Source organism: Harpia harpyja, chromosome 10, assembly GCF_026419915.1.
Source record: "Harpia harpyja isolate bHarHar1 chromosome 10, bHarHar1 primary haplotype, whole genome shotgun sequence".
NCBI classification, from domain to species: Eukaryota; Metazoa; Chordata; class Aves; order Accipitriformes; family Accipitridae; genus Harpia; species Harpia harpyja.
The window spans coordinates 38,672,544-38,816,722 of record NC_068949.1 but is presented as its reverse complement, the minus strand read 5'-3'; the positions used below and the strand labels follow the sequence as shown (position 1 = coordinate 38,816,722).

The window sequence follows — 144,179 nt, the reverse complement described above, 5'->3', positions numbered from 1 at the left end:
CAGGCGAGAGGAGCATTCTGAGGTGAGTGTGTGTATGCGTGCTTGTGCGAGTGATTGTGTCTCTCTCTGGTGGGCAAGCCAGGTAAAACTGCTTCTCAGCAAACGTGCAAACACAATGACAGAACCATGTGATTCATTAAACCACTGATCCGATGCCCTTAACAACACAAATTCCTATCAGATGCCAGCTCACAAAGCAATATTGATCATCTTTCTTAAGGGAGGAATCTCCACGATGATATTGTTGAAGAAAGGAGGAACATTTTGTCAAGAAGCTGTATTTCAAGTAAAATAATCCTCCACGGAGCATTCACTTTCAAATCAGTAACGCACAAGTATAGCTAACTCACAAAACAGCAGCCAGTTATATACGCAGATTTCAATGAGGCTTTTAGGAGAAACAATGGGGCTGTTTTTAAGGGTGGTTGCCCTGTTGAAGTGCATTTCTCTGAATAGATACAATGCTGTAGTGCTGAATGGATTCAATGGTGCTGTCTCAAACACGGCCAGGAGTGTCTAGAAGTGGGTGGAGGTAGAAAGAGCTAGTGGGACCCTTCTTATGGTTGACTTAGGCTGCCTCCTCCAATCCTTTCTTTGCTCTGGCAGGGGCAGAGGTTTCCTTCCACTTTCCCTCTGCGGCAAGCTTCCTTCTCTGCATGAATATTCCCTGTCTGGAAATAAAGGAATGAAATTTTTAAAATGTGGGCTTAAAAAAATCAAGCATAACTTTGTCTGAATGAGACGTCTGGGTAACAGAAGACTCACCTAAGGTGAGTGAGTAATATCTTGGCACCTTGGCTATTTGAAACTGTGAAGGAAAAATACATACACAGATAGAATATAATGTAGGAATCAATCCTGCCTTGGCCTCTGTAAGGAAAACAAGTGACCTTAATGATCTATTCTCTCTCTAGAGCACTCACACAGAAAGCCGTGCTCGTTCCAATTCAGCTGTGTGCCCAGCACATAACACAATGGACCTCACTCCTCGGGAAGCTCTAAGTGCCACTGCAATACAAATAAACAAGTTCTGCACAAGATGGTGAGGGCACCAGAAGCCTACAAAAAGCAGCTCTTGGGGCCACACGAAGACTTGGAGGGGGGTGGGTTGCAGCAGGAGCATTTACTTAAGGAAACGCGCTTCCCTTATTGAAGAATACACTTCAATTCAAAATGTATGCCTCCTTTTTGCCTTTATAAATTTCGCATGCACGTCAAAATAGAAACACAATGACTGCAAGCTTATGGGTGACACCACTGAACAGTGCTGTAAAATACAAGACATGAGACAGAAATATATAAATAGCTGCAGGCCATGATCTGCTCTCACTGTTTATGTGCAGCTCTATTAATACTAATAGGAGTTAAGTGTGCAGAATAAAGTGACAGCTATTGCCCCTCAGCTCTGCCAGCAGTTCTTAAGTACTGCTGTGGTCCAACCAGCACTTGATGCTACACAGTGCTGCCTCAATCACAGCAAAAGCTACCGCCGGACCCCAGGAAAGAGCACGCTGCAACTGTTCTGACCTTATGTAGGGTGTTTGTTCAGGTTCCTACCTCCAGTCTCACTATGACCTATTGTAACATGAAAGCAATAATAATAATAACAACAACAACAATAATAAAAACAGCAATAATAATATTAATATTAATAATAATAATACAATCTTGGTGTTCTCATGCCTTTGTCAGGATAGTGATTCTTTGGCATAACTTTGAAATTGAAAATGGTGCTAAAAATTGGATTTGGGTGTCCCAGAAAATGGCCTTGAAATTGTTCAGCTAAGAAAACCACAGACAATATATGGCACAGGACTACCATGGTAGTCCTATGTCCCACCCATCTCATGCTTTTGGGGTTTTTTTGGGCGGGATTGATATTTTTTTTTCTTCTTGGTGACATTGTCCATTACCCCTCTGGGTTCTGAGAAGGGAATGACAAACCCTGCAGGAATTGCCTTGGGATAGTCTGCTCTCTAGACAGTAAAGGAAATTATTAGTGATCCACTGAACATCCTGTGAAGCAAACGGGCACAGACTGTTGGAGGAGTCACCTTCCTTCTCATTGTCCCTTTATCAATGTCTTGTCCCCACTCTTCTATGGATGCAAGGGGAAGGGGTGGCTGGACCTGCCCTGGGCAGCTCTGCAGTGGGTGCCTCTGCGCCAGCTGGGGCCTGAGGTGTACGGCAGAACGTCACTGAGCTGCAGGAGGTGGGTTAGGGTCTGCTGCCTGCAGGTGCTGGACTGTCTCTTCGAGGCTGGGAGGAACCTGCTGGATACTTTCAGTGCTGGCTGGATAGGGCAGACAGTTTCTTCAGCAGTGTTATGTGACCTTCCCAAAGAATTCCCTGGTCTGTGTTTGGAATCACTTTATAGGCGTAGGGGGTGCGAGGGACCCTGAGGACGCCAGAAGTCATTCATTCAGTGTTGGGAAGGAAGGTGAATGAAAACTGTATGAAATAGTTTTGGGTGGGTTTGGGTTTTTTAATAGCAATATATTTAGAAAAAGCTGCTGGATAGTTCTCAGGATGTGTCACTCTCTTCTTAGCTAACTTTTAAAAGCCAGGCAGCTAAATTACTCCCAGTGGCACAGAGATGATGTTCAGCTAACCTCTCCTTCTAGCTACTTCTCTGCTCTTACTCCACATTTTCCAAACAATTTTCCAATGTGTATTGAAATAAATTTTTAAATACAGCTCACCTAAACTCCAATCCAGCCTCCACTGTTGGCAGGAGAAAGTTTCTATGAACTTCAAATGCATTGAATCAGGCCATCAGGAAGAAGTTACCATGTGAACTACTTGAAGCTTTTATTCCTCCTAAGGTGCAAACACATGAATGTGTGTTCACACGTGCATAAAAGTAGTATCCTTTTCTCTGTCTGCTCCACCTTAAAAGAGATCACATTTGGATATTTTGCACACCTGGGTATCCTTGCTCTGCTGCAACTAGCGATGCAAATACACAGCTGATGTGCAGGATGGAGGTTGCCCCGCTGCTCCTTTGCTGGTGGCGTGCTGTACTAGCCCCAGCTCAGCCCCACACCATCACAGTCCTTGCGAGCTTACAGAGCCCAGATTTCCATGCAAAAGCAAACAGGCACTCTTGTGGGCTTGGGACATGATTCAGACACCACCCCCTAAGGGGATTTCAGGGACCTCAAAGGAGGCAGATGTTAAGACAACGCAGTTGCTGCAAAATGAAAACTACAGTCAGACCTGCCAGGTAGCTTTGCTTCTAATCCACAATTTAAAGGGAGTGATTTCTCCCTCTTGCCCCTACTGCAATGCCCACTATGCAGGCTGGGTACTTAGGCTTGGCTCTAGAAGCAGAACTTGAGGCTTACTGTGCCTTTTGAAAGAAAGTATTGGAGGGCCTGTTATATCTCTTTATTAATAGGTTTTGACTAATCCTCTATTCATTGATGTCCATTATGAGATTATACGGCTAAAATTAAGTTAGTACATACAGTATGTCTACAATGAATTCGATAATTGTGTGTTTCTAAAGGAAAAAATGGTTCAATAATTATGGCTGAGATCAGCAACTGGCATCACAGTCTTTGTTGACTGTGGAATATTGCTAAAGTAGGGCAGCTTTTCTTTGCCTGTACAAGTTAAACCCCCAAACTGAGGTGGTTCTGCTTTCTTGGAAGAAACAATAAGAAGTGTTAGTAGCGTGCACAGGGCACAAACATGCATTTTGAGGAGGAATCAAAAGCCCCAAGCTGGCAACAGTGAGAATTCTGGTGGCAGGGGCTATTCTCACAAGAGAAGAGATTTATTAGCAGTTACATTCACAATTTATTTCTATCAATAGGATTTGATAGATGGCGGCGGGTCTGGATGGCCGAGCGGTCTAAGGCACTGCCTTCAGGTTGCAGTCTGCCCTGGAGGTGGGGGTTTGAATCCCACTTCTGACAGCTCCCTTTCTGGACGAGGGGATCGAGTGCACCCTCAATAAGTTTTCAGATGACACCAAGTTGGGCGGGAGTGTTGATCTGCTCGAGGGTAGGAAGGCTTTACAGAGGGATCTGGACAGGCTGGGTTGATGGGCCGAGGCCAGCTGTATGAGGTTCAACAAGACCAAATGCTGGGTCCTGCACCTGGGTCAAAACAACCCCATGCAACCCTACAGGCTTGGGGAAGAGCGGCTGGAAAGCCGCCCGGCAGAAAAGGACCTGGGGGTGTTGGTCGACAGCCGGCTGAATATGAGCCAGCATTGTGCCCAGGTGGCCAAGAATGCCACCAGCATCCTGGCTTGTGTCAGAAATAGTGTGGCCAGCAGGAGCGGGGAGGTGATCGTCCCCCTGTACTGGGCACTGGTGAGGCCGCACCTCGAGTGCTGTGTTCAGTTTTGGGCCCCTCACTGCAGGAAAGACATGGAGGGGCTGGAGCGTGTCCGGAGAAGGGCAACGAAGGTGGTGAAGGGCCTGGAGCACAAGTCCTGTGAGGAGCGGCTGAGGGAACTGGGGTTGTTTAGCCTGGAGGAAAGGAGGCTGAGGGGAGACCTGTCGCTCTCTTATAGCTACCTGAAAGGAGGTTGTGGTGAGGTGGGTGCTGGTCTCTTCTATCAAGTAACAAGTGATAGGACGAGAGGAAATGGCCTCAAGTTGCACCAGGGGAGGTTTAGATTGGATATTAGGAAAAATTTCTTCACTGAAAGGGTTATCAAGCCTTGGAACAGGCTGCCCAGGGAAGTGGTGGAGTCACCATCCCTGGAGGCATGTAAAAGATGTGTAGATGTGGCGCTTAGGGACATGGTTTAGTGGCGGACTTGGCAGTGTTAGGTTTACGGTTGGACTCGATGATCTTAAAGGTCTTTTCCAACCTAAATGATTCTATGATTCTATATATATAACCTCTCAGAGACAAGGATTACTTGTTCAATAAGCATCTATGACAGTTGTGCCCAGATGTTGCATTTATACTCACCAACTCACCAACAAAACCAACTTGAATAACCTGTTCCTGGGAGGTTTCTGAGACCTGACACACTCTGAAAGGATTACATCATTTGTGGACAAAATTGTGAATGCCAAGATTTTTTTTGAGGAGGAGAGGAGGTTGGTTATCTGCTTTTTATGAGGAAATGCATTTATATGATGCTGAACTAGCTAAAGCACTGCTTTCTATTAACCTTAGTTTACTTTGTATCCAGGGCCTATTATCAGGCTTGATTGAGATAGCAGTCTTCTATGCTTAAGACATGAAAAGAAGAAAATAACATACCTAGGGTATTCTTCCTGCCTGATCACTACATACGTAGATAAAATCTGGCTACAAGTGCTCATATGAGGAGCTTCCAGGAGAGGCAGAATTCAGCATAAAAATAGGTGGCTAAGTACAAAAGGGAAGTTAATCTTTCCAAAAAAGTCAATACATTATGCTTCAACTGGCTGCATACTGTGCTGAACAGGTAAATTGTAACAACAGCTTTACAGGACACTTGTTTCTAACTAAATTAGCTTTTTGATTTTAAAATCTCAGCCAGCTGGTCCCGCTCTCCCCATCTTTGCTGCTTACAAAATGAATGACCTCTCTGGAGGCTGGCTTACCAAAATGCAGTGTCACATCTGCAGTCCTTAAGCAAAACTCATATTGACTCAACCACACTTTTATAGAAATAAGGACTGCAGAATCTGGCCTTCTCTCACAGCCAGAGTGACACATCTGATTGAAAGGGGAATCACTGAAGGAGCAGCTCCAAAGAATAAAACAAGCCAGCAGTGAGAACTTCCATCCCTGCACCCTCTGTCTTTATAGTGAGTGAAACCCTGCTCTCATCAAAGTCAGGGACATAATTGACTTTGACTTACAGAACCAGAAATTTCACATTTTAAATAGATTAGATATGATCTCTGCAGATGCCTGGAAGAGCTGCAAGACCATCACAAATGATTTCCCTGTCCAAATATGATGTATTGAGCTGACTCATGCCACTCACATTAGCTGTGTTGCTTTATAAATCCAGCCTTTCCATCTAGTCTAGTCCCTGGCATGTGTATCAGACCTGAATGGGTCTGGATTTTATTTGCTGTTCCTCCTCCTTTTATCCTTCCATTTAGCAACAGAAACTGATAACTCCTAGAGCAAAGGATGACTTTGCTGCAGTGCTTCCAGGCTTAAAATTGATGGCTCTGATGAAGCATCATTGACATTTTTCTCAGCTATGTTCTCCCACATAACATTTTGCATTAATTTTAGGTTTTGTGTTGGCAATGGATGGCATGCATAGCACTACAAGCTGGCTAGAGAGTCCCTTACAGAGAGAAAGTCTCCTTGGAACAGCAGATAAAGACATTCCCTCCCAAACCCATAGAGCCAGCTGAACCACCAGCGAGCCCCCTACAAACTAGGGAAGAGCAATCAAGGAAGGAGAGGTGTGGAGCAGAGGAGGCGGCTTGCTGGTAGGGCATGTCTGGGGTCCTGCTTTACATGCACTGAATGGTATTTCCCCTTCACTGAATTCCTGGGTGAGGGAGATACCTGCCTCCTCCAAAGATAAATGCACTTCTGTGGATGAATTTTACAGTCCCTGGGGAAAAAAAACCCCAAAACATAACGTTATGTGAGATTTAAATAAGGACTAACCACTCGGTACTTTCAGACCTATATTTTAGGAATATAGGAAATGGGACGTTCTGTTTGGTAGCAAGACAGCTGCCTGGGCTCTGCGTTTAACCCCCGTCAGCGTGCTGGTGCTGGCAGTGCATTGAGACAGCCTGCCAAGGTAAGCCTATAAAATTACTGGAGCTTAACTTTTATAGCCATAAAGTTTAAGGCAGTGATTTGTAGTTACAGAACTGCTCTAAATATTCTTTATTCTTGTCCTACCGCTCCAAAATCTGGAGCAATCCAAAGCATTGCAGGTAGCTGGTTCTCCCAGTTTTCTTCCTTACGATTGCACTGACCCAATGAGATGTTGTTGCACTGTGTGTAACAGTAATAGTGAATGCTAAATCCCTTGCTACGTGCAGTCTCTGGAGTGACATTCATGCAAGACATTCACCTAACCATTATGAATAGCAGACCAATTTGGAAAAAAAAAAAAAAAAAAAGCAGCAAATTCTTTCTCTCCTCTATCCATGAAAAGAAAAAGAGAGAAAGTCCTCAAATACATTACTGGCTATGAACCGGCCCAGCCTTCATAATCACGCACAGAGACAGAGCAGAGGGGGATAAACACAAACGATGTATGTCTCTGTTTGCAGAAAAGTAACCTGGGGGAGTACCAGAAAAACAACTAGGAAAAAATCCATTATGAAAATATTTTACATTCTGTCAGTTTTTGCCTTTGTCAGACAAGAAGTAAAAAGGCAGGAGAGCATGATATTAAGATGCCACTACCTAATAATTTCTTGGTAATTGCCCTTCAAGAGCAAATGACAATGAAATGAGTAAGGTAGAGCTTTCACCCACTCTATCCTGATTTAGGCAGTATGCTTTGGTACACACTTCCTTTGAGTAAACAGTACCTATAGTTATACAGGATCTATTCTCCCATTGATGTACCAGGGATTTATGTAGGTGAGTCCCATTAATGTTAATGGAAGTTATGTGTGTAATTCCCCTTTTTCAGCAATGAGAGAATAGACCTTTATGTTGCTAAAGTAATTACAGCCTTAGCTCTGGCTAGGCTGTTCTCCCCACCCTCCCCCCTTTGATAACTTCTTTGCTTCCCTCCCCAGCATTGACTCTGGGAGAAAAAAAAGGGATAAATTCCTCCATTCAGAAAGGAAAATTGGAGAAATAGCTGAAAGGTGAAACAAATGTAACTAGATCCACTCATTGTGTGAAGGAAATGCAAATACAGGAAGCCAATCTACATCCGCTACCTTTGCTGTGCTTTTGGGGACAGATGTAGATTCATTTTCCTTAAATTGTGTATTCACTGGGTATTCACTGTTTTCTGGGCATGTAGGTTACTTAGAGAGAGCAAGGGGATTTTTTGGCACTTCATTCTTAATCCGTTTTAGAAAAACCACACGTTTTGATACTGCCAGACTTTTGCAGAAAAAGGTAAAATGAATGGAGATTTTAGAGAAGGAATTGATTCATGGAAACCATTGTTATTATCTGAGTCTCAGCTGGGAGATAGTGTACCCTATGTGAGAGGTTAAACATGCTGGAGTTTTGTAACAACTCCTTTAACGGGGTTTCTTAGCCCCGGGTTCAATGCCAGCAGGTTTCGGAGGGCATGCTGTACATAGCATCAAGCCCCCAAGTTTTAAACATTACGTTTATATTCTGTTCCTGATTTTGTGACAGATTATCTCTGAAAGTCATGTGCCGGGTGTTTTATTAAACCTGCTCATTTCTAAAACTCGGGTACTAATATTTTCCTTTTAGAGTAGGTTGATGGGAAGTCTATCCCGTTGATGTACATGGCGTGCGCAGAGAACACCTGTATTATTTACCTGTTTGACCATTCTAGGCGTTTCTGTCAATAAAATCATGGGAGTAATATTCTGCATCCTTCTGAAGAGATCGGGTTAGTTTTGCAGTTCTGCCGACTCCATTTCGATCCCTGCCGTTGCTCTCCAGACCTGACCCAAGGCCCCTCACGAGGGATGGAGTGCAGGGGGGGTCCCCACGTACCTCGCTGGGGACGGAGGAGGACCCTCGGAGAGCTGCGCTTGCTGCTTCCATAGCTGCTGGTCGTGGTGCGTCTTTCTTCCCTCCACCACAGCAGCTGGCATTGCGCACACCACGATCCCTCCTTTCCAGTTGCCTGGTTTTGCCGGTTGCTGACGTTCACAAAAACGGGAACGAGGACATTTTTTGCACCCTGGAAATGTGCTGCCCTCTGCAACTCTATTCTGTCCGTGCCTTCAGCCGGCCCCGCTGCCATAGCTACATTTAGAGAGAGTAGCACTCGTCTAGAGCTGATTCAAGCAGGTGTGAGTGTGGTTTTGGTTTTCAGCAATGTCCCTGAAAAGCCACAAATGTAAATTCAAAGGCAAAAAATACAACTTTAGAAATTCCCGGAGGCTATGCAGCACACAGCTCAAAGTTTCGTGGGTGCAACAACAGGGGTGAGGAATCGTGCTGCTCGTTCTGCCTCCTTTTTTTCCTCTTTCATTTAAATTCTTCACTTCATCTTTTTTTTTGCAGTTGCTACAGAAATCCAGGGGGACAGACGGTACCCAGCAGAATCAGGCCTTCATTTAGGAATCCTTCTATTTTACTAATCTCCTGCAAAAAGGAGTTGTATACTCTTGTGGTTCTTTGCCACCTGGCAGGGATAACAGAAAATACCCAACAGTTTCTTATGGGCTCACCCAGAGTTTAATACCCCTCCTGCCACGTCAAGAGAAGAAAGGAAGAGTGGGTGGAAACTTTTTAAAGTATCAAATCAGTCAAAATGCTGATTTATTTTCTTAAAAGCTTGGTAGAGATTAACCCCTGTGACATTTACAACACACATACATTAACTGGATTGAAATACCACTAGAGCTGTAAATGTGAGGGGGAGTGGAGGGAAATGACTGGAATGGGGAGAAAAAAAGTTCGACATATTCACTATACACTCACCTCCCCAGAGAGGCTGGAGTGGTTTTCAGAGGCTACTTCTCTCCCTGGTTTTTTGTTGTTTTTTTTTTTTTTTTAGCTCAGTAATACTGAGTGGAAAGCATAGATTCACACACACCAGCAGCAGTTCATAAGCATGGTTTCATCTGAAAGCTCTTTCTCCGAGCAGTCCAGTGAAAAACAAGAACCATGTGGTGCTCTGGAGCAGTTACTTTTCAATCACCATGAAAATAAATACTGTATTTTCTTTTCTTAATGATCTGCTGTGGTTCTCAGGGAAAGCCCTCGCTTTGAGGTAAATTTTGTCTTCTGCTCTGATCCTGTGCAGCTCCAGAGGAGCTTGCAGAGTTTGGGGGAGATACGGGGGGGTTTGCAGCAGGATTTCTTGGGTTAGTACGTTCAGTCTCTTCTGCTGCCTCACCGTGTGCGACTTCAGGCCTATTTTATAATGAGTAATGTACGTGGATGACCCTGGAACAAGCCCTGCTCACCTTACTTGTGAGTAATCAGTTCAGTTCAGGAGACAGAGCACGATTCACCTGCAGACAACTCAGAGACTGAGATCTAGGTCTGCAGAAATTACTCTGGGTTTTTTTGGTTGAAACTCCTCAAATATGCCACCTTTTCCACCAGCAGATGCTCTGTGCTTACTGAGCAGCTCCTCCAGCACATCACAGGGGGGGCACTTGGAAACACCCTGCCACTTGCCCAAACCCTGGCTCCTTGAGTCACTTTGAATTCTTTCTTCTTGCCTTTGCTTTTATTGCTAAGAATTAAATTGAACCAGAAATAAACCCGCAAAACATCCAAAATCATTAAAATCCATCTGTATGCTTTAAAATGACAAATATATTGTGGGAAAAGTGATGTTATCAGCCTTTTTACCCATGCATTGAAGTTTTGACATTTCCATTCATTTAATTTTTCAGCTTCTGAGGGAATTTTTTTTCCAGCTTGATCCTCTGCTGTTCCATCCATCTCTTAAGGTGCTTTTGTGGTTCTTCCTTGATTCTGAGATATACCTTACTTTAAGATTTTTAAACAGCTGACCCAGAAAGTGCCAAACCAGAGAAAGAGTTATTTTTATCATGATGAGAGCAGTGAATCAGTCAGTCATATCGAACACACACCCTGAGATAACTGAACAAGATTAACTTCTGGTAGCTATCCTTTCTTTATTTGACATTAAAAAAAATACTCATTTTTTTAATATGAGTCTGGAAAATGCTGACAAATCTCATTTGCAACACTTCCATCACCAAAAGTGCTTTAGGAGATCGATAGGAGAATGCAACACTTTTTCCTGTTCTCTCCAAATGGATTCTCCCCATTTCTTCAGCACTTTGTATTCCGAGGGTTCGTTGGTTTGTTTTACGGTAATTGTACAAGCGTTGTATCTTTGTCTTACCTTCCACCTCTAATGATGGGTCCTTGTTCTTTGAGCAGCAAGTCTCTGCTTGTTAAGGAATCTATCATTGTATATGCCTTATTTTTTTTTTTCTTATATTGCAAACATTCATGAAAAAGTACATCTGAGTAGTTATTCTTTGGTGAAAGAATTGCTACTGTAGTTCCCTTTCTGTGTACATTGATGGGCTATGGAAGCTTTTATTACTGGGTTTTTACATTCAACACCTTGAAACACTTCCATGAAAAGAGTCTCCTAAGTGTTTTGCCCTTGCCTAGAGCAGTGTCTAATGAAAAATATTCATCATGAGCAAACGCGGGGATGAAAATATACCAAATGTATTCTATCTAAAAACTTGCATTCAGCAAGATTATAATAATACACACACTTTATATCTTTCTACTTTATCAGGCTGTGGGAGGCAAACTCCTTTGACCTATGAAGTTGATCTGTGAACTGTGTCAAAAAATTCAAAACCTCACGGTTGAGGTTTGTGCATTCTATTAGCATAATTTACCACCCAAGCTGTAAATGTACACTTTGTACAATGGCATGCTGAACAGATAGCATTTTACAACTTCCTGAGGGGGAGTGTTTATATCTAACATTTCTTGTGCACATTTGATTATAAGTTTGCCATAATAGCTGCCTTTTTTCCCTTTTTGCATCTCCCCCCCCTCCCCAGCTGCTCTGGAAGTGCCTAATAAAAATGTCTTCTCTACTTCAGATCCTGCATGTTTATTCGTGCCACATAATGGACCAGCAGAATACGCAGGGAAATGGACTTTGGCCTGGACTTACCCACCTCCTCCCGAGGAGGGCGGGAGAAGGGATGTCGGACCCTTGGGTTGCATTTGGGTTTCTCCAGCCCTCCGAAACACAGTTGGTGTGTTAGAAACAACAAAATGGAAGAAGGATCCAAACCTGAAGCTGAAATATAAGCTGCCCTCGGCTTTAGTTTTTGTGTGTGTGTGTGGAAAGGGTGTTTGTAGAGCTTACTTCGCGGTTACTAAAGCTTTGTACGACCGATTCAGAATCAGCAAGATGATGTGTGCCGTCCCCCCCTCTGCCGTAACCCCTCTGGCTACACCCTCCCTTCTTCTTTTTTTTTTTTTTAATTCCTGAAATTAAAATGTGTTGGAATGCTCAGTGCTGCTTTTCACTCTCTTTTCAATGGGCCCTTTAGTTTTTCACACCAAGGTGTCCTTTGGGGTGCCAGGTCAGGCTACCAAAACAGCTTCTAGGAGGGGATTAGGACCAATTAACATCTTTGTACACAAAAGCCACTGGCAGCTGAACAGGCGGCCTGGTGGCCTGCTCGGGAGCTGCATTTTAAATAGGGGCCTTCTGTACTTGAGCTCAAGTGGGAAGAGGCGGAGAAAGTTTTTATTTATAATTGAAAATGCTGCTCCTGGATAAAGTCTAATGAAAGGCAGAGTGGTGTTCAAAAGTATCTAACAAATACCATTTGAATATTGGCCTTTATTGTATGATTTCCATCAAGGATAGCATAACAATATAGTCATTTCTCCTACATATTGAGATGAAGTGATTTTTCTTGTAGAGGAAAACAGCTTCATCCACACATTGCATTGGCCCTTCTGGTTTTCATTTCTTGTTTTAAATTCAGCTATACATTAAAGACGCCCGGTAGGACAGCTGCTCAGGAGTGATACACGTCCATAAATCTCTTTTTGAAGGGAATTCTACCATTCATCTACCTGATCCACCAAAGCTTACGGGAAAAAAAAAAATCAGAGAGAATTTAAGTATATGCATCAGGCTGGAGGGGGAGGGAGTCCTACAAGGGAATCGCTGTGTTTCATATGAGTAAATTTGCATTTATACCCCTTGGGTTTGTGCAAAGAGGGAAAAAACTAAAGAGCTCCAAGTCCGAAGTGTTGAATTCAGCTGAGCCAGATCCTCAGCAGAGGTAATGGCCTTAGCAGCTTGGCCCCGGGTATTTTGCACCTGACAATATCTTTGCTTCTGCTTTGCTTTGTTTTCAGCGCATATCACTTCTAAATCATCACTCTTGCAATTTGATCAGGCATTAAAGCAAAGGGAAAGGGAAAGAAATATATGGTGTGCGAATTACTATTGTACGAAACCTAGCAATTTACAAAGGCTTGTAAGTGGGAGTTGTATGAATTCGCAGCGATGTTATGTTATAATGATTGTAATGAAACTGATTTCTGTATTTTGAGGATGAGTCGTTTTCAAACACAGTATTTGTAATCACTGCATAAGCATTCCTCCTCCCCCTTTCATAATAGTAATAACAGGGCAGGTTTGTATATTTTTATCACTTGGACTGAAAAGTCATTTCTAGAAGTTTTCTAACCATGTGTTTGATAGGGAAAAGATTCATGATAGGAAATAATAGCACAAATGTAGTAAGTCCACCAGGCAAACTGGTACTGACATCCTGACTGATACGATTTTAAACGAAGGAATTATGAGGTGGAAGGATGGTGCACAAAAGTTTCTGAGAGGCCTGCAACTGACTGGCTGAAAGTAAATAAGAGGGAGATCAGACACTTGCTCAGTCTGCATCAGCTTAGCCGCACCAGTACAAGTGAAGGATGTGGTCTGCTAGAAAAGCACTGGATGTCATTTCCTACCGTGTTTATTCATGTATTTTTGGTAACTAACAAAAATATGGATTTCTTTCCAGGTTGGCGTGAATAGAAAAACCCTAATCATGATCATTTTCAACCTCCTGGTTTATACAAATAAGGGGAGATTCCACTTAGCGCGACGTTCTGCAGCAAACATTAATACACTCGCTATGTGTGGCTTTGCCCCTTCCTACCCCCTCTTTAGTTTCAGATACTGTATTGTATTTCTTCCGACATGTTGATTCTACCTAATGTTAAATGGTAATTGGCAGTAGTATAGGTGGGGAGAGAAACATTGTTATATTTTGTTCATTTTTCACACTTCAGCAGTTATCCCTTTCTCTCCCTGGCTGTACGCTTATTAGTGTATGAAATGCAGGTGTGTGGGAAATGGCAAGCACACATTGACAGGTTATTTTGTTGGCCACTGCCTAATTAGTAGCATAGTGGATGCACCCTGCTAAGCTTTAGTGTGGTGCAGTAGAGCTGGTCTGTTCTAATTTCCTCACAGCTTTGATATTCAGCAAGAGATTGACGGTTCGCACAAAGAGCCAAAGCGCGACGGAGGCCTGCAGAAACAATGGCCCTTCTTGCTTGTAGACACCACAGATGTGAGAGAAAGCTGACTAAAAACAATTGGCCGACACTGTCTAATTGTCTCCAATGTCAGCATCATTAATGTTTTCCCATGTAAAAAGTAAAAGGCCAAGGTTGTATCCTCCCTTTATTTTGAGTCACATGATTATGTAACTTACTGAGATTCAGATTAAGTGTTAATTGTATTTGTGCAATAAAGAAACTGAAGCTACCTTGAATTTAATGAATATGTACTTAATTAATTTTGACAGCCTTTATCTTTATTACCTATTGAATAATCACAATCAGAATTAATAACATTTATAGGCAATTAAAATTACAGCCTATTTAATGATAATATATGTTTACATCTTTTGCTGAGATACAAATTATGAATACTTATTAGCAAAGAAGTTGTTTCCCTGCCAGGAGGGTTTCTTGTCTCTGTTAACAGCAACAAACAACAATAATCAGTTCAATGTGTAATAGTGCCTTTCACATCAGACAATCTCCCAAAGCGCTGCACAAGGGCACATGAGAAAAGGCTTCGCAGAATTTAAAGGTAATCGCTAAATGGCAAAAATTGTAGTGTGCCTGGAACAAATGCTTCAAAATTACACACGATAAGACAAGTCCAACAACATTTGAGCAGTTTCAAAGCTTTATTTTCTCGCAGAAAAAATAATAAGAATAAAAAGCGTCCATTGAGGGTGCAACATCAAACTCCTTGCTGACCCAGTAATACCAGACCAGACCTTCAGTAGCTACAAGCCAGAATATCTCCACTGATACCAGCATGGCTAAAAGTCTTTTGGCACCGACATCTTCTGTAGAAATCCTAATTCCCTGGTACTACGGAGGGAGAACAGACACGGCTCTGATTCTACCAGTGCCCACAGAGTAGGCAGCTTGATGTGAAATACAGTAAATCATACAAATAAAGATGCTTTGGAATGGTGAATCCTCTCTGCCACCATCCAAGAGCAGCAGGTTTGTTGCAAATGAAAAGAAAAAGCACATGGGCTGTTCAAAGAAGGAAGAAGGATCAGGCCCGGGGTTTGGCAGGTATAACTTAAACCATCAAATGCATCAGAGAGAACCAACCGGCGCATATGCCCACAGATGCTGCATACATCTGCACACACACACTCACTGAATTAGTCTGCACAAATCAGTTCACTCTTTGAATGTTCATTTTCTTAATATCTCTCCCATTCAGAGCATGGCAAGTCTTTGTCCCACCACAAGACCAGTGTCCTCAGAGAGATGCACAACTTCCACTAAATAATGGGACTTTGCATAACCCAGTCCAGGAAAGAATTAGGTCTGATATGCCTGTGACCTATGAGAAATAACCAACTATCTCATTAGACCTCAACACATGGCAATTTGGTAAGTCCCCATGACGCCGGGATTCAAAACATGCATGTCCAGACTCGCATGTTCAGCATCAGCTTTGCTTTCCCTTCCCAACCCTTCATCCCCCCAGCGCCCTTCTTGGCTTTGCAGGGCAATGCTTCTTTCTCTCTCACTCCTGGCCCCAAATCATCAGGCACAGCCACCTGGAAAAGCTATGTCAGCAAAGTGACAGCAAGTGCCTAAACTCTCAGTGCAGGAGAGATGCAGAAGGGCTGGGTGATGGTGGACCATCTTTCGTCTCTATATATTCTAAGGTGTCTCACCTACCCCATCGCATGGCTCGTTGTGGGAATTTCCTCAATGGAGAGGTCTCCTAAAACTGATTAAAAAGAAAGAGCAGCAGGGGTGTGCAGCTCCTTCCCTCCTATTTCTAAAAAGGAAGACTTTCTCCGCCCTCCTAATCATATAGCAATATAATTATTAAAAATTATCTGTGATGAAAGCACAATGCCAGATCCCCCATTATGTGCGTGTTTGTCCCAGTCACGGGGAGGTCAAGGTGTCTAACCTGTCTAACTCGGGTATGGAAAAGGAGCTAGTGAGCTTCCAGCTGAATTTGCTGCTGCTGTGTTGACTTGGGCAGCCTCACCAGGTGATCGGCAACAGAAAGCAGGGGAGGTGCTCCTTGTTTGCTGAGGAGAGGGGAACTGGCATTTTTGGGTACATCTACACGGTTAAATAAGAGAAGGGAAGGAGGTGGCTGGACACCTGGGCCTTTCATTGACTGTATTGCTTAGATCTCTTCACATCTCTCAAGGCTTTAGCTAAGTCTCCAATGTAAGATTAAGGACAGGTCGTTGCAGGGATCGCTCCCAGATACCATGCAGTTTGGGTCCTCTGGCATTATCCCAACAGGCTCTACGGTCCCAAACATTCTCACAGACCCCCATGTCTCAACCCCCCTGCACAACACATAGTCTTGGTTTATGCTAATTAAAAAAAATAATCTAGTGAGCTGCAACACAGCCCTTGTGTTATCTCAGATACTTTGAAAGTTAAAAACAAACCCTAAAAATACAATTATTTCTGTCTAAGGCTACAGTGCACCTAGGAATTACAGAGAGCCACCTCCAGTGTAGTGTGAACATGGCCCATCAAGAGCAACTAGGCCTGAGCAGCAAGGATACAAGCCAGGCTGAGCCTGTTGACCTTGGGGACAGTGATTTCTCTCTGGACTTCCTTTGTTTATCAACATAGATATAGCCTTTGTAACACCTTCTGAATGGGCAACCATTAGAAACCATCAACAAGTGACTAACCTGGCTTAGAAAAGCAGGTCACTGTATCCCAAATAATCTCATCCCTGTCCACTTTGTGAAAAGAATGGAAAAATTCTGAAAAAAGGGAGAAAAGAAAAGGAATGAGTAGTGCGAGACAGAGAAGCTGAGGGAAAAGGCAAAGAGGGAGATCTGGAAGCGGGGCAGAGCCACACTGTTCTCTTATGGTTGTGTTCCTCAACTGATGAGCATCAGGCTCCTGGGCTGGGACCTGAGCTGTCCCAGCTGAGGCCACTGAGCAATGACAGGCTCCTAACTACACCTGCGGTAACCCTGCTGAGAGCCGTAACTCTATTTAAAGAAGCTCCACAAAGGGGGGGTGCTTTTGTGCAGTTCATCTCAGTTTGGATTGAACATATCTCTGGTTTGTATCCTGCATGCTTGGCTGATATGCTGCTTTCTGCCTAACCTTGCATTGCTGGCATGTGTGCCTTGATCTAAGTTTTGATATTAACTATTGGGCTGGCTTGTTGCACCTTAGTCTTTTATACTCTAAGTTATTTCAAATAAGCAGGTTTTGTCTAAAAAACCTTTAGGACTTTTTTGCTATTGATTTCTGTGAATCTTTATAGAAGTAAACTGTAGGGTACCTGGAAAGTGAGCGCTGGAAAGGATTTCTTAAATTGAGGTTCCCCGTGGTCCTGAGTTTGGAGAATTGGATGGACTCTCATCTGAGCAGAGGTCCTAAGCAGGCAGTGCCTTTCTGGAAACCAAGCGTAAAGACAAAAGGTGGAGACTGTACTTCATGCCACAGTGATCCTAATAAAACACAGGCATTTAAGCTGAAGCATTTAAGTCAAGCTTTGAGCACCTTCTGCTCAAAGCTTACTAGCCATGGCAGTCACCATGCCTGTGTAAAGTTAATGGAACAAGTTGCACTTGAGTTATGTTTGGCTGCTAAGAAAGCAACTAATTGTGTAGTGTGAAGGAGGAGGGGAGCGGGGCAAGTGAGCGAAGGGCTAGAAGTTTGGGAAATGGAGAGCCTTTGATTCAGAGAGACTAGCAGAGCTTTGCTTGCTCATCCTATCAAAATGAGCATGAAAAAGGGGAAATTCTTACTCTTTACAAGTGTGTAGGGAAAAGAGTCCTGAGGGAGAAAAGCTATAAGGTAAGGTTGATGTTATGAATAGGTAGGTAGATATTGTCTAACCTCTAGTTTAGAGACTGAGTAGCCTTGCAATCAGAATAAGTGTGAGTACTGTCTACCTGGTCCTAAAAGGGAGCTTGGTAAGTGTATGAGAGGTATTGTGTGAGATGATGCATGGGGCTGAACAACAGCATGTCCTGGATGTTCTCTGTTGGCTCAAGTTCCCTGAGCAGCAAAAGATCATGCCAGAGGTGGCTGTGTACAAAAAGCTTTGGGGCATGAGAAAAAGGAGTTGTCCTCCCATCCTGCCTTCAGAATCTGGATTGTAAAGGTAAACTGAGGCTTGGAGAGATAAAAACTAACTGCACTAATTCAGATCTCTGAAGAAATGTGTACTGACATTCACAAGGCTGAAGTAAAGTAGCACATTTGAGGGCCTCTTACCAACCATTTAAAAATGAGTCTTATGACTGACTTCAAGGTAAGACTCCTGTCAACTCCCCTCTTGTGCAGGGAGACAGCAAATAACCTGTTACTGCTGGGCATTGACAGAAAAAAACAATACATTGCTTTATAACAGCTACCCTGTATGAAATCATTGTTAACTTATAAAATCAATGTCTATATATTGTTATGCTATTCATTAAGCTGTGGTGTGCGTAAACAGTAGTTTCACAACCCTGAATGCCTGCTGCATTCTTTTATTCAAATGCAAGATCCATCTCTTTAATCCCATAATTCATCAACTTTGTTACACTTAAGACATTGACTTTTCCATCAGGCATAAGGAAGGGAATCACTCATCCCTTACGCAGCTGTGTGCTTTTACATCACCTTCTCTCACCTTAGAAAAGTGTACTTCATTGTATCTAAGACAATTGAGAGCTCAAAGCTAGGTTGCTTCAATCTGGGGTTGAACATTAACCTTTTCTGCACTGCAAAGCAGATGCAAGGAGGCTGTGCTGCTCGCATACCTACCCAGAAAGTGCAAAACAGGAGCAGATGCTGCCTGTAGCACAAAGTGATCCAGGAGTCTAGGTGTATGTTGGATTTCTGATGGAATGATGGCCAAAGGTGAGACCTTGGGGACTGTTTTACAGTTGATTATTTTCAGGGATTTTATTTCCCATTATAAGGTGCTGGAGTTCAGTCCTAGTCAAGCAGTTAATTTTTGGTTATTGGTTGTATGACTGCTTTTTTCTACATGTCCAACAGTGTAATGTATTGCAGGCTGAGCATGCCAGCAAACAGAAATGCAATATCCAGAGGAGCTGAGGCACTGCCCTTGCATTAGTAAGTAAACGATGATACAAGACTCCCACCAAATAGATATGTTTCTTGTACAGGCCAGTGATGAGAGATGGAACTTGCCATATGCCAGAAATACTTGCCCATGTGGAGGGATGCGCCTTGCTGAACAGCCATGGGACATCCCCAGCCTCCCTGGTGCTTGTCAGCACACCTCCCTGCGTATGGAATGTGGATTAAGCAGGACCTGCAGCATAAATGCACTGGTTCAAGCACACCAGTGGGAGATGGCTTATTGAGGAGAGCTGTGCAGCATTACTAGCCCAGGCATGATATTTTTTCTTGCTGCAGAAGACACTCCAAATATGAAAGCAAAGGATTTAGACTTAAAAATATACTTTTCTCAGATACCACCTATCTCAGAAGCCATTCTTCCTTTAATTGTGGTTTGCATTAACAAATATGAGGTATCAGCTTGATTTTCCACACTTTATTTCTTGGCAAAGGGTAAACCAGACAGCTTTGCAATTTCTGGGGCATTTTCTCTTCCTTGATGTGGCAGAGTAAGCAATGTGCTACTGAATGAATTATTTGAGGTGAAGTTCTGCCCTCATAAACTGCCCTTGCATTCCTCAAAGACATTCAGTGGCTGCACAACACACCCTGTTATAGCCATACCTGACAACAAAATGACAGAAGGTGAGCACTTGTAAAAAAAAAAAAAAAAAAAAGTGGTCATATAAAAAAAATCACAGGTTTTGTCTGAAGTATACATCTCGGGGACAAAGCTTCCTTTTGGTGCAAGACATTTTGAAGAAGTCTTTAAGTAGCAGTGTCTTTGCTATCTGCATTGGGAGGCTCTGAACTCCAGATGTTGCTACAGGATACAGGACCCCTTTGCTCAACTAGGAGCTTCTGCACCCAGTAAATCCTAAATTTCTCCTTAAAAACAGTTGGGAGTTTTGCAACGTACAGATTGCATTACATTTCCTGCCATAAGTACAGACTTCAAGCTAGCTTTCAAAAGCCAGTCCTCTGCAAGTACTCTCCTTACCTTTTTTCAGTGCCGATTTTATCTTTTCTTAGTGTTCTGAGTTTTCACCTGGGTGCATTTTGTTTATCTTAATAAAAGAAAGTTTAAATAAATGGTCCTGTTTCATCCATTGCTATGGTACCCATCAGGGAAATCAATAAATGAAGAAAATCTTACCAGAAATAAGAAGGCCAAGGAAAAAAATGTAGGTGAGTGTTGTAGTATCATTCACTCATATAATGGTAGTCTGCAGTAATGTAGGCAAGAACAACAGTATCAACCTGTAATCCATTATGAACCAAGGTGTTAGCTTTGTTGCATGGTCTTGTTTTCATTTTTTAAGACTTCCCAGTGGCTTTTAGTACTTTACATCTTCATTAAGGATTTTAAAAGCAAAGATCTTTGCTTACATTTAAAATACTTTCCCAGTGCTGTGATGAAGCACAGTCACTTGCTAATGGATTTCTGAATGCCATTTTCATTATAATATTTTTATAAGACCCCTCTCTTCCTCTATTATTACATTTGCTTTTGTAAAATGGTTGAGACTGCTCATCATGTACTTTAGGTCCTTTAAATATTGTTCCTGTTTACCATTATGGGAGAGAATCGGTGCTTTATTTATATAAGAATAAAGCCATAATCCAGTTTGTATTTGGCAGCTAAGTGCATTTATGCAGCACCTACATTTCCTCCCAGGATGGATAATAGGCCATCCTCCTTCAGTATGAATCAGTCACGCAGTTAACTTTGAACTATATACACGTAATATTGGCTGAAGCATTAGTCAATGCAGTCTTTATATTTGTAAGTGTCCAGGGATTCCGTAATGCCATAAAAGTAAACTTGGCTGCATAGAATAAGTGGTGTTATTTAGGGGAGATGAAGTATTGACAGCTTGACCATCTGAAGCATGACTGAGTAGTCTGTCTATGAGGAAAGGGAGGATGAAGTGCTGCAGTGTCCCTGCCCACGGAGAGACACATGCTAAGAGGTGGCTCCTGTTGGGAGCAGCTGCTGATGGTTAAGCAGTGGCTAAGATGCAGTTGTCTTAGTTAAGGCAGATTGGGGTCACCCCCTGTCCCCAGGTGGGAAGGTCTCACATTCAGACCTCCCTGCCAGTCTGGAGGCCTTGGTACAGAAACTGCCCTTTATTTAATGAATCAGACCATAGACTAACCATAGCAAGACTCCACCAGCCCAAAAGCTCTTCCTGGGGCTGCTTTGCTCCAGGCTTTTTAGGCAGCCCTGCAGCTCATGGGATGGGGGCTGAGAGCCCAAACCTCCCTGATCCACACAAAGGCCAGGAGATGGGAACAACTCCTCCACCACTGTTGTTGACTTGGCAAGGAGATGTTTGACGACTTCTTGGTGGCTTCTCCAATGTGTCCGCTACCCCTCTCCTCACTTGAAAATACAGCATTAGAGTCTCTCCTGATCTATACCAAAACAAAGTGGGAAGGCAGTCATCCTGGTTATAAGACTAATATTTCAACAGCAGGCTCTCTGTCACAGTCTCCTATTGCAGTCATCTTTCTTGATTTAAACTCATGGAAGGTAGAGCTGACTTTTGTTCCCTGGCTATAGTTCTCCGAGTTTATGTCAATAGAGATGCATTTGTACCTTAAGTAAAACTAATCTAAAATGAATATGGTTTCTGGCTGCCCAGAATACCGAGCAACCCCATAAAGAATGACTGTTGTAAATATCAGTAATGTTGAGTTAAGATACAGTGCTATTACAGAGCTTTTGCAATGTATTTTTACTAGTGTTTTTCAATTATTCCTACCCTAGTATGTCAACAAGCTGACTTAGTGGCTCAGGATTTGCTCCAATGGGTAGAAGTCAAGGAAAGAAAAGCAATTCTTGAGCTTGATGGGCGTTACTTTCTGCCTTAATGCATCTTTTAACTGATCTGTCAGAAATATTTCAGACCTATTAATCCTGAAAATCTTCTTTCAGTTCATCTGGATGATTTGTGCTGATAGCTCTCCTCTCTTGGAGCAATGATAACAATGCTTTATAGAATTCCTGCATAGTTAAAAGCAGATGCTACCCTTATGAGGGTGATGAAGCCCACATGTTGGATGTGCTAAAGCAAGGACGAAAGGCCCGGAGCCTTGAGCCCGAGGGCTGCCAGTAGGCAAAAGGAGACGGAAAAACAGCAAGAGAGGCTGTCTAACAACAGCACTGGTAGTGCTTCCTTTCTACCAGTTTCTGTTTGCATTATGTATTGAAGCTGATTCTTTTTTTGGGGGGGGATGTGGGTGGAGAGGTTTAACTGGTATACTATCGTCTCCAGGAGTTTTTATGGCAGCTAGGATGATGAGCATAGGGTTCAGCTGGAGCTGGTTAGGTGCCACTGCAATGCAAACAAACTGACTACAACTCCGAGCAGTTCCAGGGTGAGGGGACCCCTGTCCCAGCTCCAAAGAGTGGGTGGTGGGCATCATGAGCAGAGGGAGCCTGGAACCTGAAGGGACTTGGAAAATACCTGATCAGTGCAATGTTTTCAATCTGCTGAGCAGGTGAAAGAAATGAAGAGGGCAGAAAGGCAGGGGGAGACAAAGTACACACTAGAAGGCTGATTCTTCCTATGCTAAATATTGCCCACCTAGTTGTACTCTTAATTCTTACTGTGATCTGATCTGGTCTTTTGTTTGTTTGATATTCCACCCCCACCCCTTCCCTTCTTCATACACTTCTGTCGAACCTGTACTACTTGACCATTTGTAGACACCTTGAACTTGAGCTAGTCCCACTGAGGCAGTCAGCTTCATCCTAGATATTGGAAAACTGGAAAGCGCTGGGTGTTTTGAAGACATTTTCCTCCTATGTTCTTGATGGGAGGATGATTTTCTGATGTTTGACAAAAGCTAGTTGGTTCTTAACCTGGAACTCAAGGTTAAGACATGTTTCAAAAGCATTACTGACATACTAACTGTCCGGACCAGAGACAAAGACAGTAGAGCATTAGAAGAAGCAGAGCTAGAAAATTGATATTTATTGGAAGTGTGGCTGGCTTTTAGTAGCTCTGAATGCGCAGGAATGTGTTCTAGTGAGATGGCATAAGAGAGGAGATTGAAATTCAAACTGTTCATCTTCAGGTTGCCAGCTCAGACTGGGTGAAGATTTATTTGCTGATGTAAACAGCTTCTAGAAAGAGACACAAAGGTATTAGCATCTGTCAGCACAGGTAAATTGTATAAATGAGTCGTGGGTGGAACAATTTATAGTGGGTTTTGACTGCAGTCTGTTGTTCTTCAGCAGAAAGAGTAAGAATAGAGACTAAATCACCATCGGTGCATGCCAAGGACTTTATCAGACCTGGATGGGCTTGAGACTCATTACTAACTCTGATGCTTATGCCAGAGCCAGAACTGGAGGAGATCTCATAGACCTGTGGTGCCAGCTGCCCCCAGACGGGCAGCGATTCTCACCTCCGCAAGCCGCCTTCGTTCCCAGACTCTTCCTGCCAATGGATTTGGTCAAAGGATCTGCCCTTACTTCCATAAAATATAGCTGGTTCCGTTATAGAAGTCAAATGTCATTTATAACAGGGCAGAACAGGCTGTTCAGATGAGCTAGGCAAGCTGGACCATGTCCCACGCAATACACAATTGCCTGTGTTTTTTACTAACTGCACCGGAATGCCTTCTTTACCAGTTTAATAAGCACATGCTTGTTAAACAGACATAATTCTTGAGGCACTGTAGGAAGTAAAAATGTAAAAGTATTTTTTTGCCAAGCATTTGTTCCAAAGAAATCTGCTGTTCAATAAAGACTGCCTGTTCTTGGCTCTTCTGCTGCCTCCGGCGCGGCTCAGAGGCGTCTGTATGTGTTTGGCAGAGGGGAGAGCGGTTTCTTCAAAAGCCGGTGTGGCCGTGGGTCAGTTCATTCGGTGTGGGGACCCAGAGCCGGGATGGAAGTGTTGGTGTGACATTTTTGCTACAAAGCCATGCTATACTTATTTCAACAGCTAGTCTGTAAACATCTTGGAGGTGGTAGTATTGCACAAACTGTAGGGTGACTCTCCTGCCTCAGTAGTCTCACAGGAGCAGTGCCATAGGCATGGGCATGATTTCAGTGACAGCAGAGAATGAAGCAGTTCTGTATCTTCCCCTCTCTGGAGGGGCTGGAGCTGCTCAGACTTGTAGCTGTAATCCTGTCGTGAGGCAGGAATGCGTGTTATAGCAGTCTGGGCTAATAGCGGGGTTAATGCCCCCTTCGCCACGTTCCCTCTTCCCTTCCTTCTCACCTGCCGCTGTAAATTCCTGCTCCAGCAAAGAATTGTCAAGATTAGAGCCTTTGTTTAGAGCACTCGGACCCAAATCTTTTCTTTGCAAAGTTGAGCGCCTTACTTACCATCCTCAAAAGGGCAGTTATTTTGTGTATGTCTTACAATACCACCTAGAGGCCTTAGCTGACTTTGGGTTGATAAATGCTCAGCTTTTTCTGAAAATAGCAGTTTTTAAGGCTTTTCTTTAAATGGATGCTCCAGAAATGAAAGCCCCAGGAAGACCAGTCACACAGAGGAGTCGTGGTGTTTTCTTCCCAGCAGACATCAGAGCAGTTTCACCAGTATTACTGAGCTGTGCAAACTTCTCAGAACAGGGAGTGCTTTTTCTGCAGGGATTGCTTTTCCTGCAGCGGCAACTTTGCAAATATTGGGGTCCAGATCCGAGTCACTTAAAAAATAAGAGGAACATGGCCATTGCACTGCTCTGGCTACCCTTCCTGTATGGTTCAGTCAAAGACTTTGGGAAGGCAATCTACCCAAGGTTTAAGTTTGACGGTATCTCATGTAAGTATCAGGAAACCTAAATGGAGAATGAAAATGTGCTGAAGCGGTGGATCAAGATGTACAGAAGAGTATGGAGCACTCTTCTAGAGAGTAGTCTTGCAGGGTAGCCAGCAGCAGAAAGTGGGACCGTTCCTACCGTACCCCGGGGCAGTCGCTTAGCTGATGCTGTGGTTTCAGCACTCAAATGTAGCTGTTTCACATCAGGGCATGGTGGTGCCTGCTCAGGCTCAAGAGGCTCTTGTAGAAATGAGCTCCCTTCTGGTATTTCTTCTTAATGTGTTAGGAAGCAGGACAGGTTTTCTGTAAGCAGTGAGGAATGGTGCTCTCTTATTCTACCTGTGATTTCTTGAGCTGGCATGCTTTGTTTTGAAAAGTGTGAGAATAACTGTAACACCTAATTTACTCAAAGGCCTTGTTTTTAATCCACACACACAACTGCTTACCACCAAGAGGAAAAAAGTTTTTTACCTTGTGCCACAGCCCCCAGAAAAAAAAAATACATTCAGTGTAGAAAATGGAATTAAATTGTTAACAAACAATATAAAGGGTCTTAGATAATACAAATGGTAATCCTAACTTTAAAAAAAAATACTGTCTTTAACAGAATGTTGCCTTAACTGCCTCTAACAGGCTCTGGTGTTCAGTTGTACATCTTCCAGCTCTTGCAACAAGGTGGGCAGGGTTACTATTAATAATGGCAGTGGAAGGAATAAGATGGGTCCCACGGGGAAAACAATTATGTGATCACATACCAAAGACTGCATCCTCAAACATACAGATAAGGTAAGACAAGCCAGGCTTGCTGCAGGAACAAACCTGCAAGTGCTTCACAGTTGGGTAATGCTTCATGTTATATTTCTGGATGTTATCTCCGAAGTTTTAGCATATTAAAACCTAGGGGGAGGAGGGACAGGAGGCAGGTAGGAATAGTCTTGGTAGCTTCCCCCCAACATGAGTGATCACTGAGGATGAATTTTTCAGAGCTGCTGTCTGGAGGGGTTGGTAGCCAGAGGAAGAGGCTCACTGCAGTGTGGACACCCCACCAGAGGTGATGGAGATGCTTGCCAGTGGGGTCCATCATCAGCTGTGGGGCCAGGGAGGAATCTGATGCTCGGAATTAATGGGATCCACTCCAGCTGGGCAATGGGTCCGAGAGTTAGGGACCCCACTGACCCTCTTTGACCCCCAGGTTACCTGTTTTCCCAGCCGCTCTCCCCTCCTCTTTCCATACTCCTCTGTACGTGACTCTCACTCCCACTCACTCCATCTCCTCCTCCTTACCACAGCCTCAGTGTACGCCATCTCCTCCTGCCATGTCCCCCCTCATCCTCCTGAGGCAAAAAGGCTGTCGCTGCCCATCTCCAGGTTGCTCCAGCTCAGGCGGCGCAGAGTTCACCCTCTCCAGGATGCCCCTGCCCCATCTCTTCCAGCTTTCTGCTTTGGCAAAACCAAACTGTGTGGCCAAGAGGTCTCCTGGCCACCACAGGGATCTCTGGCTGGGTTTTTGGAGCTGCCACAAGGTGGTGAAGTGCTACAGCTTCCCAACCAAGTGGCAACCAGTTCTTTTGGTTTTGTTTGTTTGTTTCTTTGTTTTCCTTAAGGTACCCAAAATCAGTGGCAGTGTAACTGCTGAAACAATCCCCAAATCTGGCTTTAGCCAGAAACTTGCCACTGAATTCTGTAGTCCATATCATTGTATCTTTGGCAATGCTATAAACAAAAGCAAACCAGTCCTTATAATGACATGTATGTGACAGTAAACCTGCTTTACAGTTAGTCTGAAAGCTTTTACATTAGGTACAGAAGTGTGTTGATTCCCATGCATTTGTATATAAAATACATAGTGCTGTATCTTTGTAGGGAATATCCCAAAATTAGTCAATTACAGCATTTTTTTTTTTAATCATTCTATGGCCCTCTAATAGAGGACAGCCTTCTTTAAAGACATGTTCACATTCACCACCCACCAGCCAAACCTTTTTCAGTGCTTGTAGCCTTTGGCATTACGTATGAGATTATTCACAGAATGGTTTAAAGACTGGTTTTTGTCTATTTTCAGCAGTGCTTAGCATCAGCACAGCACAGTTTCTTTATTTGAAGTGTAACATTTTTAAGATCAAAGCTAACTTATTCTCTGTGAACTCCTCTACAGAATTTCAGCTCAGGAATGCAAAAACAGGATTATTATTTTATTTTTTTTAAGTATCTCCGCTGGGTTTCTGTGCATCTTCTTTAAGTGGCTTATACTGCAGAACAGTCTGATCTCCTGCTCCGGCGCCTTTTCTCTAATGTTTTGTCAAGTGCTGCCGTACGCAGCCTGGCATGATTCAGAGTTGAATAGTCGGCGCGGTGCCTACGGAGGTGCAGAAGTGATGGAAAAGGCAGCGTCAGGGAGCCCCGGTGTGACCGGTGCAGCGGGCAGCGCAGGCAGCATCGCGGCGTGCTGCCCGCAGCCGCCAGCCGTTCCGGTGGGCTGTGTGACGCACAAGGGGCGTTGGTCGAACGTCTGGTCCCCAGAGCGTGCTCACTCGCTCTTCCCAAAGCTGAAATACGGCCTCAGAAATACTGCTTGGGTCACGCTTTGCATATGCGTTTTCTCTACGCGTTTTCACCTTATCATGAGATGCTTTGTATAGCCGATGCAAATTACATATCCATTTTCCTCCAGGAACAGAAGGAGAAAATAATAGAATAAGGGACTGGGTATTTGCTTTGGCTTCTAGCGCAAAGTGTAAGTGGCTACCATAGCAATGTGAAGCAGAATTTAGTATTTTCTGTTGTTTAGCAGATAATCAACACTGGCAAATGCTGTTTCCCATACAAGGCAGTGTGGGGATCTGATGAAAGTAGGAGATGGAGACATCTTGGACAACAGCAGTGGAAAGCTCTGCCGTAAACATTGTGCTAGAAGCTCAAAGTCGCTTGAGCCTTACTTAGGTAACAGCTTTTCAGTCCCTGCAGAGCAGGGATGCGGCTCAGAGGCCAGAGCTGCAAGTCTGAATGAGAGTGAAGTCAAAAGTATCCGGCACAAATCCGATCACAAGCATCTCGTTCGGAGCTTCTCAGCTGAATGCATTTGGTGAGGAATAATACAAGATGGCTATGCTGAAGGCTGCAGTGGCACTGCTACGTTATTCAGATGAGCGGCTTGCAGAATTTCTCATCTCCTTTCTACCTTTTATCCTTTGGAATAGTGTTCTTGATGAACCTTTTGGTTTATTAATGCTTATCATTATCTAAATTGCTTTTTGTCTTTCAGTTATCACTGCCTCTCCTTGTAGGCGGTGTTCAAAGGAACTTCTTCCAGGGAGAGAAAAATTATGAGTAACCCTTTGTTTGCTTTTCCATCTTCTCTTGATTTTAATAAGACATGAAAGGCAAAAATCTGAGACATCTGTTGTTTCTTTCAGCCTTTTCCACAGAGACATTAGATAGTATTTCAAGCACTCAACTGACAAAACAACTCACCTTGTGAGAACACCCTGATTTATTAGATTGTTGCATTGCACTGGTTTTGTACAATGTAGGGAATAAATTTTTTCTCTGAGACTTTCTCCATTTTTTGCATTAAAGCAGTATTCTCACACAGTTTTATGGTATTTTATTATATATGAGTAACGATATGCTTGATATTTGGAATGTGAAGGAAGTTAGTTAAAAAGAATGCAATTAAGCCCCAAAATAATCTTCTGATCAGATCCAGAGATGTGGTTAATGCATGATTTGTCATCTACTTTAACTAACAAGCCTTAGTGTAGAATCAGTATACAAATAAAAAGCACTGGCAGAGTGAGACTATGATACATACTACTTCTGGTGATAGAAATAGTATATATTCTCATCCAAGGAATAGAGCAAACTTCATTTTGTTAAAATGGGGTGAACCAAGAATAATTTTAAAGTCAAGATGGTTACTGAAAACTAATTTTAGTGTGGCAAGCAGGACTTTTACCCCAAATGTTCACTCTAAGGCGTTCTTGTATGACCTGTTTCGACACAGAAGACACAGTGGAGTGTCCCTTTGGCCAAAACGCTCTGTGGGGGCAATCACTGGTGGGTGCGCTGCCCCGCGAGGTCCTTCTCCGTTTTCACTTTCTGTGATTCTCGGTTTCAGACTCTAGTGAGAACCTGCAACATTTTAAAAGGCCACGTAACGCTGAGAAGCTACAGGCCAAACCCCATCTCCAGCCGACCCATGCAGCGAGCTCATTCGGGTGGCCGAGGGCTCACAGAAATGAGTTGCTCTGCGTAGGATCCAAGAGCAGGGAGTCCTCTTAAACGTTAACAAACACTTTGGGCCAAGTTTAGTCCCAGTAAAACTCCACTGTGAACAGTTTTTTTCTCTCTCCTGAACGGCCCTTTATGAACTTTTTGGAATTTCTAACGCAAGACTCATTACACAATTTCTTTATCTCTGTTTATAGTATGGCCAGTAACAGCACTTGAGTGAGCTGTAGGAGCTGCCCTGTGGTATGGAAGATCAGCAAAATGAAGAGCGTTGCAAAGGATATATTTTTTGGTACCTGATGATGAACAGTTGGGCAAGTGGGAGAAAGTTTATCTGATATTTTTATGCAAGTAAATTTGCTTACTCCTTGGTCCCTTTACTTCTGCCTTGTTGAAGGACTTCCAGAAATGCTGGTTAACCTGGTGAGAATCCTTACGGCAACTTTGAGCTTTGTCTCTGTCCCTAAATTCTTACAAAGAGCCCAATTTTCTGCTGGCATGAATTGATAGAGCTCCACAGCATACAATAATGCTATGGTGATTTTTATCAGCAAAATACCTGGCATAATTCTCTTAGTGTAGCAAGTGTGGTCGAGTGGTGTAATGTAATCCAACACCATCTAAAGAATGCATGTGACAGCTTTGTTTTGCAAGAAGGGAGTAGGAGGCCTTGCTGGAAGGAGAGCCCAAATGCCCTTTAATACAAGGAACTAGCATCTGACCCTAATTACGTAGTGAAAATGGAGGTAGTGCAAGCACCAGAAAATGGACAAGTCTGCAAAAGGAACAAAAGCATCAACTGCTGTTGAGCTGTATGCAAAGTTCAGCTGAGAGAGAGAGAAACAAAGTGGCTCTAGTTGCACATAAATACTTGATGGAAAGTGTGTTGACGAAGCAGGGCAATCGGTTATTTCTCATAAGCTGCAAAATTGTTTAATATAAGTGAAATGAATTGCCCTTCCTTTAGAAATTAATTATGAAGGCAACTTTACAGAGCAGTGTAATAAAGATGTAAGCAAAATAACAGTGGCATTGAATTAAAAAGTTATGCATAATGAATGGTCTGCTAACATGCCTATGATCAGTACCAAGAGACCTTGACTGTTGTATAGTAACATACTTAAGTTTCTAACTAACTGATTTTATTATTTAGTTTGACATGATGTTCGTTGTTTATCAAAGAACAAGGTCTAAAATAGCACTGTGAGGTCCAGGAATAACTTACCAAGGATTAACTTTTTATATCTGGGGACACTTCATTAGATTTCAGTGTGCTCTTTCCCTAAGACTTCTCCCACGATAAACATCTGTCCACACCAAAATCTGATTATGTCCATGTTTCATAATGAAATTATGACCACAAAGATATGTGATCCTACATGGCTAAGAATTATTTTTTTCACCCAATCTGATAGATCATCCCTTCTTCCTAGCAAAAAAAAAAGGCGGCTTTGTTATTGTCATTTATCATCAGGTAACACATTGTAACTATTTGAAGATATCAGAATAGGGACTATTAGGACTAAATGCTGTTAAAGTATTTGCAGATGAGCAATACACAGCCCAGATACCTGTTAATAGGCAATTTATGAAATTTCCAGAGTGCTGGTAAGTCTGTGTGGAGTAACTTCTTTTGTAGTGGGGAACCTCAGATTCTCTTTCAAGCAGATACGTTCACATGCAGTCTTACCACATCATCTCTCCTCTTTGCAGAATACTACAGAAGAGAGAGCATCCGACCAGAGGTATCAGTGGAGGAAGAGTTTCTTTCACAGAATGACTGAGGTTGGAAGGAACATCTGGGGGTCATCTTGTCCAACCTCCCTGCTCAAGCAGGGCCACCTAGAGCCAGTTGCCCATGACCATGGCTTTTCAGTACCTCCAAGGACGGAGACTCCACAACCTCTCTGGGCAACCTGTGCCAGTGCTTGGTCACTCTCACAGTGAAAAAGTGTTTCCTGGTGTTCAGAGGAAATCTCTTGTGTTCCAGTTTGTGCCTGGTCCTGTCACTGGGCGCCACTGGAAAGTCCCTGGCTCTATCCTCTTTGCACCCTCCCATCAGGTATTTATATACACTAAGATGTCCCTGAACTGATTCTTCTCCAGGCTGAACAGTCCCAGCTCTCTCAGCATTCCCTCATGTGTGAGGTGCTCCAGTCCCTTAACCATCTTAGAGGCCCTTTGGTGAACTCTCTCTTTTATATATAAGAAAACCTTTTAACATTTAACAATCAATATTTGGTGCAAAATTTTCTATCTGAAACCAAGGGAATTAATCTGGGAACTGTAAGAGGGACTACCAGCTCTTGGGCTGCAGAGCTGTTACCGGCAGAGCTACTGGTGAGTTTGTGTTTTTAATGACTCGGGTCACTGGTGTAGCATCCGTAGCAAAAAAACATGTTGCAACTGCTTTAAAGAAGTGATGTGGTGCCTCAGCCAGTGGCCTGTTCCCTCCTTCCTTCCCTCATACTGGACAAAACAAGTCTCAGATGTTCTGAGTGAACAGAGTAATGTACTTTCTAAGGAGAAACAGGATGCTTGAAAATGTTTCTTGCAAGGACATTCCGGTACAAACCGTCTGCTCTGCTCTGGCAGCTCATTTTATTCAAAGAGCTACAGAACAAACCAGAGCAGAACCCCAGAGGAGCACATATAAGCCACTGCAACAACCGGTGAAGCACAGCCTCTCCAGTGTGATACTGGTGAAACGGGGTCCCTCACCTCAGGATAGAGGTCTGGAGAGTGACTCAGTTTCTAGTTTTCCAAGAGCATGATATTTGTTCCTGCCAGGCTGGAAGCAAAGGAGATCTCCTATTTTGCTGGGAGGAACATAGTGAATCACTTCTGAGCTATTCGTTATCTCTAAATATGTGTCCGTGCACGTGTTGGCAGGTATTCACATCTCAGCGAGTGAAACCCACCACCTGTCTGTGCTTGCAGACAGAGAAAGCACCTATTTCAACCAAATTATATGAGGTGAGCATCCATAAAGTATGATGTACTGCTATGAAGGACGGGTAGATATAATTTGCCTAGTTATATTTTATAGTTGCAAATTTAATATGCAGGGTTGTTAATTATGGTATAATTAGAGCATTTTAAAATGCCATGCTAAATACTTAATCTTCTTCTGATCTATCCTCCAATCAGTTTGTGCCTTTTTTTGTGCAGATAGAGATGTTTGCCATTCTAGATGGGGATAACTAGCAAAGATCATGCCAGTGTCTCCAATCAAATGGTTAAGTTTTTCAAATGAATCCATATTATCTGAGTTTTTTATTTTTAATCATACTTATACTCCAGTTTGAATGTGTGTTGATTAGTTAGTTGTCATCTTAGGGAAACAAGAAGTGCTTATATTTACCCAGATATATTATGCTAGTCATTATTCAGCACTGATTGGTTTGATGGAAAAATATACACTACCTCAGCAGATAAGCTGCTTAGTCTTATTCATTGTGTTAATTATATACTCAAACAGCTATTGCCATTTCATTTTTTTTTTTTTAGTTTATTAATAGTTGTTTATCTGTGCAGTGATTATGTAGTTTATTCTTCCTTGTCGTTCCCCCCCCTCCAAATGTCTGTTCTGAAAGTGGCAAACATATGGCTGTAGTCATGCCCTGAGGGTAACTTCAGCCTGTAGTCACAGTTGCTTCCACAAGGTAGCTCTCCTCAACAGGAGGATGATGAATCCTCAAAAGTTAATTTAGGCTTTGCAGGGACTGATGGATGCCACTGCTTCAGAAGAGAACGCCCTCCTCTCCCAGCCAGAGGAGGTCCACTACTCCCTTCTTTGTCATTTGTTGTTGGAGATGTTGGGGTTTTATTTACATATGAGAGGTAAGATTGCCTCTGTGTCCATTAAAAGGTCCGAGTAACTTTTAGCCCAAATGAGGAATAGGAATCTGCACATTCTAGCATGGGAAAAAACTGCACCGGATTTCTGATTGTAGTAACTATTTGATAAGGTACCACACTCTTCACTTCTGCATGTAGTTATGTGCGGTGTTCAGTTAAATAGCTAATTTATGAGAAAACAATTTATATTCTAGAAGGATTAATAGATAAGGTTCACAATCTACTGTCTCTAGATGATTCCAGGCCAAAATCATTCATTCACACAATAATTGATTCCAATTCCTAGCCCTTCACTCTAGAGTCTATGAATTTAGGAGTTAATGGGAATAACCACTAGCATTTGCTTCAGTTTGTCATTCTGTGATATTTTCAACTTGCAAAGTCCATCTGTGTGAACACTCATCAAAGTCCCATCCAAGAGGAGAACAGGCATAAAGCATGTTTTTAACCATGAAAAAGAATTGCAAAAATGATATGCAAGCTAATTATTAGTAAGATTCTGCACAGGCACAACAGTCTCAGTTACACATACGTGTTAGGAACTGTTAATTTTCACCAGCTTCAAGCATTAGTGAAAACAGGAGGTGTCCAACATTTCACTACGATCTATCCCAAGGGAAGACAAAGAAAGTTAAACCTCTCAGTATTTTTCCTTATCTTCCATTTTCTCTATAATTATCATATTTTATACAGTTGCTGGCTACTGTGAAGTTGAGAATACCAGCCAGATTCCCATCCATTGCAGCTGTGAGTTCCCTGTTACTTGTTTTTCTCTTACGGTTTGATATGGCCCCAACTGCATGGTTCCCTTCATGCTGTCTGCTATGAGTATCTTTTCTTACTCACCTCAGCATCTATTCCTGTAGGTATTAAAAAGGAATGTCTCCGGAGCAGAGCATACAGTGAAAACAATGATTCCTTCAATTTTTGGCTATTTCAGTAGCTCCTTAAAACTATGAACATTATATCCTGTGCACTGGTTATTCAACTGCAGATATGTTTAATGTGGATAGATGTGATTTTGTAAAGATCTCTCACAAGACTGAAGCCACTCTAATACTAAATATTAATCTTAGGCAAATTCTGAATGCTTTGTGTGCTTTTTTTCCCCTTTGGCTTTTGTTCATCTTTATTATGTTTGTGAGTATACTGGAAACCTCTGGCCATAAAAAGTGCGGGAATGCTACATAAGTTTTAACAAGGAATGTAATTTTCAACAAGCAAACAAGTATTTGTATTGTTTGTCTGCACACAGCTTAAACAGGTTGGGGGCAGCCCTAGTGAAAACATATGCATACATATATATTAAATACATCATCAGTAGGAACACATTGGTAAAAAGCTGCAGTTGGCAAAATGGATATTTGGAGAAATTCCAAAGGATAGTGAGCAACTGCCTCCTGAAAAAATGCCTCCAAAACCTAATAGCAGAAAGAAATGATAAATCCCAAGCTACCTTGTGATTAGGAGAGTTCACGTATGGGCACAAAAGAAATTGCCTCTCCAGGAATGGCATCATCGTTTCAGAAGTACCCAGCTCTTTGGCACTGCCCCTCCTGTTCTCTCTGGATATGAACATAGGACCTGGTCTGTTCTTAGATCAGCAGGGTCAGGGACAGGCTTGTGACTAGTCTTTTCGCAAGAGTTTGCGGTTCTCTTGCTTAACACCTGCTCTTTTACTTGCATATTGGCACCAACTCTCCTTCTGGAAATCCTACGGAAGAACTGACCGTACAAGTGCAGCGTAGCTGAGCCAGAGAGGCAAATGGAAGGACAGCAGCCACGTTTTGTTTCAAAGATAACACCTGGAGCCGCTGCCCTCCGCTACTGTTGCTCGGGGATGCTGCCCTGGATGCTGTGCCTAGGTTGTGACCCTTCGTTTATCGGTGCCTCTCTCCATTCACTCCAGGAGCTGCAGAGCCGCGGCCATACCCCATTTCCACCGATGAGCCTACACTGGCCTGTCCACAGCTCAGGAGCAGTAGATGCAAAGAATAAATCTGTCCTGCTGCAAGGAGAATAACAACAACAAAGGGGTTTGAACAAATGTGCCCGAGTGTTATTTCCAATAAAGCTTATAAACATAATAATCTGTGAACAACAGGGGGTGGGAGCAGAGATATGGGAAGACTGAATCATCCCTCAAAACACAGGGCTCTGCAAACCCTTCCAAGTATCTATCTGGTTTGCAGTACTGTGTTGAGAGATTCGGCAGGGAAGAGGTATTGCCATTCAGCTCTAGTTTTCTCTCCCATCCTTCTCAGAGGTTAGTCAGAGTCCATCACCAGCTCCTGGTGTATGTGGACCTGCCTGGAGATATGAAATTGCCCACAAAGAGTTGGAAAGGTGGCAGGGCAGACCTCTTGTGAAGTTAGCTTTGCTGTGGATGAAGGGAACCGGAGCACTGGGAGTGGTACTTTTGCTCTCAGACCTGTCACCTACACAGATTATCAGAAGGGCAGACCCTCACAGGTCACCTAGACCTGTCAGAAACTTCTGAAGATTTCACCTTCCCTCTTCTCTGTAGCCTGTTCTAGTGATTCCGCTAATAAAACCTTTGTTAATACCTAACCTGTCTCCTCTCTTACAGTTTAAACCCTGCACTAATTCTCCAACCCAATGGTTACTGAGGACAGCTTATTAACAACTTTGTGATAGTCCTTAACTGATACCAAGACCTTCGTTATTTTTTTCCCTGGGTTTTCCCTACAGGAAATGATCCCCCCAAACACACCCTTTTTTCTTCTTGTGGGCCCACGTTACATTTATAACTGATCGCTCTCATCGCAGGCTCTCTGCAGACTCTCCGACAGGTCTGTGTTTCTATTTGACATGTGGTAGTAGGAGCGGGCATGTTATTCTGCCTGATGTCTCGTCAGAGTCAAGCACAGCAGGAAGAAACAACAGTGTATCTTATGTACTTATTTATATTCCAGATTTTGTCTTTTTTCACAGCCACATATTACCTTAATTTACTCAGACTTCCAGAAATGATGCACTTATTTTACTGATGCATTTGATTATCACTGTTTCTATGTAGCATAACAGAGCTTTGTGTAGAATGATGCCCAGTGTAAATCACTGCTCCACTTGGGCAAGAGCTGAATTCCAATCCCACTTTCTACAGTGCTTCTAGCCTTCCCCATCATGTCCTTCTTCCATCTTCCTACCAAGTATAACACGTGATTCTCAAAACTTTGCACAGTCTGTGACAAAGCTATTCCTGGTCTTGGAAGAACAGGCACATATGGCCGGAACCTAAAGATGCAGTCAATCCATCTGAATTTTCGTCTCCAAAAGGACATGGATTATCCATCACATGTCATGTCCGGTAGAAAGTGACTCAATCCTTGTTTTTTTTCCCAACACTGGTACTGACTCTCTACTGGACAAGTTTTCAGACACCTTTAGTCTTAGCTTTCCCATTTAACAAAGAAGAAATAGTATTATTGAAATGCTATCACTAGAAACTGGTTATGTATGTTCAAAGTACAATGATGCTTTTCTTTGACAGAGGAAGCAACTGCTACCCAGTCCTTATTTAAACATTGTGAAATCCCATGTCGGATGCTTGTATCGCCTCCTCAGGCCTTTTATTATCTTAGTGGTTTACGGCATCAGTTATCAAATCACTATGTAGACATTATATTACATAGAAATAGGCATTACAGACTAACTCTTATTTAAAATAACCCTGAAACAATGAACTGAATTCATGATCCAGGGAAACATTTCTGGGGATGTCAAATCCTTAGAGCATAGGGGGATCCGTAAGCAGATTCAGTAACGGAGTTAATTTCTCTGTTGCCTGCTAACTTAGAAAAAGAAAAGCAACACTTGATTAACAATTGCTTTATATCTTTGAGGAACAATATTGTAGTGGCACCCATCCTACCATTGCAACCAAAAGGGTCTGCAACAAGGATGTACTTGTTTTAAATGCTTACTTTTCAAGGTATTGTAACTTGATGTAGGTCTAAGTGAACAACAACAATAAGAACAATGATGAAGCCACAATATAGAAATTATGGAAGGCAATTATTTTGACAGAGCCGTAACACTTTAATTTTAATAAATAAATAAAATAATGGAAGAATTGGCTTACTGTCTCTGCAGATATCAAAGAGATTTTATGCCCTGTTCTGGCTGTGTACAACAGACAGAACATTGTTGCAAGATGAAGATGTCCGGTGTCTTGGCACGGTGCAGGGGTAAGCAACCCTACAATGACTCTTTTGCAAATCCTGCTGTTGGGCTGCATGAAAGAAATTGGTTTGGAAATGGAGGGGGGTGATATCACCAGTGGGAAGAAGGGCTTGGAATGAGACCTGTGGCTGAAGGGAAGCCAACAGGCAGCCCAAGAAAGGATGCTAAAAAGTAAAACACTGGCAAAACTGCTCTGACTTAAAGTGGGGGCTATTCAAAACAGAGGTCAGCCCAGAACTCTAAGGACCTAAATAGGACCTCTGTGTTCCTGCAAATGGAGGCATTTATTGATGTGTGTGACTTTATTTGTAGTTTTTACGTTCAGCTTCTGGTTACAGACACAGATTCTGGTTGACTCTTTTCCACTAGGCTGAAAAGCCCTCAAGTATTGAGGATTTTCTCCTGTGAAATTAACATAATCAAATAGTTTGTCTCCTTTTTGCTCAATTAAAAAGATCAAGGGTTTGAAGTCTCCCATTGCAAAGCACTCTCCTCAAAACTTAGGTAATTTTTTTTTTCTTGTGCTTTCTCTGTAAATGTCTCTGTACCATCTTTTGAAGAACTGGATACAGTAACTTTATTTTGGTCTTGTCAATGTCATAGAAGAAATTTTTTCCCTGCTGTCAGCGTACATCTCATTCTTTTGCTGCAGTACCTTACTGGCAGCACGTATGTAATTACTTGCACTTTGCCTCCCACTTCCTCTACAGAGCCTTTGTTTTCCAAGATAATTTCCCATTCTTTGCATATGACTCCACCTCTAGTAGCATGAATTTATAACTTTGCATTCGGTACAGTTAAATGTGTTTTGTGCTGACTAGTTTAAAACAAGCTGACTAGCTTATGAACTTCCCCGCATGGCCTCTGCCTTATGTGAGCATACCATGCTTATGAGACACCAGTATAGCTCACATGGATCTCTTGGCTTCTTTCCAGGATGCTACACACGTTATTAACTACCTCTAGGACTGATAATGCTGTAAAGCATCAATATGGGGTCTCTTCATGTTTTAAAGGTTTACTAGGTCAGGACGAGAAGACTAGAGGATGCAGTCTGGGAGGAAGGGAGGCAGGAGGACTGAGCAACTCTTCGTAGTGAGGTTTTTTTCCCTTTCCTTCCCAGAGATTTCTAAGTAATGTTGCCACACCTGTGGCAATGCTGTTTTCTGACCTGCCACGGTGAATGATGGGTGTTTGCCAAAGAAGGAGGGAGGGAGGTGTATGAATTGTGCCTTTGCCCGTGCAAATGTAAAGGTAGTTGCCGCTCAGCTGACAGCTACTGAAGCTCAGCAAAAAACAGAGGCAGAAACAAATTCTGTAGTGCACTCGGTGTCGGCCTTGGGGGAAGCCAGGTAAGGAAACCATTTTAATAGAGAGATCATCACTGCAACCCCTCCTTTTCCACACAGGGATCATCGGGGAACAGCAGAGAGAAGAACTGTGTTTTTCTGAGATGAACACGGCGGGGTCCCCGCCAAAGCCCTCCATCCTCACGGTGCTCCGAGGTTGCGATGAAGTGCTGGACACTGGAACTGGCACGCGGTTGTTTCCCGCGGATCCTCACAAACAGTAGCGCGACCCTCCAATTCTTTTTTAAAAAACCCCCTTCTTCGCACCGCGGTACTCAAACCGCAGATTTACGTCCTCCCGCCACTCCTCCGGGCAGCGCACGGATCCCAAGTGGAAAACCTCCCTACGCAAATCGTGAGAAAGGGCTCATTAAAAACGCACGCACCCGCAGGCCTGCGGGGAGCGGTGCGGGAGGGCTTCTTCCCGGCTCACGGGAGACCCCCGTGGGAGACCCCCGCCCGGGGTCTGGAGGGAAAGGCGTCCACGGCCCCTCTGTGCCTGCCTGAGGGCGGCTGGCGCCCCGGTCACGCCGAGGGGGCTACGAGGACCCCCGTCTCCTCACACCGGCGGCCTGTCGGCGGGGGCTTTCCCCCCCCCCACCCCCTCGTTAACAACCAGAGCACCCCCCCCCCGAAGCCCTGCCCGGCCCGAGGAGCGGGCAGGCGGCAGCGCGGGAGCCCTGAGCCCGCGTCCGCGCCGGCTGCGCCTGAGCCCCTCAGCCGGCGCCCGCCCGCCGGCGGGCCGGGGTACCGCGGTACCGCCGTGCCCGCACCCTCGCACATGCTCACTGGGGCGCCGCGGGAGTCTGGGCATGTGCAGAGCGGGCCGGGCCGCTCGCCGCGCCCGCCGCGCCCCGGGGCTCCGGCCGCCGCCCGCCCGCTGCCAGGTGAAGCCGCGCTAGGTGGGGGCGGAGCGGGGGCAGCCGCTGGCCGGCGGCGGCGGGGCAGGATGAACAGCTCCGACGAGGAGAAGCAGCTGGAGCTCCTCGCCAGCCTGAAGGACCAAGGTAGGGGCGGGCGGCGCCGTGGCCGCCGCCTCCGGCGTTGGAGAGAGCGGCTCCCCCTCCGCGGGCCCGGGCTCTCCTCGGGCTCGGCCGGCGGGAGCGCGGCCGCCGCGGGGCGGCGTGAGGCGGCGTGAGGCGGCGTGAGGCGAGGGCTCGGCGCCCGGCGGACGGGGCGCGTCAGGGCGGGCGCGGCCTGCGCCGACGGGCTGCCGCGGCCTGGGCGTCCCCCGGCCCGGCCATCGGGTCCCCTCTCCTTCGCAGGCCCTTTTCTCTGTCCCCGCGGAGAAGAAAAAGCCCTTAAAAAAATGAAATAAATCAGGGGAGTGGAACGTTTTGGCTGTTCCCCTTGCGGGTTCCCCCTCCCAGCCGCCTCGCCTCCCCGCAGGTGCTCTCGGCTGAAGCGGGGCGAGCGCGGGCGTCGCGGTGGCCGATGGTGGGTCGGGGTGAGGGCAGGAGGCTGAGGGGCCGTAGCACATGGGCTGTCGCTGCTGTCAACCCGCACCTTCCCGCCCGGCGTACGGTCTCGCCTGCGTGCTGGGAACTGGTGCGTGGCTAACGGCTGGCGTTGATCCCCCCGCCGGCGGTACCGGTGAGCCCGGATGTCCGGCCGGCTCCGGTGAAACTCCACCTGCCTTGCTGTCTCTCTCTGGAGCTGAGCTTCACGTGGAGTGCCTGGCTGCCGCGTCCCATCTCCCGCTCTGCGTTGCAGGATCCGATACTAACCCAACCCATCAAACACGCTCCGTCCCGCTCTCCGTCAGCGTGCAAACTTCCCGCTGATAGCTCGGGGCTCACCCTGATACAAGTTTCTGTAGAGCCTTTGTAGTTCTAGTGTAAATAAAAGGAAGCCCTTGTCCTGTGCTGGTTTGGTTCCCTGTGTGAGTCACTCCCGGTGCTTTTGTAGAAAAGTTCAGTGCTTCAGCTTTGTAGGTGTTCAGCTTCGTGGGTGCGTAGTTTGCCTAGGAAACTAAAACACTGTAATATTTCATCTTCTGCAAGAAGGGGTATGGAAAAGGGCTTGGATGCTCAAAAGGCAGCCCAGTTTTTAACTTCCCTGGTCAGTCTATCCCCAAACCAGGTTGGTCCAGCAAAGTGTCTACCTTGGTTAAGTAGGTAGGCAACACCTGAAGAACCACCATTACCATTTGAATTGTGGACATCTGCTTGCGAGCATGCATCAAGTGATGGGCGTGCCTCCTGTCTCACAGCTTCATGAGCAGTAGGTGCGGAGTACCAACGCTCTAATTCGCAGCTGGTAATTCCCGCAGCTGCGTTCTCCTGGTCTCCTGCAAGCCTGGGAGGAGCTGTGTGGAAAGGTCCTGTGGCGTAAAGTTGTGTGAAAGAGTGAAATTATGGGGGTGTGATCAGCACCTCTTTTTCTGTCGTTCATTCTGGCCATGCATGCGCTCGGTCACCTTTGCTGGATAGCAGAGGCTTTTCTTAACCTAATTTCAGCTGGATATTTAGGAACTACTTAAGGCCTGCTTTGGCACTTCTTTTTTTGGTTGTTCCTATACGCTCAGCATTGTAAATTCATGATTACCAGCTGCACTGGCTAGATTCTCACTTACAGGGATTTCAATGGGTGTAAAATTCATGATAATCTTATAGCTGTGTGTTTTGATAATACAGGACCAAAAAATGAGGCTAAAAATCTGAGGGTTTTTGCTGACTGACCGTTTCCCTCCAGTACGGTTGGCTCTAGAGGAGTTGTCTGTGCCAAAAGGACAGTTGCTAAAATGACAATAATCAGTTTCAAAAAAAGGAAAGTTTGGGTTATTCTTTAGAAAAATTGTAGCCTCTTGAAATTGGTTAGATTGGGGCTTCAGTTCCGATGTCTGAAAGTCTTCTGCTCTAGTAGGCTGAGTATCCTTTAATGTCTAATGAAATTTTACGGGACTGCAGGAGTTAGTTCAAGGGAAAGTTACTGTAACTTGAGGACTGGCTGTCCCAGATCTCCTTAAGCTGTTGAAATAGAAACTGTACTTGGCAGACCCTGTCCTGTAAGGCACTGTTCTTGGTGGATGTTCGTCGCCAAACGTAGGAGTTGTAGTGTGTTGCTGTGAGGCTAACAAATGGTTTTTGTAACTGTATGGCTGGTGAGAAAGTTGTTTTATATGGGCAAAAAGTTGTCCAGTGGAAAACTTCTGAAAATACTCTTCTATATGCTGTTTTGCCTCTCAAACAATGCAAAAATATGGTAGCACACTATATTCAAATTATGTTAACTGGCAAATCTGAGGTGCCCAAAGTAAAGAGTCCAAGTGATGAAAAGGTAACGAGGTACATAAAATTATCCTAACAGTAATGACCTAAATATTGTTATTGTAGGTAAGTTTGTTTGCTTCCTCTTTATATACTGTAAGTTTGAATATATAGTTTCCTCTCCATTCTTATTGATAACAAAAAAAGACTGTTTTAGATACTAACAACTTTCCTCAAGTAATTTTAGGATGCTCTGTTAAACAGAGACAGGATAGAAAGAGGAGGAAAAAAGTCTCTTAATTTTTCCTCTTTACTGCTTCCAGGTGTAGATAGCAGTATTACTCTGGAAGTAAATGCAGTCGGTAGAAGGATCTGCTGTCTCTGAATATTTGGGGTAATGGTTGTACATACTTATCTTGTCTTATCTTTATTGCATTCAAAGTGGCATATTGCTTCAGATTACCGTAACATTGTGGTCTGTAGTCAGATTTCTGAAAAACACCCATTGGTTTGGAGGGGTTTCAGAGAACATGCATTCAGTAGCCCTTGTTTGGTTTCTCCTTCAGGATGTGTTTTCCTAGGCTTGAGAAACTTGCCTGACACCAGGTAACTGAACTGGCTGAGAAGTGATAGGAAAAGTAGAGGGGAAGGCAAATAGCAGCATACGTGGTTGGTTGCTGTCATGTTTCAACTACTGCTTATACCTTTCCTAAACAAGGTCAGTAGATTGAACCTGAGGCAGGCGTTTTGAGGCTGCCCACTCAATTCTCAGTGGCAGCTGTGACACTGACTGGTGTCTGGGCAAATTCACTTGACTGTTTGGCAGAGCTCTGAACGGCGACAAGGACACTGAAGCTGTCTGTGTGCAAGACATGCTTATCTTTCACCAATGCTGAATTTTCCAAGTCCTGTGTGTTAGACTCAGATACCTGATACTGATCATTCTTTGGCTTGCTCCATTACCAAGTTTAAGGTGAGCACCATGAAGAAACATGATCTCTATATTGATGATATTTAGGACTTACAAGTATTGTTTAATACTGTGACTAGCTTTCTGAGATGGCTTGGTTTGATAAAGCAGATCCACTATAAATATTAGTATTACCTAACTGTACCCTAAGTGATATTTCCAGCAGTGCACATTTCAATTCAACTGGCCCTTATAATTCCCATGGGTAAGACTTAAAATTAAAACAAAACCAAATCAAGTGGGAAAACCTATTAATGGTTGGTTGTAGAACCTGAGGAACTGTAGCAAACTAACAGCTACATCATAACAGTAGTTGATTCCAGTACCTGCCTGGAAGACTGCCTTGTTTGGTTTTATTGGCACTGCTGGTACTTTGCCCTTAAAGACAGAGTCATCTTCTGCTGTGGTCACTTCTTTGTTCAGTTGAAAACAGGAGTCAGCAACCAAAATGTCTGGAGTTACAAACTGGGTAAAATTACACTTCATCTGCCACTGTCATAGTCACATTTCTGGTTACTTTGCTAAATTACAGTGGTTAACAACTACTGTTAACTACATAGATACTAAACATGTTTATATTGCTTGGATTTTCTTCATCGGTTTTAAAGGTCTTATCTTGCTCTGTGTTTGTTGGCTGGATTTAATGAAGTGTGATGATTTCCAGGCTCTAGACCCAAGCACTGTGGCTCTCTATGATTATTTTATTATTTTTTTTAATAAAGGTGTATTTGAAAGTGCCAGAAACTTTGAATAAGGGAATACTGTGTATCTTCTAAACAACAGACTGCCAATCTGGCATAAATATCTCATAGTAGTACTTTTAAAGTATATTGACAAGCTTTTAATGTGATCTGACAAATTTATTCTGCTTTGTGGCAGAGGAGTAATTTTTATGGCCAGAGGAATTCCTTTGTTTAGGGTAGGATATCTTGTTGGCTGCTGCATTCCCTTCTGTAGCCATCTGCTCTATAGGTTATTTCCGCCCCCCCATGTACATGTGTATGTGGGTTTTCGTACACAGGAATCGTCATTCCCCAGCAGAACCCATCCTGCTTGAACGTTTTCTTCATTCATTCGAGTTTAAAAGTGTTTCCCACTTCAATTTCTTGTGTTGAACCATATCTGTTTTTCAGAAACTTGTGAAAGCAAATCTTTTGGTGTGAGCTTAATGGTTGGGCTTTATCAGGCAGTGGTATGTTTAATTTCCCTGTCCAGTTTCCAGGAAGCTGTAAGATTACAGGATGCAAATTTGAGGTCTCATTAAAAAAATTCTTCTTACACACTTTTACAGATTTGAGTAAAATCAAAGCATGTGGGAACACAGATGCAGGATCTGACTTACAGTATTTGTACTTAATGCTTACCTTTGTATACTTACATGCGTGATGTTTATTTGTTTATTTTTTTAAGAACTATTTGGTAATTGAATCTTGTAGGTATCAGCTAGTGCAACTGATATGTGACCAAAAGCTTGGTTTGGCCAAGTAAGCTTTAGGCCTCATAATAGGTTTATATATTCTGACTCAAGATTTGGAGTCATTGTAAAGTGACAGGTATAATGCCATCACATACATTCACCTTTACACAAGCCCATAAGCGCTTGTTCCTCAGCTCCATCTCTCTTTCATGGAGGCCCAGGAGATATTAAAAATGCTGCCCAGGCATCAGTTAGAAGTAGTTTGCACGTGGCTGGTGCTGCCGATGCCACACCGTGTCCTAATGAAATAGAGATCACCTGGGTTGAGCAGAAGGGATCTTTGAGCCTAAAACTGGGAACAAGAGAAAAATTGAGCCCTTTTGACCCTTCTTTATACTCTTGACAGCAATTCACAGGTCTTGTGCATGCTGTGCTTGTAGGGAGACCGTCGCTATTTGAGAGATGGTTTGTACAACAGACTTGGCCTGACTTCTTATTCCAGGTACACTGGGATGAGGAGGGTGGTGGCAGCAGCTTCTGGTGCAGTGTTGCTGTCAGGGGTAATTCTCTCTCTAGTAATATATATCCGAACCTGCAAAAAGCCAGGTGTTAGTTTACTTCTACCAACAAGAAATTACTTCATTGGGATAGCTTGCTTCATCTGGAGCGAAGGACTTCTTGCACTGTAAGCTCTTTCTGTTGCCTGTACCAGCAAAGACATGCCTGGTCTGTAGTCCAGAAGAATAAATAGTGGAATGACACTTGCTTCCTTTGACAGCTCTACTTACTTTTTGATTAAATAAGTAGGTTTGAAATGCTGAAGTGGCATTACTCGTTGATTTGTCATGGAAGGGCTCTCAATGTACTTGAAGGCCACCCTGGTTTACAATATAAATGCTAAAGTATATGCATGTAGCATTTTTAAGGTTGGTTTTTTAATTTGTATTTTTTTAATACACAGCTTTAGAAAAGGGATCGGTGAATTTTTTAATAAAAAGAGTAGGAAGAGTCTCACCACCTCACTGTGTAAATGAAGGTGTCTTTTCTGTTGTTCACTATGAACTATAGTTGTTACATACTTTTACCCTTTTGACCTTGTTTTACTAATAAGTGCTTTTTAGCCATAATAAGTACCTAATATATAAACCATCTAATTTAGATAATACATATCTTCTGTTAGCAAATTCAGGTTCTTGACTAAAAATCAAAAGACTAAGATATAATTAAAGGAGCTTCTGTATACAAAATAACCTGCTTAATTTAATACAGGTAAAGTGCATTGATACATGTTGACAGGACAGCCTCTTCTGGCCAGCTGAGCTGAGGAGTGAGTAGTTGGTGAATGATCATGGTCATGTTATGAAGGAGCATGCTGCATTCACTCATGTTGGCTATTTTGTGGTTTGACTGTTTCACAGTAAGAACAGGGTGGTCTGGAAATATGTTTTAGATGGGTTAAGAGCTATAGCCCAAAATGTTCTGTTCTTTTCTCCTTTTTCCAGCTTTTTTCTTTCCGTAGCCTTGAAATTAAGTTGTAGTGTTGCTTTCAGGCTATATGAAGGTAGCCCGAAGCAAAGCAACATGATTTGGATCCTGATAAATTGTTTATATAATACTGCTGTATATTAGGAATAATTCTATTAAGGATAAACTTAAGTTAGTGTCAGACAATGACAGTATCTCAAGAGGTCTCTGGTATGTATTTATTATAGTTCTTCAGGATTCACCGGAGGCTACTGAGTACAACCTAGGCATTTTACTATGGATATATGCTACAGTATTGATTCATTGAGAAAATGATGTATAGTTCTGGAATTTTAGTTGCACCTTTAGTAAAGCATCTTTACTTGTTTGTTTCATTCACCACTAATTTATTGGAAAGAAATATCTTTATTCCACAGTAAATTATATATAGCATAATCTGAATGAGTCAAGGTGAGATGTAAGAAGTTTTGAGATGCTCAGGTGCTGTTGTCATGTATATTGTGTGAGCACCTTCATAGGTTAAGGCGAAAAAATAGTCCTGTTCCTCAGAGAAGGTTTAGGAAAGTCCTCATACAACAGGATTTATTGCTTGTCAACCTATAAATGAGTGATGATGATATCTCCTAATCTACCAAAGAGGGTTTTAAGGCTAAATAATCTACTTGAGGTTTGGAACATGTAAAGTGTTGTCTAGTGCTGCTGGTAGTAATTGTTTTAGGGTAGTTTTAGAGCAAAGAGATCATTGTCACCTTTATGCCATTTAGCGCTTCAGTGAAGGTTATGTAGACTCTTGACTTTTTTTTTTTTTAGATGGCTTCAAAACTTTATCGTACATAAAACGCTTGAAAAACTTGATATAAAACCTTCCCAATAACACTCCCAGTGTTAAAAAAAAGAAAAAAAATCCACCAACTTTCATCTTCTGCCGTTGCAGAGAATCAGATATACAGCAGAAAAATGCGTGTAGTCATTTTTTAATTATTATTTCTGTTTCCAGGTCTGACAAAACCAGCAGTTTCTTCATTAGTTTTAGCGTTTAGTAAATCCATACCCAAAAATCCGAATGATGGGATCTGTATGGGAGCATCATCTAGAGGTTGCCATCCATGAAGAACAATCTTATTTTAAGATATTGGATCCTTACAATGCATTAGCTGTATTCAAGGAAGAAGTAACAGTTTTGCAACAACAGTAAGGGGGTGGGCACGGTAAAAAGGTACTGAAGAAAGTTGCTGCGTGAGTGCAGCATGAAGTAGCTGATGATTTTGTGTTTGCATTCCGTGACAAACGTTCTGTGGATTACCATCCACAGTAAAAGAGGAAATGGCTACCCTGAACAGGCAGTTTAATTCCCAGTCTCACACAGGTGAGCCCTTACTGGGGATTGCTGGAGCGTTGTGTAAGTTCCTATCCTTGTTTTTTGTTAACTTGTTCTTGTATCCATGCCTTAAGGGCTGATGATTCAGAGTTCTAGGTTCACAGAGCATGTAAGGAGAGCTGCAAGGGTGGGGCAAATCTGTATTTACATTTTTCAGTCATTTATAAAATACTGAATAGCAAGTATGAGTTTGCATTAAAGGTGAGCAAACACTAACAGTTTTCAAGTATGGAGAGGCTTGAATTGTGTCTGATGATATAGTCTTCATTTCTTTTCCTGCATATGTGGTACTAGAAATCTTTTCCTTTGACTTCCTAAAGGGAATTTTCCTAAGGGGAACAGGGAGGTGGCTTAGAAGTGGAAGAGTGATCAAGAAGCATAGCTTTTGTGTTCATGGTGTAGGAAATATGTTGTTTCACTTTAGGTGCTCTTTCTTAGAGCAACTGCATCAGCGTGGTTTCTTCCCCGCTCATCTACCTGTTGTTTTTTTCTGCTTCTTGAGTATGGGAGGTGGTGGGTAAGGGTCTCAGGGTGGGTAAGGAGAAGTGGGGACAAAGTAAAGGGGTGGATGGGAGACCTTGATTTTACTGGTGTGGGAATGCAGAGCACATTTTTAAGAAACCTGTTTTTGTTCATTCCATTCTTTAGATACACCTTTTTACTTGGATGAGCAGGAGTGAGGATTTTTTCCATCTGTTTAAATTATCAGATTTCCTGTGAGTTTGCATGTGGACTGTGACTTTGTTTTCAGTGGTTTTATTTAACTTTTTTTCTTTGAGAGCCCTGGAACTTTTTTAACACTTGCTGGTCACAGCAGAGCTGAGATTCTGGCTAAGAGATTTCTAGCGTTCCTTCATTTCCCTTTGTAGGCAGCACAGTCTTGCCATTTCCCCATTGCTGGTCAGGGCACACAGGGAGCAGAGCCCTGTGTTTTGAGTTACTAGCCCAGGAGCTAATACTGCTGTCTGTACCCCAGACTTCATGTACCTCAGTCATGCATCTCCAAAATGAAGTGACCTTGGAGAAAAGAGGAATTAGGATAATTTGAGTTTTTTACATCTGAGGTACTTCTGTGCTGCTGCTGAGAGTAATAGCCATGCTGAAGGCAAGTAGAACAGTGATGCTGTGGACCTAGCTTTCAGGAGCGAGTTGAATTAGTTTTATTTCAACAGATTTTGAAATGCTGGGGAGCGGGAGAGAAGAGGGATGTCACAACAGTGTAAAGTGTAACTTTATTTGTAAGAGCTGCTTGTTTGAAAAAGTTTAACTATCTAGAGCTAGAAAGGGCTAGTAGGTTTTCAGGTGGCTAATCTACCAGACTACATGTTCATGTCTTCAGACATAGGGTAAGACATGTTAAGTGTAAGATGAAATTCCAAAATGTCTGCTACCATCAGCTGAAAACTATATATTCATACCCTTTATCCAGTTTTAATTAAGTTGGCTTGAAATGAAACCTGTATGCTAGTGTAGCTTCTCTTAGGAAGATACTGAGGGACTGGAATGAGATGCATAGTGATGACAACAGCCCTCATTTTATTCTTGCAGTATGCGTCTTGAAGACTGTTCCTTTGTAGCACGGTTTGTTTCCTTAAGCTTTGGAAGTGTATTCAGCTTCTTTCTAGTGACAATAAAATTTCTATGGTCTCAACGGCCAAACAGCCCACATGGGACAAACTGAAAGAACAATAGAATTGGGAGGTTGTGGCAGTGATGGCACGTCCCTAAGGTAGTAAAATAAAAGGTTTAAGAAGGGCACAGAAAAATACACAGTAAACTAGAAGTTTAATTGGTAGCTGATTGATTGTTTCTGCATATTATTTACTGGTTTGAAACAGTGGACCTCCAGCATCCTGGAGGTTTATCCCTTCCCTGCTGATCCCTGCAGCTGAGTTCTTCTGTGATCTTGGGTAAATCATACAATCTTTTCATGTCTCCACTGTGGAGTTCAAAGAAAAAAATCTCTCACAGGAGTCTTGTTGGAAGAAAATGTTAATAAATAAATAAATAAGGGTGCTCAGCTACTCTGGAGGTAACAGTATTGCGTTAACCATGCTTTCTAGCATTGATCTGTAACCTGAGCCAGTGTGGGTTTAAAATGGTGACTGCAAGCCAGTACATTCACCTTGTAATTTTTGAACTCAATCAATAAGATTGTTTAACTCTCCATTGATCAAAAATTGATTGTTTTGGGAGCCACCAGCTTTTTCAGACACTTTCCAATTACTTGAATTCTAGAAGGATATCCAGTACATCCGTAGGCTATTAATGAAGTTTATGACCCATGTTATTTAAGAAGTCTGTGTAGATAGCCAGAAGAGCTTTAAAATGAATGAAATGGAGAACTAATTTGGGTAAAGGAAGTGCTGCAATATTAACTTTTTTCTTTTATTTTTTTTCTTGTATAGCTATTGGCGAATATGAAGAGCTTAGAGCAGAAAATAAGAAAACAAAAGAAGAGGTTTGTATCTGTTGATTACTTCTTTAATGCTAAAATGCTAAATATCAGAATACCTTATTGGCTATGGCAGGTTGTTGTCTGCTGTTGTGAGCTCAGCTGATTACTTACAAGTAATAAGTATTAGTTGTACCTGTATGTATTAAGGAGCAATGAGTGCAACTGCCAGAAGCTATTCTAGCTGTCCCACTCCAGAAAAGTTGCTATAAATATATATATATATTTTTTTTTTAAAAATGATTGCTGCTGTAGCCAGTTTGCCTATGATTACAATGTGAGCATAGACCAACTCAAGTGTTCAGATATTCTTAGGAAAACTTGTTTCTCTTGGATCTAAGCCTTGTTTTATTACAACTTGATTTGTACAGTGGAACTTACTGAAAAGAAAATAGAACAAATCCCCTCACCCAGCCCTTCTGAAAATTCAGAATGTAGGAATATGATTTCTGAAGGAATATGAAGTTCCCCCCTGCCCCGAAAAAACCCAACCCAATTTTTAATAGCAGAGCAAGATGTGCTGTCTCAACTTGCAGAATGGTACTGCAGCATAAAACAGAGTTGCAGCATATCACACATCCTTCTGTGAAATCTGCGTGCCTATCCAACTTGAAAAGAAGCTTTGAATGTATGGGCTGAACTTCATACGTTACTGTAGGCTTCATTTTTTAATGTTCATAGATACTGGAGTAAGGAGTAATGACCGCTTTCAAGCTTGTTCATTGAAGAAGTGTCTTTCTAGTAGTAAAATTAAACACATTTGGTAAGGTATCCCTTCCCGCCTAGGATTCTTGTTCATTCAACACACCTGCTTTCTGCAAGGAAGCCAATGGGAACAGAGAACTCTGAGAGAGATTTGATGGCAGTGTTGTGTTGCATAAATCCATGTCAATGTGCAAAAGGTTTTTAGCAGATATCTGCCAAAAGAAAGTGTGGCCACTAAAAGCCTCTTATCAGTTCTAGATAGTGAGGAAGGCAGAGGAGTCAATGCTACACTGTATTGTAAACAGAAAATTCTCCTTTCTCCGTTATTAGTGAGCTGAAGATGCAAGAAACATGTTAGTTTTCAAATCCCTGTTAGCTGCCAAGGCATGTAGGTTTAATTTAGCTTTTTGTGAAGTCATTTCTGAAGGGTCACTTTTAGTCCAGTTGTTACAAACGTTGTAATTCAAGGCTGTATTGGGAAGACCGTGTCCTTAACTACCTTCTCATTATTAAAGAAAACTTGAAGCTTATCTTCACATTACACTTCAGCAATGATTATGTGTATTTTCACTGAGCTCAGCATATCGTGCTTCACTTGCTCCTACCCACTGACCTCCTTGTCTTTTTTACTGTGCTTGTTGCTGCATTCCCATTCTGCTGTCCTACACCAGAGCCTCAGATATACTGAGAAATCTGTCCTCTATTTTCGCTGTTTGGAAGACTGTGGCAGTTCATCTCCTAGTGTTCAGAAGAAAAGGAGAATGAAACTGAGTTAGACCAAGAGTCTGTCTAGCCCAGTATCCTGTCTCTGACACCAAGAGAGAGAGGGAAGAGTGTGAGAGCACTTATAACACCTACAAAGAGTACTCCTCTAGTCTCCAAACCACTTGCAGCCTGGGGATGTCCTCAGCTGCATGTGGTTTCAGTGTGTTCTGCCCTCCACAGCTCTCTTCCTTGTATTTGTAACCATTACCCCCAAGCCTGTGCTGATTGTTGGCTTCCATCACATATGAGGAGTTCCACACCAGGACTGCCCACTGCAGGAAAAATGGGCTCCCCAGCTTCACCCTGAACCCAAGTCCTGCTAGCTTTGGTGTTTCTTCAACAAAGCTTTGTTGGGGGGCAGTGAGGAGGCTTTTCTTGAGTTGCATTTTTATTTAGAAATTTTTTTTCTTCAAAGTCAAGTCCAATGAAAAATTTTGTCACCAAAATTGAGATGAAATGAGATGCTCTGAGGTTGTTTCTTGCATTCTGCTCTTCTTTCTTCCTTGCTTCTCTCTCTCACAAGGCTTTTTTCCTATAACTGCCTATCTCTAGCCACTCCTATGTGTTACTTCTGAAGGTTGGTATGATGTTTTTCAGAATACTTGCGTAACAACTGAAAATCCTCCAACCCTGAGCACATGGGGATTACATCCCCAGTCGGCAAATTAGTTAAGCATGTGCTCAGGGTTGGAGGATTTTCAGTTGTTACGCAGGTATTCTCCATCTGAGAACCTCCATCCTGCAAATTGGTGTGCTTGTGTAAGCAGTCCCGCTTAATTGTTTAAGTGCTCGGACTCAAGTGGTTAAGTGTGAGGCCCTAAGTGCATTTCTTCTACAAAAAAAAGAATCTACTGATACAGAGTTCATGGTTATGTTTGCTTACAGTGCCAATACTGGAAGAAGCTATTCCTCGTGTTATTGCAGGGCTGGGTAATCCTGCAAGCTCGTTAGCGTCTCTCTAACTTTGTATCTTAGTTTATGCTTTGCGGGATCAAACCTGATATTGACAGGCTATCTCTGCTTGTGGGTCTGGGAAGTTGTGGGTGACTTCTGTTCCAGTTTCTGCCACTGTCTGTCAGTATGAGTGGAAGCAAATGGCTTCCTCTGTATCAATTGTGGTCACATAATTGCATTGAAAGGAGGAAGAGAAGAGAAAATTAATTTTTTTAGAAGAAGACTTGCAGACTATTTGTGGAAAGTAACCACACGGGACTTAGATAGCAGTCTGTATGTATGTGCTTTTGATGCACTTGGTGGAATTTTTTTCTAAATCACCACTATGCTTCTATGGCTCTGAAAGATGAGCTGTGTCATGGAGAAATGATCCTAGTTTATATTAGAAACATGGAACTTGGTGGATAATGGGCAGATAACTTAAGATGTAATTTTATATTTTGAAAATTTATTCTCTTTGTTCTTTATTTTTTCTTAAGATTAGAAAGTATATCGACTTGTACGTAGGTTACTTTGTTCAAAGCACTGCTGCCTAAAAGGATGCTAATAACCATGAAAATTCAGGAGCAAAGTATAAGAACTTATATCCACAGTGTCTGTTCCTCACTGCCTTGCTAAACTGCCAATTTGGAGACCTCTGGTGGGCTCTCTGACAAAATTGGTGCAGGCATTTTTTTTTATTAGTATTTTTAAATACTATCAAAAATTGGAGCAAAAATGACATTGGCAGACTACTTCTTTTAGGTCATCCTTTTAATTAAGTAGCTGACTAAACATGCATACCAGTCACTCAAAAATAGATAACTAACGTTCAGTTGCACATAAATGTAGATAACTTAATATGCAGTTCTGACGTATTCAGAGTCAGATCATGAATAAATATTTGACTACTTGCTAATCAGACAGAAATGACTCTGAGCACTGGTTTTGACAGTGTTTTGTCATGCTGCCAGTAGGGGGAAAAAAAAAAATGCAAGACAGCTTTCCAAAACAGTAGGTGTAATACTGGATCTCTGATACATCATTCACGGTGTTTGCTCTGTTAAAGCACATTTACAGAGTGGATTATATGTTTTGTCACCAAATGGGAACAGAGAAGGGATTCTGCCTTGATGACATGCTCATTCTTTCTGAAAGTAGAGTATAGCAAATGTCGTAGGATACTTTTGAGCACTGTACCAAACTCCTGATTTTAGAACAAGCATTAAATCTGCATAAATTTCACAATCTGTATAAATGGGAAAGAATGTATCTTGTGTTGCTTAGATGGCTTAATTGACTATATGGCTACTACGTGAACTTCTTGCATCTTAATATCTGGACTGAACAATCTCCTTCTTGTTTTTGCCCTTTGAAGGCCTTTTACTGAAGTCAGTAGGAGCTTATGTGCAAAATAGTTGGCGAAGAAGCCTGTTAGAAGAGAATAGACAAGAAACCCAGGCCTCCCTGGAATTATTGGCAAAGAGTCATTAGGCTGGTGGGAGTGGGAGTGTGGAGACTGTGTATCCGTAGGCTTCCAGGTGGTTGCGTGCTTCGACTTCTCAACATGACATTGTAGTGTCAAGTTCCCGTGATAGCATGGTACTATCCTGGTATTGTGCTAGCTCCAAGTACAGGCCAAGTTCACGTACTGCTATTCATCTTGCTATATGTGCAGTATTTGGTTTGGACACCGATCTTTGACATGTACATGATTTACTTGTAAGTAGTCAGCATATCAGTTCTCCGTGCTAGAAATGGAAGTATTGCCTCGTATCGTGTGTACCTCGAAGGCAAAAATCTGAAATTGAGTGGGATTGGCACAGCTCCTGAACTTGTTCCTGCAAAGATGAAGAATTGTAAGGAGTTATTCACAAAATTAATTTTGGAAACTGAACTGTTAATTTATTTCTAAAAATACACATGTGATGGCTTTTTATTGCCAAGAAACTATTGTTGACTTCTATAGCTAGTTCAGGACTGGAATGGGAATATTGTGTATTACCTTTGTTTTTTTATTGGGATAATGGTGCTATAAATATTAGATTAAAAATATAGTAAAGTAAGTGGTATAAATGCTTATTTTCGTCTGCAGAGAAGTTGGAACTCTTTAACAAAATAAAGTTAAAAACAGAAGATTGACCGATAATCCAGAAGTTCTTGACTTTTTTTTTTTTATTTGAGGGTACTCTTGAGTATGGAGCTATCTCTTAATACTGACAAGGGGAGCCTTAGTAAATACTGGAAAGCTGTTTCTCCTCAACAGTTGCATGCACTTGAATGTGAAAAGTGAACAGTAGATTTTATAGTAGTGTTATGCTATTTGCCTTTTAACATTTAGGATTAGTGATATTCTTGTCAATTAACAATTCTACTCTGTATGCCTCAAACTGCTTTTTTGAAAAATGAGGTGGTTGTGAATTTTGAAGGCTTCTGTGCAGCTTTTTGAGAGCAGCTAAGAATTCTAAATTTTGATGTTTTTAAACTTTACTGGTTTAAAGGTAAGGTCAGTTTATTTTAAGGGGTGACAATATTTTTTATTATGAAATTTAATTACTTTTATAGGAATATTTTGTTTGCATAACTTTCCAGTTTGAAACAGTACAAGTAGTTAAAGACAAACTCAACTTTTTCTAATTCTTAGCTAAATTGGAGATAAACTAGTTTTTTTGGTAGGACCTGTAACAGCTCTACTTGCACGGGTCTGATTGCAAGACAAAAGACAAAGTGCTTTCCATTGATCGTTTCAGCAAGGGCAAATCTCCCACTCTCCTTTTCTTCCTGCTCTTTCATTCTGAAGCACAGTAGCAGCGAAAGGAAAATATTCAGAAAGCTGCAACTGAGAGCAGGAATTGCTCTGCAGAGACCCAAACCTACAGACTCTGATTGTGTAGAGAAACGTGTAGCTATCAGAATTGTCAGCTTGCCGTGGTCCAGATGGAGCTCTCCCTGCAAATAGCACTCAAGGTGAAGTGGAATAGGTCGTTTAACTTCCCCTTTGGCTGCACAGGGAAAGAAGTTATGTCTTACAGCTTGTTGCGGGAGGATTTCAAAAGGAGTTTTTCCTATCATTGGGATAGGGAGTATACCGCATCCTCTACATCAAGGTTTCCATCAGTAGGAAAGTGTCTTGTTGACTTCCACAGGCAACAGATCAGATCCTTAAAACGCTAATCTTCCTAGTTTTTAAACTGAGCGTTAAAAGGGCTTGCTCACTTAATGTGCAGTGAGCTGAAAGCTTGCAGCGCGCAAAAAAATCCGTGGGTGAAGTATGCCAGTGTGGTTACAGTGTCTCTCTTGTAAAATACAAAGAGGCAGCAGCTCACACGGATCCCCCTTTTGGAGAGGAGCTGTGCTCTGCAGGAGCAATCAGAAATACTTTCTTTCTGCATCTTTTACTGCCTTCTGTTCTTAGACTGCGCTTCTGCCGGTAAGGTAAGGCAAATTTTTGCTGAGGAAACTGAGAGGGAGGGCAGCAAGCAGCAAGACACATGCACAGATTTCCCTTCCCCACCTCTCCTGTGCAAGATTCTCTAAACAGCTTCTTTGTTAACAGGGCCAGATGAAACCGTGAGTCCTCGATCGGTGCCGCTTGCTCAGCACGTCTTGCTCCTTCTGCAGCTCTGCCTTGTTTCACAGACCTTTACAGCAGCTGGTGACTGACCTGTCCCCCTACTCAGCTGCTGTCCCTTGCCTCATCACCCCAGTGCCATGAGAAGAGAGATTGCTTGTTGAGTGCAGCTCCTTTTGCTCCCACAGACAGCCATCGGCAGCAGCTTCCAAAGCCTGCATGGAGGCTGCCCCTGAGGTGACACCAGTGGCATCCTCTCCTTGCCCAAGAGCAGATCCTTCTTTGGGTCCCATCCAATGTCCTCCAGAGCTGATAGAAGGGCTCTCTTGAATTTGGCTGCCTTTGAATCAGGCTCTCCCCCTTCTTGTTACTTAACAGCAGGCTCCTTTTCCAGCTAACTCAAAGTGGGTCCTCATGTGGAAAAACTGAAAATCAAGCAAAATAATTTCAGGGGTTTTTTTCCCAGTTCTGTTCCAATGACCAGTATCCTTGTAATTGAAGTTACATGGTAAGGAGGTCAGTCACACAGATCTCTTCCAGAAGTTAACTCATGGTCTTAGGTTGATTTATTACTGTGAACATACACAGCTGCATGTGAGGAAGGACGTCTGGTATGCTGTGTGGGTAAGACACGTTGTGTGCCAGTCATACTTCCCCCCGGGTCATGTGTTTTTCACAGTGTGGTTAATCACTGACTGTGTCTCTTGTGAAGTTTACTCATTTCTTTGAGTTCTTTCATTTGCTTATAGAAGGCGTTTTCTTAGAGAAGTCTATTTAACGTCTGGTTTGTTCTTTCTATTTGAAGAAACCTTTCCATCATAAGATCAGTGATTGCAGCCCTGTGTAGTATTAGCATTAACCCCAAAATTAATAAAATTGGGGTGATGGGAAATCCTCAAAGTATGAAAATGAGTGTCCTCCCCTCTTCAAGGCTGTAGCTTTGCTCATGATATTACGAAACTGAACAGCATGTTGCTGTTTATTGGCTTTGAGGTTTTCCTTGCACATCGTAGGTATAGAAATGTAGGCCTCTTTTCCAAGTCTATTTGTGTTAAAGAAACTAGACTTAAAGCATATTCTTGACATGTAAAATATTGCTTTTACTGTTGTATGGAACATGGATGACTGTTTATATCAGTTTTGGATAATACGACTCTTCTACAATATTTTCAGAGCAGCTCTGAATTGGAACCTAAAATCAAGTACAACTTGCCAGTTTGGTTGGGAAATACTCTGGGTAATGAATTTTTTGGCATAGTTTCCATTGATCTTACATGACTGAGAGCAAAAAGAAACGATGCTTTGGTAGGCTTCTGTATGTTATTTTGCTGGCAATTGATCTTTCATTTTGCATGTTGTGACTGACTGCTAATTAAATAACTGGGATCAGTGTTTCATTTCAATTTTCTCTTCTCCTACAGTGTGACAAAATCAAGCAAGAACGAGATGAGGCTGTCAAAAAACTGGAGGAGTTTCAGAAAAGTAAGCTGATAATGTTAGTGGGGTTTTTTTGGTACAGAGTTATGAACATCGCTCTGCATACTCTACAGCAGTGTTAAGAATGCTGAGATTTAGGTCCACTTGCTGTTTCTCCTTCAAAGCCTTGTTTTAAAGAGGTAATCCGGTGAGACTTTGACCATTGTCAGGCTAACTGCTGTCACAGCATTTATATGCTCTGATACAGGTAGCCATTCTTAATGGCTTAATTGAAATCTAGCACTCTCTCACATGGATTCTGCAAGTGACTTTTGGAATGATATATGCTTGGATGAGTGGGATTTGACCCTATTGCTGAGATTGCTGCTAATAATAATAGTAATGGTAATTTTTTTATGAAGAAGGAGTAAAATTACTTTAAGCACAGACACACCAATAAAGGTTTTTAGGATGAACTGCTGTCTCTTGATAATTTTTAGAGCAAGTTATGTCTTGCCTGGGCTGTGAGAATGTCAATATTCAGTTTTACACTTTTATGGTAATGGTTCTATTGAAACTGTATGGTGTCTGGAAGCAACAAAGCACATCTAATGGGAGTGGAAGTATCCTAGTGGAATAGCTCTTTAGAAGCGACAATTACAATAGGATTGTGGTCTGTTATGTCTGGTTTGTGCCAGTACGGTGAACTGCACGGCGAAGCATCAGAAATGTGGATGAAGTTAATGCAGGAGAAGGAAATCACATGGTCTATACTTTTGTGTGACTGTGTTAATAGAGGAATTTGCTCACTTCTATTTTATAATTGTTCATATGATACAATTATGGAAAATAATCTAAAATCAACAGGAATCATCTACTGCCTTAAATGATCTTAGATAACTGTTGTGTGAGGCAAGAATGTTTTCCAAGAAGTCTAATTCCTCTCGAAAAAACTGCAGCCTGTTTTGTTTTTGTTATGATATGAGGAATACCAGAGTGTGGCAGAAAATGTCAAGTAGTTAAGACTTAAAATTTGAAGTAATATTTGATGTTGTAAAATTTTATAGGTTTCTTTTATCTTCCTTTCACATTTTTAAAGGACATACCTTGTAAACATAGTGATAAAATGCCAGGAATATTAGGATTTTAAGGCAATAATAGAGCCCATTATTTAAACGACAATATAAAAGGCAATTATATTGATGAAGAGCTACATTGGCTTTGTGTCTGTGAATAAACTTGGCCTGTACTCAGCTTCTATTTGTTCTCCTGGCATAAACACATATTGTGTGTGATTCCAGTTTAATGGGGCCCCGTTTGTATGCCAAGCAGCTGCATTTTAGGCCCTATTGCGTGATTTCATAGCTCTCTGAAAATTGGTTCTATTGAGCACAAGAGATAGAAGGTGGTGGTGGGGGGGAAAGCTTCAACACACAATCATTCCTTTTCAATTGGAGCCAGCAAGGTTGATGACAACATGACCATTGTGTTATAATGATAAGACCACTAAGGATCTGTACCTCTCATCAAGGCTTTCACACAACAGCAGATACAATTTAATTCACTGCTCTGTCAGCAGTGCTGATACCATTATGCCGTCTGTCTCCACAGTTATAATCACTGTCCTCCGAGAAATGCAGTTGAAATGATCTTGAGCAGTCAAAGAAACTCTCAATTAAGGCTGCCACTTCCAATGTGTCAGATTGTGTCTTATGCACTTGGTACAATTTTCACTTCCAATCCTGTTTATTTACAATGTCTACCAGTAATTACGCTTAACATGTCATTTAGTGAGGGTGCCCCTGCCAAGGAGATTGTTGGGTGCTGCAGTACCATTGAGTGGGAGTTTCTCGCAGTCAATGCCATCAGCGGCTTTTAGTCCCTGATGGGATGCAGTAGTAATGTTGATAATGCAAGTATCGTGCTCATCAAGTCATAATTAGATGCCACTCAAATGTGCCACTTGTAATAACAGTGTTGATTCATGTTTTCTCGGTGACTGCAACTACTAATTAGTTAAGTGGTTTTTGGTTGGCCTGCATTTGCTGCGGATTATTATTACCCCTGAAAAAAACTGTCAAGGTTAGAGATGTTTCAGGCCACTTAGTGCTGCTTTATGAATTTTAATATTGACATAATAAGAACTTTGGACAGACTTCGGAAATAATATAAATTTTGTATTTAATTTGGAAAGATTTTTTTCCCCTGAGTTAATCATAATTGCAGGTTAATTAAGTTTAAATGAACCAAGAGTAATCCCTAGTTCTGCCATGTGAGCCCAACCCTTTTTCCTAACTTTAGCCTTGCTTGAGGCTATTAGAATCCTGTCTGTAAAATGGGAGCAGCCCCGTATCTCCACTGTTCCCTCATCCTGCCCAAAGCATTTCATTACTCCAAATTCCCAGAGCTAGGTAGAATAAAAACAGAAGAGATACGGACATGTACTACCTGAAGCTTTTCCTCTCTCAAATTAAATGTAGCAGGTACGGCGCACTTGGAGCAGATAATTTCTCCAAAGCTAGAAAAAATGGAAATAAAAAGACAACCAAAGAAAGAGGTGTGGTTGCTCTGTTGTTAGAAGACTTCATGTGAATATAGTTTTTGGACCAAGATTTCCCAATATTCTGCCCTGCTCTTTTTTTTTGGCTGCTCATATTTTGTAGAACTTGATTCTTGCATGCAGCTACTGATTTGACAGCAAACTCCAATGTATTGCTGGTTTCCTATGCTGTCAACGAAAATGTTAGTTAATATTAACTAAGTATCAATAAAGCTGCATAAATAACACTTGTTAACAGCCTGCTTTTTCATATTCTAAAGTCCTGTTTTGTAGTCATTAAGATGACCTCTGGATATCGAAGAGAACTTATGTATATCTCCTCAGTTTTTAGGCAAAAGTCTTGGAAGAGGGCAGGCAGGATCTTCTACCCAGTGGTATGAAATCACGAGTTTTTAAAGCCTATCTTCATGAAAATGAAAGGACATACTAGAAAAAGTCCTCCATATTTACACGGTATTCTTCCAGCCTTTTTCCTGCTCCAAAGTATTGTTCAGCTGTGAACAGTCCTTTCTGCACATTGAAATCTGACATCGGGCTGAAGAGGAATCTGCGCCATGAAATGACTTGCAGAATTAGGGTCCAGTCTGCTGCTTAGGATGGGTAAGGGTGCCAGGAGCCAAGGAGGAGTTGCATTGATGAGCAAGGTGCTAGCCTGAGAAATGGGAAACTATTGTTGGGGTTTCTGCTTTGCTCCAGATTCCCTGTGCGACTTGAAGCTTGCCACTTAGAAGAAGACTTTCAACACTAGTAAAGTAGCTATGTACTGCTGGAAGTTGAGGGGAATTGCAAACCAAAATGTATCTGTGCTTTTATATTTCCTCTAACTCACATTGGTATCCTATGTTACAATATAAGATTTGTTCCATAACTTTTTGGTCACTCTAAGAATATTGTGTATCTTCAACATAGTGATGTGTACCCACTGCCGTAACAGGGATCCTGTAAGTGCAAAGGACTGATGTGTCTCTTGCTCTTTCAGCTGTGACATCAAATGTAGTAGCATAGCCATGTATTTCAGATGCAGTCAGACAGCTTGCTGTCAGCCCTGGTCTCATGGAAGATTGTGTGCGTCATGCTGGTGTCTGAATCTTTGTTGTGGACTGTGAAGGTTAGGTTGTGAGACCATGGTGCTTATTTTAGGGCATGCTCAAGCACAGAGAGACTTCAAATAAGAACCAGTTCAGACACTACAGCCACATAGTAATACAGAACTTGGGTTGTTCAGCTGAGGCTGTCAGAAATCGGTCAGTGCATGCAATGTTGAGTTTCCATCAGGATTGCATCCATCGGGGTGTATCCCAGCTGCTGCAGGTAGCTTCGAAGCTGATGGGGCAGAACGAGATGAAGGAACTGTGCTGTAGTAATGATTCGACTTCATTGGAGCACGTGCTGTAGGAGGCACTGTGAATATGGAAGCTTCAGTCACTTAACCCCTTTCTCCATTTCCTAGTAAACTTGCCCCAGGCCTGGGCTATATGTCCATCCTGCAGCTCTTCTTGTACAGTGTGTTTAGCAAGTGTGATGATACTTAGAATACCATATAAACCCAAAGACTGGAAGGTGAAAGTAATCTTTGTAACACACCTGAGTTAATCTTGCTGTTTAAAAATATTGAGGTTCCAATCTTCTGAAAATGGCATCCATACCAAATTTTCAAGAGGATTATGATGGCAATCTTAAGGGACAATCTAGTGGTCTCACTCTGATTCCTCAAGTGTTAATGAAATAAAGATGATGAATGATGATGGTCAGGGAGGCTCCTGCTGGCCTTCTACTTCCATAAGCTTATGCTCAGTTCTCCAGTTCCCCCTCTAATGCTGTAGATATGGCTTGAAAGAGTTGCTTAAAGCAATGAACCAAATATTCAATGTTCAAAAGAGTTCCTATCCATGGAGATTATCTAAGTATGTACTTCCCTGTATTTGAAATGCTTACATAGAAAGTTAACAGAAAAAGATGTAGTATTTCTGATCGTGGGATGCATGTGTCAAATGCATGTGTCAAATGCAGGAAAATACTGACTAATTTTTAAACTCTTTCCCTAGTTTCTCACATGGTTATTGAGGAAGTAAACTGTATTCAGAACCATCTTGAAATTGAGAAGACGTGCCGTGAAAGTGCTGAGGCTTTGGCTTCTAAGGTGAGAAGAATTGTGGTGATTCTGTTTCATCCAATTTCTTTTTTCTTTTTTTTTTTCTTTTTTTTTAACTTGAGATTATATGCATGTCCCATATGTGTTTTCGTATAATCTTGCGGATCTGTGAAATTGTTTTGAAGTGGCAAAAACTGTAAGCCATAGGCAAGATGCAAAATACAATTCCTGCCTTTAAAGAAAAAAAAATACCCCATTTTAATTTAGTTTCTATTTTGGAACAGTAAGTCATGGACCAGCATCTTGATATCTAGGGGTTTTTATGCATTTAGGTTAAATGGAAAACAAATTTTAGAACTGTCCTGTGTGAGATATAAAACAATAATGAGCATTTCAGTGTCTAAATCAAATGGAAAAAGTCAACCACTGCATTACATTTCAGGTGATTGTTTATGAAAGCAAAGCGAGGGCAGGGGAAAGGTGACCTCCACTGCTCTGTTGATTGCGTCTAGTCTGATGAATTTAGCAAGTGTGTAATTTTCTATATTCCATCTCATCAGAAGTGCATTATTATTAAAGAATGTTTTTATCTCTCTTATATATTTTTGGTTGTGTAAAATGCATCTAAGCCACTTCATCAGAAAATGGATTACAGCAATTTTGAACCAAATTTCATTAGCAATGCTGACGGCCTTTTTTTTTTCTCTCCCCCCTGCCCCCCCCATCCCCTGCCCAAAGTACATCCTTAGACGTGGTAAAAATCACACCAGCAAGAAATCACTTTAATTTAGATGCATTAGCAATGTACTTTCTGGAGGTATTTACTTAATTGTTTGCATAATGACACTATATTAGAATTCATAAGATAGACAATCAGCATATAAGTAAGAAAATGAATGTATTTATGCAACTTTTCTTCTTCTCTGCACTTTTCCTGTAATGCACGTACAGGGGCAGTCCAAAGACTAGCTTTACCCTGTGGGGCTGCTTTGCCAAAGCTGCTTTGTTTGTTGCTGTGAGCTGACTAAACCCTGTAAGATTCCTCACACCACCCTTCCCACTTGCTCAGTTTCATTCTTTGGGAATGAGATGAGGAAGTTCTCTCGTAAATTTCCTGTAGTTGGGGGCCGAGGAAAAGGGGGATCAAAGATGATTGCTCAGGTAAAAATTGAGGGTCAGCCTAACTGTACAGTATATGTTCTATCTGAAAGTAACTATCGGACTTCTGAAGCGCACGTTGACTTCGACATGTTGTACATCATTAGTAGAAAATCAAGTCTCATTCTTAGACCTGAATACAGGGAATGCTTGGCTGGTGGGTGGGCAGTCACCCCAACATACACCTGAACACCCTTGAGACTGTGCTAAGCTTGCTGAGAGCTGCTGGCATGGGGTGTCTAGGTGCAAGACAGTGAAAGAAATGGTGAGAGTGAAACATTTTCAGCAATCCCTGTTGTGCAATTTTTCCTGGCACCTTGATCAAGATGGAGATGCCTTACAGAACCTCTTCTGTATCATCCACCAACCAGTCATGTGTTTAAGCATCCAACCCAGAGTGGTTTCTGATTTGTGGTTTGACCCATAAAGAGTTGGTTTATGATACGGCTTTCATCTTACATACATTGACTTTACAGTAATAATTTCTGAGAATTGAAAATAATTCAAAAAAGTTTTGAGGTAATTCTGTTGTGACTGGGAGTATAGTAGTTGTGGTGTTTGTAGTTTATAAGCTAAATAGGGGCATAGGAGGAGGTAAGAGGTTTTAATTGACCAATTGATATAGCTGGCAAAATCAGATGAGCTTTCAGGAACACAAGCCCTTCTTCAGGTCATTCAGTTAGGGCTCCTGTTGATGCTGTACATGCTGAAGGGTAAGGAGCTGAAGCAGCTATCACAAAGAATGTGTAGCATTAAGTAAGCTTGATAGTTGATTTGATTTGATTTGAACCTACACAGGGTATTTATTAATCAGAAGTACCAGAGAGGAAAGGCAGGCATGGATGAAGGATCATGTTGAATTCAAGCCTCCTCAGAGGAGAAAGTGGGCAAGCTTCCCATCTTCAGACCATTTTAATGTTGAATGGAGCATTTAATCTAATGTTACTTTTTCTTCTTTGTTTAATAGATCTTTTAATGATAAGGGAGAAAAAAAATACAGTTGACTTTTTTTTTTTCCTTGTACAGCAGCTTAAAGACAGACTAACTAGCTTCTTACTGTTTGTGCTTCTCAATTTTCAGCTGAACAAAGAAAATAAGACCTTGAAAAGAATTAGTATGCTTTATATGGCAAAACTGGGCCCAGAAATTATCACTGAAGAGATTAACATTGATGAGGACGATTCATCCACAGATACAGAAGCTAACTCTGGATCATGCAATTCTGTGCATTGTCAGCAGCAAATAAAAGGTGAGCGTTGTTGCTGAGCCTACACTACCATACAAGGCAAAAGTTGTGTAAAGAATGGCTGTAGTGGTTTGGACCAGAGATCTGTCTGGCTCTGAGTCATGCTTATGAGAGTGGTCATCAAAGGATTTCCAGGAAATACTGTAAGAACATGGTAGGCTTGTAGTGATACTGTGTAAGGTATATGGTGCATATACAGCCTGCAAAGTAAGTTACAATGCAATAAAAAAATGGGATCTACACAGCTAAGAGAGTTCAATGTTACTGAGTTGGTAAAAGAAATATTTCCTCGGATCCTTAACAAAGTAAAAATTAAGCAGAAGGGCAAGGTCACCTTGCAATGCAAGGTCAACTGCATTGTTACTATTTCAAAGCTTGTAAGACAGGACTCTCCATTTCTATTTCCATTGTGTACCTTTGTATGCACTAACTTCATTCATATTCCAGAGGTATTACCAAACAAGCAAAGGGACCAGGTAAAACAGCAAGGCTTGGGAACATGGAAATACATTGATAAAAGAAATCTGTGCTTTATTAAGAAATTTCTAGTTCCCTTTTGAAAGGCAATTCATGTTTCTATAATCCAAAATCTGCCTTTCTTTCTCATCTGACTCTGTGATGAAGTAATTGTGATGCTGCATATTGTTGTATCATAGTATCCCAAAAAGGGGGATGCCCACATTCTGCATTTGGTGACAGAGAAAGAAATTAAGTGGTTCACTTTTTAAAAAAAAAAAGCTTTCTTTTTTTTTTCTGATAATAAGTTACAATAGCAAATAATGTCTAAGTACAGCTGTCCTGAACTTTCAGCCTGACCTTGTTAATTGTTTTCTGTTTGAATGCAGCAGCCTCAATGAAGTGGTACAAAGTATCACTGAGAAAAAAGAATGATTGTTTTAAAAATGCTTACAAATATTGCCAACCCACGAAAAAAAACCACCAAAGAAATCAGATGTCACAGTACCCTTCTATAATAAGCAGTTTTCCATCCTATAAATGTAGGAAAAGAGGCAGAGAACAGTATGATCCACACCATGCAACCCATCTGAATCAGAAATAAGACTGAAGTTCCTCCTATCTTTTATTGGAGAAAGATGTCAAGGATACATTTAAAGACAGCGAAGTCTCTGGCTGCAGATCGGAGAACATGGTTAGGAGGAGGGTAGCAGGGTCAAATAGATATTTCAAGAAAGGTTCTGAAGTATATGCTTTCTGTCTTGCTGACGAATTCACTAAAGAATGAAATGTGGCATGTTGTGGAGGATTTAGAACTTCTGGCTTCTGCTCCTCTCTCTGGCCTTATTATTAAATCTTAATGACCTTACTCAGCACTTGTTAAAAGTATTTTAAAAGCATTGGCATCCCATTTGCTAGAGGAAGATATTCCATCCCTGTGCCTGGAGAGAAGCGTTTTTGTGTATGGTAGCGGAGTGATCTGACAACATGCACCAAAAAGCAGTGTTAGGGCTGTGTCCCTAGCCTATGCCAAGCTGCATGGCATTTGTCTTCAGGGAAAAATCTGAAGTTATATCTTGGATTACCTGCTAAGTGAAAGACGTTATGCAATGAAAGATGTGTTTTCAAGACTCCCCTCAATGCTTTGTGGTGTTGCCCAAGGTAAAATCTGCTCTTTTACGTATGTTTATTATTCCAAGCAGTTGTGTTTTGTGTTGGGAGTCTTGGAAGTCTTTTAGCCTTCTCACCATTCAGTAAAATATTGGACGTTTCTTGGAATGATTCCTTCCTTCCCACCACTTTTCTGTAAGGGTATACAAATAAGGTAGTACAGTCTGAGGCTCTTTGCTTAAAACCCTCTCATTTATTAAAGGGTTAAAATTTTGTCCCTCACATATCTGCCTCTATTTTTGCTATCTCATACATTAGGGAAAGGTGATAGTAAAGCTGTAGTTCCTAATGGAAGTGTAGAGTGGTCTCATAGTAGTACCTGAAATTCATTTATAGGTTTTGGATTTTCTTTTTCTTTTTAGCTGACCTTTCAGATATAACAAGTGAAAACTCAGCTGTGTGGGTCAAGCAGTTTAGTGCATGCCCTGTATCTGAAAAGAAACATTTCTTGTACACATTTATAAAGATTTAGTTATATGGATATGCTTTGTTCCCTATACAAGATTGATATATGTATTGTAAGACCTCACTTAGTCCAGTTACCATAAATTTCAGTGAGACATTTTTTTCCATTAATTTCACTGGAAAGCACAAATCCATAAAACAGATGATTTGGTTCAAGAATCTTCTGGGAAAGCGAGTCTTTTTGTTTACTTGAGAATGTGTGTGCCTTTAATTTGGAGGAAAATAAATCTGAGGCTCCTGAATGGGACAGAGGGGCTGGGGTAGAATCAACATTGCCAAGAGGTGAGACCAAACAGAATGACATCCAGCATGTCATCATCATCTGCAATTGATTAGCAACAATTTTCTCAACTTGTGGCTGGTATTCAACAAACAGCAGTGCTATGAAATACTGGAAGCAGGTGGGGAATGAGAGCACTTACTGAAAGCTAATATATATCAATAAATTTATATTTTTGTGGTGTTTTTATGTTACCCTAAACCTTGATACATTATGTATGCAAACTGATCTCATGTTAAGAAGTGATTATAATCAAATGTTTTATTCCATTGTGAATTTAATTTATTTCATATTTTGATAATTAAGGAACAAAAATTCTGAGGGGAAAATTACAAGTATTAGCTCGTCCATCAGTAAAGGTTATATTCTGACTCTGTTCACATAATGTTACAAAGACTATAAATTGGCAGCTGTTAAGGACAATTTCTTCAGTGAAAACCTCCGAAGTATTAACTGCCTGTTGTTTTGTTTATTTCCCTTGTGACAAGAACTCATGATCCAAAAAGAATTGAAGTGCATTAATTTGTTTTAAAGGACACCTATTAAAAATTGCTTTCTGCTACCTCCGTACCAGAGTCTCTGTGATGTGACAGTCTCCTGAGTAGGACTGAGGACACTCTGTGGTGGCAGGATTGGCCCCATTATAGCAGGAAATTAATCATTCAGAATGCAAATAAAGACGGCAGTACTGAGCAAGGCAGCTTACCTCAATAGAGTAAATCTGAAACGGTGGCCTAGTTATAGATCTGTTACTTGACACTTACGCAAAGTTCCTAAATTATTGAGGATGTACCTTGAATACAACTGGTGCTTTGTATGCAGGCAAGGTGTTTCATACTCCATTGTACTTGGATTGCTATGACATTTCCTTTCTTGTTTTCTTCGAAGAATAAAATATATTTTTCATTTCCTTCCTCAAACTGTAGAGCTGCGAGATCAAATCATATCTGTTCATGAGGAAAAGAAGACCTTAGCCATTGAACTGGAAAACCTGAGGTGCAAACTTGTAGAAGTAATTGAAGAAGTATGTATTGTACCATGGAAGGCGAGACCATGTTAGCGTGTAGTCAGTACTTTTTCTATCTAATTTTGCTAAAAATGCTCAGTTGTGAAGTTAATTGAATACTATCTAATCGCAGCCTTCCCATATGATGGACCACTTAGGGCATACACCTAGAAGGGGCATTCTATGTCAGAGTCCAGTCTGTTGCTATTGCTGGCACATGACTTTTCATGATCTGTTCTAATGCCCGTCTTATAACTCTCATCTCCCCTTCCTGACAGCCCCTCACCCATCACAGCCTGAGGGGATTTTTGGATTTCCTTAAACCTGTAGATGTGCAAGAAACACTTCTGGAGAATGTCCAGTTTAATCACTGGTGCTACTTCATTGAGCGTATCCTTGAGTTTAGCCATTGGCAGTGCCCTGTCATGGTAATTAGACCAGCAAATTGGCTTTTTGAGCCAGCAGAGTTTCATTCCTGCTTGAAAACTGGATAAGCCATGTACTGATGCAAATCAGGACTTAGTGGCTCTTCCTGTCTATGCAACACTTGCATTCAGAAAGACACAGCTCACCACTCTTGGACAATAAACAGAGCCCAGGAAAAAAAAACCAAACCAGCAGCCTGACTGTATCAAACCACAAACAGTCAAGGGCAAGCTAGTAACTTTTCAACAAGGTGCTATGGCGCCTCATCCTGAAAGGTTCCAAAAATGTTATATTTGCAGCTGTGACTGGTACGTGCCATGCGACTGGGCCATGGGAGGATTAGTTCATAACCCTTTTATGACATGTGTTACGAGGTCTGTAAGTTGGGGTAAAAATGTTTTCCATCCCACTGGAAGCCCTAACATCAAGCCAAACCTAAGAAACAGAATTACTGAAAGCAAAATATTGCTTACGTTATGTATGTGCTAGATGCGTTATGCCACTAAAATACTCTTATTTTTTATTTGTTCTTTGTACTTTTCTAGGTGAATAAAGTGAAAGAAGAAAAGGCTGTTTTGACAACAGAAGTTAATAAGCAGCAAAAACTGTTGGAGAAATGTAACAGAGGTGTGTGGTCTAAGCAGGTTCTGTAACAGTTTGCTACATCCTTTGTAGAAGCTTCAGAGCTTTTATGTTGTAGTACAGAGTAGGTTAAAGAACCCAGATCTGACAGTAGGCCTTATTGCTGCAGGCACTGCATAAACACTTGGATTATTCTAGACTGTCTGTACTCCAGGAAAATGTGACAGGGTAAATAGCAAGTTATATGTGAGAACAGGAAAGCTTTTTGCTCTGTGGCACAAGCAGCAAACTAGGGCAGGAAGGCAGTCCTTCACAGAGATGGAATTTGAGCCTTAATCTCCTGTTTTCCTAAACTGTTACATCAGCCTTCCTTTTAGTTGGGACACAGCTAATAATTTTGAGTATCTAAAGACCTGGGAGCAACTTGTTATATGTTCAGAGGGTGATAAGGAAAAGGCAAGCGTGCTGCATTTTACTGAAGTGGAAGACAATGGGTCTGGGCAAGATATAGTAGGGCATATCCTGTAAGCTTCCACCAAATGTTCATCTCTTACCTCTTCCGTGTGTCCGCATTGCGTAAGCCTATGACAGGCAGTACTTGAAGACTCTTAAAACACCAAACTTCAGATAGGTTGATTAGACAGATCAGCCTGAAGAAGCTTTTGATGGGAAAGTGTGGCAGATGAAAAGTTTCTGAAATGTTTTCTTTTTTCTAAGCATGATCAAAAGAACAATCCCTTGTTTCACATTTGCCTGTTTTCTAGGAATTAGGAGTTATACAGGCTAGGTCCTAATGCACTGGCAACATAAACCAAGATTTTTTTGTATGCTTGAAATGAGCTACCAAAGTATCTATTCAATACCTACTGTATTCCATGTCTATGTGGCACTGTCTTGGAGCTGTGTAATCAATACATTTCAGTCAGAGTTGGTGAATTTATCTTAAATCTTTCTAAGTGTGTGGGTTGTCTGTTGGGGTTTTTTGCGTGGTTTGGTTTGGTTTTTTTTTTAAGTTAACATCATTTTGAGAGTCAGGTGGGCTGGGGTGTGTATCCCACTGTCTAAGATACCAGTTACTGTATGTAGCTTTAAAAACTGTTACGCTCATCTCCAAAAAAGCAAGGAACTTGTGTACAACAGTGTTAGAAATCCAATGTCATCACCCTGCAAACTAGTCTTCAGCCAGTAAGAGCTAAAGCTTACCAAGATAATGTAAGTGGTCGGTGAGACATGTTAAGAATAAATGATGCTTGAGTACTAACAAATGATCCTTGCTGTCCTGGACTGAGGCCTGTTTAGAATGGTTTGGGGGAGCGTGCCCCATGGTTAACTTTAGCCACCCGTATGAGCCTCACTTTTGTAAGCACAGTTTAAATACAGGCAACATAAAATTGCACTGCTTGCTTCTTGAGACTCCTTTAAATATCTATTGTAAGGGGACACATCAAGCCTCACTCCAACCAGGTAGGCAAATACAGGTGCCTCCAAAATAACATAATAATCTTTGGTAGATTCAGCAAGGCTCTTTTGAGTCTTTGGTCGCTTCCACCCAAAGATGCAAAATATGATCTGTGCTACGTGATGGCTGTTGCTGGAGATCTTGAGTCTGGATGGGAGGAGTATTACTTTATTCAGAAGATCAGTAATTGTGCATATATATAGTGAGGTTTAGAGCAAACAGGACAAATATTGCAAAGCGGACTGTATACGGAAATGTAAAACTAGGTTACACCTTCTTTTAAGGATTCATGGTACTAGGGAGTAACAGCTCATCTGGGTAAATCAAGCAGTAAGTACTTTCTTCTTATTTTGATTAATTCCACTTTTACTTCTGATCTTGTTTTATTCTTATAAACAGTGTCTGTGCTGGCAGTAGAGGAATATGAAGAGCTTCACGTAAACTTTGAACTGGAAAAGAACCTGCGGAAGAAAGCAGAGTCGTTTGCACAAGAGGTGAGTAGTCAAGAAAAAGAGATCTTGTAAAATGAAGACATTGTAACTGGGCAGAAACCTGCCAGCTTAGATGACTTGATTTCAATTCCCAGCTCTCGTACAAAAGATGACTTTGAATGTCCACGTACTACTTAGCTAACATATGTACTTCATCCGTAAAATGGGTTTACTGTTTCAACAGCATTTATAAAGCACTTCAGAATTATCCATGCAGTCTTACCTCTTTCCCCTTTTAAAGTGAGGCTTTAAATTGATAATGGGCTTAGTCAGCCACAACATTTCAACGTGGTATATGTAGGGGTTGGATCTGGGAAGGATTAGCTGCCTTTCTAGTGATATAATTTGAAGCACTGTGTTTTTCCTGAAAAATATGTGAACTCACAAAAAAAGCGTTGCAAAATTACTGTATTAGTTGAGTTTGTGCAAGTTTGGCTGCTATTTAACATATGCCTTTTGAATAACCTGTTGCAGGGAGCATTCCAGCTGAAAAATATTGTTTCCATGTTTTAGAAAAGGTATAAATGCCCAAAGAGGAAAATGAGTTACTGGGCAGTATTATAGAATGGCTGGTGGTTGCTCTGATGGCTTGTGACTGGTAATGTTTGCCTTAGAAAATGCTGACAAACTCTTTCATTTTCTTGATAGACTGAAGCCCTATAAAATCATGAGTTTGGTTTTGGGGGGGGGGGTTGGTTTTTTTTTCTCATGTGCTTTTTCTATTTGCAGTCTGGATTTTGAGAGCTCTGCACTTGAGTTATATTTTCAAGCTTTTCTATCCCAAGCTATGCATCAATATTTTCTTTAATAAATGCTGGCCTTCCTAAGTCATAATTTTTCAGGGAGCTCAGGTTTTAAAGAAAGCCATTATGTATCAAAATTACATGAGTCATCAGTACTGAGATATTGTAAATAAGGGAAACATCTAACATCTGCTATGAAGTAGATTTTAGATTTTGAAACCATGGCTGCCAGGAAGCAGGTATTTAGCCTTCAGGAAGTCAGCTTTGTTTGAGTAGAGAGCTCTTTCGCTTTTTGTCTTTGCTGCTGCTGTTTTTCTCTCAAAAAAAATTAAAAAATATATTTGATAGCTCCGCTACAGCTAACTGCATTCAGTCAGTGATTGTAAGTAAGGGCATGCATACATTTTGAACCCGTACAGAAAACAGTGAATAGGCTTACTGTGTTCTGTTAATCTTGTGGTTTTTGCTGGGTATTTTGAGTGTTTTGGATATGAACAGAATCATATAGCAAGATTTTAAACAAAACACATTTTGGGGGATTTGAGATGAACTGTAAGTAAATTTGGAAATCTGGAAGATGGGGTGAGGAAGTCAACCCTGATGTTGCTTGTACTCACTCTCTCGTGCCTGAGAGGTCTCTCTGTGCTGTGTACAAACATTGGAGAACTTCAGGGCACCTGGGCCAAGGGTACTGGTTCTCTTTCTCCTTATTCCACCTTTTGCCACTCTTCCCATTTCTTGCCTTTGCAAGGTCACTCCATTGACCCTTTGGGAAACCCACTGAAGGAGCTAACTTGGCAGAAACCTAATAATTTCTAGGTACAGATCAATTTCTCTTTCTGTTAATAGGAAAATTTGCATTTGGGTAACAGGGTTGGGTGCTCACCCTAGAGGAGAAAGGTATTTGCAAATTCACGTGTATTAAGCTTTGGCAAATTCTCTTTCATTCATATAGGTATATGGTATAACCTAGCTTTAGATAAACTACTGCTTATCAATTCCACTACTGAAGCGTCAATCATTCAATGAGTCAACTTGTAATTGAAGTAAATTTAAATTTATGTAACTGGTATGTATACATATACCTGCAGTCTCCTGCCTATTGTCAGTATTTCTGCCACATGTTGAAAAGGTAACAGGCAAAGCTAAAGCAGCTGACACATTTTCCCCTCAAGGGAATAAGAAATGATAGAAGTGAAAATTATTTACCTATTATTAAAATGCCCTGTTAACTCCCAAATTTTAAGTATAGAGATGGACTTTTCAGGATGCTCTTAGAGTCAAGAGATGTGGGAGAGAAATCACTCAAGAGGATTGATTTCAGAAATCAAAGAGACTGTACATGCAGCCTCCTCCAAACCCCACTTTTACAGAGCTTTGTGGGATGAAGCCCAAATTCCTCTGCTGAGCAGAACTGGATACCTCCCTTTGCCATGGCTTCAGTGCCATTGGGCCATTCACATTTTGATCAAAGGCTCGCTGTGGTTTTTCAGAAATAAAAATGAGATCTGCAAATTCCATTCAAATTTGTTAAAGATACAGGCATTTATTAGTGACCAAAAGTTGTTAAACAAAATATTGCCTATGTTTATTAAATATTCATTTGGATTTTTTCAATATTGTTACCAGTCTGTGTTATAAAATATTACCTTATTGCAACTATTTTTAAATTTTAGGAAACCTGGATTTGTTCATTACCCATGCTTTTATGATAACTATTTTTATAATGTCTTTTTTTTTTTTTTTAAAACCTCCTGAGATTGTGCAGGCATTATTGTTTTATTAACGGTGTTTGTTGACTGTAATATCTGCAGAACTGTTATTTTCAGAAAACAAATTTCTAAGAATGTTCATTTAGCATGCATTATTAATCTATCTTGCATCTCCTGCTGTTGCTTTGCTTTATCATCTGAAGTAAAGAACAATTATGTGCTTCTGTTCATTAACTGACAACAGAAGATTGTATGTAAAGGTCTTGCACCTCTCAGAAATGAGTAATAGATAAATGTGTAGTTAGGCTGGTTTTCGGATCATAAAAGAGTATAATCTGATACTCTGGGACCAGAATGTTGCTTCTGTTTAGATTCATAACTGTAACATTTAGACACCTATGCTTTTTGAAAGATGATATTTAAAGTACTTTTTATATTTGACTGATAGGCAAGCTGTTAAGTACAATGCCAAAGAAATGCTGATTATTTGCAAACAAGTACTTCTTGGTTTTTGTCATTACTTAGTTGTTGTCTTTTCTGAAAATATGGGCCCCTGTTGTTACAGATTGACAGTGTAGCTCTTCAGTTGAGGCTCTTCATTCCATGAAGTCCTCCAGTCCAAAATGGAGCCGTTACAACAGTGAGCTTCAGGCCTGTGTTAGTCTTCCTTTTGTGTACCTACCTCTTTTCCTTTTGTATCATGCTATTCAGAAAGATTTTTGGAAATTTTTTTAAAATACAACAGCATGTGACAACAAAGGCATTGCTCAATTCTGTTTGGGGAACGAGTAGCATTTCAAATTACTTTAAAGTTCTATTATCATTGGCCTGGTTTCACACTTGATGGTGTCCTTTTGGTGACCTGAGACATGAGAGAGACAGGCTCTGGCCCACAACTGCATCCACAACAGCAAAGCTTTATGCTCGGGTGAAGTTGTATGAGCGTCCTCTCACATGGATCATGCCGCAAGGTCGCAGCTGTGTTTTGAGAGCTGAGGTTTCGATGATGTGCTTACGGGAGCTGTTTGGATTATGCTAAAGATGTGCAGGAATTTTCTGCTTGCTTTCATCAGCCACATGTTTTCTCTGTCCCTATAAAATGTTTCTTGAAAAAACAAAAATCCTGCTGGATTTTTGCTTGGATTTTGCAGAAGCCACAATAGTTGGTTGTGATAAGCTGTGCAGTGTTGAGAGAAGGAATAGCTTTGAGTAAAGGGCAACACGGCACCTTCCGTGCTTTGTGCTCGACTTGTTTGGAGCACTTTGAGAAAGGAAATAGGCTCCAAGTAGCACGGGTGTCACCCCAGCGCCATGGCATAGACTTTAGAATGGCACATCTTAGTGTTTCGTATTACTGTTTGTGACATCTCAAACAGCTTAGATGTGTCTTTTAGCTCACTGAAATACAGGCTTACTGCCTGTGGAGGGGCTTGCTTGGTGGTGGGCATGTTGCCTTTCTAAGGGGCTGAGGTATCTGAAGCTTGCCTTCACAGGGGAAGTTGGCCCATGTGTTCAGATTAACCCTTTTCTCCATAGCGTGGCTTCATCTTTTAGCTTTGCCCTCCTGGGGTTGCATTGTGGTTGCGATGGGAGGAGACCAGATGAGCGGCTGGTGCGGGCTGCTTTTTGAAGGGATGCCCTTGGCGTCCTGCCCTTCTGACAAGCGAGGAGGATTTGCCACAGAACGTGAGCAATTGGGAGTGCAGGTGTGATATATGGATAATGGGCGGGTGAGCGTGTGTGCAGAAGCGAACACAGATGGGGGGGAGAGGAAAGACAAGGAGCAAGAGAGGGAGGGAGCAAGCACATATAGGAGTGAGCGAACACTTGAAAATCAGAGCTTTTGATTTAAAAAAAAAAATCCAATACAGCTTTAATTATAGTCATGCTGCTGGCACCACCATAATATATATTTAATTAATCAAAAATGATCCAGCTTCAAACATTAGAATTCGTGCTCTTTAGAGGTTCTAAAGAAACTGAGTAAATATTGTCAGCCGTGGTGTGGAGAGGGGGAAGGAAAAAGAAAGAGGGTTTGAAGTGAGTCACAATCCATTGTGAAAGGTACAGGAATCTGCATAAAATAAATAGAGTGTATAAGGGGTGGGGGCATGGAAAAATCTGTACCTACCTGAATAAAACAGGGTTGTTAACAGAGGAATCTTGGCAAGCTTTACCAGAATTCTAGTGTCATGTTTTAAGAGACACTTTAAGATCTCTCAGCTCTTTGTGGAGCAGTTTATAAGAAAACAAAGGAAGGCAGAGAGTATCTTGAAGGCCATCGCAATAATATAGAGGCTAGCCCTGAAAAGCACTCTTCCACAAAGATGAGCAAAATACAATACATACAGCCAAAGCAAGCCAAAAGGGGAGGAACACAGTGAGAGAAGTGAATTGAAAGTCTTAGCAATGTAAAAATCCCAGGAGTTTAACAAAATAATCTGGCATAAATGGTTTATTAAGCATACATCCTGCCTTGCAACAATATTTTGTAAAGTGAACAGTTTATTACTGTCGTGTGCGCTGGCATGGAGACAACCCCTGCACCTAAAGTTACTCTGGAAACGTCCCGGAGAAGAGGCAGTGTGCTCTCAAAGTTAGTACTGAGCTATTGTTTTCTATCCTCTGTATCCTGGATAAATAGAAATGAAGTGTCAAACTGCTGAGCAGGTTTGCTGGGGTTCCTCTCACTTTTGAGGCTGGCGTAGGCTTTTTCTCAAAACACACAAGTGGAAAAAAAACCAGAAGGGTTTCCCAAGTGTTTATGGCTATCTGTAGAACAGTTTGTGGTTTGAGAGTTTGAAAGGCTGCGTTCAAAGGAACTGTGATCCAGATGGATTAAAAAAATCTGTGATATCTCTAATGTGCTTTGTTCACCTTTTCCTTGACTTTCCCTCTAATTCTCAATACTTACAGATTCATTAAAACAGCATACTATACCTATGTCTGTGTTTCTAAGTAACTATTACACAACATTATCTTTGCATGTAACTAGTTTACCTCAAAATGCCTGCATCCTGTGCCTGGGCCAGTGCACAGCTGAAGTTACTTAATCTGGGACTGAATCTTCCCTTATTGAAAGATAAAAGGTGTCTAACGTTTTATAAGACTTAAGAAAAATTATTGTCATTCTTAACAGATGTCTGCACTACTCATGAGGTTGTGTGCGATGGATTTGGTTATCTCGATGACATGAGCTCCCAAAGAACTCTTCCTCAGATGCATTTGTGACCTTTTGGGTTAATTTGTGAGGACTTTTGCATAAACATTCTACATCTGTGAGTGAATACTGCAAAACCAGCACTCATGGAGCAACTCTGTGCTTGCAAGTACCACACTCTGTGCATTACCAAGGATAGTTCAACAGCAACTGGTATCTGCAGATAATTAATTTGCAGTCCAGCTGACTGAACTGGACATAATAATTAAAGAGACATGATAAGCAGTTAGTACGTGAATTCTCCTGAGCTTGAATGTTACCACTTTTGGAGCATGATGTAACACTAATATGTTTCATCAAGCTTTTTCCCAAGAACAGGCTTCTGAAACAGTAACAGAGGTATGCTCTAGGAAACTATCCCTTTGGTGTCTCTCTCTTTTTTTTCCTTTCTCTTTTTTGTTCAGGCAATTAATCTATTGGGGAAAAAAAGTGAAGAGGTTTCATCCTTTTTCATGTGGTATATGATTATTTCTGAATATATTAGATGGTGTCTAAATGCTGTAAGGCTGTGAGCGTTAGAGAATGTATCACTATATTTCTACCAAGAAAACAGTTAACTGCAGGAAATGAAGAAATAAGTAAAAATAGAGATTTTTTTTTTTTTCCCCTTTATTCTGGGCCTTGGGCAGTTATGCCTCATAAGTGAAGAATGAGTGCCATAGTTTGAAAAACCCTTTTGTACAGGACAGGCTGGTAAAATAAATAATACTGTGTTTTTAAGGAAGGCACAATGCTGATGGGGATTCAGTTTTCTCACACTCAAAATACATGGTCCAAGCACCTCTGTGGTGAGAAGCAAATGATGGACAAGAAGTAGGGTTAACTCATCTACTCCAGTTCCCCCATTCTGAGTAAACTAGACCTCTTCTTTTGAGCCACAAAACTTCTGAATGCTACATCTTGTAGCTCTTTAGAAGTAGTCCCTTTAGAAGTTGTCTGGCAGTTAGCAAAATAACTAAAGCAACTATTGTATCTTTATTAGTCTAAAATTGATGCAGGTCTTAACAAAAACTATTAACCATAAAATACTATGAATCACCTAGAGAGAGAGGAGTGACTGTTGGCTGCCCATTACTATGCATATGTCCTTTTTCATGATCATGTTGCTCAGTTTTCTGTGGCAGTTTGAAAATCCAGCTAGGGTTAATCTTTGAGTCTTTGGCTTCTCTGAAGGAGGAAGTCTATGAAGGTCATAGCACATTGTCAGAAATGCATTGCTCTGGTTTTCCGTACTTCACTTCGGGGTTGTTTTTTTTTTCTTTGTTAGAGTCTTGTCCTGTGCCCTCCATACCCTTGATATTAGCTGTTTGGGTAATCTTCTCTTTCTGTCTGACATCACATGACAGTTACTTTCCATAGAAGCAGTTCCCAGGCGGGGAAGAATATAAGCACCAGATAAAAAATTTTCAGATCAAGAGTAATGCCATATGCACTTAGAATTCAGGTTGTGCTGAAGTAAGTTTTCTGGATTGTGTCCTAACTGCAGAACCCATTTATTTGTTGTAGCTTTTTTTCCCCGAGTAGTGCTTCAGACACCTATGAACCCACTAAACTGCAAGGGATTTGTAACTCATACGAGGCTGATACCACTGCTTGATGTGCAGCTTTGAGCCTGAGTGTAGAGAGAGCATTTCTAGTTCAATGTCCAAACTATGGGTGTGTTTCTTAATGTGTTTTAATAAGATACATCTGTTTCTCAACTCTTGTATCAAAAAAACCCCACTAGCCATTGTTTCCTGCTGTAATATTTATATGCAGTGAAGCTCAGAAGCCCAGGTGTACAGTAATAATGCAGTACAGTTAAGTTAATTTAAATAAATAAAATATAGTACAGTACAGTTAAACAGTTACAAAGTTAGAGTTTATATATATAATTTTCCTGATTAGTCATTGAACTAAAATCCACACCTGGATTTATATTTTAAACTGAGTACCTCCTGAATTTAGAGCCGCTTAGTGCCCTGTCAAGCCATAATCGGACAAGATCACTCTGTCCCCCCCATCACATAAAATCCTTCAAACAGCCTGTTCTTTTGGGGAGGTAAAAGTACCTTGACCCTACCTCTGTTGAGACTTATTTCAGGTCTGAACACAAGACTATAACGCCTTAGGGTACACATAATGGAATAGATATCAGCTCCTGTAAACTATGACAAATGTAAATGAGTGAATTACCACTCCATAACGATGACTTACTGATTTCTCGCTAGGATGTGGAGGGGATGGACCAGTGCTGCCAAGGATTGAAATCAGGACCAACTGCTCAGTTGACTGATCGTCTCTTTTCTGTTTGAGACTTCCGAAGTTTGACTCTGCCTTGCTACATACCGTTTCTTATTCTATTCATAGTGGGTAGCATTTTATTTTACTTTATGCAGCCAATGATTACCTCATTATAAGAGTGCTACTGTGTTGAGACATTCTTCCCCCTTCAAGCTGTAGCTAAGACAAAAAAGTTATTCTACAGAGTGAGTACCCAAATGATATGTAGATGGAAATGTAGCAACATATGGACATTAAAGCATTTCCTTTGGCCTCATTTTGCTCCTGGGAGAGAAGTTAGTTGGAAAGCATCCAGTTATACCCTGAACGCTACTCGAACGACGATCGAAGTTCCCAGGGACTTGACACTAACAGAGTTGCTTTCTAAGTTTTTTAATGAGGAAGAATTCCTTTTTCAGCTTTGGTGTAAACAAAAAACAGCTGCAGCGAATGCTCTGTAGGGTAATGGTTAGAGCAAGAGTCTGAGGATGAGGTGTGGCCCCATTAAGGTCAAGGGAAAAACTTCTGTTATTTTCAGGATTTCGCCCCCTTCTCTTTCCCCCTCCCCAGTTCTTGTGCAAACTCTGCTGATGGAAAGTGGCCAAGTCCCAGATTTCCTGCACTTTGGAGCTTCTGTTTGTAAACTCAAGAGGAAAATAGACGTAGCTGGTTTGTACAACACTAGGAGATTTTCTAAATGAAAATGGTAGATGTAAGCAAACTATTGTCCTTTGTGATCTGCCTTTAGTTTCAGTCATGGTTTCAGTAGATTCCTACAGCATTGCCTTACGTTTCTAGCATTGATTGGGATACTCTGCAGATAATTGTCTAGCAGGTGGCAAAGTCGGAACTAATCCGTCAATTGGTTAAATTCCACCTAGTCCAAATAATCCTGTTAGTAGCTGTTTTGCCCTTTCAGCAGTTACTTTAATTAATATTCAGGGTTGTGCAGGCAGCCAGGTTTCTGCCCTGCTGAAGCAGGAATTGTTTTTTAAATTTTAAATTAGAATTAATTTTGAAGGGTCTTTTTTGTCCCATGTCAAACACACAGAGCAACCTCTCAAAAACTTGCAATCAGTTTATCACCAGCTTGCTTTCTGCTTTATCTACCACTACCGTCTTGTCTATTTTGTCCCTTCCATTTGGAATATGCTAGTACTTCAAGGACATGTGTGAGTAACTTCTGAAATGGATGGGACTCCCCATGAGAAATTGATTCCCATGTGTCTAATTACAGCATTGTTATAAGCAACAAGATTTTTTTTGTGGTGCAGAAGACACTTTCACGTATATTGTAAGCAGGAACATATTTGCAATATCATGAAAGCAATTTATAAAGCTAATTGAAAATGCAGGGCTTCATGTGGAAACTTCTGAATGAAAAGGTTTTCACCCAAGTCTTCAAAAGGATTTTTTTTTCATTTTGTTGCAGAAGGGCATGAAACAAAGTGAATATGAATTTTCTACATTTGGTGAAGTATCTGCTCAAGTTGAAGAAATCAAGTTGCTCTACTTGATTTCTTCTTGTTTCGGCAGCTTTCTGCTCACTCAGGATGGAATAATTCGGTTCTGTTGGTTTTAGTGGCAAAAACGCAGGGAGCAAAAATCTGGAATTATCACCTCAAACTATTTTTCAGATTCCAAAAAAATGAAACCCAAGTTCTCACTTTGCTTTGAAGGTTCACAGTAGGTAAACTGCGATGTTTGCCAAAGGTGGCTTCTAGGGAGATGTTGTTTCTGTCAGGGTTAAATAACTTTTGACTGACTTAACAGGAAAGCAGGAGGCTTTAAGACAGTATTGAGTTCTTTAGCAGTGATTTAGAGGCCTTTCTAAAGTATGATGTTTCAAAGATGCTGTTTCTTTTAAGAAGATAAAATGTTAAACAAGTAGATGATTTGCAGTACAAGGGCAAATCTTTATGGGTTGGGGTGGGTAGCTTTGATTCTGAACTTCTCTTGCCTTTGAATTTTTTTTGCCACAGCCCTACTAGTGTAAGGTAACACAAGCATAATTGGTTTGACTGGCAAAATTTTGGGACAGGGAGCTGATGTCCGGCACACATTTGCACCATGCCACAGTGGCCTGTGTATTGTCATAAATTTGGTTTTGTTTGTTTTATAATGAAGTATAGTACTAGAGCCTGTATTCATCGTTTCCTCTTCATCGAATACTTCCAGTCCTTTATTGCCTACCCCCATGTCACAGCTTTACCCAATGAAGTGTACATTGTAGGTTGTATTAGCTTAAGGCCGCATCAATTGACTCTTCTTGGCACGCAGGGTCAAGCAGGCTGCGTTGTGAGTTAAAAGTTCAGCACAGTCAGCAGGCTTCTCGGTCTGTATGTACAGCTAGAGAGAGAATTGCTTGCTAGAAGACTCAGTTGAAGTGTCTGTGCAAAGCACTGGGTGGAATGCTTGCCATGAATCTGCAACAGCTGATATTTCTTTAAAATCCAATTGTATTAAAAAAAAAAAAAATTTGCATAGCATTGCAGTAGCACCAGACAGGAAGAAACCATATGTTGTATCTGTAATTTTGGTTTGTGAATAAATAGTGTGGGAACTTGAAAAGATCTCATGGAACTTTTGTATTTCTAATACTTTATTCTTAAAATATCTTTTTGCTTTTGCTGTTCTATACAATGGTGTTTTTACAGTCTGAGGGAGTTCTCTGGCTGTTCTCTATTCTCCTGCCATAAGTGGCATGCTTTGCTGACCTGTGCATACTCATCTGAAACCTCAGCATGACCCAATCCCTGTTTCTGCTGTAAGAATAGGCACAGCTGAGTTTGTCAAGAGTGGAAGCCCCTGTTGCCTGGGGGGCAACACTCTACCCGAAAGAGATGTCAAGATGCAGAATAAATTCACTAGGAATTTTTTTTGGCAGGAAGCAATCTTTCTTTTTTTCTGCATTCTTAAACAGTCTGGAAGGAACGTATCTCTCATGGAAACTGCATGTGCTGACATCCTCTGCACTTCTTAGGTGAAGCCTAGAGAAATGTGTGATATTTTTATCAGTGTCAAGTCTCTAGAATTTTTGATTAATTTTTTTTATCCGCTAATGTATCCCTTCCCCACATCAAAAATATAACTGGGGAAGAGGAAAGAACACAAGGATCAGAACTAAAAGGCTGAAATTGCCCTGAAATGCCTTTTCCTGGGGCAAGTGCGTACACTGATTACACAAACATGAACTGAAATTCATTTCCCGAAGACTCTCCATCATTCACATATCCAGGTAACACTCAAATAAGTGGGCTTTAAGCGAAGGTTTGCAGATGTGTTTGAGGAGGTAGCCTGTGAATTCATAGGCATTTTTTCCTCCACCTAGAGTTCTTTTAATCTCTCCAGAGCTCCCAGAATAGAGATCAGATTGTTCCCATTTACAGGAAACAAAATTCAGAGATGCATTCAAATTCTGAATGCCGCTAACATGTGGGTAATTGAGGTGTAGCAGTGGGTGATTCTCTTGGCAAACACCTGGTTCTTTTCAGTGTGAGCTTAGGTCTTGTAATTTTTACTGTCAAACTTCCTTTCCCTTTCATTCTCACCTTCTTCCTCACTATCCCTACCATATTAACATGATGTTAATTTCTTCATTTTCTTTCCAAGTGCTATTTTTTCCAGGATAGCATTAGACTGTGCTTAAGTATTGTTTTTGTTGTGGGTGGGTTTTGTTTTGGCAGATGTTTATTGAACAAAACAAGATGAAAAGGCAGAGTCAGTTGCTTCTGCAAAATTCTGCTCCTGATCAACAGCTTTTGAAGGCTTTGGATGACAATGCTAAGCTAACCCACGCATTAGAAGAAGAGAGGCTTCAACACCAACAAAAGGTAAAACAGGATTACTTTTCATCTCATGCAGAAGTCTGAAAGCCTTGTGATTTTAAGGAGTATCATGTATTTGTTATGTTCAGAATTATTTGATATCTTGTCCCCCATAAGAGTTCGCAATCTAAAAACTAAACTTCAGAGAAGATTGCGAAGATTGTGATTTCATTCTTCTGGGTCACTGGTAAGACATGAGTACAAAACCTGAAGGTTTTTCAGCCTGAAGGCTCTGGTTTAGGTAAGTATTTTATTCCAGATGCCAGTAAAGTGCAATTACAAGCATTAAGTCAAGTTCCATTAAGTGAAGAAGAGATGACAGGAGAATATTTTGGACATTGAGTACTGTAAAGGGTATTTTGGGGGGATAAGCTAAGAAGACCAGGAGGTGAGAGGTAGGCAGTTCACATTAGTAGCCTGGTCACTTGTTAAAGAAATGCATGGGGAAGAGCCAGACACACTGGAGCAGGGAAATGTTAGGTGAATGCTGCAAAGTGGTGTGATAGGATCTAAAGTGCTAGGATCTAAACAAATACATTCTTTGAAACTGGACTAGATCAATCTCTAACTGGGAGAAAACACCATTGCTTCACTTGAAAGCTTGAAAGTGAGTTTTCCCTTAGCTGTGAGGCCTGTTCTTAAAACTCTGGTAATAGAGTAATGCTAGGAATAAGTAGACAGTTCCTGTATTTTCATCAATGCAGCCATACTAAGACTATATGTAATCTCACATGCTTCTGAATGAGTATTTTGGAAGAATAATTGCTGGTTCATAGAAAACCTCTGCATCTTTGGCTCCTTGAAGTCTAGAGCAAAATGTATATATTTAGGGAGTTGGGAAGTGATTGCCACTCTGCACCTCAATGCTGCCTCTAAACCTGATCTTCCATAATTCACCCGCTGGCATCTGCATGAGTTGAGACAAGGAGGTTTAAATAACCAACCTGTCAGTGGAAGCAGTCAGTAAGAGAACAAAAATGTCAGTGTTCTTGTGCTTCAAATGAAGAAACATTCTGAAATTAAATTCTAATTATGTGATAAAAACTCTATAAAAAGAAAAAAGGGAACATCTTATAGCTTAAGTACTTTGGAGCTAAAGATATATTCTAAAGAAGAGATAAAACAAGTTAGGATCATAGCAGAAAATTCTGACATCTCTCAGAAAAATCTGTCCAGCTCTCATTCAAAAATTGTCCTCTTTCTGGAACTTGTAGTTCACTCCTATAGTATAACATCATGGTTTTGGGAATAACTGTGCCTAATGGGTTATTTGTCAAAAGAAAGGACAGAAAATACGTTTTATTGTAATGAATGCTGTTCTTTGCCAACTGCAGATCAAAGAATTGGAAGAGCAGCTAGAGAATCAAGCACTGCATAAGGAGATTAGTCGTCTTAAACAGCAACTAGAACTTTTGGAAGAAGATAAAAAAGAACTAGAGCTCAAGTGTCAGAACTCAGAAGAAAAAGCTAGAGACCTAAAGCATTCAGGTAAAATCATGTAATAACTTTCATTTTAGATGTGCAGTTGGGGGGATGCGAGTGGTGCACGTCTAATCGAATTATACATGTTATGTTTGAGACCCCAGAAGCAACAGCTTTTGTGTAGCTGAGATCCAGACCTGTGCTTCACAAGACAAAGTACAGCCACAGAACAGTCGTGTCCAGAATGCGTGTGAGAGAATAACCTTGTAAAACTTCCATAAGGTATAAAAATAATGTTGTTAGATTGCCCCGAGATGGATCGATACATGTGAATGGGTTTCCGTGTGAAAGACACAATCCTTCGTATTCAGTCAAAATGTATTCTTACCTAGTTTTAAAAATAAGTAAAATGGGATAACTCTGCTCTTTTTTTTTTTGCAAAGATGCACAGTGATTTATCAGACTGTGGAGACTACATTGTATGAATTGTACAAAAACATCCCATAATTATCAAGCTACCTAACCATTTAATAGTCTTGCAATAGAAGACACCAGTGAAAATAAAGACATGATTTAGCCCTTCATATTGACATGTGAGAAAACAATTTCTGCTGATGTGAGAGGGTCTGGGGGAGTGTTTTTTTTTTTTAAAACAGATATTTAAAAGGGTAAGTACTGCCTTCAGAGCCCTACAAAAGGAGTTAGCCAAACAAATCCGGTGAGCTTTTATGGCTCATATCCATAACAATTACACAACTAAATCTCTTACTTGTAGTCAAATATTTTGTTCCATGTCAAGTGACTGAAAGGAAAGAAACAGTCTTGCTAGCTACTGTGTGTGTCTGTCTCGAAGATTTAAACTAATGCCCAAAGAATTCGGGCAGAAAAGATTCACAGAGTATTTAGGAGGGATTTTGTTGCAGTGCAGGTGTTCATAAAGTTGTTGCTGTCAGGATGGTGCCTGGCTTGTCTGCATCCTATCTATTGAATGAGGAAATTTCTGACCTAATGCTCTTTATTTAAAATTGCCTTTAAAAAGGGCCACTGGTGTGTATGGCCTCGCTATAGAGAATGTTGGTTAAGTATTTGCATGTGCCTTTGCTTTCAGTCCTTGTTCAGCTCAAGGCCTAAGCAGGTGCTAGTTTTAAGTATGATACCTGGTCAGAGAAGCATCTGAGCCCCCCTCAGAGGAGGCCAAAGTCCCTATCCTTAGTTAAGACTCCACGTATAGCCATGCTTTTCCAAAACATGTCCTTAAGAGCAGGATTATCTTTAAGCTTGTTAGCAGTCTTGCTTGGAACTGCTTTGTGTTAGAGTTTCCCATTACCTAGCCTTAAAAATATGCCTAGGCAGCACATGAGTTCTCTTCAGCTGCCTTGGAAAAAAATCTAACCTTCACAGCAGATTCTTTCCTTCCAGGCTTATTTGTCCTTCATAAGAAATTTATCAGCATAAAGATTGTACCTGGAATTTAAACTCACTCAGTTGATTTTTTTTTTTTTTTCCTTTTTAAATTTAAAAATAAATGTTAAAGATTGTAATTTTAATTTGAATCCATCATTACAAGAACAAAGAACCAGATCCACTTTGGAATTAAATTCTGTACTTCTGCCATAATTCGCACTGTGTTCAGAACAATTGCTAAGAATTTTTGTAACCTAAAGACATTTAAGACTTTTCTTTCCTCTGTTTCTACCCTTCCCCAGTTAATTGCATTTGACAACATTTCAGGTGCAGGAATGTAATTTCGACATTTTAGATCTGACACAAAAACAGGAGAGAAAGAATCCATTCTGCCCACTGCTTGGTTTTGACCATTTTTATGGGGAAAACCCACACCATCAGCAAGACAGAGATAAGTCTGGAAGCTGAAATTGTTCTATTTCTTTCATCTCGTTAGTTCATTCTCAAATGCAACCTCAAATAGACCATTGCAGGAATGTGATAAACTTTTCCCTACTCTATCATTTTATATGAAGAATCCTCTAGGAGGGAGAGTGTCATTTTAGTTTCAAAAGTAACTTAGGTTGGAGATAAACTGGTTTAATGAGAATCCTGTGCATCTAGGACATTGTTCTTGCTATAAAATGTTGCCAAAAATAGGACTTCCTAGCAGCTGTGCGTTTTAGTCTTGTTGTTTGTTTTTTAGTTAATTAGTAGCTGGTTTTGCATAAACCATCAGAGTTGGTTTTCAGAGCAGATGTGAGAAACCAAGAACTCGCTCTAGTTTGTTTTATTGCTCTTGTGCAGTTGATGAACTTCAGAAACGAATACAGCAGTCTGAAAATCCTGCACCACCTCCTCCACCGCCGCCCCCTCCTCCTCTTCCTCCTCCCCCTCCTCCTAACCCTATACGGTAAGTACTTAAATCAAGGGTTACAGCATTAATGCTTTGCTGAACCAGAATACATTACATGAGCTTGCATCCAAGCAGGAAGAGTGTCTTTAAAGAAAAAAAGGCTTTCTCCATCTGTCTTGGGCTCTTTACCAGCAGGACGCACTCTGTGCCCCACCTGCCAACAGACTAACACCCTGACCAATTTTGAACAGTGTCTGCCTTGCCAAGCCTAACAAATTGTCTAGATTGTGACTTTGGAGGAGGAGGGATACCTGTCTCCTCTAAATTTAGGAGATTATTTTTTTCTATTCACCTGATAGCTGTAATTACAGACTTGTGAAATGCTTGTCTGAATCTACTGCTAAGAAAACCCCTTTGAACTAAAGGATATGTTGGATTACAGTGTGTCCCTTCCTGTCGGGTACTGGTGATGAAAATGCAGACTCCATTGAGTTCCCACAATTGCTTTCATAAGTTAAAAAGAAAAAAAAAAAAAAAACCACCAGAAAATCACCACCCCATCATCAAGCAGTTTTGGGCGAAATTATCAAAATTAAGCCCGATTTTTGCAAAGGACTGTGAAAGAGGCTGACCAATATATGATGTACCAGGCATTAGATCCAAATTTATTAACTGAGCCCTAAAGTGTGCTTAGTAAATTTTAGGAACTCAGCTAATCTTCATGTTGTTTGCTTGGTTTTAAAAATAAACGGACTTCGATGACACGTTCTAGCCTTCTGTAATAGATACTACATACAGGAGTCTTGTTAACTGCTGTGTTAAATATGTGAATAGAGATGATTAGTAGGGAGAATTCATCCCTTTGTGCATCTTGCTTTGTTTTTAGAGATCTATACTAAAAATGTTCTGAAAAACTGCGTTTGGTCTTTTGCTCCTTTTACGTCCGTTAACTTAATTTGCCTTGCTCGCTTCTTTCTCACTAATGTGTAGCATGAATTAACTGTGTGTGGGTGTTGTGGGGTTTTTTTGTTTGGTTTGTTTAAGTTTGTGCCCTTTACTATGTGGAATAGATAACACTGTTCCTTTTAAGCCCTGTAGTAGCTAAATCAGAGTATTTCCTTCATGCACTGTGATGTTTATGTGCATAGAGGTTGTTTCAGAGCCTAGGCACTGGATGCTGCTCTTTTCTGGAGCAGAGTTTTGACCCTTTATGTCAGGTGGGTCGCTCTACTCTGTAAGGAGCAATGTTCAGTAGGGAGTGATAGGCCCCACTGACACATCAGATGTGCATAGGAGCTTGTACTTGGGGTTTAAGATGAATCATTTCCTTGTCTGGACTTCTACGTTTTGACTATAGTGAAGGGATAATTATTTGACACTGTAAGAAGATTACAAACTTGGAGTTGGTGAGGAGATACTGATCACCATATTTAAGTGTCCTCTGGAGAATAATACTTCAATATCTACAGCTCTTCTTTCCTTTTATTATGCCAGAGCAGCTTCAATTTGTCATGTGTCACAATGAGACACTGTCTTTTAATATTCAAATCTGGAGTGTTTTGATTTGTGCCTAATGTCTGTTAAAAAGAAATAAATTTCTCTGGTGCATTTTGATGGGAGGCATTGTGGGGGGTAATTCAGTACATACATCTGCATTCAAGAACTGTTAAATGAGTCTTTTGTAAGTAGCTGTATAATCAGGTATAAGCAAGCTGTTTGTGTGTCATGTTCAAGTTCATTCTAACAGTGTGTAATACAGGACAGAATGACAATCTGCAGTTTCATTTTCCTCAAAGGTCTCTCATGTCAATGATTCGCAAGAGATCTCACTCCAACACCAATGTGAGCAAGAAGGAGAAACCTCCTCAGCAGGAGTCAGGTATGGCTCATCCTTTCTCAAGTCTTGCGGATTATTCACTAGGTACTGCAGATAAAGCTAGTGAAAATGAACTGTGGGTACAGATAGTGATGCAAATGCTTATAATTGTCAACATTAACTGTTGCTATCCATGTCCCAGCATATTCATCTACCTTGCAGTCCAGAAATGTGATTCCGGCTCAGGTATATGTGCTCTGAGATAGGAAGTGGTATCTTTGGTACTGTAGCTTTGGTACTCCTATGAGAAGCAGCTAAGGACTTTGGGTCTGTCTAGTTCGGAGAAAGGGAGGCTGAGGGGTGACCTGATTGCTCTCTACAGCTTCCTGAGGAGGGGAAGTGGAGAGGGAGGTGCTGACCTCTTCTCCCTGGTATCCAGCAACAGGACCCGTGGGAATGGTTCAAAGCTGCATCAGGGGAGGTTTAGACTGGACATTAGGAAGCATTTCTTTACTGAGAGGTTGGTCAAACACTGGAACAGGCTTCCTAGAGAGGTGGTCGATGCCCCGAGCCTGTCAGTGTTTAAGAGGCATTTGGACAATGCCCTAATAACATGCTTTAACTTTTGGTCAGCCTTGAAGTGGTAAGGCAGTTGGACTAGATGATTGTTGTAGGTCCTTTCCAACAGAAATACTCTATTCTATTCTATTCTGTTCTGTTCTACTGCAAGCTTCCTTGAGATCCCAAGCAAATTTGTGTAGCCCTCGTAGCCGTCTATGCCTCTACAACTGAGCTGATGATCAGCATCCAATTTACTTTTTCCAGTGGATTTTAGTATGAACAGTCTTTGAGGCTGCAGATCAAAAACCTTTAGGGAAGACCTAGCACTTGCTGTGACTGAAGAAAAGTTCTAATCTTCCTATTTCTGGCTCTGCTGCTTATCAGAGATGTCACTGAGCTGATTTCATTCACTGATGTGGCAGAAAAAGTAATCTTTCTTTTTTTTCCCTTGGGAAGAGGGTGGTCAAGTTTCTTAGAGGCTCACAGAAGGACCTGACAAGATAAGTACTTAGCTGGGTATGGTGATGTGCTGGATGAGAGGGATGGGGAGAACAGGATGGTTCAATTTAGGCCCCATGCTGTTACACTGACTCCGTGCAGCTTGTTGAGTTCCACCCTGGCAGTTTGGTACTGCCTGTAGTAGTTGCACTATAGCAGGGTTGAAAGGCTCAGCCTGTGCCTCCAAACTGGAGACACTACAGCATGCAGCTGCAGCTACAGTGTGTGCAGGGCTTTGCACTTCCACAGGTTATCTGGAAGAGGCAAAAGAACAAACCCAACAAGCATTAAGCGGAGAGCAGATTATATACAGCATAATACAGGGAAGCTTCCAATTTCCAAATGGCTTCTTGTTTCTGATTTCTTCTGTACAGAGCCTCTCCACAGAGCTAGTTTGTTAAATGCTTTTGTTTTCATCCCTCAATTCATATCTTGCGAAATTACCGCTCGGAGTTGACTGTAATGCTAATCCTTTAACAATACTGAAAACCTAAAACAAAACAGAATCTTGCACTAAGGTGACTCTGCATGCAAAGTAACAGCTGAAATTGCATTTAATTGTTATTAATGGAAGCTGGAAACTTAGTAGGTTGAGAACAGGATTTAAGTACAGATCATGAGTGCCTGAAGAGTCAGATCTGGTTAGACAAGCATTGCCAGTTAAATAACCAAGGTTTTTCTTGCTGTTTCTATCTTCCTTCTGAAACAGCAGGAGTTTGTCTGTAGTGAATTGCTTAACCTATTTGCTGCCACTTAAAGAAGGGGGCTGCAGAAGGGAACCTGACTGAAATTCTAGGTATAGGATATAACTGTTAAAGAAAAAAATCACTGTTAGCAGACTGTAATGGTATGTAAGCATGGCTGGCTTGTCAGATGGGACCAACAAGCAGAAAGTGGGGGAAGGAAGTATTACCCCTCCCATTTTACAGGTGAGGAACTGAGGAATGGGGTGACTTGGGCAGGTCCCTGGGGGGATCTTTGGGACCTGGTTACCAGTCTGAGAGAAGTAAGGTTGTTGGTCTGGGTGAAATAATTAGAGAAGTGACCTTGTACCGAGATCTCTGATGAAGAGTCAATCTCATCTTTCAGTAAAAGTTCAATTATGTTGCCTTCATTTATCAGGTTTCCTTACCTTGAAGTGTCCTAGATGTTTTGATTACACCTTTTTGTTGAGACTGTTACCAACAGTGATTGTGGGAAATACTATGAAATTCACTATAAGTTCTCTACACCCCATTCTTTCATTATTTATTAGCAAACTTTAACAGTTCTGACCTTTCTTCAATCACATATAAACTGCTTCTTCTCTTAATAGTTGAGCTGTTCTTAAAATAAAAATAAAAAAGGGGGAAAGTTCTCTCTTGATCTAGTTATTATATCCAACTTGAGGCTTGTTTTGACCCTTGTTAAGGACTTAGAATGAGTGGTTTCTATCCCGTACCACCAATTAAGCTTTTATATTTGAAGCAGCCTGTTTGTGAAATTAAAGCCTGACATTAAATCAGCTTACAATACAGAAACTGCATTTCTATGAATCATCAATAGTACTCTGACAAGTGAGAGAGCGAAAGTCTATTTAAAATTCCTGTTATATAAGGTACAACATTGCAGCTTTGAATAGTGTCAGCCATATTTCTCCCATGTATTTGCTTTAAGTACTCTTTTTTTTCCCTTTTGGTATGGCATGTTAAGTGTCTTTTGTTAATGTTATCCAGAACACTGATAAGTTAACAGGTATTGTTTAGGTTCATCACACAGCTTCCCGTTTCATCTGAACACTTTGCAGTCCTGATACTGAATCTCTTGAAGAAGCAACCATTTCCTTTCATGGTATTTAAGTTCTGCCCTTTAACTAGATGCAGTGTTCTTCAGATGTGTGTTTTTAGTTCAGTCTGAAATGTTGGTGTATCATTGCAGCAAGGTTCTTAAACCCATGTGAAATATAAGACACGTTTGGTAGTCTTGTGACGGGCTGCATACAGGCCTCGCCATGGGGCGTTATGAACTTGGTCTGTGTTGATGAAGCTGTGGAAATTTCTGCTGAGCTACAGTGAAGAGATACAGTGGAATCGGGGCCGTATTATTCAGTGCTTGGCGCTTCAGCCTGTAGCACTGAGCTTTTGCAATTCCCAAGTTCCAGTTATAGGAGCTTTGAATTTTTCGGGATCTGGGCCCTGCTTCTGTCCAAACTTCTGCAGGCACTGCGGTTTGGTGTTTGCAAAGTCCACAGCTGGATCCTCAGTTTGTGTAGATTGGCATTTTATCCTTGAAGAGCTTGTGACAGTTTAGCTGATAGCAAAGATCACTAACAGCGCTGTATCCAGAAACCAGAATTCCTGTTAACTAGACATGAGGTTGCTGGTTTCTGCTACCATATAGTTGTATGCAGTGTAAGGTAAAGTGCCTCTCTGTGGTGGGGAAAATTAAGAGTAAGACAGTGGTCCTGTAAGAAAGACCCTGTGAACAGCCCACTTATGGGGAGAAAAATAAGCCTGTATATTTATGCTTATCATTTTAATTTTTAATAAAACTGAGAAAACCCATGCATTTGGGTAGTACATGAGCAATATGCGTGACACATACAGGCAGGAAGACCTACTGCATGGAGTATAACTAAGTACATTGTATATGTAAATGCTGTTTCATCATTAAAACTAATTTATGATTCTGGTTAATGGCTGTATGTGGCAAGCAAGCTGTTTAGGAGGCCATCTGTTTAACATGTTTTTTTCTTTGTACTATTTCTCTGTTGTTCATATCTGGAATGTGATATGCTCTTTGATTTTTGGAACAGGTGAAGAAGTTACGGATCTGAAGAGACAAGCTGTTGAAGAAATGATGGACAGAATTAAAAAGGGAGTTCATCTGAGACCAGTCAACCAGTCAAGCAGGCCTAAAACAAAGGTTTGGAATAAATAGCAGAGCAATATTAGCGAAGTACAGTAATTTACACTGAAAATAAATCAGGCTTTCTGTAAAATTCATTCAAAAGAATACATTTGCTTCACTTACCTCATTTGCTTTGCTCAGAATTAGAGCAGCGTATATCTGAAGAACAGAAACAGAAGTGAAGCCAACAGTAAGTAAATAGAAGTCCAGTTTCTTTGACACAGAAAGGAACTTAAAGCAAACATCTTGTAAACAAACAGCTACTGAGAAACGAAAAGCACAGAGAGAATAACTGAACTGGGTGAAGGGGTGATCAAGAAGTAGACTGTATTTAGCAGTATTTCTTCCTTTATGCAGCAGTTACCACTATTACCTGACTTTGGCTTCTATGAGGTATTGCTTACCATCTTCACAAAAGCATACTCTTTCTTTATGTATAGGCTGTGATTCACAGTGTTAAGAGCTAAGGCTTTTCCCTTCATCTGTATAAGAAAATAGATTGAATGTTAGACCTGTACCCATGAGAGAAGAGAGCAGAGGAACTGCATAATACAACTGCATGCCTGTGCAGCAGACCCTTGCGCGATGTCCGTCTTCAAGTACAAAGTCTGTCATGGTCCATTTCACATGTTTTTTAACATGCATGTGTTGTGTTTGTTTACAGCCAGAAACACCAAAGCCCTCTGAAAGTGCAATGAAAGAATTAAAAGGGATTCTGGTAAGAAAACTCATAGTTTATATTTCAGTTTTTTCTTCTCATTGAGTTGACAGGGCTTTCTGTGCAAAATATCTGAGTATTTGAAACTTCTGCATTAGTGTTTTGGTTTGAAGCCGTACAGCAGTTTTGGAGTGAATTGCCTATTCCACTTTTGACTTTGGTCTGACTGAAAGATTGGTTCTGGTCTTGCTAACAGAATGTATTTTGGAGGAAACGAGCCTGTTAACTCTGCTCTGGGTTTGTATGTTCCTGCCACTAGAGGGGATGTTATGGTCTGCATCTGCCATAGATCCTTTGGAAACTTTCCAAGTACAGTGAGGATGCTTAGGGAGGGAAAAGCAGCTGAATATATCTAGTCCAAAGTAAAGCCCCTGGACTGCACATACAGTAGATGTAGGGTTCTCCTCATCAACTGTTCTGATCTCCTGCTCTCTCCTGAGGCACCGAATTTCTTGTTAGTGTAGATGTAGCCTAAATAGAGCAAGAGCTCTCTAGTCTGTCTGCATTTGTATGTAGACAAAATTGATTCTGAATAGCTGTCCACATACCCATTTATCACCAAATAAAAACTTCAGGCATGTATTTGGTCCTGCTTGGAGCAACATGCTAAGTTTGCTCTTGTTCTGTCCTTTACTCATACATTGCATTGCTTATTTAACTGGTTGCTTCTTTTGCATGAGTGCTAAAATTGTATCAAACAGTCAGAAGGAGCTGTAGTTCTTGCTCCCTGACTTCTGTGACCCTGAAGCTTTTAAAGTTGAAGTGCAGCTTTGGCACACGAGGTGAAATTTTGCCTTTGTAAGGTGAAATATGGTGAAATTCTGCCCGTATTGAAGCAATGAACTTCACATCCACTCTACAGAAGGTAAGGCTAATTATTCTAATCATCCATGATAGCACCTAAACAGCCCTTATAAAAATAACTTCAGTATTGTGTTGAGTGATGCGAGGCAGTACAGCAGAGGGGGTAGCCACAGCCTGTGCTGTGATTTAAAATCATGAGTGTGGCACCAATGACGTGTTAAACTTACTGTTCTCCAGTCACATGAAAGCAGGGGAAGAAGGGAGGAAATGATCTAGAAAGCCACCAGACCTTAATGCCGAGCTCTAATTAGAGGGACACATAATTAAATGTGGAGGTAAATAGAAAATGCAACACAGCGATTATGTTTTAAATTGAACTCTAATTATAGGAATAGTTTGATATGGTGTGCTGTTTGGACCAGTGAAGGTTGGGCTGAATGATCCTGCCGAAGGTCCTTTCGTTTTCTAATAGCTGTTTTATTTCTTTGACACTGTATCACTGCCATTAGGGGAGACTTGATTATGTACTCAGGGGAAGCAGAGAGAAACCTACAGTCACTGTACTTCTGTATCTAGCTTGTTGCTTTTGAGCCCTTCAGGATATTTGCAGTATAAGACAAACTGTGTAAAATCCAATTCCAGTCTATTCTTGAGACCAATCATTATGCACAGTCAGACAACAAACATGGGGGTGGGATGTGATGGAGTAAACGTTTGTTGTTACTATGCTAATTATGCATTTCATGTAGACCTCCATATAGTTGCTACAAACAAAACACATTTATGTTCTGCAGATTGCAGAGTTTGAGCGACTCGTTGCTCAAGTTGCTTTCGTACGTGTACATTTGTACAGATCTGGAGCATACTACTAATTAATAATGTACCTTCTCAGTTAAATTTCAAATAGTTGGTAAAGAAAATATTTTAATTTTGGGGCACGGGTGAAGAATTAGAGTTACTTTGCTGGGATCCTGAAAGTAGCACAGCTTTTGCAACTTGTGATGCCATTTCCTTTTGTCATTTGCTATTTCTGCTCAGAAGTTATGTGCTTGTCAACAAAAGATGTTAAGAATATGTTATTTAAGCTCTGGAAAAATGCTATACAAGTCTGACGTTTTGGAAGGCTGAATAAACAGGATTCCTGGGCATTGCTAAAGATGGCAAGACTCAGAGGGAGAATGAAATAGCATATGGGTCCCAAATTTTCAGTTGCATTGTAAACATTTTGGGGAAATTTTACAGTCAAGTGGGTGCTGATCCGGTAACTGACTCTTGTCAGTTGGGAAATGCATGCAGTATGCACTATGTGCATGTTAAAATTCCTGTGGGCAAGTTTGGGAGGTTTCAGGCTTTGATTAAAGCCTTTGCCCCCTCCCCCCCTTTAAGAAAAGTGCTGCTGGACTTGCAGCTTCACTGATACAAAATACTAACCTTGGCATAAGGCAGCAGTAGCATGCGTTTCTATTTTGTATGTATAAAAAAACTGTTTCAACTTGAGATCTAACTCTCTGCATAAGAGAAACCATGAAGTATGTGGACATAGGGTCAGGTTTACGACAGATCAGCTGGATTATAGGATATAATGACATGCTGCAGTTGCAGCTAGTACATACTGACTTCTACAGATACGTGTGCGCACCAGGATGCAGCAACACAGGACCACGCTAAAATATAAAACATGCTGGAGCAGTAAAATATGGATCTTTGGCTTTTTGCTAATAGAGGTTAATGATGGGCATGATAACGCTGTAGCAGTTTTTTAAGATCCTTTAAATGTTAAGATGGAGGAAGTTGGCAGTTCCCTGCAAACATCAGAATTTGTTCAGTAGTGATCCAGAGCATCTTTCTCAAGCCTGATATCAACCCTCTAATGTGTAGGTAAGTATGGTTAATCTCTAAAGTGGGAAATCCAAGTAAGGGGAGGGAAGAGTGGCGAGCCAATCCCCAGATGCTCGCTGTTGTACTAATGGAAGAGCTTCACACACCGGTCTAGAACTGCAGTTGCTTTTCTGCAGTTTAAAAGGTTCTTGCGTTGTGCACGTGAGATGTTTGGCAAGGCATAATAGGTCCTCAGAGAGCTTTTCATGCCTATTTCTCGCTTTAGGAAACATTGAATAAATCCACTAGTTCCCGAAGCTTGAAGTCCCTTGAAACAGACAGCAGTGAAACAGAGCTGGAACGAGTTCTGCGACGCCGGAAAGTAACCACTGACCAGGACAGTGGCAGTAAGTGGCTGGACTCCTTTGTAGTCCTCTTCCTCTCCCTGCATTAAGTGACTCTTGAAGCTTTACTTTCTTTTCCAGACCATTGCCATTTCAGCCATTACGGAGAACCCTGCTTACTTCTGCAGTGACTCACTTCCCCATCACACCTGTCGCTTTTCATCCCCATTTTCTCCAAGAGATGCCTCTGTCAGGATTTTCTGCGCACACAGCCGTATATACACAGGTTCCTCTGTCCTGCCTGGAGCTCAGACATTGTTATTGGAGCTAATAGTGTGAGCCTACTGTGAAAATACTCTTGAAAGTAATGGTAACCAGAGAAATGAGGATTTAGGACTAATGTTTTGAATTAACCTCTTCTGCAGAGCAAGGGCCTGCAGTTTTTAAGCTATGCTTTACTATCATCATCGGTAAGAACCCGTTAATGTTCTGCCTGGCTAGAAACACAGTCTGTGCAAGTGTAAGTGCATGCCATAGTCAATGCAGATGTGGCTGGTTTTAATGTCACCGTATGGTTTTAGCTTGGACTTTGTAGATAGACAGTTCACTGACTACTCATTAGTATGAGAACAGGCTTTTTTGTCATTGGGCTGGCTCTTGCTCCAGTTGCACTTCAGGCTGAGAGAGCACTGGCAAGTTGTGACTTGGTAGCGCTGTGTGGGCAGCAGGACTTACCATCCCAGAAGGCAAGGGGACTGAGTGCATGGCTGTGTCAATATAGCAAGCCCTGCTTGTGGTACAAGAAAGGGTTAATCCTGGTGGGGAGAGCAGAAGCTGCAAATACGGTGTTTTGATACTCTGCATGCACTGGATGCTGTTCGTTAAAATTCCAAGCAGTTAGCTTGAATTCTGCTGTGCTTATTTGTTGTTTCTAGACCAGTCAATCCGGATAACAGAAGCATTAAACTTTCTTTGGGTTTTAGGTCCCACTGGAACCTTGGCCACATCAGAATCAAAATCTCTGCCTGTGCTAGGTTTGGGAGCCAGTGCCGCACAAACAGCGTTGAACAAGAAAGACCTGGAGACGGAATTCAGTTCCAAAGTACCTGACTCAGGTCCTGTCTCTAACCAGCTTAAGGGTGTCACGGGCTTCAAGCCTACATTACAGTAAGTAGAATATGGATTTCTAGATATATTTTAGTACCAGATCTGTTTAGCTGGTGCATTTTGAAAGTGATTTAATAGCAAATTTGGTTAACAGGATAAATGTACAGTCTGCAGCTGTTTACTACTGACTCCTTAAATAATTTGCAGTCTCACGTGGAGGTAGAAATCGAACTCTCTGTAATAAAGTTCTTTTCCTATAAAATCTGTGAACATTCTTCAAAAAAAAAGTTCATCTTCTCTGCCAAAAAAAAGAACTCAAAGAGTTTTTAAGGAATAGCAGGGTTGAGGGTTTTTTTCCATATCCTGAAGAGAAGAGGGATGATAATTATACAGTTAAGCCTTGATTTTAAAAAAAGGTCGTTCTAGGACAATATGGTGAAAAATAGAAACATGTAAGTCATATTGGTCTATATGCAGGTGTGTGGGGCAGTTTCTGTTGGACCAAAACAAGTCCTGACTATTACTTTTAAATGTTTGTTGATAAAAATTCTGAATTACCTTGAAATCTCAAGATTAAGATTCTTCAAAACCAAAAAATACAGTTAGTGCTGCATTTGCACAGGTGGCAGAATAATCTTTCGTCACAACAGATTGAAGACCCAAGGTGCTGGTTAAGCATCAAAGAGTTAAACCTGCTTCAGAAATATTTATTTCTGACAGATCCACGGAGGATTGGTTTGTTTTACAATACCAAGCTCCTTTTGAACTTAGGCTGTGCACTTGCTTCAGTTGCCTTGCCAGGTTGTTTGTCGGTTTGTCACTTCAAGAAAAGGAAATAGATGAGACAAATCAGATCAGCAGAATATTGTAATCATGGCTAATTAAACCGCTGATTTCCTGCTCTATCAGTTAAAACATACCACCAGCACCAATTCTAGCAAGTGTCCGTTGCTTGGTTCAAAAGAGTAAGTCACAACAAATGAGCTGGAAATTCAGTTCACATCTATTCTTATGAACTGATATTTACTTCACTCTCTGCAGGTACTTTTATCATTTATTTTTGAATGGATAAAGAGCCCAATTTCCTGTTATGCTCTACAAATTTCTTTAATTTGCACCAAGTTTTAAAAGCAGAATGCCTTTTCCAATCATATGTATTTTCCCCTTTTATTGCATTTAAGTATCCTTAGAAGAAAGATGATCTTCATTTTAATTTAATCAGAAAGATGAAGATTTGTTAAACAGTTAATTTGACATGAATAATGCCATTGCATTTTCTTGAACTGCTACCCTGACAGAAAGGTGAGGTTCTTCTTGAAAAATACTGTGTTTGTAGTTTGTGGATTTCTACAATGTTGAACAGATAACCTTAATCAGAAAATACAGCAACTCCTGCCACCTTTTGCCTACCTTTATTCCACCAAACTAAGTGGAAATTGCATTTACAAGAAAGGAAATGAAATAATTGCAGGCCCCAAGGTCTCACAGAATGCATGGTGAATTGACAGTGAAAAGGATCTTGTGTTGACAGTCACAGTTGTTATGTGTTATAAAAGCATATGTGAAGCTCAATTTATTTCTCAGCTTGCCTATACAGTGACATCCTAAAAGACACATTTCACTTTAATTTATCTGTTTAAAGCCTTAAAACAAATGTGCTGGGCCAGATTCCTTAGTGCTGCAGGGCTGCTTTGCACGAGTCACTGGTGTAAACCTGCTTAATGGGAAAGGCTGATTGTTGAGGATGGTTTTCCAGCGAGAGAGAAGGTGCTGGGGCTCTCATACTCTTCTGCTGCTGGGCTGGCAGGGAGGAGCAGAAATAACCTAGATGCTTCATACCATGTTGAAGTGCAGTTACTTTTCTTTTTTCTCCTGGGTACTGTTTGCAGCAAAGGTTAGTAGAAGCAGACTCCAAGGTGTGCAAGCGCTGTTTTGAAACAGGGCTCGTTTGAAGCAGATATCAGGAGGAAGTTCATTTGTCTTAACATGTCTGACAACTTGGCTCTGTAATTAGGCAGTTTTCTGGGCTTCCCTGTGTACAGCTATACTAGCAGTTTAGTTTGGATCAGCAGAGCACTTCTGAAGCAAATCTCCCTATTGTCCCCATTTGCTATGCTTTGATTTGTATCCTGGAGCGGTCTTAGTGCATAAACTGGATCCCTGGATTCATTAGGTGAGTGAAACTAAACCAGAAGACGTGATCCAGCCTTTAATGACTGGCCCAGGGGCCACAAGAGAGCTAGCTCAGTGAATAACCCCCCTGAAACGTGTGTTATGAGGACATCGGTCTGAAACACAGGCTGTTTCCCTCTACGCATCTGCTCCTGTTGCACCACACTATTTCCTAAAGTAGGCTGTGTTAACTAAACAAACAGTACGCTGCTTTGACCAGATACCCTAAATGACAAAGGCATACAAAAGATTTATTGTGGCTCTTCTTCTCCGTATTCACACCTGAGGTAAAAGGATGCAGCTGTCTCATCATTTGCAATTCCTTGAGATCTGACAAAGGTGTGACCTGCTTCAACTGTTTGCAGCAGCTAAGCAAACCTTTTATAGCACAGTAGAGGATTACATGTCTAATAATTACCAGATGTCTCTTGCAGTGCAGTGTTTATTCTTTTTTCTTCACCTAGATTTTAATGTACTGCTTCCTGTAGAAAACCTTAGGAATAGTTGTGCACGAGATATTTCTCTTTGCTGCAACATCCATTTATTAAGTCTTGTAATCTGAAGGAGGAGGTGATACAGACATTTAAATGCGAACAGCCCTATTCATCATTCTTTATTCACATTGAGTAACAGTTCAGCACACCCGTTCTCATGGAGAAAGAAGGTGACGCCTTTGAAAAAGACCCAGTCTTGAAAATATACCTGTGAACAACATGTAGACAGAAGTCAGCTCATTGAGTAAACTCCTGGATCCTCCCCACTCCCGAGTCAGTGACAATCCAACCTAAATACACACAGGGTAAGGAATTTCAGTCTTCGGTTGAGGTAGGCCTCCACACCTAACGTGGTTACTCCTGCGGTTAAGCGTTACCAAAGCACTGGACTCCAGCTGAATCAGCTGGGCCACTTGTGTCAGTAGCCAAAGGAGGGGTTGTGGAGAAGGGTTGTAACATCGACAAATACCGGTTGATTCTGAAACTTTCCTGTAACCACGCTAAGTGATGATAGCTCGGAGAACTTAATTCAGAAGAAAAATTTGGGTTTCGAACCACTAGGTGAGGTGTTATTTCAGCGCAGGAGGTTGTTAGAAGAAGGGTTTGAAGCCATTTAGCAGGTGATTTGGAATGTGTGGTTTCGCTGAGGTGGTGCTGAGGGGGAAGACATCAATAATGTGTGTCCTATAGGGAAATTGAGGCCTTACCTCAGTATTCAGGTAACTTCCTCTGCAAATCTCTTCCCAAATGTTTAACCCAGCATGAGTGTAATTCTGTGACAATTGCTTAGAAGAGAATAGGTGACAATTTAGTTCCCTTGGGAGCAAAGAGAGTTCCCCTGACTCCCTGCGGTGTGTAGACACAGAAGGGAAAGGTGTGTCTGGCTCTGCCCCTGGGTTTTGGGTTTGTTTTTTTTTCCCCAGCACTTTGTAAACATTTTGTTTCTGGGCAGCAGAGTTCTCCGCTAACACAGTGAACCACAGAGAGGGTTAGTCTTAATCTGATGATTTTATACAATTAAAGGATTTGTCCTTCTCCTGGCTGTAATCTTAGTACCTCTGAATCATCTACCAGCTCTGCAGGAAGCAGCTCAGCCTCAGCTAGACAGAACTGCAAAGGTTTTCCAGTGCAGCTTGAACATGGGCAATTTAGTTTGAACAACAAATGAAGAAAACAATGGGATGTTCTGGAAGTTTGAGGTCTCCTCAGTTTTAACTGTTTTAAAAGCTACTGTCACGCGTTTTTCTTAGAGTGTACTTTTTGTGTGCTCTCTCAGTGCAGGTAGAAGCTCTCCAAGATCCTTCATTTAAATGAATTTGCCAATCTTTTTGAGCACTTTCAAAAAAGCACCTAAAAATGGGAACAATTTCCATACTAAAGATTGCAGTTCCGTTCTACTCGCTGCGATGTTGACCACCTTTCTACTCAGCTAGATTTAGCAGGGGCATTCCTGAAACGGAGAAGGTTTCTTGCACTTTCTTCACAGATGCCTGGTGTTAAAGATAGTACTGGTACTATCAGAGGGGGGGGACCAACAGACTAATTCACTAGTGTCACTGTTTGTATTCCCTGTAATTTCCTTTTGACAAATACTGTAGTGTGATGGAATTTTTTATTCATTGAAGACTTTCAAGACTTGGAATCGGTGTTATTTTTTACTGTTGTTCGGTATTAGCCTTTGGTCCTGTCAGTTGTATTCCCCTGCCTTGTTAAGAATTCTGAAATATTTAATAAACACATCTGCATTTTAGTTTTTATTCTCAATAAAGGTTTTTGACTGAGGATAAAATTGACTCGCCTCTTGTGGTCTGGCATGCCCCGGACAGACCACGATGGCACTCTGCTGAGCTGACACCCACTCTCCTGTACAGCCTGACACCGTGGGCTGGTTGGTCCGGGTCTGACACAGGACAGCCGAGCTGTTGTTACTTGGCAAACCCTCCTAGCGTGGTAGTTTGGAAAGGACATACAGATTGGAGTGTGAGCTTTATTGCACAAGTGATGTTTGTCCTTGGTTGTGGGGATCTTGTAGGAAAATGGGAATGCTGGGGTCAGGGTGGGAGGTAGTTAGGCAAATAGGAAGCTATAATTAACATGGAGACATGGTTTTTAAATGATATAAAGAAGCAACTGGTGGTGAGCAACTGTCAAATTAGCTTAATGCTTCAAATCTCATCTTTTGGTGAGTAAGGAATAGCACCGGTTGAGTTTTATTTTGGTTTCGAAAGCAATTTGGCTTTGAAGATGGACGATGGCACTAGATTAGGGAGCTCACTGAAAGACAAAGTATACTAATTTGATGCCATGTTAGTGTCGGCTTTTGTAGCAGAAATGAATTCATTCGTACCATCTCAGATTCCAGGCAGAGTATCTACGTGGAGTCTCCCATACCTATACTATGTACTTGCAAAACCAGTCTTTGTTGGAACAGATTTTTGACGGTATTTTCTAAATATGCTGCAAACCCCGCAGATTTTCCTACAGTGTTTTCCTTGAATGGTTTCCTTTAGCCTTCTGCTTTTACATATAGATAGAAAATTGGATGGGACTTCATCCAATAAGATTTTCCATGATATTTACATAAAATTCTGGTTTCTAATGGAAACATATTACAATGATTTCATGAATAGAGCACCAAGCAAGGTTAAATAATACCAAGATTATAATATTAACCAGAGGAAACAAAGAAAATCCAAGTCTCAGGGGACAATCTGATCCTTAGTTTGTCCTTTTGTACTCCTACTGTAAATTATTTACAAAGGGCATGGCAGTACTAGTTCACAGATGGCCCGTCAGGCGTAACCCTTTATTTTTACACCTTCTGTAGCTTCTGTAACTATATAAATAGAATATATCGCTTTTGATACTCTTATATCACAAGCAGCCCTCAGTACTGCATGGGACTTTGCACATCCCATATAATTAATCTAAAATGCATTTATCATCTAAATCTGGATTTCACAGTACAAATTTTATGTGTTTAGTCATAAAAATATACACAGACTTATGAACAATTATGTATGAATGAGTACAACAGAACTAGGTTTTCAATTTCTGGCTTAAATATATGGTTGGACAAATAACAAGAATACTGATAACAACATTAACAATCTTAATGAGGGAAGAGCTTTGCATAGAACTAAATGCAAATACTTTGGCTGGACAAATTTGTAATTGTTCAAAACTGTGGCTAACTGTGTCTGTACTAATTGCTTTTCCCAGCTTTATTTGTAGCAGTAAAACCTGTTTTTTGAAAGGGAGCACCAAAATTATGTTCATTCTTGCACTGAAACTTTATTATGTTTGCATTCTGCTCTTGACAAACTATTGAAAATGGGCCATGAATACCTGATAAACAGGGTTAATAATTTTTAACAATGCCTCAGCTGTAACAGCAGCACAGTCAGGCTGGTGCTGCAACAGTGTAAAGGATTTGAAGAAGGGAATGCTAGTACAACGAAGTCTGAATAGTAATTCTTATTTTTATGCTTGAAACGCTGATTTAATCACTGGTTTTCTCCATTAAACTACTTTATATCGACATCTTTCATTTTTCTGTCCTTTGAAGGTGGTAAATATGATTGCCATTTTATCCATTTTTGTTATAAATGAAACAGACTTCAGAGCGTTTGGCTGTGCATCAGTTGTTGGAATGCTGCCATACACTAATGCAGACTCCCCACTGTGAGCCCAGTGAAGAATTATACTTTGATTCACCAGATTGTATTAAATAGTCCAGCTGTTGGGATTTGAAAGATAGTTACCTCCAAAGTGAAATAAAAATGAACTTGGCATTTATGGCTGTGACCATTTTTATAGTGTTGGGCAATCAGCTTTTCAGAGGTAGCACTTTTTAAAATAACCCTCTTCTGGTTACACTGCTTTAAAAAGTTTAATTTGCTGTAACATTCAGAATACCCCACCTTGTATTTTCTGGAATGATTGGCAACTTTCGCATAAAATAAGCATTATTTTCCTTATGAAATCACTGGCTTCTGATGATAATCAAATGAGTCTGAAACTGTATCTATTAGCACCAATTTCTGCATTAATTAACTTACACCAAAGTTCTAATGTTAGAGACAATTCCTGTAATTAAAGCTTGAACATGGAATTTCATTTGCTATATCCAGTGCTTCAGTAGCAAGCTGAGTAAATTCTTCCTGAAATGGAAAGTGCAACAATTGTTGTTTCTGTGATTATTTATTTGTTTTTAACCTGTACATTTACTCTCTCCCCGTCAGGTGGGAGCCAGTACATTCTCCGCCCTGTGCTCTAATTGTTGAGTGGGGTGACCTCCTTTTTCTTTGTAATTTTCTCCAGGACAAAGACTGTCACAATAAAGGGCAGTTCATAGCAGATGGACCCAGTAGCTGAATTTCTTTCGCTGGCCTCCAGTTGATTCTACTTTTTCCTTTCAAGGGTGTTATCTTAGCAGTATGGAAGGCTGTTCCTTATGAGTAAGCATGAAAAATTAAAAAAAAAAAAAAATTAAAAAAATAAAAGGCTCTGGACTAGCAAATGCAGTTGCCTTCAGCAGCTCTACATTCAGCCTTCCCAGGAGAGCGGAGCCGCACACCCACGGGTGCGTGTGGGACCTCGCCGCGCTAGGGTTTTTTGCGCTTGCCCAGTTTGGTGGTCGTAGCTGTGTTGGCGTGGACATCTATACGGTGTTCATGCTGTTGTGTAAGGCCCTGCCTAAAGTACCCTGCCAGTACGCACGTGTGACTGCCCTCTCTAAGCGTGCCCGGTTACGTGCCCTCGGGCGCACGTGGCCAGCGGGGTCTGGGAAGCGCGGTGGAGGAGGTATGAGCCCAGGCTCGCAAGCTGCCTGTCTGCCCGTACAGCAGCGTTACGACGGCAGATGAAGTACCCCGATCTGCGACTTGTTCAGGTCGTGCTTTCCCGGTGTTTGCCTTGTTCTCTGCTGGTGCATTCTAGCTAATCTAAGGATTTGCCTGCATGTTTTCAACAGTAGTACAAAGCTTTTGAATATAGACGAGTGCTTTTACTGTTTATAGCACGATGCCAACCTCTACAAATAACCCTGGTGTCTCTGACCTTTCCTTCCTCTCTCCTCACTCGGAGGGCTTTTTATCTGCAAAAATCCCTGCACTGCAAGCAATCAAGACGTAACCCCATTTCTGCAGTACAGAATGTAGGTCTAACGCCCTCTGTATTTCAGAAAATCCAGTAGGTGAATTTTCAGAAATCATTTGCACTTGCTCCCAGTGAGACCATGAGCAGCCCGTTGGTGCCGAGCCACAGCGGAAAATCTGGTTACACCGCCTCTACCTCCCTGCCATAGTGTAGAGTGTGGTCCCCCGCGCAAGCTGCTCTGGGATGAAGGTGTGGAGAAGTCGTCACGTTCTCCTTTCAGGCTGCAGGACTGTTAGCCTACAGGCTACAGGAACTGGTAGCATTTTCTCTGAGTGCAACTGCTCTGTTGGACATGGGGGAACCTAAATCCAGCTCTGAGATGAGCAGAGAGAAAATAAATTCCTGAGACTATCTTTAAACTGATTCGTTCATAGTCTAAGGATTTTTTCAGTGCTTTGTGAGTTCATTTTTCCTGTTACGTATGTTCCGTGGCTAGCTTAACAAATGATTCAGGAGGAGTAATGTGACTGTTGCACTTCGTGTGCTACTACCTGTATGTAACTGCTGTTAAATGTATGAATCTATTTACTAGTGTAGTAGACCTGTCCTGGTCATACGTGCTACTAATAATAGAAATGCTTTTCTGTATATTTATATTCTTTCTCCTAAATATGTGACCTGCTATCTGTATTCATATACTTTATTCTTTTTCCTTTAGATCAACTAGTCATACAGAATTGACAAGAAAAGCTTCTAGCAGTGAAAGAGAGACAGAATCCGTTGTAGTTTTAGATCCTGTTTCCACCAGTGGGGATCAGATGTCTGAAAACACGCTGAATCAGAATAAAATGAAAGAAGAAAAAAGGAAGCTGCCACATAAAGAAACTAATGTTGAGAAAATAAAAGAAACAGACAGTTCTAACTGTTAATTGTTATTCTGAAAGGCTGTAACTTTTGGGAGTCATTATCTGGACATGTAAATTGCTTAGGTGTGTTACTAGGGGCTACGGTCTGTACTCCAAACAGTTTTCAATAATATAGATTGAAATGGTCTTTTGTATGCAGTTTTGTTATATGCATTAAAGTATTAAATAACTATGTATCACTCAGAATCCCTTTCCCGTTTTAATTTAGCAGGTATGGTTATTATTTTCTTAGATAAGAGTCAGTTACCTTTACTTTAAAACTGTATTTGAAAAGGCTTTTAAACTTATTCTTTTATTGAGAAGCTGCCTTGTAAAAGGTCCATTCTAAAGCTTGCCAGAAGCCCCTTGCATCCCTCTTGAATTGGACACATTTGGGTTAGACCCTATGAAGGTGATTACACACACATCAGCTTTAGTATGAGGGGTATTATTAATTATTAAAAAATCAGTGTTTAGACACATTGCTTTAAAAATATTTTGATATCTACTTAAACCAAGATCTTGTAGGTCTCCTTACTGCTGTCTCCACACACGCCTTTGTGAGGAAATTAAAAGCACAAGCATAACATTTCTGTTTCAGATTCCTCGGTGGACAGCTAGCCCAAAGACTGAAAAGCAGAGGCAGTGCAGCATGTCATTTGGTACCAAGACTTTTGGTAACGATAGCCAAAGTCAGAAGTTTGTGGGTTGAGATTGGTGCTCTCATTTGGATGAAAAGCTTTTCAAAGGAGGACTTACCTCCTGGTTTTTGTTTCAGTGTTACATAGTGAAGTTTGGAACCGCTGCAACCGGAGTTTGTGTTTGCTGCTGCAAAAAAACCCCTTATCCTAGGCTCCCGTGAGTATGGATTAGATTTGGGATTCAGTCATTCTAGGATTGCAAGTTATTTGGAATCAACATTTTGAGAACTCCCAGCTGAAAGCTCGCAGCACTAACAAATAAGCCTTTGCTTTGAGCCTGGTACACACTGGTGGCATTAATTTCTTTACTAGGTAACACTTTAGATGTCTGTATTTGATGACACAAATCCCAGTTTCCCTCAGCCCTTATTTCCTATGAAGACAGTGAGATAGGTACGTAATTGATTTGCTCCACTGCCAATTCACATTCCATTGTAGTCTCTTTTTAAATTCAACACAGTATCTCGTTCTTTTATAATCAATGAACAAATGTAATCAGGGATTTACCTAAAGATTGGTGTAACTGAAATTGGGTGGTAAAGTACTTGAATGCTCTTGGAATATTTTTTATTTAATGATTTGAAACAGTAATAGCACTGAAGGATGAATGTTCTGAGTTTGTTGATTTGGCTCTGCATGCAACTGTCTGGTGCTTTTCCTAAAAATAAAAGTATAGTAACGAGTGTGGTAGTTTCACATCTTTTTTGGTGTTTTTTGCATGTTTGCTAAGAAAATCTTGGACTTGATCTAATTACTGAACTACATTATAATTCCTAAACTTGGGGAAATTTGTCTCTCATTGATATCTTCATTTCTGGGGGGTGGTTGGTTCTGGTGGTTTTTTCACTTAGGTATCTGTTACACTGAATTTAAAATGCAACATTTTATATATGTATTTTTCCTCAAATTATTGCTGCTGTATTATATGTTCAAATTTTCAAATTATACAAAACCCAGAAGTTTTTTAAGAAGTATTTCTTTTACTTAAACTGTTTGTTACCTAGGACATAAATTATTTATCTTTTCACTGTTGCTTATTAAAAAGACTCCTGACAAGTTTCCCAGACCTTGTGAAATTGACTTGTTATTCCCTGCCTCCGACTGAAGCAAGCTTCCTAGTGATGCCAATTACAGCTTTGTGTCCTACATTTGGGGTTTGCACTGATGTGCTTGTATTGATAGCTAGCTAGAACTGGAGCAAAATTGCCCTCGTAGGCTAGATCTAAGAGCAGCATTGAGGGTGTGTGGGGGGATGGAGCAGCATAACAGTCAAGGCCTTTGTTTTTTGTAAAATGTTTTTTTTACTGTTTGTCAATAGCTTGCTCTTTGTATGGAGAGAGATTTCAACTTTCCCAAAACAAACATTTAGTTTTGGACTGAACACAGAGGTATTTGTTTTGTCAATTTGTAAATACAGCACAGAATTTTGTGGTGTTTTCAAACTAAAGCCACTGCTCAGTTAACTTGGTTTCAGCTGAAAGCAATGGTCTCCTGGGAAAAGAGAAGCTAGTATCTGAATGCTTTTAAAAATGTTTGGCTAAAGTGCTCGAAAATAAATGGATTAAGGAATAGTTAACATACGAGTTTCTTACTAGAGGTTTTTTGTTTTTTTTTTTTTTTAGAAATTTACCCGAAGTTAATGTTGACAACCTAGGTCAGTGTGCTGTTCTCTGGGGCCTGAGCAGGCAGGCTGCGAACCTGCAGGGCTGGCTGAGAGAGCTGTGGAGGCAACGAATCCTGCTTTGGGGGAGGAAGTACATCGCAAAGTTGTTTTTCTGGCTGTGGTTCTTCAGCAAAAGCAATAAATTCAAGATTTGCCTCACCTGAAATAGAAGAGAAAAAAGAAACTCATTCTTATGTTTGCTGTAATCCTGTTTCTTGTAATGTTCTCTGGTGCGCTCGGATTTTTTTAAAATGCCACGTGATGCTTACAGGAGTCTCTAAACACATTTAAAAGTCTGGTCCTTAGAAACAAAGGAGTGATAGTCCTGCACTTTGATTACAGGATTAGGGCATGGCGCACAGCAGCCTGAGCTGGGATATTTATTGCATTCCCTTCTTCACTAATCATCTCAGCTTGCTGCCCATTTTTCGAACACCCATCTTCCTCTGCGCTGGTGCTCTTGCAAAAGTTCCCATCAGCTGACTGTGCTGCTTCTCTACCCCAGCCTTTAACAACTTTATGTAAGCCCACGTTCAGATGTTGCTCCTGTAACTTACCACTTCAGCTCTCTTCCCACTGCTATTTTTCCCAATGCTGTGACACTCTTTCCTCCCTAAGCTCACCACCTAACTCCCTGTTTTGCCACCCACACAATGCCCACCCCATCACTGACTACGTCTCGGCTATACATGTTACTTTTCAGTAAAGGGGTGGCGGGTCTGTGCTTCAGTTGGCAAGCAGTTCACACGCACCCTCCAGATGAATCCGGTGGCTGAAACACAGCATCGGCATCAGGGCTGCCGCTTAGGCCGAGGCTCCTGCGCAACCCAAATTACTCGTAGGGAGAGGGGGCAAGGCAGCAGGCGAGCCGAGGGTGCCTGTTGTTACCGTGCTGCTGGGCCCAGCTGCGTGCCCCGTTCAGTCACTCCTGGGGGGCACTCCTGATGGGTCAGTGTCACCTCCCGTCGATGAGCCACTTTACAGAGCCCTCTACTTCTCAGCTCTCCAGTGTATTCCGTAGCTCGCGGCCCGGCCAAATGAAGAGTTTGGTATGCAGCTCAGACATGCTATCTCAGTATTTCCCTGCTGTTGATTTAGTTATTGGATTTTATTTCTGCCAAACGATTAATGGCTTCGGGAATTGTTGCTATTTCATTTTATGAGATACGGGTCTAAATATTTGTCAAACTGGAGCTCTTTTGTTTAGACTATGCCATTTGAATAGGGACTATATTAATACTGCTGAGGCAGTTAAAATTCATAGTTCTATAATTATCTGTCTTGTTTTTGAAAAGTGCATTCTGTGAAACTACTTTCTTAGCAAAAGAAGAATTTCTGTCTGTTTCTATTTTTTACAATGATTATATATGAGCAAGGAGGAGATTTTGAAAACAGAATATTTTCACTAAAAAAAAAAATTTAAATAAAACATTTGTTCTACAGTATGCATGTCAAGTGCTGCTATCCTATGTACAGAACATTGAAAAGTATTAGAAACAAGAGGGTAAAATGACAGTTCTCCTTCATGTTTCTTTTTCTTAGGCATAATAAATTCTTGCAAACCCTTTCCTTCCTTTCTTCCTCTCCTTGTCTCTCTGCCTCCCCTTCAGACTGTATGCCTTTATTCTGTCTTGATTGATACCTGAGCAAGTGAGAAGTGGCTCTAATGAACTGTCAAGCATTTAACAGTGTAGCATATAGTGTAAAAAGAAGATGTAGATCCTGAAATGCAGGCAGATGCATACAAGTGGCTAAGGCTGAACGTGCATCGTCAACTTCGGTTTTATTTAGTGCTTACCCATGCAATTGTAGCTTTCCAAACACATTTTGCTGGGAAGGTAACGCACAAAGGAGGGTTGTGAAATGAAGTTTTGTTAGCAATATATGTTTAGGGGCTCGAGGGAGGTGGGGTATTTGGCCTAAAATTCCGTTTTGGCAGCTTTTCGGCATGTTATATGCATGGTTTTTGTTTTGTTCCTTTTGCACTGTGGTCTTCAAGACTCCAACCAATTAATTCTGGAAAAAAGCTTAATGTAGGCTACTCCTCAAGAAGGGGTCTATTTTAACATTCAGTAAACAGATAATCCATTAGGACAACAATATACATTGTGGCAAGTGCTATCCTAGGTTTTTTTTGTCAGCACTTATTTATAGTCTTTTGATTTCGCTTCCCTCCTGTGGTGCAGTTTCAATCATTCTCCCTCCAATCTTTGTTCTCGTATTCATTGCAAGCTGAAAACAAAGTAAGAAAGAAGCTCATACGTAGCGTTCTATTCTTGGCCAGTTCTTCCTCTATAGCAAGAAGGCGGTTGTATTTGGTCACCCTTTCTCCGCGGGAAAGACCTCCCAACTTGATAAACCTGGCACCCAGTCCAACAGCCTTAAACGAGAAAGTGCATATTTTAAAACTACACGGTTTGGGAAGTGAAGTCATTCTTAATTATTAAGCGTGCTATCCTACTTCTAATTTAACACTCTTATCTTTCTACAGATAAAAACCCTCCTCTAAGTAGAAATAAAATCTCTTAATGGAAGATTTGTGGATGCAAACAGTAATTTTCACTGGCGTATGAAGTGAAATTTTATTTGCAAATGTAGCTTTAATACAAAAAGACTAAATATATTAGTGTTCAGAATTTTTGCCTAAAATATTATTACTACTCAGAAATGTTTTAAGTAACTCAGATTTTTTTATAACCTAATGCAACCAAATAGATCATACACACTTTTGAATATACTCCCTGCTTTGGCAAATTTCCTGTGTGTTCTCTTTAAACTCAAAGATTAACTCTCTGTGGGGAAAAAAGGCAACTCTCTAGAAAAAGCCCATTTTGTAAAGCGTTATTTCTTTCTCAAGCAGAAACAGGCTTTCTCCTTAAAAAATAGTTCATGTTAAAAGCAGTGTTTTGGCAATTCTGCAATTGAACAGCTTTCAATACTTACCAGATCCACAAGGCTATCATCAGAAGATTCTCCATCTGGACTTCCTAATATGGTAATATGTCTTTGACCTATATATAACGGGAGTGTAAAACCTTCATTAGTGTATATTTTATATATTCAGCACAGAAATTGTTTGGACTTTTCATTTTTTTTTTTACCCTTGGGCTATCTAAGCTTAAATACAAACCTGAGTAAAAGCAACAAAACCCATCTTGTAACAATGTAAACTGTATTAGTTTGTTACATTAACATTACATATTATTTTCAGCATCCATAAGGGAATATCTAACAACCTATCCTAATTTCTGTCTCTCGCTGATCTGTCTGGTAATGTATTCTACAGGCTGGGAAGCTGTTCTATTTATTTTAAATGTGCTCCTTCTTACCAGAGTAATGATTTTTCTTCACTACAAAAAAGAGTTTACCATCCTGACTGAATTTAATCTTTACATTGCTATTTACTTGCTTTGATATAGTGATTCTGGGCTTTTTGAAGGAATAAGGAAGGAACTTGGATATATTAGATCTGTCCATCTATTCCTTGGGTATAAAAATGAATAAAGAAAAATTGATACAAAGAGAAATCTTACATATGAAACTGCACAAGTTCTTAGTACTGTTGCCACAAAGGCTCAATAATATGTAGTCAATAATCTACATAAACTGCAATTTTAAACATTTTGGACTTGGTTGGATTTCTTAATTATTAATACTAGTATTAGTCAAAATTCAGATTACTCAACTACATCTTTTTTTATTTTGTCTTATTCTGATATCTAACTGTATGACACTGAGCTGCAATGTCAAAGGGCACCCACATTCAAAGCATCCACAGTGTATTAATTTACTATAGTTGAAGCCTTAAATGCTGTTTTAAGCTCCTGAACAGAGATTTGTGAATGAAAACATGAATTCTAGTTTCTTCTGACAAGCGCTTTCTAAATTAGAAGTAGCAATAATTAAATAAAAAGATGTAATATTTACAGGTGTAGCAACACTATTTATTGACTTGCAGGGTTCGAAAGTCAGCCTTTTCCCCTCTCTACTCACCGTCTAGAAGTCCAGTAAGTTCTATGAGGTCTGATACCTTAGTTTGGTTAATATATTTTAGGACAACACCACTGCACATTGGTATGTTTATGTTTTCATCAGTTTTAAGTTGGGAAATATATTTGGCAGCATCTTCAGCAATCAGGTAACATTTGGAACCAAGAGCACAACATATGTTATTCCATTGCTGTCTGTCCTGCATAAACAATCAATAATAACTGGAGTTTAAAAAACTAAACTGAATGAAAAGCCTAACTGAGGAGGTTAAAAAAAAAAAAAATATATATATATATTTGGATTTAATCCTAAAGGTACCCTTCATATAAATATATTATATTTTATACTGTATTTTAAATCTGTCCACCTAAGAAAAACATACCACTGGAATTTTGCTTGGATTTTAAGATTTTGCTAGAAAACATAAATTCTAATCTGGAATTAATCCAAGCTAGTTGCATACAAGTATAGTTCAAAATATTTCAAATTAAATTAACTAGGAGTTTGCTATTTTGATTTCCTTCCTGAAATGTATTTAATTTAATGGAATATTCAGAGTACTCATTCTTGTGTTAATATTTTAAGTGTCATAATATTTGTTTGAATATAAAATAATGAAACAGGAGGCAGTCATAGACTCAATGACACGTATCAAGACAGGATGATCAGAGCTGTAAGACTGACCCATAGGCAACAGGAAACTACAATGCTCTCTTTCCAGCAAAGCTCCACTTTTTTAGGGTCTTTGTTTCTCGATTTTAATGCACTGTCCACATGGTACTGAGATTTAAGGATAAATAAAGGACAAGGATATGTAAATAATTTGAAAGAAGAAATTTATGAATTAATTTGCTTTCTTTGTGTCCACAGAATGCAAAGTTCTCACATTAAAAAAATTACTTTTCTAGTTAATAATTCTGCCAGTAATAATTCTTGGTCTGCAGATCAGAGAGACTTTTGTATCTATATAGTTGCAAACTGTTTAAGGGTCCATTCCTATAAGGATTTCAAGCCCACATGTAAGTGAAAATGAAGTTTTTGACACCTGAACAAATGTTAAAACTTAAGCACTAAAGTGGTCTGCTGTCTGGCAATGAATTGTTGAATTGGTACCAGGGCTAATCCTTAAGGACCTAATTATCTGTGGCAAAGATGTGGCATGGGTAAACTGTAGATTTGCAAGGGGGGAGGAGGAGGAAGGGCATCTCCCTTAATAGTATTCTATTTCAAACTGTACTTCACTACCTGTTGTAATTCTCCTGTAGATTTTCGTATTGCAAATATGTTTCTTCATAAGAATTCTCAAGGATTCTCAGGCCTGGTAGGAGTGGGGAATAATCTGATGTTTTGGAACATGGGCAATTCAGAGGGTCAGACTGAAACAGTGCAGGGAGGCAAGGCTAACCAGAGTGAGGTAACAGTAAACACAGATATTAGAAAAATGAACTTTTAAAGTTCCAGTTAAGAACAAAATCAGATGGATTTTGCGGTTCATCTGTTTTCGAATTATTGATTCAGGCACTGGGCAGATGCACAAAGACAACATCACTTTGCACCCCCCTTCAATCACAGTCTTCATGTTTTGTTCATGAAAACAAACCCCATGTACTTATTTTAAAGAAGATAAAGTGTGCGATTTGACAGCAAAAGCAAATTTTTATTAAGTTGTGCAACTGCAGAATCTAGGTCTACAACCGTAGGTTCTGCTACAATTAAGTTTTTATCTTTTTTGTAATAGATGGAAACAATCTTTTATGTATAAATGCTAATATTTAAGGTTATGCAATTTGTTTCTTTCATCCATCTATAACGTGATAACATGCTTAATAGTATTCTACTTTATTGTTGTAATCTATTGGCCACACTAAATTAACTCCTCTAACTTTGATCACAGTGGTAAATACACAGTATCTTACTACCATGTTAAAAATTCTGCCGAGCATTGCTGCCAGTGACAGGTTTGTTCTGGCTTTGGGTATAAATCTCAATCATAAAGAATAGCAGCTATAATTTTTTTAAGTGATTCTAAGGCATATACAATTACATCCAATTTTTAGTTCCTCCCATATAATATAATAATATAATATAATTTATATATCACTTGAATTTTATAATTTTGTTTTATAATTTGAATTATTTGTTTACATATGAAGGAAAATATAATAAAAATGACAGTGGTTTAGCAAGTAGAATGAGAAAAAAAACCAATGCTTGTAATTCTTTAAAATATTTGTACTGACCATATTCTGTTCATGCCAGTATTATTTTCTGTCAGGAATTATGTCAAAAGTATAGAAAAATTTAGAGTTACTGTCAATTACAGCTATGCAAATGAATTGTTAAATACATTTTTATAGTGATATTTTTGTGCTTAAAGACTCTGAAAACAGAAGCTTCATATTTTATATGTTTTGTAAAAATGTGAAAAGTTCAGTGATATGCCACTTAACAGTATTATCAATTTTTCAAGGACTGCAGTGTGGTATCTTACCTCTTTTCTTAAGGGATCTATTAATGCAATAATAAAAGGAAATTTATTGATCAGTTCCACATACATGTCAACCATTTCGTCAGGACTTTTGAATGTTCCAGTGAGTACTTCATATTTTCCTTTAACCTAGAAAGTAAAGTAAAAAGCATAAAAGATAAGGAAGGTAATACATCAAAACCCAGAGTACTAATGTAAGTATACAGATCTTGTGACACTAGTATCTCTATTAAGGCAGTGAATTGTGTGTTCTTCAATAAGCACACATTCACTTGTCTACTTTACTCTATGTCTAAGTGGTCAGCACATTGTTATAGAAAACTCTGCCTAAAGTAACAGTGGGTTCCAGTGGGCTCATGCCAAAGTCTCTGAAAGATGCCACTCCCAAAACAAGGGAGATCTATTTCAGCATTTTCTAGGCAACGCTGACAGTTTTACAGTACTTTATCACAAAGTTAGCAATATTTGACATTTTTATTGAATCTTGCATGAAAAATCTCACTTTTCAAAAAAAAGTTAATTTTTTGTCCTCATTTTCATTAAGAAAACACTGCTAGGGGAAAGGAGTGCACCCTCAGTGCTCAAAAACAAGACACTGACTTTCCTTGCTTCTTTCCCCTTTCAAAAAAAAAAGACTAGTTTAAAACTAGTCTCATCATTATGGGAAGCACAAACCGCAGCATATGAGGATTATTAAGGGCACACTGTCAAAGTGTGCCAGAATACCCATTGCTTTAGTGACTTTAACACTTCAATAACAGAAAGTTACAGAATTACTGATAATTCATTGTTTAAGATTTTGCTCATTCTGATATCACAGACTGTTAGGAAAGCAACTGCTTTCACAAAAGATACTAGTAATGGAAGGTTTGTCACTGTAGTACACCCAAATACACAAAATCTCATGAGATATTAAATGGAACAGGAAGTTTCTCTTTCTGCTTAGAGAGAAACCTTTAAGATTTCAGCTGGAGATAAATAAACTTTGTCAAATAAAAATATTGAAAAATAAGAATTAAAAAATGAATGTTGATACACAATGAGATGAATGTTAGTGGATGTACAAACATTCCATGGTAAAAATACACAAAAAGGTCAAGGCAGTTTGAAGTACACACATGTAGTATAATATAATGGAGAAATAAGCATCTAGTGGTGTGAAGGAATTACAGAAGTATACTTGTGTAAGTAATTTTGTGTTCTTCATCCTTGAAAGCAAGGTGGATAGAAGATAATTATTTCATTTATACCTTGTGGTGAAAGGAAACAAAACCAAAACAAAACAGGATTTGCCACTTAATACTTTAATTCAAAATTGTCTGAGATGTAATGTGAAATGAAGCTGGTTTGTTAAATAGAGCATGTAGTAGATGTTTTCCCATTAAAACAGTTCACTGTATTTGACACAGACTGATCTGAAAAATCTTACCGAATACATAGAGAAAAAGAATAAACCTGGCTGATGCAGGCAGGCTTATACCAGTTGAATGATTAAAGTTGAATTATGAAAGTAACAGAGTTGCTGTAGGCAGGACACAAGCTGTAATGGAGGTCTGCCTTGGTCCAGTGAGCCTTATTCCACACAAGGTGCACCACCAGTATTCAGAATACACGCATTCTCTCTGCTCCCAATGCATCAAGCTACCAGAATGGTGTCTGCATGTCTTGTCCCCTTGCACTCACAGTCCAATACATATCCGCTACACTTGTAGGACTGATTCAACCATAATTTATAAATGCAGAGACAATTCTTTTGGTTTGCTTGATTGCTACCTTAAAAAATGGATTTAGAAGCAATGTAATAATAAATGAAGTTAACAAATAGCTACATTCCTTTTGAAAAACAAAAAAAATAATTATAGAAAGTAACTTACGTAATCCATTACTTCATGAGCAGCAAAATTTATTGCTAAGTGCATGTCTGTTCCTAGCTCCAAACCTATATTGTTGCAAGCTGTTTGCATTAGGAGTAGCGGTTGTTCTAGATTATCACATCCTGTTATTAGGCAACCTAAGTGTGATATTCTTTTTAAGGCTTGTGGCTGAAAGTAAAACAAAAATAATTACTTTATTTACACACATGTATATAAATAATATTTATATTTTTTACTGTCATTTCAGTCTGCATTCAGTCATCAAAATATAAATCTGTTCTCAGAAATTGCATTGGCAACTTTAAGGACAATTCTCTATGAATGAGGGGTAATCAAGTGCTAATGAATAGTACTTGCAAATACGTCTAGTCATGTAGTTCCCTCTCTTATATGGCCAGTATTGCTTTACAAAAAGATTTTAAAAGCACTCCTAACAACCACTGAGTTGTCATGGATGCTATGTAAAAGACCATCCCTTTGCCACAAAAACATATTCTCCACTTTTAAACAGCTTTTACTCATTTATCCTCAACTACAACTTTGATATTGCCTCTATGGAGTGTTAAGAAACACTAGAATCTTCCAAGACATCTAGAAGGAACAAATTTCATAGAGGGGGGAAATACCTCCAGCAAAGCTGCATGTAGTTGTCTGCCTCAGGAACAGTGTTCCTGGACATGAGCCACAAGCAGAGTTGCATTGAGCAAATATTTCACATGTCATTCTGTTGTCAGGTTTTTTGTAGGTTTTTCAAACACTGATTTTTAATTTTAAAGTCTGTGAATTTGGGATTATAAAGAATGACACTAAATTGCCCAGAAAGCAGCAGGATATAATCCTGAGTTAGACTGGAGAAGTTAACTGGAAGGCATTGGTTTTGACAAGAGTTAGAGAACTAACTACAGCAGACAGAACAGAGGCCTAGCTACAGAGGATATATGAAAGTTGCTTCACATAAAAAGTTAGGAAAAAAATGCAGGTCAAATTGTTATGAGATTATTTTGTAGCAATCTGCAAGGAGAGACAATCTATTTGACTTGTTTTTGGAGCACTAAGCTGCAGCAATAGACAGCAAGAAATGCTGCAGTTTCCCTGCATTTAATGTGAGACAGAGGTTAAGTCTACATTTTCATGTAATTTTCAAGGCATCCATATGTTGTGCCTTGTTACATTTTATTAAAAGCATTGTCTATCTTTATAAAAACATTTTTTTCTGTCTAGTCTTTACTTCTATAACCTAAACAAGTTGTTCTTCTTCACTGCCTACTTTGTCATTTTTCCTTTTTTTTTGCCCCAGAAAGTTCAAACTAACATGGTGCTTTTATCAGTTTAAAATTCAGTCTCACTACTATCTCCTTTAGTTTTCTCCTATTGAAATAAATGGAACTTTTTCAGAGAATCTAATGCATTGTTTCCTTGTGCATATCTTAAGAATTATTTTAACTTGCAACTGCAGTACATATTCTGATAAGAATATGGAAATTACCCACCAGGAAAACATTGGCCAGCTGCTTAATGATGATGAATTTTGTGTTGTTTAAGCAACAAAAAAATAGGAAAACTTTCATTCATCCTCTCTTTTGTGTACTCCATAACAGCAAAGATTCTCACCTGAATATTTTAGTCATCTCAGAATGGAGAGCAAAACTAGCATGGCATTTCCCTCCCACTATTTGGAAAACTCCTCTATAAACTACAGGTTTTGAAGTGATAAAAAAGATCATTTAAGTCGTATAAAATAATGCCCTGTGCACTATTGTGATTGCTGCCCTTTAGCTACTGGTTTGTATCTGCCATTATCTATAACCTCAAACAGGAACTGGGAGCTTAATGAAGCGTGATTAAGAGGGGAGTTATGCTCCAAGAGTTAGGAAACAGCACAATATGCAAGTCTTACAGGTAATTGTTTTATGGCCTACATGATCAAAAGGGCATGTTCTCTGCTGGTGCGACAGGCCTGCAAAATGCTTATTTGGATAATTTACCAGGATTGATTTCTATATGTGAAAAATGACCAGATTCCAGAAGAATTTCCCCTGTCTGCTATTGTTCCACAGGAAGGGAAGGTATAGTCAGAAGAATCCAAATTATTACGTAAAATATAAGTATTTGGAATATTTAAAAGTCTTGCCTTGACCTTTCCAAAATGGTAATGTAGATTAATGTTTCATGTCTTAAGAACATTTTGGTTCCCTGCTGTTGTTAATACCTCGCTGAAGGCTTAAAATGAAAATCTCTTTTCTTACCGGAGCTTTCTTCCCTATATTACGTGCTTTGCCTTTCTTACTGTCTGCTAGTTGAGGACTGGGCTGTTGGGAGTGAAAGAAGACATCAATAAATTCCACGGAAAAGTCAAAAAATGACAGAGACACCTCAGAATAAAAAAAAAAAAAAATTGACTGAATTTTGTTCTAAAGAGATGCCAAATATTTAAGTTAGGAAATAGCTTCTGTTTTGCCTTGAATACTATCAGCAACTATCCAGTTTTATTTTGTGGTGGTAACTCATTTCAAATGTTTATTTCTATGTGGGCATCACTCCAACCATCATTCATTTGTTTTTCAAAAGGCTCTCACCTAGCCTATCAAAAATACAGGGGATCTCAGAAATGAGAATCTAGACTATGTTCTTGGAGAAACCCAACAACCTCGCTTTGCAAAAAGCATGTGCACATACTGAGATTGATATACTACTACAGTAATAGTACCTTGAGTAATACATCACGTGTGTGTGAGACTTAGCAAGATCAGAACCATATATTGTATATTCACTGTGATACCATTCAGTCCCAGCATACTTCTTCAGGCAAACAGAAAGTCTTACTATGCTTCGAACAATTTTTTATTCTGTCTTTGTTAATTTAACATCACCGAATGGCCAGAGAAACACATCTTCTATTCCGTGCCATAAGACTAAGCCTGATAATAGGCTAAATGTTCCACATTTAAGGTTAAAAAGACAATAGTAGTAGAAAAAACAAATGAAGTACATCACTTTATTACACATTTTTACTGTACCACTTTGCCTGGAGGGTCCAACAGTCTCATAATTTCTTTCTGAATAACCAGAACTCTTTCTATGCCCTGAAATTAAACAACAGTGATCTTCAAAAGAAAGATAAATTATTTCATTTTAGCAGCTTAAATCAGAAGACAGAGAACACTTATTTTAAATGCAGATCTTAATATAAAGTAATTTTAAAAATAACTATAATAGACTTCCTTAACGCAGTCCCCCCACCCACAAAATGCAGTCAAGTGTCCAGTGATAAAGGGCTAGTAGCAGTGGAATGAACAAAAGTATTTGATTATGCTGCTGAATGGGATGGCAAGAAAAGTAGTCTCTTCTTCCCCAAAAGGAACCCTTCCCAAATCTAACAAGTAAGCAGTATCTGGGTCTGTGTAATATCTGAGAAGTGGGAAGATGATAATCACTGTTCACAATTGTGACTCTATCTACAACCTTCTAACTGGAAACTCTGACTAAATTGAATGTATTTACCTTCAGAACATTTTGAGGAAGCAGGGAAAAAATTGCTGTCTTCATTTTAAACATTGGGGAACGGAGGAACACTCCAATCAAATGAATCCATTGCTTTTAACGCAAGACTCTATCCTTTTCAGCTGAGTTAGTAAAAGTTTAACGCTAACTTAGGAAATTACATTTCAGATTTTTTTAAACTGTGCCAGTAAAGGAATACTGAAGGGGGCAGAAGTCAGTCACAGCTGACAACACATCAACACAGGACAAACGGTTTTTTGCACTGCAGCAAACAGCTTGCTCCTCTCCCATGAGCACTAGGAGGCATTATGTCTTTGAAAGATACAGAATTAGCAACCTTATTAAGAGCTCTTGGTGACAATTCTAAAAAGTTAAAGGAAAAGGAAAAAGAAAGAGAATTGAGCTCAGCTATTTGTTCAGGTCACCAGCATACAAAGTAGAAATCGCAGCCCTACTGTAGGCATCTTGTGCAGATATATTCTTTAATGCAACACATGGCTAAACGAAAAGAGAGGGTTGATCCAGTTTGTCTCATCCATCCTTCCTGCTCCTTGAATAGATTTTCTTCTGCTTTGTATTTCCTTCTATCGTCACAGTTTCATTTTTTAAAGCAATTTATTCCGAAAGATTTCATGCTTTCCTGTGAATGTTACAAGTATTGTTTTGTATGCTCTATAAATCAACTGATACTATTTCTAATCTACTAATGTAAAATCACATTCTAAACAAAACTAAAATCTCTTACTGGTGTGTAACACAATTCCCTTACATCTTCTTTGATGTACTGATTTTTTCCTCTATACTAACACATTATTTTTAACTTGAAATCTTCATGTATCTTCTTTTAAATCTTCATCTATTTACTTCTTTTAATGTTCCTTGTGTTAGAATTCTGCACTAACATTTGTTAAAACTTGGACCTTGCAAGCAAACAACAAATGAAAAACAGTTTGTAAGGACTATATTGAAAAGATCTATATATTTACGTACATATGTAGTTTATATTAAGTCTATAGAATACATTTATAAAAATGAAAACGAAACAGTACCTGTTTGAGTGATAACTGAACTGGTGGTATAAGCATAACTTCTTTCACTAATTTCAGTTTTGCAGGCGAAATTTTTTCACAGTTCAACAGAGTAACCATTGGGAGTGGTAGTGTCATTTCTTTAGGTGAATCCTGTAATTGGGAGTACCATGTGAAAATAAAAATGTTAAAAATCAGAATAATTTCTTATATATTTTAATTATGGCACAGGGTTCAAAGACTGCTACAGGCGACGGTCTTAAGGGTGTATTCTATGAGGTATATTTAATACTACTGTCACAAGGGACTACTGGCTTCAGAATTCTAGAATAATTGTGATAACTGGGATAAAATAAAATTACAAAAGTCACGTGTATCTACCTGATCATGTTTCAGCAGTGCAATATGTAAGTACAAGGGGATATGGCTAATGGTGGCACCAGCCTTAGCTATGGCAAGTGATGTTCCCCCAATGGCTAAGCTGCCACAAAGCACGGATTCAACGGGTTCTGCAGGTGGGATCGTTCTCTCTGCAACTGCCACCTTCTTTCCTACAAGACAGAGACTAGTAGCTAAGTATTTTCTTGTTTAAAACATATGCTTATGTATCACAGTTATATGAGTAAATACAATATTGCCATTTCAGTATGTACTCAATGTATTACAAAACAATCAGTTCTTATTTTAAACTTAATCTTGTCAGTTGTTTTATATGAAATGACCTTACAAGTAAGCAAAGTATCTGTCTTCACTCTGGTGTCAAATGTATTTCAAATCTATTTCTTTTGGAGACCTTTCAGCAACTGAAATCTGTATTTTATTTATCTAGGTTTATATCCAGTAATGTTATATCATTTTTAAGGTTCCTTTCATAAGCATGATTTCAGTATTCTTTATCGTCCTCCCTGTCTGCTCACCTTTGCATAAACAGCTTGGAAGACTACATTATAACCTGATTGGGAGTACACATACCTGATTTCTTCTAATAATGACTGTGAAAAAAATTTAGTCCTATTACAGTTGGATTTTCCAATGAGAAAACAGGTCTTTTAAATGTTCCACATGCCTAGTCTTGTTACATTTTCAAAATAACTTATTTCCCCTTCAAATACAGTGGAGTAACTTTTGCCAAAATGCTTGAAACCCAGCAGTTCCCACTATCATATTTATTGCCTACAGTGCTTACATAAACATGTACAGTAAGCACCTATGTGAAACTGAAATAAGCAGTCTGATTCTCAAGAATCATATGCATTGGGGACTTTATAAAGGTGACCAACTACTTTGATTCCTAATAGGAGTGCCGTACAAGTTTTGATTTCAATAAAATATAAATACTACAGGATACAACTGCTATTTTATGATAAAATGTTCTTAATAGGACCTTAATTGGATATGCAGATTAGATTATACATAAGTTGCATACTATACACAGATCCTATACCTCTTACATTGAGGATGAAGAGCTACACACATAGACACTAGTAATCAAGTACTCAGCAACTGTGACAAACTGCGATGTTTTGCACAGATCCTTTACACTACGCTACTTTGTAACCTGCATAAATTAGAATATAGATGCTACCTCTGAAAGCACCTGCTACTGGAAGTCACTATCTGTTAGCGGTCTCCTGTAACAACCAGTAGCTTTATAATCATTGGCTCCTAATAGTCAGGTATTGATTCTAACAGTAATATTACAGTCACTGTCACAAACAAGTATAAAGAAAACACAGTTAGTGAAAACAAGTAATATATGTATCAGCAGAAGCTTGACTAAAAGTATAACATACAACATGATGGTATCTAGATAGACCTGACAACTGCAGATGTTACATTTCAGGCCAAAGGTGAATTTACTGTGCACACATCTAACATTAACAGGTTACTGATAGTATATGACAGTTGAAACTAAACTGACAAGAATAACTTGCCAAAATTTTCTGCCCTTCCAATAAATGATAAACCTTTTTTTTCTGAGGCTAATACATATATGGAGGTAACATATGGTGCTTTTTTCCTTTGGGGTTCTTTTTTGGCCTGTATACTTGCCCTATTTCTCTACTCTCACACCATTTTTTCCTTTAGTAGGATAGTTTGCTTACTTCTTTTTACTCTATACTGCCCATCATTCCCACCTCATCCCCTCCTTTCTCTTTTGCTTTTCACCTTATTTCCTCCTTTCCTCAGTGTTAGCAAGAAACTTCCCTTCCTCCCTCTTTCCATTCTTTTCAACTTCTGTCTCAATTCTATTTCCATTTTCCTGTTCAGTTCTGTGGTTCCCTTTTCTTTCCTTATAATTTTCATTTTTGTTCTTCATTTGCATCCTCCTCCATTCTTATTCCTCACTCTGAAGAGTAATAACCTCCTGTCTAAGCCAATTGTAAAACAAAGGCAAAAACTCTGTTCAACCAATGCATGTGAATGATGAGAAAACTCTATTTTCCTCTCTCTTATTTCTGCAGTAGAAACTGCTGTGATCAGAAAGAAGATTTAGGAGAGAGAGAAACCAAACCCTTTGAACATGACTGTGTCGTGTTCTGAAGCATTCCGTGTCCACAGAATACTTCAGAAAGTATTTTATCACCTTTATCAATATCTGTATTGCAGAAAATATTAAAGTCAAATAAACTAAAACCTGGTTTTGCTGCTTTTTTTTTGCCAGATAGTGCTGTTGCTGATGCAGTGCTTGAAGTAAGGGCAAGAGTGGCTTCTGCTTCTTCTTCTTGGTTTTGAATTTCTTTTCTTTCTTCTACCTTTTTTCTAAAGTATTCACTGAGAGGGGAAGAGGCATAAAGATTACTGGCTCAAATTATTGTTAGACATGTGACAAGTAGACAGAGGATACAGACTAAAGAACATGCTAAGAGGTAGATTAAGGGCACCTATCTGAGCTTCTGCCATAGAAGCTGGAGAAGTCAATAAATGACATTATTTTTGTGGTAGTCATCTGCAGTGTTGGTTAAACAAAAAGAACCACAAGCAAGTATTATAAACCTTAACATGCGCTTTTCAAATCACACCAGTTTGAAAGTCAGCTCTGGGCAGACAATCTTAGTGTGAAGGTTGTATTTGCTTTGCATGGGTAGTAACAGATCCTGTCATAACTTCATGACATACAACAGCTTGGCCTAAGCTGCTAATCCAATAGGTCAGTCGTACACTGGTTATCTAAGTGGCTGCAAGATCATAAGTGGCTTGTCCTGGTTTCGGCTGGGATAGAGTTAATTTTCTTTCTAGTAGCTGGTATAGTGTTATGTTTTGGATTTAGTATGAGAAGAATGTTAGTAACACCCAGATGTTTTCAGTTGTTGCTAAGTAGTGTTTATGCTAAGTCAAGGATTTTTCAGCTTCTGATGCCCAGCCAGCAAGAAGGTTGGAGGGGCACAAGAAGTTGGGAGGGGACACAGCCAGGACAGCTGACCCAAAGTGGCCAGTGGAGTATTCCATACCATATGACATCATGCCAAGTATATAAACTGGGGGGAGTTGGCCTGGGGGGTGGATCGCTGCTCAGGAACTAACTGGGCATCAGTTGGTGAGTGGTGAGCAATTGCATTGTGCATGACTTGTTTTGTATATTCCAATTCTTTTATTATTATTATTGTAATTTTATTATTGTTATTATCCTTATTATTTTCTTCCTTTCTGTCCTATTAAACTGTTCTTATTTCAATCCACCAGTTTAATTTTTTTTTTCCCAATTCTCTCCCCCATCCCACTGGGTGGGGCAGAAGTGAGTGAGTGGCTGCATGGTGCTTAGTCACTGGCTGGGATTAAACCACGACAGGCTGGATTTCAATCACATGCACGGAGTGGAAACTGCATACATGGGTCACAGTCACCCAATTCAGGCAACCTGAGTATGTAAGATATATAAAGTAGTGTAAACAATACATTAAAATCTTATTTAGACTCACTTCATTTGGAAGAATTTCTTTCCAATTGAGTCCTTATTCCCTTCATCAAGGTTTCCCCAAAAGCTAATCCACGTGGAAGGTAATTAGATCTGTTTGCTGCAGTTTGTGTTAAGTGCGGCAGCCCAACCGCTACCCCTACAGCAAAGTGTCATTCCCCTCAGTGACACAGCTGAAAGAGATACTTCCAACTACACAAGAGGATGACAGGCCATATTACTGCTTCCAGGGTGAAGAAAGCCATAATGTTGCCAGGTAGCTCCTCTAATGTTACTGTACAAATACATTCAGATACATCTGTTACACTTTTACCTTACGTCTTTTTTTCTTATTAAAACAAGACACATTTCTTTAAATGGAAAAATATAGCCATTCTTTTTTACTTTGGGATGCTCCAAAGAAGAAATATTTGTATGAAAAAATAAACATGGGTGTTTACTAAAGAAACTGTGTTTCCAAAGAAACTAACTGTCCCAAGTAAGAAACCTTTTGAAGTAGCCTGCTCAGAAAGAAGACTCCACCAGAACCTGAAAACTGTATGTATATACATGTTTTCTGTGGATTAGCTCAATGCAGAAGACAAACACACAGGCCCTTCATACCACTTCCGCTCTGCAGTGCAATGAACAGAAGAAGTGGAGTCGCAGTCTGAAAAAACATCCCCACTGAATTAAACTGGCACTGAATGAGTTTCTTAAAGTCTTTGACTCATGAATGTATTTAGGCTTTTTTTTCTTAAAGACCCTTATTTTTGTATCCCATGTATAAAACCTTGTAAAAAAGAGCATGATTTTCATATCATAATTATGAAAAAAGCAGGAAATAATATAGTACAATGTATCAGATATAGAAATCACCTCTTAAAAATATATTAAAAAAGTAGAAAACACTGAATATTCTATATGTTTTTCATTTACAGTATAAATTAATGGTGTATATTTCAAATGCAATGATTTGCATAATATGCAAGACCTACCCAAGCACCTTATCAACTTTACACTGGTCAGTAGGCTTCAAGTCTCTTAACATTGTGTTCAGTGATTCATTGACCCATTCCACAGCAGTGTTAACAGAGTCATTTCTTTCTCTCTCATCAGCTTCAGCTGTGTCAGGTAAAGCATTTTCAGATATTTGAGAATGAGAAGACATTACAGTGGAACAAATCCTCTGAAAAAAAAAATGTAAAAAGGCTTAAAACACTATTTAATTTCTAACTTGGAAATGTCATTTGAAAGACTAAGAAGTCTATGTCCTTACCAACTCTACAAGTACCTATCTCCAAATCTACTGTTTGCTCCACTTACTTACCTTTTTTCATCCAGCACCTTCTTCCTAGTCTCTCATACTTTGGTAATCACAGATGTTATTCAAGTTCCTTGACCTAAATTATAACTACTTAGGCAAAAACCTCCTGACAGATCTGCTTTACACATATATTTTGTTATCAGAATAGAATGGAGCTATTTTAAAGACCATACAGTCATTAGGACATCTTTTATTGCAGCTGTTGGTAGCCTGTCATATCATGATTCATCAGCATTCATGCTTAACGCCATCCCTCATGATCAGTTACATTTTGTCTTACTTAGGTAATTTAAACTTGTCTTTCTGTGCTGCTGAAGAATAAACAATACTTAAGAAAATTCACTTAATGAAAACATCATTTACAAACATCACAGAGTTGCCTGCATTAATAGTATTAACTTTACATACTGTGAATATCTATGAAACTATATTTAATTCAAGAATGAAGTGAACCATAGTTTAACTGAGGGAAAGTAGAAATAATTACTCCACAACAGCTAGAGTTGCAAAGACAGTATCTTGAACATTTCAGGTTGGGGGAGAGATGACAATGCACCATCAATTTTGCATTGCAGGTGCTAGATGGATATGTTTGACTGAACTATCATGCACATCAGCCCATTAGCTCAGTCTAAAAAAGTACTTTTACTTTTGTTTTTCACCTGTACTATATTTTTCTGAAACAGTCATACAAATAGAAATAAAAGGATCTGGAAAAAAAAAAAAGTAAAAGGAAAATGAACTTACAGGGCTAGAAATGGGGTGTAAGGAAAAGCTACATGATCATTAAGACAGACAAAAATTTAAAATACAAAGATGCACTGTCACATCCCACTCATAAAACAAAAGATAAGTATTGTCTAATTCATGGAAAATAAATTTTTTATAGTTGCTGCAACTGTCTAACTTTTCATGACAGCTTTTTTTCTAAGTTACAACACTCAACTATTTAGTCACAGGGATTCATATCCTTTCACTAAAGATGGAAAATAAAATGTTCCTTAGGATGTGAGTGGGATGGTACCTCTCCCTGATACTGTCTTATTAAAATAAATAAAACAGGAAGCAGCAGCTCATACCTTCTCATAGTTTTTAACTGTACAGTATATTTCCACTTCTAATGTTGGCTGACCAACTCCATCAAGAACTTTTCTTCCAACTAATTTGCATATTACTGGAGCTCTCGAAAATTTAGAAAAGTAGTTAGCCTTAAATGAAAGAGAAAGAACTTCATTAAAAGTCAATTTCTATACAAAGAGGTTTTTATTCCATTAAATATATTTCAACCAAATCCACCACTGAGCAAATCCATTTATACATTCCAGTATTCAAAATATTCCTGTTACACTACGCATTTACTTTTATATTATCTGCTTAAGAATGAGATTCCAGGGAACAGATCCAACTCATATCTAAGCATGGAAGTCCAAAGCCACATCCAAGTTAGATGAAAGTGTGTTTTATTTGGGAAAGTTAGTGATGAGTATCAGAATCTCCTTAACCCTCCTAGAAAACAGGCATTTGTCCGAAGCTTACTTGGCTTTACACCGAAAACCAAAAATAGTCATTGTGCTACTCATGAAACTCATTTCCATTAGAATTCACATAGCCTCCACCTCCCCTGTGCAGTGAGCTGCTATAAAATAATAATTTTGTCTGTGGATAAGATCTTGAAAAAATATGTGTCTCTTCTCTCTCATAAGAGAGAAAAAGATCCTGGACAAGATAAACTCTTAGAAATCCATAAAAAACTCTACTAGATCCTAATGTTATACTAAAATTCCTGTAGCATGCTTTCATTTATTGATCTATTAACAAGGAGTTATTAAGCTTTAAAATAATATTGTAAATTTTTTTCCCTAACAAAAATACTAGAAACAATCTTTAACCAAAATCCTCCTGCTCAGGAAAAGTTCTCATGTGAAATGCTATGCATAAAATTTTGTATGTGCTGCAGATGGGGAAAAACAAGGAGTATTTTCAGAATATACTTCTTGCTTATAGAAAGTACTTAATGTCCTAGATACCTAATAATGTTTCAAGGTTGGTTCATCAAAGACATATGTACAGTGGCTCATGTGTCTTAACACTCAACCAATGCAATAGTAAAGATCTTCATAGTAGAACATTTAATCTGGAAGGAAGAGAAGCTTGTCAGCAAGCTCCTCAATAACAATAACCACTCCTTTTGTAGACTCCTCTCTTACAGAACATACTTGGTGTAAGGTTATTTAACACAATGACCAAACTCTCCTAATTAGAAGTGGTTTTTTGGTTGGACGGAACTTGAGCTAACGAGGCTGGCACAGTTTTAAGGAGTTGTCGGTATGCCACACCTAGTAACAGGACACAAGACAAGTGACATAGCTAGGGATCACTACCCCATGGGAAATCTGGGATTTTAGGTTAGCAAGCTTTGAGCCCTGCGAGAAAGGTGAAAACCTAGACTTCTGGCAGGCAGAGTTCTCTTACTTCTTCCAACGTGGTCCTTAATGGGCCTGTTGAACTGTCATCATCCAACTATGAGAATATATTCATGGCTCCGTCCATATTCAATGAACACTGATGTTGCTTTAAAAAAAGGGATTAAGTTGCTACCTGAGGTTTATTACATACTTCCTTACTGGTTTCATTCTTTTGTCTGGTATTGGAGACGGTCACCAAACCATGACTTACCAAATGGGAAAACTAGGAAACACTTATAGCTACATAGAAGAGGAACACACCAAACACCAAGCAAAGCAAGTACAGGTGTTGCCAGTTCTAGTCCCTTCCACTGGTGACAGCAAAACATCTGGGAGATGGGAAACGGTGTAAGACGTAATGAAATGTTTCATTTCCACAGCCACTTTCACATCAACGAACAAACTAGAAATTTATTTTCAGGAGTTGCTCACTACTGTAGTGTTGGCAATGCCTGTATCACCACTAATAGATGTTTCATTAGGACTACTGTCTATAGTACTTTGCCAGCTGGGAACAGATAAAATTGGTCCTATTCTTGACACTTCCACTAAGGCCCATTTGCTTTTCAGAAACTGCTGCAGTGTGAATAGCACCCAGCCTCTTGCTGCCACTGGCCCGAGACATCACGGTGCTGAGCAGCACTTTTATTCGGGATGTCCACCTGTGCCCTCCTAAAGCAACACACTTCGGTTTTGTGTCGAGATGAGCAGCCAGCACAGGACAAAAAGCCCCACTGCTGCAGAAACGTATTCGGCCCAGCGTCGAAGTGCCACTGGCCACAAACACAAAACCGTCACGGACCTTGCCCGAGTCAACGGGAAATTAGTTAAGCTTAACTGCAATCACAGAGGCGTCGAGCTCCTCGCATCAACCTCTTGGTTTATCAAACCCTTGGGGCCGGCAGCCAGCACCCCCCCTTGCCCGAGGGCAAGTACGGAGCCCGGCGCCCACGCCAGGTACCTGGGAGGGGGCTACGGGAAGGCCCGGTACGGCGAGCACCCACGGGTGCCTGGGGGAGCGCCACACGGCCGCCTCCCCCTCCACGCCGTTCCTCGCCCCCTCTGAAGCGGGGCCTGGAAGGCCCCTGCTCGCCGAGGAGAGCCCCCTCCGGCCCCGCTCACCCCGCCGAGGGGCGGCGGCCCCTCAGGAGGAGCCGGGGCGGGCGGCGGCCGCCCGCCCGCCTGCTGCTTCCCCTCCCCGCGCTACCAGCTCCCCGTAGAGATCCGCGGGGCGCAGGGTGAAGAGGGAATTGAGCGCTTCCTCCGTCCTCTGCGGCACTCGGTGGCCTCGGTAATACTCCGCCGCCTCCCGCCGCAGCCCCTGGAGCCTCCGCTGCTGCTGCTGCTGCTGCCGCCGCCGCCCGCCGGACTCCATGGCGGGGCTCCGGGCCGGGCTGGCTGCTAGGCGACGGCGGTGGCCGCCCGAGCTCTCGCGAGAGCCGCGCGCCTGCCCCCCCTCCCGCCCCGCCGGTCCTCTTGGGCGGGAAAGCCGTCCCCTCAGGGCGCCGCCGTCCCCTCAGGGCGCCGCCGTCCCGGCCCGGCCTGTGGGTTCCTCGGTAAACGGCGCTTGGCTCCCCAGGGAGCCGCTAACGAACACCCTGCTTCTGCTGCGTGGTTGGAGAGCCGGGGGGTGGTGGGGTGGTTTAGGGTTGGTTTGGTTTTCTTAATGCCGTGCGGTGTTCGCGCTTCCCTCGGAGGCTGGTTATGGTCTTCCAAGCCAGAATGCCTCGAGCAGGTACTCTTTAGTTTTAAAAGTCTCTGAACAACAAAATTGTGTAAGATTATCGTCCTGAAGGAGAGACAGATTATGGTTTGTGAAACGTCTAGTGAGGATAACGCTGCAAAATGCCCCAGTAACTCCACTTCTGCGTTTAAAAGCCCTTTACTTTCAATGAAAAGAAACGTTTCAGAACCTAAATGATCGTTTTTAGTCTGCAATTTCCTACAAAAACTTTCACTTTGTTACACTGTTCATTGGTAATTTTGTTGAAGTAACTGAAAATGGAGATACTTAAAAAGCTGTTAGCTGCACACTTCCTCAGCTCTAAAATCAATATGTGTAGACCTTTGCTCATTGTGTGCTCACTTCTCTAGGTGGGGTGATAATGAAGAAAAATCCCTACTGAATCATTTTCTTTTCCTTTCACATCCTTCAGAAATAGTATGGTACCTCTCCAGAGAGTTAAACCCTCTTTTTTTAAGCCATTTCCTCAGAAGAAGTTTCTAAACTGACACTACCCATTCCTTGAGGAGAGCGGGCAGTGAATACCTCATTAGATTTTCCTCGTTCAGAGCAGGTTAAGCATGGTGAGCAGCTGCTTCTTGGATATGTTACTGCTAAGGAGGGGCTTGTGTGGTTGGTGGGCTGGGTGGCAGTAGTGGAGTAGTCCCAGATCTGAGTCGCATGCGCGTGCTTGGCCCAGAAAGCTCTGGTTTAATTAAATATTCCTGGAAGAACAGACTTCTGGAGGTAACGGTGCTGGTGTGGTGCTCCGAGAGCTTCGTCGTATGCTAGATAATAGAACCCAATACAAGAGCTGTACCTTCTGATACATTTCAAGTGCCCCTATATCAGTTTCCCACCTTCTGCCTTTAAAAGGGCTCTAAATGAAATGCATCTTGGAGAAATAGCTTCATGTATTGCTGTATGGGTATTGATCAACCATCTGGGAAAAGAAACTTGTCAGCTTTGCCTTTGGGAAAGCAATAAGATGGAGCAGATTGATACTCAGTTTATTTAACAACCTTGAACTCTTTTTTTAAATAAACCCTTTGAAATACTAGTAAGGATTCCCCTCAAGTATTTATCATTTTTGGTTCACGATCAAGTGAATGTTACATGAATTATCTGTATGGCCATGTAATTTCCATTAACAGTAATAGTAATTGTAAGCATGTAGAAAGAGGATGGCTTATCCTATGATCCCACCTATTATGAAGTAGTTAACTGATTAAGGTTAGGATACTGCAAGCCACTTCATACTGGTGGTGAACTCTCTGCAACCCCATTATCTTCATTAGGCTTGTGTGGGTGTAATTAATTGGTGTTTAGTTAACAGTTGTGTTGAATGAAAAGAATTTAGTTCTATTTCTCTTAGTTTTATTGGCCCCATGGTGCTAACAGGCTAAAGTGTAATTAAAAACTCTCTAATCAAAGTATATGTCGCAAGCCCCAAGAAACAAACCCAGTGAAGAAAAGCCTATGATTGGCATGACTCTGGCCTTTGAGAAATAACCAGGTACAAATGATACCCAGTAGTAGTTCTTTTTTGGTTTTAAACAATGAAAATGCTTCACTTATATCAACATGTACATTTAAAATGTACAAAACCAGCAGTATAAGCTTGCAACCTTTTCTTTCCTAAGGATGTCCACTAACACCGTATTTTAATGTCTGCTCAACAGATTTTCTCCCAAAATCTTTTAGATTGTACAGGATTTTGGGTGGATAGAGAAATGGGTCTTTTCTTTCTTTTGAGAGCAGCCGTACATAATTTTTTATCACCTCTTGCCTTTACTATAACTCTTATGCCAGGAAATAAATTATGACCAGCTATTCCTCATTTCTGATATTGTATTGTGTGCATTCCTTTTTTCGCAAGATACTTTGTACCTCACTTAACTGTTTATATGTGGTGCTAATCTGGGGCACTCTAAACCCAAGTATAATATGGCATGCTTAAGTGTTGCATAAAGGATTTGCTTTTTGCTGTTCTAAAATGTTGCTTTAAAGATATAAACTAGACCCTTAAATCAATTAAGATCATGGTCTCACTGCCATCTGTGTTCTTGTAGGATTTCACAGGAGAGTAATGTGCGCTCATTCCACTGACAGGGTCTTCTTTGAAGTCAAGTCTTGAGTACATAAAAACTGCATGACATTTCCAATAAAATCAGGATTGCCTTTTACTTAGCTTGGCGATACAAATACTCTTGTACAAGTACATTACTGTTTTTGAGACATTTTAATTTCTTAAATAAAAAAGGCTTTCCAATTTTTTTCTTTTACACCTAAAATGCTTCTGTAGTGTTTCTTTTAATTCTTAATATTCTGTGTTCTATAAAGGTTAAACTCCAGTAACAAAGCTAAATATAACTTTATGTACAAGAGTAAACAAAAGCTTTGGTCCTAGGATGTGGCCGAACATAACATTTAGACTGGGCTTTGAGTCTAGATAAAAAACTTCCAAGAACTTGAGTAATATGTACTGGATATTTGGAAATTTCTAATAAATTTTTAGGTCGTGTCTCCCCCCTTCCCCCCCCGGCCTCTAGCGTTATTATTTTAATTTCCAGAGTACTCGTATAAGAGTTCATTTGCCTTGAGTAATCATTCTTCGCTCCAATGGTTACTTCAAGTTGAGTGGGTTTTAGTACTAATTTCTTTCTAAAGTTTGAGGATTCTTCCTGTGGGTCTGTTCAGCTCCTGCTGTGCGAGGGTGAGCCTAGCCTTCTCCAAAGGAGCCTGCTGAACTAAAATGTGAGAGCTGATAGGCTTTGATTTATCATTCTAATTCTAAAGGTGATTTGGAACTCACAGTATTTAAAGACAAGTTTTTGAGCTGATTTTTGAGCTTGCAGATTGTCCTTAAATTTCTGTGATATAACTGGTTTTTGTAGTGTGTAGATTTTTTTAATGTAATGCACAGGTTATTGATGAATGCTAGGTTTATTCTTGATATCAGGAGTTTACTACATGATTTCTTTGTGTGTGCATTTTGAAGTAACTTTATGAGCTTTAAGGCATTATTGAAGCCTATCTAGTTCAGGGACCCTGACATGATGGCTTATAGGGATTTTTGTCAGTATATTGTCAATATCATACTCTGAATTGTTAATACACTTACAAATATATACAGAGTCTGAATATTGTCAGGCTTTGTGAAATTCATATTAAATATTTTCTATGGCATGAAAATAAAAATGTGTGCTCATACATCAGTTACTGCATAAAAGATATTGATAAAATTTCAAAGTTGATGTGGCAATGTGGCCATAATACATTTGCAACTTATACAAACCAGCAATCAAACTCAGAGATGAAGAGAGAGTTTGAAAAGCGGGACCATGTACTTAAGTTTTCTAGTTCTGAGGCTGTGTAATTACTGCTAAAGAAAAACTTACTTTTACATAAATCAGCAGAATTTATTCTTGTTCATCGTGTCTTTTTTTTATGGTCAGAATGGTTTTCTTGATGTTCTAGTTTGAATCTGCAGTTCAAATAGCAGACAGAAAAAGTAATGTATTTGTTAGACGGGATTACTCTTCTACTTTTCTGACCTCTTGAAATGAGATACCTTTCTGAAAAGAATTATTTGATACCTTTTTAAAGGTTCTGAGCACTAAAGCACCTTTTTTTTTTTTTTTGGTAAATCTTTCCATTCATTATTCTCACTACGAAGGATTTTGCAGAAGAATTTTTTTAATTTGATTTTTTTTTAGCTGCATCTTTCAGGCTTAGCGTTTTCTTCTTTCCTTTTATATTGCATTAGAAACCCCCTAAATTTGCTCAACTATATGAGAAGCAGTAATTGCAGTTCCAAATACAGCAACTTTTGGGGTGGTTGGAACCAATCTGTAGGTTATCTGTTACTGGTTAGCAGATCAAAGGCTTACATGACTGAGAAGTGAAACCTGCCTAGTGCAGATGAACTGGTGATCTGTGGGATACATGAAAACTGAAGTTTGAAATCAGAGTTACTTACAAGTATGTAATAGTTGAAGTGAATATTACAATGAGTGAGAAATAGCATTAACTGAGTTCTCAAGTCCTGTAACTTGCTGACAGATTTTAAGAGAAGCTTTTCTGTTTCTTTCCAGGAAAAGTGAAGCTGGTAGCAAAGGTGTTTAAGGAGTTCAAATAAAAAGGTAGGGTTTACATTACTATTGAGAATTGGGGCTTTTCTGCATCCTGTGATTTGATTAAACACATTTTTGGGGACAAACTGAGTATGGAAGAAAAGGAAGAATGGCATTTTTTTTTCCCCATGGTATATCTCCTGATTTTTACAACCTTAATCACTTGGGGCATGTCTTGAACTTTTAACCTTCTTTCCCCAGCACTGATGCTGTGAATAATGGACTCTCCTGCTTGACACATAACTAGATGGCAGTTCAAAGTGGATGTCACAAACACTATTGCACCATCTGGAGCAAAAGCTTGACTATCATTTTGGGATAAGCCCATAAGATCATATGAATTTATAACTGACTTCATTTTTTTCATTGTGCTAATTTAGGTTTCTTTAAATCACAAATATGCTATTTTTTCAAAAGACTTGCCTCCTGTTGCCGGTATTTTTTGCACAACCCCCCAGAATTTTCAGATCTTGTATGAAAGTTATATTACATTTATAACCATTTTGATCCTACTTTTTGCTATAAACAAGATTTAAATAGTTCCCGTGAGGCTAGGGAAATGCTGTGTGAATTGTGGATATAAAATTCTCTATTTTCTCCTATTTCCATTGTTATCTTTAATAGTTTTCTTCAGTTCAAGACTCATTTAGTTAAAAAAAAAAAAAAGGAAATATTGCCCCTACATATTCTTAAAAAAATGCACATTTTTGAAGCTAGATGTGATTATAAGCTGAAAAGCTTTTCATTGTATGACTTCTGAAGAATACATAATATTCACAGTTCCATATAAGATATTCATACATTTGTTTGAATAACATCCAGCTGATGCAATGAAACATACCTTATTTTGAAGGAAAAGAATTTATTGACTGGCATTACTGCTTGAGGGTATATTCATCCACAAAATCCTGGTTTTATAAGTTCTGTGTACTGATAAAATTTTATTAAAAGCTAGTTGTGTAGCTTGTCTCAAAGCAGCAGATTTTGAGTGAGCTTGAACACCTTTGAATTCCATTGAAAGCCGATGAGAATTGTAAATCCATAGCATTTCTTACAGAATGGCTTGAAATTAAAGAGATCTATGAACATCAGGGCAGTCTGGTGGGGTTGCAGTGTTTTGGAAAGGATGTCACTATTGGACGAAGTCAGGCATGGTGCATTTGCACAGAGGGGATTAGTTCAGATTTCAAATATCCCTATTTTCTAAAATTAAGGAGTGGCTGATACAGACATAGAGATAGTGACTGTTTCTAATACAAAACCTCACCTCCATTTTCTTCTTTAAACATTGAGACATTGAGATAAACATGTTTCCAGAATCAAATACATATGGGCAAATGTAGAAATATTCTACCTCTGAATGTGACTTTTTTGGGGGAAGTATTTTTGGTTCTACAGAATGATTGAGAACTATACCAAATAGGTAAGGTAATTAACATGATGATATTTAGAAGAAAATGCTGTTTAATATTAACCCAGTATTTCATATTCCTAGAGCACATGGGTACAGCTCTCAAACGAGTTTTCACAAAACTTGATCTTTCTTTCTTGAAGCTATACTATGATGTAAATTACAGAATCACGATCATTTAGGTTGGAAGGGACCTCCTGAGATCACCTACTCCATCTCCCCTGCTCAAGCAGGGTCAGCTTGACCAGGTTGCCCCGGACCATGTCCAGCCAGGTTTTGAGTATCTCGCCAGAGGGAGACTCCATAACCTCTCTGGGCCATCTGCTCCAGTGTTTGACCACACTCACAGCAAAAATTATATTCTTGTTTTACATTGAATGTGCCATATTTTAATTTGTGCCCATTGCCTCTTGTTTTGCCAGCGGCCACTACTGAGAGGAGTCTGGTTTCCACCTCTTCATTCCCTCCTATCAGGTATTTATACACATTGATGAGAGTCCCCTGAGCCTTCTCTTCTCCAGGCTGAAGAGTTCCAGCTGTCTCAGCTTCTCCTATTATGAAAGACACTCCAGTCCCTTAATCACCTTTGTGCCCTGTGCAGGACTGACTCCAATAAGTCCATCTCTTTCTTGCATTAATTGCACTGATGGAATTGCATAACTGTGTTTGGTTATGGTGTATTGTTATGGTGTATTTGATTATGTTAGTGCAAGAAAGATTATGGTTTGATGAAGCATAAATGGAATTGTGCTTAAGAATAGAATTCAGTGTCAGACTCTAAACTTCTGTCAGGATTCGTATATTTATTAAAAAACATGCATGTTATCCACTGAAAATACTGCCTACTCACTGTGTGTTGCACTGCTAGGAATGTACCTTTAACTGTGATACAGGACTGCTGCTTTCTAGTCTCTGTTTCTTACAAATAGCTAATGAAAGCAACATGAGGGGAGGAACTGATAGAATTTTTTGACAGAAAACCCTCTAGAACTAGAGGAAGATACTGCATCTGCAGTTGTATGTTTTGTGAAATGTACCTAAAGCAATGAGAAGGATAGTATGTGAAACTCATAAGGCTTCAACCAGAAAGCAATGAGCATACCTGTTGTGTCCAAACATCCATCATAAAAATCACCACCTTCCTCAGCAAAGGAGGAGGCTCTATTTATTGTCAACTGCTGATGTCTAGTGATCAAGCTGAGACTAGTACCAAATGTACACAACTGTATTTGTCAGAGTGTAAAACCTTTGTGTTTTTTGACTGTTCCAGTTTATTAATTCTCAGTTACCTGCTCCATTCACAGGGAGGGAAGCAGTCCATCACACACAACCTAGAACATTCTGGCAGTGCAAGCCGTGTATAAGTAAATAACACCATGAAATTATTTTGAGAAGTGCTTACTATCACTCTATTTTAAAGTTAAATGGTATCCTAGCACTTACAAGCTTAAATCCAGAAAGAACTATTGGATCATCAACTCTTGACCTCCTGTGTATATCAAGCACTGCGTTGTTTTTTGCATATGATCTACAAGTTGAAAGGTTTTAGGCTTTAATTTGAGATGAATTGCTGCCTGCTTGTGGCAAAATATCTTAATAAACAGCATAGCTCTTAATTAGCAATTTTGTGTTTTAATTCTACCCATATTCTGTGAATATTGACTATGACAAGCAAGCAAGAGAGCACAGGAACATCTTAAATTCCCTGGCTACTTGTCAGAAGATAGTAAAGCTTTTCTTTTGTGTTTCCTGCTTATAAATGGTCACTTTTTCAGGACTGCCATGAAGTGTTTGTGAAGCTACTGCACTAGTCTGCCCTGTAATGGGAGTTCATTCAAAGGCCATGTTGTTTCAGGACAAGCATCAGTAGCAATTACCACTTCCAGCTTTTCTCTAGAAGTGTGAGTTTGTGTCAAGGGCTCCAGAGTCAGACTGCTAGCCTAAGCTTCAGACACAAAGAGAGATCAGTTATTCTCAGTTTCCTGTGTCACAGTTCTTGGTGTTGAAGTTTTAGATAGAATTTCCACTCTATTTTTGACAAGCAAGTTGTGGGACTGTCTATTTGAAAAAACTGAGGCTATTGCATTTATCGAGTTTTCAGACTATACTTGTGGAAAGAGTAAAAGGAATTGATATTTCACATGTCTGCTGAATCCTTTTACTTCACTGCTGTAAAACATTGTATCATCCAGCAAAAGCTTTAAAGTAATTCTGAGTAAGTTATATAATGGACTTTAGAAATCACTGCTTAGTTTAATTGGATACCTATAGTATAATTCATTCAGATTATCAGGGAGCAAGCCTTACTGCATGTAGCTCTATATAATGAAACGTGACCATGAAATTAGTTTTAAGATAGTACAGTTTCTGAAATATTTAATGTATAAACAAGTTGTGCATCTGGTTCTTTACTTCATGTAGTTAAACTAGTGTAAGTCTGGTTCAATTTTATTGCAAGATTGGAGCCTGGATCTCTCCAGATATCAGTCACACTGATTTGGGTGCTTGTAATCTTGTGATACTACATAAAACAACCATCATGTAATTGCCTATGGTGGAGTTCCTTACCAAAGAATAAGGAATTTCGCTATGGTGGTTCCTCAGCAGCTCAGCATATGAATAGCCTGTAGTGATCCAGCTGCTGATCCAGTTCTCCATCATTTTTGCAAAACTTTAAGAAGCTTCCAAAAGCTATTTATTCTTTATGGAATTTATGGTAAAAAGATTTGGTGGTTATGACTTTGTGATGGTGTATTATTGGTGACAGTGCATATGTAGTATAGAAAAAATGTGATTTGGAAAATGATAAAGGATGAGGTTTTGTGCAGTTTTTCTGATTTTGCTCTGAGTAAATTTTTACAAGTGTGGACTTTTTCTTGCTTATTTGTACTGTCAGTCAAACAAATGGAGATCTTGATTTCATACAAAATCTCTATAGTCTACATACTTCAGTGATAAAAAGCATGATGTCTTTGGGTGCGCTCTTGAATTGTTCATCAGTGGATAACATCATGTGTTTGTTAGCAGTGACAGCATGTGTTTCAGATGAAGAAACGAATTAAATACTGGCCGGAACTATTTCTGTTATTTTAATTATACTTAGATTCAGAGTGTGATATTTACATGATGTTTTCTTGGTATAGCATTTTTCTATCAGCTATCAATTCATAAAGCTACAGAGCAGAGCTGCACAAAACATGGTCTTGTTTGAATATTTGGCAAGTCACTGTTGCTAGCAAGTGACTAAATCAGAAGGGCATTAAACTCACAGCACTATTCAATAACTCCACCCACTTCTTCAAGCCATTCCAGGCTTTCCCTCAGCATCTTCTCTATACAGACAATCTTTTAAGATTAAAAAGAAATTGCAATACTTTGGTTTCTAAGAAATGGAATAGGAAGTGGGGAAAATGCAAACCAGGCCATTATATAATACTGTCTTCCAAATCTGAAGTAAATGACATAGAAATCCAAAGTAAATGAGAGGTAATACTTCCTTATGTGAATTGGTGTGTGTATGTTTATGTTGTTTAGCTTCTTAAAAAACTCATGAAAATGTAAAATATGGTGAAAGTGTTGCTTATAAAGCAAGATCATCCAGGAAAGCTGACCACTGCAAACTTGCTATATATACACAGATACATCCATATATAGGAGCTGCTTCTTTTTTGCCTCCTTGTTCTTGAACTTCACTAAGAGCTTTCAATTGCTCTGACATTTTCAGCCAAGGAAGTAATAGTTGTTGCTGAGCAGTATTCTACAGGCAATTATCTTATCTGATCGTTGGAGCAATCCTCAGTAGAAAGGAACCAATACGATCAAGTTAAATCATTACAGAAAGGCAAAAGAAACAGAGAGAGGAACAAATAGAGGAAAAGGGGCTCATCTCATTAACGGGTGCCTGTGCTGCAGGGTTCAGAAGAGCAGACAATGAAGTTAGCCTGTAAGACAAAGCTGTGGAGTTGCCTCCTGTAGCTGTTGACAGGTCTGAATCCTCTCTTCCAGAGCCTATTGTGGCTATAGTGTGAGGCACCTGCAGAAAATGTGCCAAAACTAGGCAGGGAGCACGAGCTTTTTCAATAAGCTGTCATCTCTTTCTCCCTTCACCCACCCCTGTAGTTCCCAGCGGGAGAGAAGAAGCCGTACTGAAGAACTAGACTGGAAAATAGTCATGTGATGGGAAAAGGGGTCAGAAATAGACACCTTCCTGTTACCAACTTTCTGAGCTGTGTATGATTCAGCTTTTGGGGCAATTCCTAAAGAGCATTTATTCTTTTTGCTAATACTGCTTTTAAGCTAATGACCTAAAAAACTGCATCATTGGGATAGGCAAGTCACCATGTGATTATTGTCAGCAAATAGATTTTTTAAAAATATTTATTGCTTCCTTTTTCTGCTCTAGAAAGAAAGATATGGATTTTGTTTTTGTTAATTCACTGGTAAACAATGATTTGAATACTGCCAAAATTAGCTGCTCACTTGCCCTCACAAATGAGTTGAAAGATCAAGCCAGGCTTCCTACATGCATTTGTAGACGTGGCATTGTGCTTTAAAAATCTATATTTAGAAGTCCATGTTGTTTTAATGTTTCTAGAGCGTCCTCAAAGGCTACACGTAATTGTTTAAAGAGAGAATGAAAGCAGTTGTTTGTGTATACACAGACACACACACAGAGGAAGAACTTACATGGCATAATCTATAGATATACAAAGGAGAGGGTTGTACCCATCCTGTGAACAGACAGTCCTTGTGTGTGTGAGCATATTCACGTGTAACATGTATGTGTGTAACATTCTTCTTGTTTTCTCTGCATGTATGAATCTTGTTATTGTGTATGCTTATTATTATTAGGGCAGAGGTCCTGGAGTCCCAATCAGACCTTTTTTAACTAGGCATAGCACAAACACAAGATAGAAGTTTCCTGAAAAGAAATTAAACAGGTTAACAATGGTTACGTCTGCACTGTGGGGTAGAGGTATGTCCTGGTGTAGCCTTATTCTGGCTTTTTGGATACAAACTTTGCTGTGTCTCAGTCACAGAATGGGAGATTTGTGAGGCATCTGATGTAGTCTGAAGGTATGGTCTTCTGGTTTTCCCTGTCAGGTGATGTAGAGAAGTGCAGTGCTTCTCCCTTTGTAGTGAGGTCAAGGTTGAGGGGGAAGGTTGGCTTATTTAACAAACTGAACAAACAGGGATAAGGTGCATAGCCAAGGTGGGTTGTGAGTTGTTTTTGTTGGTTTTTTTTTTTTTTTTCCCCCCCTGATATGGCACTTACTTGGAAACAGTCAGGGACCAAAACCTCTGGGTATGCCAATGTGTGAGAAAATGACCATACTGTTATTTCAGTTTCTAATAAGTGGATCTGAGAAAGAGATAACCTTCCATTGGCTGCAGAGCAGGTCTGATGGGTTGGGTTTTGAACCAACACCTTCAGCACCTTCATCCTAAGTACCTTATGTGGAAGATCTATTTTAATCTCTTATTACTTTTGTACTTTATTTTAGAAGGCATAAGTGATAGTCTGTGCAGCTACAATGTAATGGAACGATTTCCTAACAAATGAAAAAATCTTTTCTTTGGTGGAACAAAAGTGTTGCTGGTAACATACGGCTGTTACAGATTGGGGGAGCAAATTCCAAACCCTAAGGTAATACAGTCTTTATCTGGCCTAAGGAAACAGCCCCGGTACTATATTTTGTAGCTTCCACTGGAGGAAGAAGAAGATAATGGGTTCAAAGGAAATAAAAGGAGCATGGATTGGGGCATGTTCATGGGAAGTAGACATAAAATATCTGAGGACTGCACACCCTTCTAAGTCCTGTCCAGTTCTTTATTAAAAAGTGTGTTTAATTATTTCATTTTCTTGTGTCTCTTATCTCCAAAAAACTGTGCTAGGATTTTGGTCAAGTATTGATAAATTACGGAAACTCTTCAGTTAAAGAACCTGCAGAAAAAAATTGAGTACTAATAAACTGACTCAAGGCTGCATACTCTTCTGTATGAATAAGTAACTTTTTGCACATAAATTGCTGCCAGTGGAGACTTAATTAAGGTAGGTTGTTAATATGCCTGAGTGGTATTTTTTGATAATCTTCTGTCAAAGTTAATGTGCAACAATTAAAGAAATTGTAAGGGAAGAGGAGGACAGTATGTTCTTAGGCGTGCATCCTTTTACATTGCTGTAGCATTTGATAGCTCCAGCAAAGGTTTGCAGGCTTACTGGATTAGGTACCTATTCTTGGATGTAACAGAAAAGAACAAAAATACAATGAATACACTTAGAACAATCAGATGCATATGTGATTGTGTATCTTTCTGTTCCAGTGTGGGTTATGCATACTTTCCCTTTCAGATGTCCCCTTAGGCATGTTGCAGGTAAGATTGCATTTAGTTGTTTGTTCACTCACCAACACACTCCCCAAAAGGCAAGAGTTTGTGTCTGATTGTTTAAGACCTTGCTTCTGCTTTGAACATGTCTAGTTCCCTTGGAAAAACATTCTCTACATCCCCATCCCCCTTTAGAGAAAACAAGCGAACTATTCATGCAAAAAAGTGTGTGTGTGGTTGGGAGAGTGGGGGGGCGTGCAATGCCACCGACAAACCCTATTGAAATGCATTGGCTGTTCATTTACATTCACACTTTTTTTAATAAAAATGTTAACTAATGATGTTAAATGCTTTGCCAAAGGTCCTGGCGGGTCAGTTGCCGAAGTGCCATTTCTGCCTAATTAGGGCTCTTGTGGCAGCCCAGGGGCCTCCTGATGCAGTGGGTGACAAGCCGGGAGCTGACAGCTTCAATCGGCTCCAACAGGAAGGTTGGGCTGGTCATGTTTTCTAACTCAGCCAGGTGTTAGCTGAATGTAGGGGGGGTCTTGGCCAGACCTGAGCATTCGTTTGATCTTCCTTTCTTTCACTTGCTCTATTTTGAGCTCTTCCCTTTGCCTGTCCCGTCTTGTGTCAAGGTCAAGAATGAGCTTGACTAAATCAGCAATTTCATTTATCTCTGGGAGATCATTAGCAGTCCTTCTCCCTCCCTTCCCCAAATAAACCTTAGGCACTGGTGCAGAAACAGCACTGGTTCCAGAAACCAGACACTGGGCAGTCCAGATATGAAAAGGAGGAGGAATAAATGCAGATCCTTCCATTAATAAAATCTTTTCTACTGCTCTGCTGCAAACCTGTTCCTTATTATTAATGTGTATTAAATATCTCCATCAAAACATCCTGAGTAACCCTCAAAAACATAAAATGCTTCCACAACCACAAAAAACCACCTAGAACATGTTTAAAATTTTATTTCATCACTACTGTAGTAAATGTATTTTCTTAAAAACAACAAGAAAACCAGAATAAATAAAGGTTTCGTTTGACCTCACCTGTTTCTTAGTAGCACACTGACCATATTCATATGTGGCCACATGCTTTTGGTAGTTTTTCCAGTTTTAGGTGTCCTGATAGCTGACGACTGTAAAATCGGATCATCAGTGTATTGGGGAATTGGCTTTTTTAAATGGATATCTTCACTTGATTAATCAATAGCACTTTGACTTCAGCTGAGTTATGCTAGTTTATGTTAACTGAGAAAATAGCCCTTAAAACATAAACACATAGCTGACCATTGTATAAATAACTCAGGATTCCAAGATGCTTTACCAAGAAATGGCACAAAACATCAGACTGATCAAGGCTGAAATAATTTACTAGATTTCTTTAATTTAAGATGAATCTAATTTTCAGAAGTTGTTCTGGTTTTCAGGTCTTACAACTAGATTTCAGACTTCTCGGTTTAAGCTGATGAATTTAACTGTTCCCTGTTTACATAAAAGTCACTATGTGTGGGAATTGCTTTGGCCTCTATGGAATGAAACCACTGCTGAAGTAAAAGGTAGCAGCTGGATAATAACAGACAACTGATTAATAATACTCAATAATATTAAAGACAGGAAACAATAAAGGAAATTATATCACTTGAGAGCTGTAGTCATAATGTAATGATAAGGCGTGGTTTGTTTTTTTTAAACAGGAAGACTATAGTAAACAGTTGCATCCTTTCTTATTACTGATGTTAAACACTTTTTTAAAATTATTTTTTAATTTGCCCTTATCTCTGATCCAAAAGACAACTCAAGAGAAATTCAGCTCTGGGGAAAACAAATACTCTTCTGTTGTATTTAGCAAAATTGTAGCTATGAAACAGTAGAAAATTGGAATTGACAGCTGAGAAGCAGTTATACTTTATGAGAGCAAGAACAATTGAAGTCTAATTCCATTCCAATATTTTAATAGAAAATTAATTTTCAGTGAGGACTACTATTGTAGCAGCAAGAAATTCCAAATAGGGAGACCTAAAAGCTGTGTTACGTAGTTTCTTAAGACAATATTCCTATCTCTTTTGAGAGATTAATATTAAAATAGGAAGGTAATGGTGGGACATGAATTTCTTTCAGGAGAAAATTTAACTAGAAAATATAATGAATCACATTAGTCAATATCTTGCCTGATCTACATTCTGGCTCTGTAGTGAACATCTGATTTTCATTACGTTGTCTAAAGAGAACTTGGCATGCAGGACAGTTGCTGGCTAGGTAGCAAGCCCACAGGGTAATTTCAAGAGGGGGTGTTTTTTTTCTTTTGATACGATTTTTTTGAAAAAGTAGTTTTCCTTGTATTATGAATGTAGAGCTATTTCGTTGATACTTGGAGTCAAAGAGCATGAAGCGGAGTGCTTGCTGTTTCTGTATTACTAATTTCCTGTAGTCTAAAAGAATTTTAGAGTTCTTTTAGTAATGACTGGTTTTGGAAAGTTGGTGACAATGCCAGTACAGAGACTTTTTGCTAGATAGGCCCAATGGGAGTGTTATGATTATGCAAATGTGCACTGGTAATACCAAAAATACCAATTACCAATTTGATAATATCAA

At 40.2% G+C, this 144,179-nt stretch overlaps 2 protein-coding genes across 5 annotated transcripts; one reads left to right on the top strand and one right to left on the bottom strand.

Moving 5' to 3' along the window:
* Nucleotides 1-39,452: 39,452 nt before the first annotated feature.
* SHTN1 (shootin 1) lies at nucleotides 39,453-106,440 on the top strand. 4 transcript variants are annotated; one of them, XM_052799712.1, is made up of 17 exons: nucleotides 39,453-39,657; nucleotides 49,518-49,570; nucleotides 56,960-57,020; nucleotides 61,560-61,654; nucleotides 63,845-64,013; nucleotides 67,308-67,405; nucleotides 68,359-68,440; nucleotides 70,254-70,348; nucleotides 81,969-82,115; nucleotides 83,444-83,597; nucleotides 85,782-85,887; nucleotides 87,627-87,709; nucleotides 91,500-91,609; nucleotides 92,259-92,312; nucleotides 95,221-95,341; nucleotides 96,313-96,445; nucleotides 104,870-106,440. In XM_052799712.1, the coding sequence occupies exons 1-17, from the start codon at nucleotides 39,600-39,602 to the stop codon at nucleotides 105,078-105,080; spliced, it is 1,830 nt and encodes a 609-aa protein (XP_052655672.1). In that variant the 5' UTR covers nucleotides 39,453-39,599; the 3' UTR covers nucleotides 105,081-106,440. The 4 variants fall into 4 exon arrangements, with proteins under 4 accessions (XP_052655672.1, XP_052655671.1, XP_052655673.1 ...); XM_052799711.1 differs by having other exon boundaries at nucleotides 96,262-96,445; XM_052799713.1 differs by lacking the exons at nucleotides 96,313-96,445; nucleotides 104,870-106,440 and adding an exon at nucleotides 95,420-96,255.
* Nucleotides 106,441-107,396: 956 nt separating this feature from the next.
* Nucleotides 107,397-129,363, bottom strand: ENO4 (enolase 4). The gene is made up of 14 exons (XM_052800078.1): nucleotides 129,196-129,363; nucleotides 126,603-126,731; nucleotides 125,195-125,385; nucleotides 122,940-123,076; nucleotides 120,683-120,852; nucleotides 120,323-120,454; nucleotides 118,790-118,855; nucleotides 118,019-118,081; nucleotides 115,773-115,940; nucleotides 113,902-114,027; nucleotides 111,414-111,609; nucleotides 110,364-110,431; nucleotides 109,683-109,800; nucleotides 107,397-107,580 (listed from the first exon to the last, which is right to left on the bottom strand). The coding sequence occupies exons 1-14, from the start codon at nucleotides 129,361-129,363 to the stop codon at nucleotides 107,408-107,410; spliced, it is 1,905 nt and encodes a 634-aa protein (XP_052656038.1). The 3' UTR covers nucleotides 107,397-107,407.
* Between the last annotated feature and the right edge of the window lie 14,816 nt (nucleotides 129,364-144,179).

What these genes read in the sequence shown, in the direction of transcription:
- ENO4 (XM_052800078.1), bottom strand. Translation starts at nt 129,363, where the DNA reads ATGGAGTCCGGCGGGCGGCGGCGGCAGCAGCAGCAGCAGCAGCGGAGG. An exon ending in CGGATCTCTACGGGGAGCTG is followed by an intron (nt 126,732 to 129,195) that starts GTAGCGCGGGGA and finishes CTTTCATTTAAG; the next exon opens with GCTAACTACTTTTCTAAATT. An exon ending in TAGATCCCTTAAGAAAAGAG is followed by an intron (nt 111,610 to 113,901) that starts GTAAGATACCAC and finishes TTGTTTATGCAG; the next exon opens with GACAGACAGCAATGGAATAA.
- SHTN1 (XM_052799711.1), top strand. Translation starts at nt 39,600, where the DNA reads ATGAACAGCTCCGACGAGGAGAAGCAGCTGGAGCTCCTCGCCAGCCTG. An exon ending in TTGTCAGCAGCAAATAAAAG is followed by an intron (nt 64,014 to 67,307) that starts GTGAGCGTTGTT and finishes CTCAAACTGTAG; the next exon opens with AGCTGCGAGATCAAATCATA. An exon ending in TAGAGACCTAAAGCATTCAG is followed by an intron (nt 83,598 to 85,781) that starts GTAAAATCATGT and finishes GCTCTTGTGCAG; the next exon opens with TTGATGAACTTCAGAAACGA.